The sequence below is a fragment of the Notolepis coatsorum genome (genome assembly GCF_963971535.1).
Source record: "Notolepis coatsorum genome assembly, chromosome: 6".
Lineage (NCBI taxonomy): Eukaryota > Metazoa > Chordata > Actinopteri > Aulopiformes > Paralepididae > Notolepis > Notolepis coatsorum.
Genome location: NC_140170.1, coordinates 74,704,188 through 74,833,820, shown reverse-complemented (window position 1 = coordinate 74,833,820; position 129,633 = coordinate 74,704,188). Strand labels below are relative to the sequence as shown.

The window sequence follows — 129,633 nt, the reverse complement described above, 5'->3', positions numbered from 1 at the left end:
CACTGGTGCATCCAACTTGTTTCACCCCCTGTATGGCGCTTTGACACTGGCCAACAGCCTCCTACTGCTGACCGGCGCTCTGCGTGCCACACTCCTCCTTATTGATCCATATGGTACGCGTCAGATCCTGTCTCGGCAAACTCTCACGGCACTCCATAACATGGCTCCACAGCTTCTCTTGTGGACACAGGTTGCCCTGGCTCTGGTCTCACTGAGAGGCGTGAAGCTTGTTCTTTTACCCCCGAAGCTGCAGCAACCCTGGTTGGTGGGAGGGCTTGCTGTAGTGCATTGCACTCTATTGCTAGTAGCTGACCTACTGTCCCCAACTTTGTCTCCCGCTCTCCCTCTGTTGCTCCAGACCCTGTCCCTCTGCTGGGGTTTACCGTTCTGCGTGGGTCTCCTCACCCAGTCTCTCTACCGGAGGCAGACCATTCTCAGGACCCCCATACCTCAGTGGAGGGCTCCTCAAAGGATCGAGAATCGTGCGAAGCGGGTAACAGCGGTGTGTGCCTTTGTAGGGGTTTTCTGCTGCAGCCTTCAGATGTATAGTCTCCTCTGGATTTATGGGCTACTGGGAAACTGGAGGCGTTTTGGCTGGGGCTGGTGGCTTTCCCAGTTCTGGGCCAGAGTTCTGGAGCTGGCATGGGGCTTCTCTTTGCTTGCCTTGGGATCCTGGACCTTCTGGACACCCAGAAGCAGTCGTTCAAGGAGTCATCATGGACAGGGAAGACAAGAGGCCTCAGACCGTTTGGAGGAGGCAGGCTTTTGGAGCACAGTCTTGACAAACATCAAGAAAGGGCCTTTCAGAAAATCAGAGAAAAACTGGGAAGATCTACTACCAAATAATTTGGCGAAGAATAAGCTGTCCAGAGCGGGTATGAGTGACGCTATAATGTGTCCCTATGACAACCAGAGTGCTGTGAATATTCCCGACCACAAGACAGGCCCCGTGGGCGAGCGTGAGTGTGTTCTTTCCCTCGTCGAGTTTGACACGGGCCCCCCATCTTCTATGAACATCAGCCTCGACAACGCCCATCACCACGGACATCTTGGAGTGGGACGTTTGTTTACGCCACCACCTCCGCCCTGGACACACACTGTAGACGTGGCTCCAGGAGACGGTGCTAAAGCGACAACCACTCCTGCTCACGTTGGCTATAGGTGGGCGCTGGATACCAACTCTCCTCTTACACCTTCAGAACATTTCAGAGCCAAGGAGACAACGCAGTCACCCACTGAGCAGGTCCTCCAACAGGCCCCGAATATTGAGCATCAACAAGAGAGACAAACCACTGAGAGCGATTCAGAGATCTCAGAAATAACGTATCAGGAAGACTCTTCTGATGAGGATGTCACAGACCTTTAGGCTTTGGGTCAGTTACTGTACTGCCCACTGTTTCTCCGGGAAGCCTGAGCTGCACAATCTGCACAATCTGCACAATCGTGATATGTGGTTACATGAAGCTCTCACAAGAAAACCCCTCCCTTGGTTCTCTCTCTTGCGTGGTGTAAAGTAACTCAGTTTTTAATTTTTTTTTTTTTTTTTTACAAAAGTACTGTAATTAAGTACAATTTCAAGCTACTTGTACTTTATGTGACAATTTTCATTTTAGGGAACTTTATACTTTTACTCCACTACATTTCAAAGTAAATATTGCACTTTTTACTCCATTACATTTATCTGAACCCATCACTAGTTAGTTACTAGTTACTTTGAAGAAAAAAAACAAATAAAGGTTTGATGATGATGATGAAAAAAGATTTTGCGTAGAAAACATGGCAGAAATGAAGATGATATACTTTCACATTTGAAGCCTGCCAACGTCAAGAGGACGTAATCAGAGCAGCATAACTGGACCACACACCACTTTATTATAACATTTAGAGGTCAATGGATCGAGGATTTAATGCTCCCAAGCACTGGAATACACAAACATCATGTAGAATTTTACTTTAGACACTTTAGTACTTTCATTAGCAAATATTTCTCTACTTTTACTTAAGTAGAATTTGAATGGAGGGCTTTTACTTTTACCAGAGCACTAATTTATCTGGGTATTTCTACTTTTACTTAAGTAAAAGGAACTGTGTACTTCTTCCACCACTGTTAAACATAGATTGGAAGAGGATTAACTTTGCATGTAGAGACACCCTGGAGAGAAGTATAGTATATTGTATATTAGTATATTGTATAGTATATTGTATGACTCAGTTACTTCTACTTGCATTGAACATTGTACATATGTACATATTGAACACTTGTGTCTACGTACATGACTTCTATTTTATACTGCTATACTTATTTTATTTTATACTTATCTTTTTTGTCTAGCACAGTCTCTGGAGCGTAACAGAAAGAAGCATTTTGTATAAAAGTATTCTGTACTTCTGTATGACAACTAATAAAGAAACTTGAAACTTGAACTTGAAGGTGAGGACACATAGCAACTGGTTCCAGGACAACAACCTCTCTCATTGTTAGAAAAACTGAAGACAGGAGACAGCAGGGGTGTGGATACCAACACCTCTCCATCTACATTGCTTCAAGTTCCTCTGTCACCGAGGACCCGTCCTGGTCACAACATAAGACACTTGACCCCTAATTGCTCCCGATGAGCAGGTCGGCACCTTGCATGGTTGCCTCCGCCGTTGGTGTGTGAATGGGTGAATGTGAGGAACAAAAATTGTAAAGTACTGTGGATAAAAGCACTATATAAATGCACCGTTTATCATTTACACAGTGGTCAAGAAAGCCTGTCTGTGGCTCTATTTCCTGAGGAGATTGAGGAGGTTTGGCATGAAGGCCAACATCCTCACACACTTGCTGTTACACTTGCCTGCTGACGGGCTGCATCACGGCCTGGTACGGGAACTGTTCTTCCCACAGCTGCACATCACTACAGAGAGAAGTGGAGGCAGCACAGCCACCCAGGATATCTTTCACCAGTGGTGCCTGCAGAAGGCACATAGCATCATCAAGGACCACAGCCACCCAGCATCACGCAGACTTTTTCCCTTGTTACCCTCTGTCTGGTGATACTGGAGCAGGGCTGCACACACATCAGGCTTCTCAACTCATAAACCTGCAATGTTTACATAAAAATGCACTTACATCAAACTACGACTGCTGCTATTGAACCTGGACTGCTAAACAGTTACCAATGTGCAATACTTGTATACACTTTTTCACACAAATCCTTTTCACATAATGTATAGTGCTATAGTTATTTATCTCATTCCATTCTCTCATATTTCATTCCTTTCTCCCATTCCATTTGTGCAATCTACTAATGTACACACAAATCCTTTTTCACGTATGTATAGTGTTATATTTTACTTATGTCACAATATTACTTTTTACTTTCTGGAACATTTACTTATGCCATATGTATATATATTCATTTATTTTCTTAATATATTTATCTTTATATGACTAGCGCTCTATTGCTGCTATACCTGCTAGTGCTCTTATTACTGAGCTGACCTGTTCCTCTTGTCAAATACATTCAACTGTATATGCCCCTGTGTTAACCTACATAATGACGAATAAAGTAAAGAAGAAATTAATCTGCACAATGGACCACAGTAACAGGACCACACAAATACCCTCTGTATGTTTGATGTAAACATTTGAAATAAAAGTCACATATTAGAATCCTCATGGAACATATCCGTTCCATGAGGTTGAACATTTTGAAAATATTATCTTTTGTTTTTCCAGCTCTTCTTTGTTATTTGACCTGACCTTGTTTTTGATAAGCGACTGCTCATTTATTTTCACATGTTCATATCAAGGAACACATGTTTTTTGTGTTTTCACCAGCATTAGAATACACTGATAATAAAAAAGGTATTATTAAAATGTGGCTGAATTTATTGTCGCTAGACCCAGAGAGCAAACTGACATAGAAACAACATGAAATCAATGTTGATTAGGCTAAATGTTATTTTTACAAAACAGAAAATGCCACATGCTGTTGTCAACATTCACTCAACGTTGATCCAATGTTGATTTAAATGTGAACATTGATGGGAATGTCATTCAATTAGATTATTTGGAAATGGTTACATGTAGGCTAGTAAAATCGAATTAATTTATTACATGCTGAAATTATTTTTCAGGGGTTGGATTTGACCAACAGCCAAAATGAGAAACGAACAATTCAAGCTTTCTAAGACATAAACATATCCTATATGAGCTAGATATTTGTTCCCTATCCAGTATTGAACAAAACAGTGCATTTTGAACACGTAGGGTTTACAGTAGCTGTATTCACTCTGTGTCAGTGTGGTAATCCGTCTGTCATGTATGTCCCTCCCTATGCCATAAATGTCACTATGAATTGAAACTGGGGGACCCTGATGTAAACAATACAAACGTCTTTCTCTGGTCTGCATCCCCTTAACAATTGTGTGTATTCAGCCGTACTGTATTGTCCCCATTCTGCAATAAAGTTTTCATTCATTCATTCATTCATTCATCCCTCTTATCGGCAGGTGCGCCCGTATTGCAACTAAATGGTGATTGGTTCAACAATTAGGAATGCAGGAAATAGGCCGCCAACCAATATGTTATAAATATTAGGGACACATCCTTTGCGAGACCGTCTTTGCAAACATCAAGCTAATAATTACGAATATAAGTGTACGAAGCTTGTGACCTGCCCCATGTTAAAAGTTGCAATGCCTTGGCACAATCCTTTATTGTACTTGATGGTCATGTTGACTCTAACTTCCTCACAGTTTGGCAATGGACAAGTTACAGAAGCCGGCAGTATTTTGCACAGGAGCAAACGGAACGCAACTCTCTCTGGAATGGGAACCGACCTGCACGGGAGAGACATGAGGGTCAATAGCAAAATAGACGCGGCGGCGGTGTCTCAAAACGGATCACTTACCTTTGACTTTAACACCCAGAATGACCAACCTGGTGAGTTGAGGATGATTACCCCATTTCAGTTTCTTCTTTAACTTTGGGGCCCGGGGTGGTCGGTCTGGGTCACTGACTATTTGCAAGGCAGACCCGCACCCCGCCAGCCCAATCTCAAACTCTACCATAATTACATTTAGCCAACCAATTCAGAATCGAGTATTATTGGGACCCCCGCAGGCGGCCACGTGGGTCACAGGATGATGAGACAAAGAAGTTGACTTTAGCTCAACTTTCATATTAATGACTATATTTACTACTAATGACTAAATACTATTAATATTGGATTTTCATAGTTGTACAGTATATTGTGTTCACAAAATGCCTTCACTTGTCTTGGATAAGCTTTATTTGCCCTCATCCTGCTACCCACGTCAGTGCCCCCTGCTGGGGACACACGTTTGAAAACCATTCCTCGTTATGTTAGGTGAGTGTTTTTCTACTTCGTCTTTTTTTTTGTATATAACTATAGCTCAGTTTCAATTTGTGAATATGAGCAAGGCTCCTTAAGCTGAAAGCCAAAGAGACCAGACAAGTTAATAGTGGAACAACTCCTAGGACAGTGATTGATAAAATGTTATTAACGGATTGCAGAATGGATACAAATTACAATACAGTACGGCTCAATACACATTGTTAAGGGTATGCAGACCAGAGAGAGAGACTTTCGTCTTGTTTACATCAGGATCAGGGTCTCCCATTTTCAATTCATTTATGACATACACAACATAGATATATATATCATGACATTTACGACATATACATGACATACAGATACAGTACTGTTACATTTATGACATACAAGATATACAAATATACAGTACTGTTTACCAGAGATCCTAACAGAAACTATATACTGTACATAATTTGAGGGGGAGGAAACTGTACATTAGGAGTGGGGTGGGTGGGTGGGGGGGGGGGTTGGATTGGACATTTAGGGGGGGCCATGTGTGACGGTGACCATGGTGATTTTACTGGGATTTACTGTAGGTACATTTTCTGATTTCTAAGAACTGTAAGCCCTACATTGAAATAAAACTAATTTGAATATAGTGGTTCATACTAAATTTCTCTGAGCCAACAAAGACTAAAAGTCACTCAACTTTTTCGATGGACCCAACCAGCAGCGGCGCCAGATAATTGGCATTGCGGGTGCTTCGGGGGGGCTGGATTGTTTACAGCGGGTGCTAATGAATTTTAATGCAACAAACAATAACAAACCAAATAAACATTAAACTGGGCACAGCGACCCGACATTCCAGTGTGTGTGTCTGTGTTTGTGTGTGTGTGTGCTGTTCACCACGAACCCCTGCAGGTGGCGAGGCCGTAGCCGCATTTCTGGCAGACGCTCTCTGATTGGCCGATGCCAGTTTCTACACTGGTTAGGCTTAGGCACTCTTCGAAGTTGGTTAAGGTTAGAGTTTGTCTTAGAGCATGGCGATAGAACGCCAGGTAGTTAGCAGGCTGTTCGACGCGGAAATGGGCAAAGACACAGCTCGTCACGCGATTGGGCAAACATGTCAGTGGCCAATCAGAGAGCGTCAGTCAGTGGCCAATTAGAGAGCGTCCGCCAGAAATGCGGCTACGGAAAGTATAGACGCGGCTGGGCTTTTCTCCTCACCTGCGGTCGCTGCATTTCAATGCCCACCGAAGCGCACTGGTCACTGGCACACTCCCAGATTGCATTCCACGTTTCAACGTTGCGTTTCTCGTTGAGGGCATAAATCCACAGGACCACCAGGCCTTTTGCCACCAATGACAGCAGATATGGTAGCCAACGGTACCTCTTCTCGCCCCACTCCACTCATTGTCATTATCCGCGTCTTCTGCCGAAGATGAACCCTCCGCGGGCCTCGCCACTACCCGTTCTTCCTCTTCTTCATCATCGTCCTCCTTGTCCTCGTTATCTTCCATGGTTGGCATCACAATGTCCTCCACCACGTTAGCATTTCCATTGCTGGAATTAGGAATGTGTGGATCTCCAGCCATCATCATCCACTGCTCTCCCTCGCTTTTTTCCGATAACAAACGTAAACCTAAAGCGGTCCATAATTTGCTTAATATAACGCACAATTAATTTCCAAACGTATTGTATTTCACCTAAATGTCACCTAACTTAATCGATGCTTGTAATAACTGTCTGCTGCTACTAACTACTAAGTGTAGAGAGAGTGCTTAGAAGTAGAAACTGGCACCAGCTATAGACGTTAACGTCAAAGTATGACTCATTCAATCACGATATTACAAACGAACCAATCAAATCACGCAACAAGTGCGTCAAAGGTCAATGAACGGTCATCATCACTTGTGTAAATTAAAAATATGATTTAATAATTTAGTTTAGTTACATCAGTCAGTCCGATGTCTTCATATATTATATTTTTTATTTCATAAATATTTTTCAGCAAAAACACATTACTGGGGGGAGGGGTGGCTTAGAGGGGGCTGAGCCTTTTCCAGGGGGAGCTTAAGCCCCTGCTAGCCCCTCCCCCGCGCCGCCACTGGACCCAACTCCAATAAGTGTTGCATGATGACGTCACACATTCTCGATACCCTGATTTCCAACTTGGCGGAGACGGTTTTCCACGTTTATAGATGTTTACATTCACTGTAATGGCAGTTTTAGGGTGGATTAGGCCTACTATAGCCAATAACGCTTTGAGCTGCAATTTTTTTATGAAAGCTGCTATATACAGTTTATTATTATTGCTAAGTACCTGGTAAGAGGAACTGATAAAGGAACATTTGGAGACTTTACATATTTAAATGTACACAGTAAATTTTGCAGGGTACATTTGACTCAAACTGAGTAAAGTTTTACTCAGTTTGAGTAAAATTTACTCTGCGAAATTTACTGTGTACTGTACTTGCTATGCAAATACTGAGACTTGAGCTTTGTTTTCAGCATGGCATAATTTAATGGATACGAAACTCAGGCGCATGGGCCCATCAGTGCAGTGCAGCAGCAATTCCATGAGACTGAAGGTCAAACGGGGGAAGACTCCTCATTTTCTGGTGGACAGTGGTAAGTTCAACAAAGTAGTCTTGGATTATTCATATTATCATGTCATACTTCTACCAATGTTGGATCCTGTACATACATCTGATTAGCACTACACTCGGTAGTACAAATTTATATATTTTATACCCTTTTTAATCACCTGTATATTATTACTATTGCACTTTACTGTTACATTTGCACTCTGGTCGGACGCATGCAACTTATTTTCGTTGTACTGTATAATGATGCACATTTTAATCTAATCTAAACAAAAAGGGGATTTTGATGGATGGACACTTATCAAAAGTACCACTATTATGTAGTTCTCATCCTGTTGGTATTCTATTATCACTGGTATTATTATTGTTGTTCTATACTGGTGTTCTATTATCATTCCTACCTGAACCCCCCCCCCCCAATATGCTGCTTTGACTCTTGAATTACCCCCAAGGGGATTAATAAAGGAACACTTGACTTGTAGCTGCATCCACACAGTTGCTTCCTGGTCTCTCCAGCTTGCTGTCGGTCTCCCACTACACTGTCATCTGTTCCAGTTGATGGGGCCTTGAGTCAAGAGTCCAACAGCAGTTTAGAGCCATCGTAGAGCAGCCATTTGTATTCCCTACCAATGCAATATTAATGTTTTCAATAAATCAATCATGGCTGAAAGAGAAACAACATTGTTGTTGCACCTAATACCCCTGTATAGACCCGATACCCCCATATAGATCCAATACCCCTGTATGGCCCTAATACCCCAGTATAAACGCACCTGTTTTTATTTTCCTCTTTAAAAGCCTCCTGTGGACAGGTGTTGTTAATGTTTCACTAAAACACTAAATGCAGTGCATCTGGTGTTGGTGCATAACTGTGTTCCATTTTCAATGCTATTGTGATGTCCATGTCAAATAAAATAAACATAACTAACGAGGGAGGCCATGGGTGAGAAACGAGCCAGCTTTTTGGAACTGTTGATTATTGTCTGTCCATATGCAAAAACATCTACAGATCATTTTTATCGGGCAATACCAGTGTGGTGCAATAACATAATTGTGTCGTTGTAATTTTTTATGATATAAATCAGCTGCTATTTGATTACGAACACCTGCTTTGCCTAACTGTGTTCACGATGATGTATAACGGAATAGCCTGTTGTGTATTGGCCAACAATGTGTTGGTTGTACTGAGTTTAATCCCTCCCCCCTTCAAACAGGTAATGGGTCTCTGATACCCCCGTCTCAGATGCCCCCCCACTGTGGCTTCTCTACGCGGAGATCACGCAGAGATGTGCTCCATGTACCTTACCAGGGCTGCCATGTTACCAAACAGGTGCATTTTCCAAACTCAAAAGGTCTTCCACTCAATTGCAATATTAGAAGCCAGAATACGAAGCTGCAAATATAAAAAGTTATAAATCTGCACAGTTTATCCTCCCAACAAGTTTCATGGACCACCTTTTGAGCTTCCTCTGTCAGAACTATGTAGAAAAACTCGGTGGGATCAATTTAATCTATAAATAAAATGTATTTCAGAATCAGATGGTCTTCTCTGCCTCCATGTAATGTATATGCTTGAATATCAGAGTGCTGAACAAGTTACCCCTTCCCCTCTCCACCTTTGTGTTCTACAGGGTGGTAATTATGTGCTCCCACTGCGGCTGTGGGGGGCACCGATGACCATGTCCTGTCCTGTCGCACAACCACCTCCACCCTCTGTATCTTGTTTCCCATCAGGGATGGTGGTTAAGATCGGCGGTGTTGCAACAGATGAACTCAAAGTGAAGGGTTGGTGTTTTATTTCTAGAGTGTTTTAAATTGGTATTCAGAGTTTGACTTAGGCTTTTGAATTCCAGTCTGATGTTCCAAGTTGTCTTGCAGTGTCTGGTGTGTGGGAGCCCGTCTCAAAAGTTGGTGGCAGTTGTGGGCTAGTCGTCGAAGTTATGTCTGGACGTCTAGTGCTCACTGCACCTTACAACATGGGGTTGTGCGTAGAGATTAATGAGGTACTGTATGGTAAACTGTGCCATCTTGTGGCCACAAATGGAACTGAGGATGAAACTTGGTGCTGGTGAGTTTACAAATATGTTTCCTTTCAGGATGGTGAGCGTTTGCTCTCTCTCCTCTTGGCTGACGGGGAGCTTGTCGCCACATGCCACACGACACCAGCCTCCTCTACATCGACCACAACAACCACTGCGTCTGATACCCCATTCCCACAAAATCCCCGCTACCCGAGATACCCCCAACACCCGCAATATCCCTATTACCCACAATTCCCAATGTTTCCCGGATTCATCCCTACAACACTCTTTCCTACTACGGCCACAGAACATCCCTCTACTGTGAGAAGCACAACTCTCACCACTGATGTGCCTCCTGTTGCGTTCCCAAAGATTCCATATCCTGTTCCCCATCCCCAGTATCCATGGCTCCCATGGTACCCCATGTTTCAAACACCTCCAACACAATCTGACCCTCCTGCGTCCACCACAGAACATCCCTCCACCACTGAAGGCCATAGGATGCCTCCTGGTCGGTTCCCAAAGATGCCATATCCTATTCCCCATCCGCAGTATCCATGGCTCCCATGGTACCCTATGTTTCAGATGCCTCCAATGCAATCTGACCCTCCTGCTCCTACCACAGAAACTCCTTCCACCACCACAGAACATCCCTCCACCACTGAAGGCCATAGGATGCCTCCTGGTCGGTTCCCAAAGATGCCATATCCTATTCCTCATCCCCAGTATCCATGGCTCCCATGGTACCCCATGTTTCGGACACCTGCAATGCAATCTGACCCTCCTGCCTCCACCACAGAACATCCTTCCACCACCACAGAACATCCCTCCACCACTGAAGGCCATAGGATGCCTCCTGGTCGATTCCCAAAGATACCATATCCTATTCCCCAGTATCCATGGCTCCCATGGTACCCCATGTTTCAGACACCTCCACCGCAATCTGACCCTCGTGCCTCCACCACCACAGAACATCCCTCCCCCACCACAGAACATCCCTCCACCAACACAGAACATCCCTCCACCACTGAAGGCCATAGGATGCCTTCTGGTCAGTTCCCAAAGATGCCATATCCTGTTCCCCATCCGCAGTATCCATGGCTCCCATGGTACCCCATGTTTCAAACATCTCCAGCACAATCTGACCCTCCTGCTTCTACCACAGAAACTCCTTCCACCACCACAGAACATCCCTCCACCACTGAAGGCCATAGGATGCCTCCTGGTCAGTTCCCAAAGATGCCATATCCTGTTCCCCATCCGCAGTATCCATGGTTAGCGCAGTACCCTGCGTTTCCCACACCTAAACCACCAACGCAGTCTCCAGCCACTGCTTCTACCAGTAAGGACAGCGCTGCACCCGCTGGCCAATTCGCTCTGGTACCACAAGTCCCATGGTACCAATTGCCAGGTTTCCCACAGTTACCACACTACCACATGTTACCTGGACATCTCCCTCCTGCCACTACTGAGGGTAAGCTAAGGGAAGAGGATAGTTTATGGTTCTAATGATATAAAGTTAAAATGTTCTAATCTTTATGCATTCAAATGTTTTCATACTACAAAGCTCTAATTATAGATTATACAGTATGTAAAATATATTGTGTATATAACAATATATATATTTAATCAATTAATTATTACATAGCTTGGACTTTCAAATATACAAATTGTATTTCAAAGTCCTGACCAGCCATACCATACCACCAGTTAACCTGTACCTTAAACATTATGCTAATAAAGTAGCCATACCATACCACCAGTTAACCTGTACCTTAAACATTATGCTAATGATGTAGTCATACCATACCACCAGTTAACCTGTACCTTAAACATTATGCTAATAGCAGTAGTCATACCATACCACCAGTTAACCTGTACCTTAAACATTATGCTAACAGAGTAGCCAATATTAAATCTCTCATATCGGATGATCCTGCTGACTATTTGAAATAGTTTGACTTGAAAGCTTCCCCTGTTATGACACTGCTTGACCACTACTTTTGTTTTCTTCTCGTAGCCACTACAGAATCTGGGACAACCACACCTGCTTCCACTGAGGATGACCATAAGCATCCCAAACACCCGTGGTTTCCAGCACTCCCTCAGTATCCGTTCCCACTGCATCCGGGACATGTCCCTCAGTCTGCTGCTACTTTCCCTGAGCCCACAACCCAGGGACCCCGACCCCATCCTGCCTATCCTCAGAAGTACCAAAGCCCTGTGATGTACCCCCCTCCTAATTATCCGTTCCACAAACATCAACCTCCTGAATCTCCGACCCCTGCCACCCCCCAAATCACCACTTCAGCTGCTACTGTGCCCACTGAAGGACAATCTCATCACAAATATCCTCATGTGTATTATGGCCATCATGAGCACCCCCCTGCTCAGCAGCAACCAAGCTACCCCTTCATGCCCTATGGTGCACACTATAGATTTGGCCATCAGGGCTAAAATTTACCTTATACCCCAGTGTCCTGCACAGAAAGACCCTTTACCAGAAGCAATGCCTCATAGCAAGGCATTTAGATGATTACTCATGCTTGTGTTTTCTAGCTGGAAGGATCAAAGGGTCCATTTTCATGTGTTAAAATAAAATTTAATATCTACACAGTAGGCCTACACCAGATTCTGTTTCTTCTCCCCCCCCCCCCCCCCCCCCCCCCCCCAGTATCTTTGGGGCAAATTATGGTAAAATTGTAAAATATAAAGATATTATTATGATGATTCTGAACAAACGCAGTCAGGCAATTTGTTTGAGTTGCATGGGGGTCACATCTTTTGAATCTCATGTCATGTGTAGCTTTGTGTAAATAAGAAGTGGTATGACTAATCTGCATGAGATCATGTTGGTGGGAGCTGTGTGGGAGGGGGGGCGGGGCTCTGCTCCTACGGTGAGCGACACGCTATCTGACGTCATCGTGGGGAGTGTTCCATCCATCGGCAGAAATGAACGGCCATCAACACAATCCTCTCAGCGCCCATGTAAGTTGACGCCTGTAAAAACACTAGTTTTGCGAAGTACTCGTAACAATGTGAGGTCTGTCACCCATGTGTTTTTGAATACGCTGTACAATTGTATGGTTGGTGAACTTTGTTTATATCCCATTGTCGTTGCTGCCGATCATGTCTTGTTGGTGTAGCTGGCTAACCGTGTGATGTGATCAGACGAGCTAACGTTAGCTGCGGCGGACGGACGAGTCTGACGTCGAGTGAGCGCGTGTTTTGCGACACGGGGCAGTCCGCATGGGCGGCGTTAATTGTATAAATGGTGATTTAAACGTTTCTTATTTTAGGTTCAGGACCTAAAACTTAAAATTATACTCCTTAGCTGCCGCCCTCACCCCACCATGTCAAAGACTATTGCTTAGTGTGGAGTTTCCCAGGATATTTGCAGGTGTCCCTATTGAAGAATTTACTCTCAGCAGGTAGTTTATGAATGTGTTACTTACAGCATTGTTCCAAGTTAATAAACATGATTAATTGAAAATGGGGGGACCCTGATGTAAACGAGAGGTTCAAGTTCTCTGGTCTGCATCCCCTTAACAATTGTGTGTATTGAGCTGTACTGTATTGTACCCATTCTGCAATCTGTTAATAAAGTTTTCAATCAGGTAGGCTGTCATTCCTCAGAAGGATGGACACCAAGTGGCTCGTGTGAGCTGGTCGGTGACAGCTGCACATAAGCCTGAAGAAAGGCTTACAGTGGCTGAGCAGCTCAAATTACCATTGGCCATAATTCCTCATGTCACAATTATATTTTGATATCATCAGTTGCCTCTGTTTGATTAGACGTTTTTATGGAAGCCAATTTTCATATCCGGTGACACTGCATTGTTCCCCGGCAACCCAGAGGTTGAGAGGAGAGAACCTGGTTTATAGAACCTGGTTTAAAGATGGGTGTCTGTGTCTGTCACTACAGTGGGACCTCTTCTGAACCCAGAAATTGGAGACTCCCCACTAAGCTTCTACATGGAAAGCCTGGGGCAATCCAGCGACTCTAATGAGACCACACTGGCACAAAGTCTATTTTTATCTTAAACGCCTAAAATTACCTTAATTTAAGGATGGCTCGATCAGATATGAATCACAAGTTACTCATGTCTTCAAGGAAACCACCACATTCTGTGTAGGTTACTGTTGGTATCTTCCACTAAATTATGAATGTTGTCACAACACTGACGACATGGGTTAAGGGGCCTGAAAAACAATGTTTTCCAGTTGTTTCTAGAAGACCGTAGATGGCATAACCCACCGACAATGAATTACTAGCCTTATATAATGTTTCTATGGTGAAACGTTTGTGTGTCGGCCATAGCGGAGAGCGGAGACACTATATAATGAGTGATATGGAATTCTTAGAGACTTTGACCATAGCTCACTGTGGCACATATCATTCAGGCTTGTTTGACCCCAACCTTTCATTCAAATCTGTTCATAACATAATCTGGGGGTCTGGTTTCTCACGCTTGAGCCACAAGATGTTGTCAATGAGTAGGTAAGTCCTCTGCTCTGTTTGAGGCCCTTCAATCATGCAGTCAACGCAAGCAATTGAACGTCGGTTGGGGCAGCTGTTATGCGTAATAATAACTTTTATTTATATAGCACCTTTCATACAGGAATTGCAGCTCAAAGTGCTTCACAGCAAATGGCATAAAATGAACATATAATTAGCATAGTTGACAGAATAAAAGCAATGCATAAAGTGCAGACACAGGAATAGGCATAAAATGGACAATAAAAGTAGTGCAATGTACGTAGAAATAAAAGTGACGTCTATCTCAAGTAGTCAGCATGAATTCACCCGGCGGCACCGCAAAGCCGGCGGGCGCTCTAGACTAAATGGAGCGTCCTCCGGTGCATCACATTAGCTCGTAGCGTTAGCCGCCTCAAGAGGCGACCAGAGGAACGATCAAACCTGGGTTTCTTTGGTGTGAATTTAAACATAACAGTTAACGTAACGGTGAACGATAATAAAATGGTAAACCACACTGCCGTTTTCATCTATTACCTCGCAATTAAACACGTAGAAGTACCACGGCCTGACAACGTTAGCTAGCAAGCAGCTAACGTTAAATTCACATGATCCCTAAACCCCTGAGCTTCTTACTATTTGCTGGAAGAGTTTATTCATTACATGCAGTTGGTTTTTCTACATGTCCTCTATTGCACCAACGCATTTGAGCTTTCTAAAACATGATTCGTGATGATTAGCTTCAAACGTACACGTGGATATACACATTTCTATATACATTTGTCTTGTAAAATGTCTACATTATACCGTGCTAGGTTTTAAGGAAAGTTTTCTTTCCACCGAATAGTCCCGTCCAGGTCAATTCAGGATGCTAACTAACGCAATGATGATGCTGGTGTGTTTTATTTTGAGCACTACCATCTGCATATGCTCGGCTTACATTTCCCCCATATTCGTAACAAAATGATATATATATATTATACACAAACTCAATTGTATCGTATCATAGTTGGCTTGTTCATTTTGATTGTTTAAATATTGTATCTAGCCTGGGGTTTTCTCACCAACTCGACAAGAGAAGGGCGTAGTTCTGACGTCAGCCAGTTAACATGACTGTACTACAGTTGACCTGTCATGTCCTACACTATTATCACGAGGTGGTCGATTAATCGAGCTGTCTCTGCTTAAAATGCATTTTTTATTTAATCAGTTGGAGGTTATACAGGCAGCTCTTTGCATATAATGCAGGTGTATGGTGTTTTTATTTAATTAATACATTTTGGGGGGTAGGTGGCGGTATAGGAGTTCATACCTGATAACTTTATTAACAGATTGCAGAATGGGTACAATACAGTACAGCTCAATACACACAATTGTTAAGGGGATGCAGACCAGAGAAAGTCTTTCGTCTTGTTTACATCAGGGTCCCCCATTTTCAATTCATCAGGACATATGACATACCAGATTTGCAAATACAGTACTGTTTGTGGATACAAAAAGAGTCCAGAAAAGGGAGTATATACATTTGATGTCAAAACTGTACATTGTAGGAGGTTGGGTGGGTAACACTGTACAACTGTACAAGCACAACTGTACATTGGAATATTGACAACCATACAAGGTAATTTACTGTACATTGGAGGGGGTTGGGGGGGTGGGGAAACACTGTACAAACAAGCAAAACTGTACATTGGAATATTGACAACCATACTAGGTAATTTACTGTACATTGGAGGGGGTTGGGTTAGGACATTTACAGGGGCCAGTTTCGAATTGCAGTCTCCCGTAGGTGTTCTTTGAGAGTGGTTTTGAAAGTGGGTAGTGATTTACATTCCTTTACAGCTTTAGGTAGGGCGTTCCACATTGATGTGGCATAATTGCGAAACGTGTTTAGTCCCTTGTTTGAGCCGAATCTGGGTTTAACATGATTTGTGGAGCTCTCTCTGGTGTTGTGATCGTGGTATTCACTGACCTTTGGGAAGTATTTTGACATGTACATGGGTACCTTGGTCGTGTAGTGTATCTTGTAGACCAGGCCCATTGCAAGTTGCTGTACTCTGTCGTCTACTCTAAGCCATCCTAGGTTGTCAAAGTGGGCAGGGGTGAGGTGGGTTCTAGGAGTAAGGTCAAGCAGTAGTCTGACCAGTTTGTTTTGAGATGTTTGTAATTTGTTTTTAGCGCTTTTGAGGTACTTTGGTACCATGAGGTGCAAGCATAGTCGTAGTACCCTTGAATGAGTGCTCCTGCCAGAGTCTTAATGGTATTCTTGTTTACCAGAGAGGAGATCCGGTACAACTTGTACAAGAATCGAGTTCGTTGGTTGACTTTTTTTTATTACCTGTCATGATGTGCTTTGAATGTATGACGGCAAAGTGTAGCTAGGTCTACATGTCATCATATTTCAATGGCCTCAAGCTTCTGGCAATTGATAGCCTGGGATGGATAAAGTAGACCATCTTTCAAGCAACATTTCTAACAGCTATGTGCTCCTGGGATGTCAGTTTGGACGTGTCGACTCCCTTCACAGCTAAAGATAAACACCTGTTCACAGTTCACACTATAGTTCCTCACTTTTGTCTTTTTTTGTTTGCAGCATGTGATATTTCTAAACGTCCAGGGTAACAGCTGACTAACTTGGAAGGACAGCCTACCAGTTTGGAGAGAGTATCCAGTGGAAGCAGTGCTGCAAGTTCCCTTGGAATATATGTATTTTTTTCTTTTGCTAAAAGAGATCCCCCGATGCCTACTGATGACCACAACTGAAGGTAGGGCATTCTGCAGTGCAATTTGACTCTGCTCAGTTGCATTTCCCTCATAATTATATTCATCAGTCATAACAATAGCTGAATGGATATGGGTGAGGAGTGTGTAATGCTGAAAAGCACATTTTCATGCCAGTATTTTTTTTAAAGCCTCACCCCTAGAATACAAGGTTATATGTCAAGTTGTTCCAACTCTCAAAATGATGTTCTAACATGATGTAAATGAGCTGTGATAGAAGCTGGGAGAAGAGTGATAGAAGCTGGGGGAAGAATGATAGAAGCTGGGTGAAGAGTGATGGAAGCTGGGGTAAGAGTGATAGAAGCTGGGTGGAGAGTGATAGAAGCTGGGGGAAGAATGATAGAAGCTGGGAGAAGAATGATAGAAGCTGGGTGAAGAATGATAGAAGCTGGGGAAAGAATGATAAGAGTGATACAATAGTGATAGACGTATGGAGAAGAATGATACAAGTGATGGGAATAGTGATATAAGTTGGGGGAAGAGTGATACAAGCTGGGGAAAGAATGATAAGAGTGATACAATAGTGATATACGTATGGGGAAGAATGATACAAGTGGTGGGAATAGTGATATAAGTTGGGGGAAGAGTGATACAAGCTGGTGGAAGAGTGTTAGCCAAACACTGGCTGACCCACTTGAGACAGGAAATGGTTTGCCCGGAGCCTGGATAAGGACCAAGGCCGCAGGGAGTGTATGTGCAGGATATATTACAGGGTTGTTAATAATCAGTCTTCAGTTCTTAGATCACATACCTGCTGTTCTGCTGCAGACTATTGTGTTCGTTTTTGTCTAAATGGTCATCTTGGTCTGCAGTCAGCCAGCCAAGCCATACCACAAAGGACCTGTTGTACCTTCATAAATAACAAAGCACATGTTATCAGTGGCACCACAACAGCATTTACATTTCTTTTACTCTTGGAAATAGAAACCACAGCCCAACCAGCCTTACAGGCTATAAAAAGAAGCCAATTGAAAATTACTTTTGATACTGTATCATATATCCCCTCCAGATGTATTTTATACTCTTAACATATTCTATATTGAATAACAATTTATATACATGTTTTTTATAAAAATTATGACTTTTATAAACTATACTGAAAATGGATTAGCAGCATCTCTACTAGAGTCTACTAGAGCAGTGGTTCCCAAAGTCGGGGTCGCGACCCAAAGGTGGGCCGCGAGCAGCCACGGGTGGGCCGCGAGATGATTTAAATTTTTTATTTATTTTTTTTGTCAGGCCACTGAACTTAGAAGCAGGCCAGGACAGTGTTTCTAGTTGTATTCTAAAATTCTATTCTATTGTATTCTAAAATGTGACTATATGGTTTTATATTAACTTAATAAATAAACAAAAACGAAAAATCTACTTATTTCAACGAACATTTCAAACTAAATAACAGATTATGCACATAAAACGCTGAAAACAACCGAAGCAACAATAGTATTTTAATGAGGCTATTATTATTATCATTATTATTTTGCAACTAGTTAGCCCTCTCATAAATAGCACATATAAATGAATAACTAACTTGAACTAACTTAATAGGATTGAAGTGATATTTGGCTTAAAAAATCGGTCGCCTGGCAAAAAAAAAAAAAAAAAAAAGCCCGACGATGTGCATTGGGCCGCGGCTCTCTGACGCCTTATTTTCTGGGCCCTGGCCTGAAAAGTTTGGGAACCCCTGTACTAGAGTATACACCTTTACCCTCATTGAGAATGCAATGATCTAAGAATATGCCAATTGTCAACAAGTACCCATTGATATTTACCAGGATTTGCAAGTAGGCATCTTATTCTTCCAAGACATGTCAATCTCTGCTTTCTCTGTATGCCGAAGCTAAATGTTACTAAAAGTTAACACATATTGGACCATGATAGGTTTGACCTACTAGTGACATCACACATGCAACTCGGATTTACAGAGGAAGTACAGATAAGATCTGAAAAAGGCACTCTTTTGACAAGTTGTGCACAAATACCAATCTGTATAGTCAAAGGAGTTAACCAGACAAACCCTGCCCCCTCCCAATGTAGTCTCCTCGCCCTCATATGTATATTATATATATATATATATATATATATATATATATATATATATATTGTCTGCACTGCGCAGCCGTGGAATCGCGAGGCCATAGATTTAGAATAGATAGAAAGGGCACATTGTGGTGTATAATAATACATTTGTTGAATACAATAGGATTTTTATAACGTTGACACAAATTAAAGAATATTTACACTAAGTTCTCTTTTACCTCTTATTCATTCATTAATTTAATTGTAGGCACTGTTTATATTGTACATAGTCCTGTGTGTTGTATATTGTGTCTAGGGCTGTCTTAAATACTTCGAAGCTTCGAAGTTTCGTTCGATGGCACAAGCTTTGAACATAAAAAAAAATCGAAGTTTACAAAATAAATAAATAAAAAATTATGAATTTTTTTAAATATTATTATTATTATTTTTTGTGCCTCCAAAATCTTGCGCCTCCATTCCAATGAAACGAAAGTAAGCGGCGCCTTCCCACCTCCATTCCAATGAAACGAAAGTAAGCGGCGCCTCGACTCCACCTCTCTACAACAAGCACATGGAGATTATCTGTGTTGAAAACAACAAGGACATGTGCAGCAGACATGTCGACGAAGAAGCGAAGCAATGCAGTTTGTTATTTAAGACTATGTTGGACAGATTTGTGTTCATTGTGCTGCTTTTTGTGTGTCCCGACCCATATAAAAATATGTTAATTAAGTCGAATTCTGCCTTTGTCTCTATCAACTACATATAAATATTTATATAATTGTTTGCTTGATAGACGAAGGTTGCAACATAATTATGTAATGTCATGTCGTTGGCTGTGAGAGCAGCCCCACTGCACCCAGGCAGGGCAGCAGAGTGAAACCTTGTTGGCACAGTCACGAAAGGGGCTACTTAATTAATTAATCCAATCCACTTTATTTATAGAGCACATTTAAAAACAACAAAGTTTACCAAAGTGCTGTACTAGTCCCACAACATAAGATAAAAAAATAAAAATAAAAATAAATTATTAAAAAAAAAATTAAAACTTTTTTTCCCGAAGCTTCGAATTAAAATCGAAGCTCGGCCCAGAAGCTTCGATTGCCAAAAAAAGCTTCGAAAGTCAGCCCTAATTGTGTCCTATGTTACTTTTGTGTTTATTGTCTCTTTCTATATACACCGTGGGAAGGGGGGCACATAATAAAAAAATTCTGTATGTCTTGCACAAATTGGAAAATTACAAAGTTGACTTTGACTTTTAACATGTGTCTATAGTGTCAGACACTAATTGTAATGTTAAAAACGGATACTGCTGTAATATAAAGTGAAATTCTACCATGCCTCAATGTATCAACTTTAAACATACACTAAATGTTAATGTTAGAAATGTTCATTTCCATTATTTCCACCATGTGCAACATTTCCTAAGAACAGCAATGTCCATTCTATCAACTCCAAATATGTGCTATGAGCTCAATTCTCCCAGTGCATGCAGAAGTAGAATTGCTGTCTTGTTTTGGATGAATGAGTAGAAATGAAAAACGGAAATCTTCTTTTATTAAAGTAGTTTTGACATGTGATATAGATAAAGATATTGTTTCATTGTGTATTGATTAACTTTACATTTGCGCTTCATTACTTTACAAAAGTTATACTGGCACAGTCTAATACAGCAATGGATTATGGGTAAATGCAACATTAAAGCAGTGCCAATGTAAGACTGACTTTACATTAAACGAATGACAATAATATAGTATAAAGTAGGGTATTATTTGGACTAAAGAATGGTGTTGTCTCACCCTACGCGCATGTTGAGGGAGAGCACCATACATTATACACTGAGAAACCACGGCAGAGAGTGAGCTCTCCGGGAACAACCCCACTTTGTCGGTATCACTTCTCTGCCTTTTGTAGGTAGGTAGTTGTAGAATGTAATACATTTTGCGCTAAACCCCTCCTTTCCTCTCGCTATTCTTCTTTTTCTTTGGGTCGCAACCGTCTTCCGGTCTGACTTCCTGTGCTAACGTTCTAATATACACTGCTGCCACCTGTTGTCACGGAGGGGAATTGCAGCCATTTTGTAAAAATGTAAAAAATGTAAAAAAAAACAGTTAAAAATATGGGAAAATATTTTAACGGGAGGTGGTGGGGTGGGGGGGGGGGGTTCGGTAGGAGGGGTGGGTGGGGGACTCCGTACAACTGTACAAGCAAAACTACATTTGGAATATTGACAACCATACTTGGTAATTTACTGTACATTGGAGGGGGTTGGGTTAGGCATAACAAAAAATATTGTTTGGTTCCTGTTGGTTGTCAGTTAAGGCCATGGGTAGGTAGGGAATATATTTTATTTAATTTTTTATTTTATTTTTTCCCACGGTGACTATGGATAGGGAATTTCTTTATTTAATTAAAATGTTCACAACAACATGGAAAAAATCTGAATTTTTTGTTTTTATAATTTTTTTTAACTCATAAAATAAATTGGGTCGTACCTAAATCGGCAGGGTCGGTCGGCAACCGGAACCAAACCATTATTTTTGTTAGGCCTTAGGACATTTACAGGGGCGAGTTTCGAATTGCAGTCTCCCGTAGGTGTTCTTTGAAAGTGGGTAGTGCTCATTTACATTTACATTTAGTCATTTAGCTGATGCTTTTATCCAAAGCGACTTACAAGTTCTGTACGACAAGTCATCAGGAAGGGCACAACTCTATCAGCTGAGTAACAATGTTCACCAGAGTGTTGAGTGCTACAGTGTAGGTTAGTTTATTAGGACAAGTGCATAACAGTACGGTTAGTTAGGGGTAGATAATTATTATTTAAAATTTTTAATTTTTTAAATTCAGATAATGGTTGAAGAAGTGCGTCTTTAGTCGACGGCGAAAGATTGGACGGGTTTCGGCTGTCCTAACTGGGGTGGGTAGTTCATTCCACCATTGTGGGGCAAGGACTGAGAATAGGCGACTTCTCTTTGATGACCCTCCCGGAGCTTGGATAGGAGTAGGTCTGAGGCGGCCAGAAGATGCAGAGCGTAGGGGTCTTGAGGGTGTGTAGTTAGAAACCATTGACCGGAGGTAGGCGGGAGCGGTTCCCTTTGCCGCACGTTATGCTAGGTCGAGGGCCTTGAAGCGACCTTGATCAGTGGTGCAGTCGTAATATCAGAACTGCCTGTATGCTGTTTAAATGACGCCATGTGCACGCGCGCTCCCGCGTTCCCTCGCGTGCGCACAGAACAGATGATTATTATGCATAAATAGTAGGAAACATGTTTGTATAGGAAATTACTAGTTTTAATTTAGTTTTTGTAAATATTGCCTTGAGAAGCTGAAAAAGGTAGCAGGATGTAGCCTTCAATATAAAGAAATTATATTGTCAACAGAAATGGTTGAAAAACAAACAATGTTTTAAATGTAATTGTAGATACAATATTGTAGTTACAATTTCTTTAATTGAATTAACTTAAACTAGAAAAGTAAATACAAACTAAATTAACAATGTAACTTACAGTTTACAGGAGGACAGTTTCCTTCTGAAGCACAACTTGAAATGTCTCATCCTTCCATTCAGGACCATTTGTCACATAGTGAGAGCTCCACAGATCAAGCAAACCCCCACAGGGCTTGTATTTTGGTTGTGCACTTCTCGTTCTTTGTGCTATTGCTATGCCATTGTTATGCAAAGACTAGGTGATAGCTGATTACCGGGTACTTGGCGCACGGACGACGAGTCGAGTGAAAGTTGTGAAAGCATTTTTGTGTGCGCGCATGCACATCCGTGGGAAGTATTTTGACATGTACATGGGTACCTTGGTCGTGTAGTGTATCTTGTAGACCAGGCCCATTGCAAGTTGCTGTACTCTGTTGTCTACTATTAGGTTGTCAAAGTGGGCAGGGGTGAGGTGGGTTCTAGGAGTAAGGTCAAGCAGCAGTAGTCCGACCAGTTTGTTTTGAGATGTTTGTAATTTTGTTTTTAGCGCCTTTGAGGTGCAGAGTGTAGTGCTAATCAGATGTATGTACAGAGTTGTAGTATAATAAATAACGATGGTATGACTACTACTGGCCAGCAGCATACTAGTAAGTAACATGGGATTTGTTCTACCTATGCAGCCAGATACGTCATATATTTTACCCTTATTATCACCCCACCCTACCCTTATACTGCTCCTGTACAGCGAGTCCACCGGCAGGATCGGCAGGTATTGAGTCAACCCGGGCATCAATAATGGAGCGTCTCTACATGTTGTTGTTGTAGATTGTGCTGCTGGCTTGTTGACAGTGATGCGTTATAGTTGTACTTACTGTTGGGGTCACTTCCCTATCAGTCTGCTGAATAATGCATACAGTGTCAGACTCAGGAGTCAGGACTCTGGGTATTATCGGTATTAAGCCCGTCTTCGTGGCTCGCAGTGAGACATGCAATCACTCAATCAACTCTTGACTTGTCAATCAACTCGCCTGCCTCTTATGTTTGCACCCCAGAACCGGCACCGGCTCAGCTGGAAGACATTAAGAGACATTTAGTCCTTCTTGTCGTCGAGTGTGATTTGCTAATGTAGAGACACGAAGAGTAATCTTAAAGATGTGTGTTTTCAAGGTGATTTGGATGCTGTGCGTCACACACACAATTAGGGCTACAACAACATTGGCTGTCAAGGCCGATGGAAAAACACATGAATCATGACGTTTATCTTCCACCAGGCCACCCTGTACATCTACTGTACTTTAAATGCTGAATGAGGTAAAGCAACACGCCAACATTATGGGAAATGCGCTTTACCGTCTTCTCCAGAGTCGGACAAGAAGATGGATACCAATTTCCTCTCTGTGTGTTCAGTAGAAAGCTATCTGGCTACAAGCTAGCCCAGCTTGGCACAAATTAATGGAACAGATCAGCTAGACTAGCTTAAAACCCCCGGGTCGAGTTTTTTTTTGTCCCAACAGCTAGGCTAGCTGATCCGTATCCGCTTCCATTCATCTGTGCTTAGCTAGGCTAGCTTGCAACCGAATAGCCTTCTACTGAACGCACAGAGAGGCAATTGGTATATATCTTGTCTGTCTCTGGAGAAGACGGTAAGCTCATTTCAAATAATGTTGGCATGTTGCTTTAAGTGGTTTAGCTGTGTAGTTTCACAGTTACTCTAACCTTTGCGCTCTGTAGACAAACGAGAGAAGACCAGAGGCTTTGTCCCAAGCGGCACACCTTTTTTCCTGTAGGTTCATTTGTCCCTTCTGTCGACAACTACAGTAAGTGCTCCTTAAAACTGTTTTAGGTAGGGCCAAGGTTTTGTTTCTATACAGAAATAATACACTTTGATTGTATACTGTGTCAATAATAGCAGCAAAACTGGATACTATTATGTGTTCTGTATGTTTTATACATGCTCGACGCGGAAATGGCATTGCAGCAAGCTTACATGACGGCATTGTGTGGACTTAATATCCTAGCCTGTATGTTAGTCATGCAGTTGGTTGTTGTGTGTTTGGTTGAAGTGTGTGGGTGTGTTGTATCTTGATGACTGATGCGGTTGCTAGTGGTTCTCAATTCTGTTCAGTCGGTGTTCATCACCTTGCATCAACGGCCCTTGTTTTAGTTTTTCTTTTATGGTTGTATTGCATCGTATCAGGCTTTTAGAGGCCTTGGGTTTCTGTGCCACTGGTGAACGTGGGGCGTCCAGGTAGGGCTGGGCGATATGACGATATTATATAAATATCAGGTACAGTTCATTAACGATACACTTTTTAAACGTATCGTGGATATCGTGATGTTTTGCCCAAGAGGCTTGTGTCGCGTCAATCTGGTCCACACGTTGACACTTTTGAACAGCGCCGCCCCACACGCCTGTACGTTAATGCCAAGCAAGCAGTGCAAAAATGCTTCCGCATTCGTCACCGCACGCTAGTGCGGTAAAGCGCCCTTCTTTTCAGACAAATGCTACCGTGCGTGCACCGGCGGCGGCGTGCTCGCTCAGGTGCGTGCGTGCGCCGGCGTGCTCGCGCGAGGTGCCCGCGCATGCGACACGAGCGGAGCTCAATATATAGAAGTCACCGCCCCTTATTCAGTATCTACCACTAGCTCAATCGGCAAGGACACATGGCTGTGGATCCTATGGCTTGTTTGCTGGCGAGTTCGAATCCCATCGAAAATATTTTTTAACGTGATTTTTTTTTAACGTGTATTCTTTCGCCGATTAAGGTTAGGCATTGTTTCGGAGTTGGTTAGAACGGTTAAGTTTAGGCGCTGTTAAGGAGCTGGTTAAGGTTAGAGTTTGTCAAAGAGAATGGCAATATAATTTCTATGGTTAAGGTTAGGCATGGTTATGATTAAGGTTAAGGTTAGGCATTGTTTCGGAGTTGGTTAAGGTTAGAACGGTTAAGTTTAGGCGTTGTTAAGGAGCTGGTTAAGGTTAGAGTTTGTCAAAGAGAATGGCAATAGACAGCCTATTTCCGCGCGACCTGGGCGCTGGGCGGCGGAAAATGAAAGGCGCATTACTGCATGCCACTACGGTAAATTTTTGCACTGCTTGCTTGGCATAAAGCTACACGCGCCCCACACACACACTACTGTATCAAAAGTTACTACTTATGATAACAAAGGCATTCGTTTTGTGGCATTAACGTTATATAGTTACACTTTCAATAACATCAGCGTATTTACATAGCAACGTCCGAGGTCGACCTAGATATAGCAAGCATTAGTCGTTCATATCTCAGCCAGTGCTGACTCAGTTGTGCCCATTCTGCGGTCTGTTAATAAAGTTTTCAATCAGACAGATGTATGGAAAGGCTTTTATTATAACATCCGTTGCAGTAAAATCATTATGCCTCCAGTCGTTTAGTCATTCTGCGGAGCTAAAAGCTAAACGTCGGCCGCGGCGAGCTACCGCTGCCATTGTTGTTGTCATTGAGCTCTCCAATGGCGGAAGTAAAAAATGAATACACGCTTGCCGATTGGTGCTAAGAACAGCAGGGCGGGTGCAAGCGGTGTGACGTAATTGGCAGACGCGACTGTCAATCAAAATGATTCTGTTTGCCATCTGGATGAATGAGAACGTTATTAACAGATTGCAGCATGGGTACAATACAGTACAGCTCAATACAACAACAGTCAACAGTGGACTGGAGGATGCAGACCAGAGAAAGACTTTCGTCTTGTTTACATCAGGGTCCCCCATTTTCAATTCATCATATTTCATATCTAAATCATATAATATCTCATTGCTAAATATATGCAATATATAATCTAATAATCCAATAATCTAAATCTAATATATAATATAAAATTGCTAAATGCATGGTTATTTTATTTTGTCTTTAATGTTAGCTTGCAAACTCAAATACTGTCTTGGTAAGCCTCATAATGAATTGTTTGGGGGAAAAAAAGAAAAACATCGTGATGCGTATCGTGTATCGCTGAAAGGTCAGAAAATATCGTGATATCATATTTAGGCCATATCGCCCAGCCCTACGTCCAGGGGGCACAGGAAAATAGTTATTTAACAAAAAACTGCATTTCCACACCATTGTCATTACCGTATTTGTGTGAGGAAAAAAACCCAGTCAGAATAATGATTTATTTAAACCTTAAACCTATTACATTTGCAACATCTCCACCTCAACCTTGGTTTGGTCGCTGTTGTGGCGTGGCGCCATCTACTGGGGGATAGTGGAATCACCTGGGGCGCATGCCTGGTAACAACAGATACACTGTGAAAAGCTATATCGCCCAGGATACTGCACTCACAGACTGACTGGCAAAACGCTTATTATTATATTATAATAAAATGTTTAGGTAGATTTTATTTAGTAGTGCCCACGTTTTATAATGGCAGGGAAAACACTCATTCATTGACCCACATTGACCCGCTCTTAGAGTCAAGTAAAGGCTGTGGTCCATTAGGTCACTTTAAGGGCTTTCTCCTCTTCATCTCCATGTATCCATGTCTATTAACTTTGAACTGGGCTGAAAGTGTAACTCTGTGTTGAATTGTGTGCAAAGCTTCACACTAACTGAGGCCTGAGCAGCAGCAGCCTCCTCTGTCGGTAACGAGCTGATTGTAACTGAATTCCATTTGTGTCTCATTCCCTCCACTAGTCAACCCTGTTTTGTGAGCCAGAAGAGGAGAGGCTGGGCGGATGGTAAGCTCTATCTATCTCTTTCTCTCTCTTTCTTTCTCTTCTCCCCCTCTCATTTTCTCTTTTGTTGTTTCTCTCTCCCTCTATTTCTCTCCTCATTCTCTCTTTCTCCTCTGTCATTCTCTTTCTCTCTCCCTCTCTTTCTATTTCTCTCCTCATTCTCTCTCTCATTCTCTCCTCTGTCATTCTCTTTCGTTTCTTCTCTCTCCGTCTCTCATTCTCTCTTTCTCTTCTCTCTTTCGCTTGTCTCATTCTCTCCTCTCTTCCTCTATTTCATTCTCTTTCTCTCCTGTCTCACTCCCCCTCTTTCTCTTCTCTTTCATTTTCTCTCTCTCTCTCTCTCTCTCTCTCTCTCTCTCTCTCTCTCTCTCTCTCTCTCTCTCTCTCTCTCTCTCTCTCTCTCTCTCTCTCTCTCTCTCTCTCTCTCTCTCTCTCTCTCTCTCTCTCTCTCTCTCTCTCTCTCTCTCTCTCTCTCTCTCTCTCTCTCTCTCTCTCTCTCTCTCTCATTGTACTGTACATTGGTAAAGTAGAAGTCTTTTATATAACCTGTCACTGGAGAGCTGAGAAGCGGAGTAGTGTTGTTGTATATGATACGTAGCCTAGTTTGAATTTGAGGTCAAAGCTTTGCCAGAAGGAACTCCGCTGGACTCCTCAGTCAGATGAGAATCATTCACTCCATTTAGAATCCCGTTTTGTCTTTAATTTCTCCATAGTATTTCTAATTCAGTTTACTTTACTTTGTAGCCTTTCTGTTATACCGATATCCAAACACCTAATATGAATACTTTCTGAAATGTTCTTAGTCGGCCGTTAACTGGTGCAGCTGGACTGAGCTGATAAAGCGTAGAAGATTTAACGATGCAATGGGATTTCAGAAAAACGGATGAAAAAGCAAAACAATGAAAAGGTGGCGTTCTTTTAAAAAAACATGCAGCAAAGGGAACATTTCAGAAATTGTTCTGGAAGAACTATTCTTTAAGTTGTAGACTGTTTTTTGCATTTGTGGGTTGGCTCTGTCAGACATGGTTTGCAGATTTTCCTTGGGAAAGAGGAAATATTTTGATCACTATTTGTCCTAACGATTTGTTTCAAAGAATACATTGGGCAAAATGTACAAGAAATTATTAACAGATGAGCCACGAAAAGACAAAATTCTATGTCGCTGAGCCAACGTTTCTACCGCTTTTGTGTTACTTTCTATTGTTAATCCTGTTGTTCATCACTCAGTGCCGCATGTCATAATCCACTTTATTTTATCTTTTGTGTTAGACCAGCATGCCATTGAGCCAGACAGCAGATGCATGCACGCTCACACGGCCCACCTGAGCACCATCCCCTCTGCCACTCGGCTCTGAAGCAGCGGTCTCAGAGGGGGTGTGGCGGCGGGGGGGGGGGGCCCACCTAGCTAGTCTCCCGCACCCCCCACCCCCCCACCCCGAGTAGACCCTCACTCCTGTGACACTGGAGGCAGCCAGATGGAGCAGGGCAGTAGCGAGCCGAGCCCGGAGGAGCCGGAGGCGGGAGGCCGGGCGGAGCCGGAGGCTGGCCGGAGGGCATCGGAGCCAGAGCACGGCTTGTCCAAAATCACCCACAACGCCCTGGAGAACATGGGGGCGCTGGGCCACGGCCTGAAGCAGCTCTTCCAGCCGCAGCGCCGGCGCTCCTCCGTGTCCCCGCACGACCTCGCCGCGTCCCCCGCGGGTGGCGCCCACACCCCTGAGCCCCCGGACGCGGCGGGGTCAGAGGTGGGGGACGCCCCCGCCTGCTCGGCCCTCCCGACGGACTCTGACTCCCCCGGCGCTTCCTCCGCCCCCCCCGCAGCTCTGAGCCGCGTCCTGCAGCAGATCCGAGGCGCGCCGCCCATGATGAAGCGAGGCACCAGCCTGCAGAGCCGCCGCTGCAAGACGGGGGGCGCCGCCAACCCCGCCGCCGCTGCCGACCCCCCGCTGAAGGGCAGCCCCCAGATCCACCGCCGGAGCACCCACGAGGCCCTGCTGCTGGCCGGACGCCCCCGCTCCTCCTCCACCACCGACACGCCCACCTGCCCCGCCCTGGCGGACATGCTGCTGACCTCGGGGTACCACTCCACCGAGGAGCCCGACAAGGTGAGTCCTCTCTGGGGTTGTGATCAGCAGACCAGTGGCGTCGGTTTATCCATGAATGTTTTATTTACCCAAAAGCAGTTGCCAGCGCCCGGAGCACAAAGTGACTCACAGATTTGTTCTAAGTTCATTGAGTACATAGGCATATATTTATACATTGGTATAAATATATATATTATATACTATATTATTATACACAGAGCCATAAACAGCTGCCCCCGGAAATATGCTAAACATGCTCTTTGCAAAGATGGTGAGAATTATTGTTGCCCTTCCTGAGCCTACATGCAGCTCTGGGTTAACCTTCTGTGTATTGTTGCAGTGAAAGGGTTAACCGTTTGGTAGCGCGGCATTGAAAGGGTTAAAGACCTGCGCCTTGTGGTCATAACCACACTTCCCCCCTGAGCCTACATGCGGCTACTGAGACAGGAAGCCATAGGGGGTTCGTTGGAACAATGATGCAGGGTTTGTAGAACATGGTGGTTAAGCGAGATTGTTAAAAGGTCATGTCAGAGGTCGTGTCAAAGGCCATGGCAGGTGGAAACTGTGCGCGCAGCACAAAAGCATTAAAGGTACATTACACAGGATTAGACCAGCCAAGTACAATTCCTAACACCCGTCTTCTACAGAGATGACCCAGGTTTAATACAAATGACCATTCTAAAAGTATTGTGGTGGTGTAGAGATGCCCTAACCCACAAATCACATTTCACAGACGTACACAAATATTTGGTGCAGGAATCACATAATAATTTTCCACAATATTCTTTATTGCAATTTTAGACTTTATTTAAACATCTCTACATAAACAAGCATAAAGACATTCAATAAAACATTTATAGAATAAAACTTACACAAACAGGCAGCTGTTAAATCTATGGGATATCCAGCATCTCTTTTAAATACTCCATCCAGCTTCTCTTTTAAATACGCCACAAATGGACCCATTGAAGCCGGGAAACACATTTGTGTATATTAGGATGCACTGATACGACTTTTTCAGTCCCGATACCGATACCTGGGTTTGGGTATCGGCCAATACCGATACAGATCCGAGGCATTGTCCAAATCCCCCCCCCCCCCCCCCAAAAAGTTATATATATTTTGTTTTTAAGAATTGTAAAGGATCACAAGTATGTTTTTGATTTGTTGTAAACAAAGACGGAAAATAAACTTCATTAATTTAATTAATAAACTGTATGCCTCACTGTCACTGTATGGAAGAGACTGGGATCATTCTTTTGTGCAAGGCAACATCAGGCTTGACTTAAAACATTACTTTCCTAACTTAGTGTGAAACTAAATGTAACAAATTAACACATAGATATAAATGTACTGAATGGTTATTTCATTTTTTCATCTACTTTTTCCCCCCATTTAAAATTTTTCTCCCATCCCAATTTTGTATTATCCAATTTTCCCCTCCCCTGTCTCGAACGTTGCTAGACCATGCCTCCCACTGGTCGGCTGTAATGTGGACAAAGCCTTGCATCACGTGTCCCCTCCGGTACACGAGGAGGCAGCCGTCGCATCTTTTCACCTGCACAGCGCAATCTCTCAGTGGCGAGGAGTAACGCGTGGGAGGCTCACGCTGCCCCTGATGCTTCCTGATTCTGCTGTACAGGCGCACCAACCGACCTGTAGGAGTCGCTGTCCACAACGTCCGGTCCCCACCCACCGGCTTTCCCACCCCCTAACACTGCCAATTGTATTAGTATGAACGACCAGCCAAGCCGGAAGCAACGCCGAGAGATCTCCTGCGTTAGTGGCGAGCGCCTTGCCCACTGCGCCACTTAGCCGCCCTGAATGGTTATTTATTATAAAAAAAATACGATATACCGGTATATATATTTTTTACCGATACGCGATCCAGCTATTTTACTGATATCGGCGGCCGATACCGATACCAACATCGGATCGGTGCATCCCTAGTGTATATGCAGGCTATATAATGCATTATTAGCAGGGGTTTTAGTTCTAAATTGGTTAAATTATTCCGAGGATCCCCGCACTGTGAGTCTCGATTCCTCAAGTTTAAGATTCTGCATAAAATCCACACCATTTTATCACCATTTTAATACTTTTTCAGACAAAAATAAAAACGACTCAAACGATACCAGTCCCGCTGATATCACGCATGACCTCGCAATCGCAGTATCTGTTAGATGAATCGCAAAGACAACACATCATCCGGCCCTAACGTGGGTGCGCGCGTGTGTTTGTGTGCGTGTGCGTGCTTGGAAGGAAACACTGAGAGACTCATTGTTTAATGTTGCATGACTTCCGTTGATTCACGGAGAACTCCCCTCCTGACGTGACGACCGCCGCACCAGATGAAAGGAGGTTAAAGAAAGCCCTGTGCCACTTGATCCCGATCCATTCTATACTTGGTCCCGCTGCCACATTTTAACCTGGGTCAGCACTGTAAACGGGATACACAAGGGCCCCCCGAGGCTGTCTCTCCGGGGAGGAAAAACTCCACTCACAGGAAGTCGCTCACTGAACAGTGATTATATAGGCCAGCGTCCGTGTAACTGATGAATTGTGTAATCCGACACTCCTCTTGTTCAGAATCCGATATGCCCTAAAATTAGGTCAGAGAAGCCTCTCGCGTCGCCTGCATAATTAAGGTTGGCACGGGGACACGAACCGCTGAATTGTAATTAAAATACAGATGATAAATCGCCGGGACACCGTTTCATTACACGCATGCGTGTGTACACGCATAACGGAACGGTTGGTTTTGTACGCGACTATACGGATATATCGGTGTGAGAAGACAGAAATCAGTCGGTAGCATCACATGAGGAGGAGATTTGGGGCTAGATGTGGAGGCTAGTGAAGCTTGGGACGGAGCTGGCAGGCTGGATGAGTAGGCTTGTGAAGTGGGGGATGGAGCCGGCAGGCTGGATGAGGAGGCTTGTGAAGTGGGGGACAGAGCCGGCAGGCTGGATGTGGAGGCTAGTGAAGTGGAGGACGGAGCCGGCAGGCTGGATGAGAGAGTGAAGTGGGGGACGGAGCCGGCAGGCTGGATGAGAGAGTGAAGTGGGGGACGGAGCCGGCAGGCTGGATGAGAGAGTGAAGTGGGGGACGGAGCCGGCAGGCTGGATGAGAGAGTGAAGTGGGGGATGGAGCCGGCAGGCTGGATGAGGAGGCTAGTGAAGTGGGGGATGGAGCCGGCAGGCTGGATGAGGAGGCTAGTGAAGTGGGGGACAGAGCCGGCAGGCTGGATGAGAGAGTGAAGTGGGGGACTGTCGCCGGCAGGCTGGATTAGAGAGTGGAGATGTTCCGATACCATTTTTTCCTTCCCGATCCGATTCCGATACATAAGCTTTGGGTATCGGCCGATACTGATCCGATACCAGTGCATATAAATTATAAAACGTTTTTTTTTTTTTTTTATACAGCTACTGTTTTATATATACTGTTTTTTTTTAGTAATAACTATAAAGTAATGGTATTTATTCAACAACGGGTGATTGTATAGATTAGTATTAGTATCAGTAATTGAAAACTATCTCAATGAGTTCACCCACGGAAAGGTTGTTGGCACATTAGTTCCACACAGACATTATTTGTTGCTGCACTTGCTTCCACAAGGCTCTGTGTGATTTTTGCACAATAAATATTCAACATTCTCTTTTGAGACTCCGCCTCAGACTCTTATCATTTGGCACTAAAAGCTAAACATTGTCACCGATATGGCCGTCCATTCAGATTCACATGTCATTAATTGTGTACGCGAGGTGGTCGATCAGTGATGACATTAACTCTTTCAGTGCCACTCACGAGATTTCTCGTGTTTTTTTATAGGTGGTTGCTAGCCACTCACGAGATCCCAGATGACATAAGTGATTTTGGAATGGACTCAATGAAAATGAATGGGGAAAAAAATCCGGTACTCCACATTTTCCAGTTCACTGATCCAGCCGGGGTTACCAGAGTTCATTCTGGAGCCTCAGATCCCCGCGGATCATAGAGATCTACTGTGTCGCGTTGGATCCATACACGTATCGATTTTTTCGAATGGTGATCAGGAATTGGAATATACCAGTTGGATACCATCTGATGTCAGGTAAGGACTCTATGTTATCAGTGGTAGGATAATCAGAGTAAGTTTGATGAAGTTATAAGCTGTTTTGTGAAATGTCTTCTTTCGGTTTCACTGTAAAAGTCAGAGAGGAAATCAAGGAGGCGATTATCAGTGCGCGGCCGTAATGTGCGTGCGTGCACGTATAATATTGATCATCTAGCGTTTATTTGAAAACGATTCATAAAAAGGCCGACGAATATCAACGTTGTGGAATATTCCACTAAAAGACGATTTTCATAGAATGCTCCAGAATGAGCTGTTTTTTATATCAAAACGGGGGCTTTTCTAACTGCTCTGAAACGGCAACGACGCGATAAAAAAACAATCTGTCTTCACAGCACTGACTGGAAAATAGTCTTTGATAATGCGATGGGCAGATTAGACACATAGCCATAATTTAAAACATAGATTAGGCGATATTAACGTTAACATTGGCGCCGATGGTGGCATTCAAGCGGTAAAACGGAAAACCAGGCGTGGCATTGAAAGAGTTAACGTGAGCTAACGTTAGGTTAGCTAGCATGAGCTACCGGTAGATGGAAAGACTAACGTTACTGGTGAAAATGTGATTTAACTTGGAATACTCCTTTGCCAACTTGCTGTACTTTGCTTGCAGGTCTGCAGCCATTATTGCTGGATTATGAATAGCCCCAACTTTAGCCAAGGTAACGTTAAAGCTAAAACTTTAACGTTAGTTAACGCTAGCTTTCGGTTAGCTGTTCAATGCTAATAACACCACCAAGCGAACCCATCAGAGCTCCCCGTCAACAGCGCTCTGTCGGGACGATGGCAAAGTATCTGGAAAGTATCTGCTGTTAAAATGACAAATGGCATTGACACTTTAATTCACGGTCGGTTAAAAACACGTTTGTTTTATAATGCTCACTCAGCAGACCGCAGTGTTGTTGATAAATTACGTCATATGGTATCGGAGCGCAGAATTAGAGGGTACTCGCCGATACCAGCATTTTAGGCAGTATCGGCGGCATTTCCGATACTGGTATCGGTATCGGAACAACTCTATTAGAGAGTGAAGTGGGGGACGGAGCCGGCAGGCTGGATGTGGAGGCTAGTGAAGTGGGGGATGGAGCCAGCAGGCTGGATGAGAGAGTGAAGTGGGGAATGGACTATGGAGCCAGCAGGCTGGATGAGAGAGTGAAGTGGGGGATGGAGCCGGCAGGCTGGATGAGAGAGTGAAGTGGGGGATGGAGCCGGCAGGCTGGATGAGAGAGTGAAGTGGGGGATGGAGCCGGCAGGCTGGATGAGAGAGTGAAGTGGGGAATGGACTATGGAGCCAGCAGGCTGGATGAGAGAGTGAAGTGGGGGATGGAGCCGGCAGGCTGGATGAGAGAGTGAAGTGGGGGATGGAGCCGGCAGGCTGGATGAGAGAGTGAAGTGGGGGATGGAGCCGGCAGGCTGGATGAGAGAGTGAAGTGGGGGATGGAGCCAGCAGGCTGGATGAGAGAGTGAAGTGGGGGATGGAGCCGGCAGGCTGGATGAGGAGGCTAGTGAAGTGGGGGATGGAGCCAGCAGGCTGGATGAGAGAGTGAAGTGGGGGATGGAGCCAGCAGGCTGGATGAGAGAGTGAAGTGGGGGACGGAGCCGGCAGGCTGGATGAGAGAGTGAAGTGGGGGACGGAGCCAGCAGGCTGGATGAGAGAGTGAAGTGGGGGACGGAGCCGGCAGGCTGGATGAGAGAGTGAAGTGGGGGATGGAGCCGGCAGGCTGGATGAGAGAGTGAAGTGGGGGATGGAGCCGGCAGGCTGGATGAGAGAGTGAAGTGGGGGATGGAGCCGGCAGGCTGGATGAGAGAGTGAAGTGGGGGATGGAGCCGGCAGGCTGGATGAGAGTGAATTGGGGGACGGAGCTGGCAGGCTGGATGATTCGGATTCAGATTCAGTTTTATTGTTGCATCTTGTCATATTCACATACAAAAAGAGCAAAATTCTTGTGTCTTGCGGCTCGACCTACAGCATGTCAATAAAATACACAATAGAATACATACGAAAGAAACACAATAAAAACCAGCGTAATAGTGATTTAAGAAAAAGTTACAGTGCTGAGAGTGGTGTTATATAAAGTGCAACAGTAGAATAAAATGTACATGTATGTACTTAAAAATACTTAAAATACTAAATACATAAAAACACAGTAAAATCATAATGATTAGATATTGTTCATGGCTTGATGGTAGAATGAGTCCTTGAGCCTGCTGGACCTGGCTCTGAGGTTGCGGTAACAACTCCCGGAAGGCAGCAGTTGAAACAAACTATTGTTGGGATGGCTGGGTGGGTCTTTTATAATCCTCCGGGCCTTGCTGATGCACCGGTTGCCGCAGATTTTCTGAGCTGTCTTAACAACTCTCTGTATTGCTCTGCGGCTGTGAGCAGTGCAGTTCCCGTACCAGGCTGTGATACAGCCAGTAAGGACACTCTCGGTGGTGCCCCTGTAAAACGCACACAGGATGCTAGGCCTCATGCCAAACTTTTTTAGTCTTCTCAGGTGGAAGAGGCGTTTGTTGGGCCTTCTTTACCACCTGATCTGCATGGGTGTCCCATTTCAGGTCCTCTGTAATGTTGACTCCGAGGAACCTGAACTGGCCCACTCTCCACAGCAGCACCTCCAATTGTGATCGGGGCCAACTCCGTCTTCCTCCCCCTCCTGAAGTCCACCACCAGCTCCTTTGTTTTGGCGATGTTGAGCGAGAGGTTGTTATCCTCGCTCCAAATCAAATCAAATCAAATCAAATTTATTTGTAAGGCCCGACAACACACGTTAATGTCCCCATGGGCCGGACACGTCTTCTTTAAACAAGTCAAGAAGAAACATAACAATAAATCAAGAACAAAACAAGAACACCATAAGGTCCAACAAATTTAAAATAAATGCAAATAAATAAATGAGTGCCAGGTTGTCGACCTCACTCCTGTATGCCGACTCGTCCCCATTGGTGATCAAGCCCACCACAGTTGTATCGTCTGCGAACTGGACCACCAGGTTAGAGTGGTGTATAGACACGCAGTCGTGTGTATACAGGGAGTACAGGAAGGGAGTCAGGACACAGCCCTGAGGAGCTCCAGTGCTCAGGGTCAGAGGAGCAGAGGTGATGGAGCCCATCCTCACTACCTGTCGCCGCTCAGGCAGGAAGTCCAGGATGAGGGTGCACAGCTCAGGGGTGAAGCCTAGGTTGGTGAGTTTGATGACCAGTTTGGAGGGGATTATTGTATTAAATGTCGAACTGTAGTCGACAAACAGCAATCTGGCATATGTATTTTTGTTTTCTAGGTGAGTGAGGGTGCTATGGAGTACTGTGGATATGGCATCATCAGTGGATCTGTTTCCACGATAAGCAAACTGGTGCTGGTCTAGTGTGGGGGGTATGATGGCACACATTTAGTTTTTTATATGCCTCTCGAAGCACTTGCTCACTATGGGGGTGACTGAGGGCAATAGGGCGCCAGTCATTTAGGCATGTTACCTTGCCTTTTTTGGGGACAGGCACAATCGTGGAGGACTTAAAGCAGGAGGGGAATAAACAGGAAGAGTGAGAGGTTGAATATGTGTGTGAACACACCCGCCAACTGTGCTGTGCATATTCTGATCACCCGGCCAGGGATCCCATCCGGACCTGCTGCCTTCCTGATGTTGACCTGGCTGAACATCATGCGCACTTCATGCTCAGTGATGGTCAGATCACTGGGCATAATGGAGTTGGCGGGGGCTGTGGTGCGGGATAGTTCTGGAGGGTTGGTGTTGGTGGACTCAAACCGGGCATAGAAATGATTCAGCTCGCCTGGCAGGGAGGCTGAGACATTGCTGCACAGCTAGGTCTAGCCTTGAAGTCCAATATGGTATGGATGCCCTGCCAGACGCTGCATGCATCATTCCCACTGAGCTGGTTCTCAATCTTCTCCTTATATTCCCTCTTGGCTAATCTAATGACCCTGCAGAGATTGTAGCGTGCCTCTTTCCTGCGGAGATTGTAGCGTGCCTCTTTATCCTCACCAGAAGCAAAGGCTCTGTCCCGAGCAGTGAGGGCTGTTCTTTAGGGATGCCCCGATCGATCGGCCACCGATCGTTATCGGCCGATAATCAGTATAAATATGCGATCGGTGATCGGTGATAATGTTTTATTTTCGCAGATCGTCAAAACCGATCTCACTCGCTGAGTTCTGTCTCAGACACCAGGTGGTGCGGCGTCTGCTCCACCCTCCAGCCCCTCCCGCACGCATGTAAACACGGGTCTAGTCTAGTAATTTGAAATTTATTTGAAGGATAAACCCCTTGAGATATGCTATCTCGTTTTCGAGGGGGTCCTTTCCTAGTCTAGTCTAGTGGGACGGGAGGACGGCGTCTCCCTGAGCTAACGTTAGCTACCGTTACAAAATGACCCAGTCAACTATTCACTTTTAGTTTAATACATGATGAGGCATTGTCTAACCGAACGGTATCTAGCCGGCTAGCTACTGATAGCTCCTGATATCAGCAATAGTCTAGTAGAGACGTGTATGATACCTCTGTTAGCTCACCTTAGCGCAAGTTAGTTCACTGTTCAAAACGAAATGTCCCATTGAACTAAAATATACTAAATATTAACGTTATATATCCGGCTAGCAGTAGCTACAGATAGCTCATGATATCAATGTCTTATAACACTGATTCGACGCGTATTTGAGCTGAGGGCATGTTGAATGTGATATGACCAAAGCACAGTAACGTTATAGCAATAGGGTCCAGCTGCAGCGCAGGAGAATCCTGACCGTAGCTCGAGGCTACTCGAGTATAGGGTCCAGCTGCAGCTCCGGAGAATCCTGGCCGTAGCTGGAGGCTACTCGAGTACACACAGACAGTGGAGCTTGTTGCGTGGTGGCGATGTCTCGCAGATAATACAAGTACAAGTCTAATTATATAATATATATATTTTATAAAAAAAAAAATAAAAAAAAAATTATATAAAATAATTTTTAATTTGTTTTAATCAAAAACGATCGGTATCGGATCGGTATCGGCCGATATGGCTCACGACGATCGGTGATCGGTATCGGTGGCAAAAAACGTGATCGGGGCATCCCTACTGTTCTTACATTTTTATGTACATGGTTTTTTGTTTGGAAAGAGTTTTATTGTTTTTGTTGGAACAATATCCTCTATGCTCTTCCATATAAATGACATGACTACATCTGAGTATTCATGGATGTCATCTGATGAGTCATAGAACATGTCCCAGTCTACATTGTCAAAACAGTCCTGCAACTCAGTGTCCGAGTGGTCAGACCAGCAGTGAATTTTCTTTACTGTGGGGCTGTGGGCGCTGCCTGCTTTAGCCTCTGCGATAGGTTGGCAGGAGTAGTATGGAGGTGTGGTCCGGCTTGCCGAAGGGTGGACGGAGGAGGGGCTCGTAAGCATCGCGGAAGCAGGAGTAGCAGTGGTCAAGCGTGTTGTTACCTCGCATGTTCATCTTGATGTGTTGAAAGTACTTTGGAAGTACTTTTTTCAGTGACGCCTGGTTAAAATCACGAGGACGATGGAAGCTGCCTCTGGATATTTGTTCTCCATGTTGCTGATGGACTCGTGCAGTTTTTTGAGCGCTCCCTCTGTCAGCTCGTGGAGGTATATACACAGCTGTTATGGCAATCAACATGAATTCCCTTGGCAACCAGAATGGTAGACACAGCACCGAAAATGCGACAGTTACAAAAAGCTTGGTTTAGGTCCGGTAAAATACGACACTGTGATCGTTACAGAATTTTTTTTCAGGTTCGGTAAAATAGACATAGAATATACCTTACCTTAGCCAGAAGGTACTCCAAAAAGAATAATTCCAATGATCCCATCGGCGATCGCGATTACTCGTTTTTATATGTAATTACTCGTGTATACAGGAAACTAGGTTTTGAGGCGAGAAGATCTCCTAGCGATTGCTCTGCAAGAGCTCCTTCCCCTCAGAGCGAGTCAGGACAGAAAGGGACCAGGACAGACACTGTCTGAACTAGACTATCAGAGTTCAAAAGGTAGGCGATACTGCCACCTGGTGAGATTCGATAGTCATTGCAATTCCAACGTAGGCAGATGAATCAGGGACACCTAGAGGGCTCCGGCTGACCACATCGAACAGGGATCAAAGGAAAATATCAAAGGATCAAACCCTGAGTATACTTTTATTTTTTTTACGCTCAACGGTTGGCGAGATAACCCGACTATACACGGGCATGGCGCTGAAAGAGTTAAAAGCATCCACAGTCTGTGGTGCTCTCAGGTGGTCAGGAAGAGCATTCCACAGACTGGGAGCGGATGAGCAGAAAGCCAGATCTCCCATAGTGCAGCGTTTGGTCCTAGGGCGCTGGAGGAGGTTAGGAGGAATAGAGAGAGTGGCGGCTATATGAGCTGCTGGGACGCAGGTCAGATATCGCCTGCGAGTGGCCGGTCACTATGTGCTCTAAGCCCTTCTATATTTAGCTTTTGCTGTTTTTTTTTGTAATTAAGGTCAGAGAATGATGTGCAGACTGTAGCGAGCCAGGGTCTTGTTTCAGATACAATTCTTGAACCAATTTCTTTTTCTGAAGACTGAGTATGTAAATGAGCACAGCATATGAATGTGAGGTGTTGACGTGTCTGGTTTGTGGCACGGCAGGATGCGCACGGTGTTGCACAGATCACCGTTGCGCAGCTCACCATTGCGCAGCGCACCGTTGCACAGCTCACCGTTGCACAGCTCACCATGAGCAGCAGGGCTGTTCCATATTTGATTTTATCTTTATTTATCTCGAACATTTCAACCATAAAACAAACACACAAATTTGTAATAACACAAAATAACAAAAACGAAATAAAAAAACTAAATAAAATACAATAATCCGCATAGCTCAAGACAATGGTTTTGTTCAAGAAGGGACGGAATGAAGCAAAGCTTATCTGGTCCTGTCCCTTCCTTACAATATCACATTAACACATTCAGAGCCACGCCCCTATGCCCAAAATTAGGGCTGGGCGATATGGCCTAAATATGATATCACGATATTTTCTGACCTTTCGGCGATACGCATCACGATGTTTTTCTTTTTTTCCCCAAACAATTCATTATGAGGCTTACCAAGACAGTATTTGAGTTTGCAAGCTAACATTAAAGACAAAATAAAATACCCATGCATTTAGCATTTTTATATTATATATTAGATTTAGATTATTGGATTATTAGATTATATATTGCATATATTTAGCAATGAGATATTATATGATTTAGATATGAAATATGATGAATTGAAAATGGGGGACCCTGATGTAAACAAGACGAAAGTCTTTCTCTGGTCTGCATCCCCTTAACAATTGTATGTATTGAGCTGTACTGTACCCATTCTGCAATATGTTAATAAAGTTTTAAATCAATCAATCAATCAATCAATCAATCAATAAATAGGATTTTAGCATTTTTATGAAACTACTGTATATTTGTATGTCTCTCTAAATGTTTTGATGAATTGAAAATGGAGGACCCTTATGTAAAAAAGCCGAAAGTCTTTTTCTGGTCTTCATCCTCCAGTCAGTCCACTGTTGTTGTATTGAGCTGTACTGTATTGTACCCATTCTGCAATCGTTAATAACGTTCATTCATTCAATCATTCAGCCGGCAACAGAATAATTTTGATTGACAGTCGAGTCTGCCAATTACGTCACACCGCTTGTACCCGCCCTGCTGTTCTTAGCACCAATCGGCAAGCAGCGCTATTCTTTTTTTACATTCCTGAATGCCCTCCATAGATTTTAACGAGAGCTCAGCTTAACGACAACAGCTCACCGCAGCCGACGAGTGATTACTAGCGCACCGCAGCATGACAACGAGGCATAATGATTTTACTGCAACAAATGTTATAATAAAAGCCTTTCCATACATCTGTCTGATTGAAAACTTTATTAACAGACCGCAGAATGGGCACGCACAACTCGGCACGGACTGAGATATGAACAGTAACGCTTGCTATCTATGTCGTCATCGGACGTTGCTATGTTTGGGTAAATACGCTGATGTGTAACTATATAACGTGTAACTATATAATGTTGATGCCACAAAATGAATGCCTTTGTTAATCATAAGTACTAACTTTGATGCAGTAGTGGGTGTGTGGGAGCGGCGTTGTTCAAAAGTTTGAACGGGGTGGACCAGATTGACGCGACACAATCCTCTTGGGCAAAACATCACGATATCCACGATACGTTAAAAAAGGGTATCGTTAATGAACTGTACCCGATATTTATATAATATCGTCATATCGCCCAGCCCTACCCAAAATAGGCCGTTCCGTACCAGCGCTTTAGTCAATGGGAGGACGGGGAAATTTGCGAACGCTTAAACTATATCTTAAATTATGGCTATGGGTCTAATACACCCGTCGCTTATCAATGACTTGCTTGCAGTCAACATGTACGAAACGGATTGTTTTTTCATCAGTACATTTCCGTTTTATACCGTTTTGAATACGAGTATAGTTTTGGAGAGTTCTAGTAATTCCAGAGAAATCCGCGATAATAGCTCTTTAGTGGAATACACAAAACACGTTGTCATTTTTCGGCTGATTTATGAATAGTTTTCAAATAAACGCTAGATTATCGATAGTATTTGTGTCCTTATGCACGCTAGAGAAGTGGGCTGAAAAATCGATTATCCATGACCTGGTCAGCACTAACGTCACACACACACACACACACACGCTGCGATGGCGGTGATAGGAACATCTGATTACCCCAAGACTCGTAACATAAATTCCTTACCTCACATCAGATGTTCTGCAAAAAGATTAATCCAATTCCTGATCGCCATTCCAAATATCGATCGCGTTAATTGATCCAACGTTATAGTCCGAAACGCATAATCGACGCTGCTCTGAGGGTCCTCAGTCAATCTGGTAATACGATACTGCATGCCCGAGAAGCAAGACCCGGACCGGAGTTATTTTTTCGATGCACAGTCAATCCAATCCAATGATGTGCAATACCATCTGAGAGATGATAGGCGGCGGTATTTGCCATTTTGCGAGCTCAGACCCATTCCCAATGATAACATCAGGTTGGATGGATGAAAATGAATGGATATCGCTAATAAAAGAAATAACGATTAAAACCCGAGTTTTCTCGGGTCTTGGCACGCAACGCATGGCGAGTTAACCCGACTAATCTCGTGGTTGGCACTGAATGAGTTAATATGTAATGAGTTATCTATCAATATCAAAAAAGAATATACCTATCCACTACAGCAAAAGATAAATAAATAACTACAAAAATACTAGTTCACGTTATTTTCAAGCTCCTCTAACTTATACTTGTCCAAGAATTCCTGTTTATATCTGCATTTAAACATTTCAATAGTATTACTTGTTTTTATTGCTACATCAAGGCCATTCCAAATGGATACCCCACACACTGAGATGCACTTGCTTTTGAGAGTTGTATGGACAATAGGTTGTTGTACGGACAATAGGTTGTTGTATGATGAGATACATCGTGGGATGAGAGGAGATATTTTCCTCGATCGCTACTGTCGCAAAAAAGCAGAATTGTTTTACGTCAGTATTTTACTTCATTCCCGCCCGCGCACATGTGCTGGAATAACGAAATAGGAATACCTCCCTGCAACACTCGCAGCTGGCCTGCGATGGAAGCACAGCAGAAATACAAATGTCTCGCAAGAGCCCAGAGCATTATCTGCACCTGCATCATGTTTTTATTTAATAGCAATGCAATAGCAATTAGGGGTGGGACGATACATCGATCCAGATCGATATATCGATCTATTATCAATTATCAAATAGGATCGATGCAACGTAAAAAGATCGATTCATATTGCGATGAAAATCCCCTGTTGAGCATATCCGCCCGGCCGGAACAACAACATTAGCTCAGCGCAGCTCAGTGTGTGTAGACGTTAGACAGCATTGCTTCAGAGTCCGCCTATTTTGAGACCCGAAATAAGTGCCTGTTTTTTTCCCCACAAGGGGTCAAATGCATCTAACATGCTTTCCGTCCTCGCCATTCCTTTATGCCCACGTCGCGTTAAATACCGAAATTAACATTGCGTTAGCGTAAGCTAACTAAGCTAAGAGAACAGCAGAGGTCCACTAGGGACTGGGAAGGAGGGGGGGTTACTGCATTCTCGAGATAGCCCCACTAACAGGATCTGGCCGGTACTGCACCTTCTGACTGCCTTTTCCAGCCAAAATACAGCGCTGTGACAGTGAATAGGATATATTAATGTCGAGAAAAAAAAGGGAAAACGAACCAAAAACAGTGAACAGGAGGTCTATTTGTATTAAAAACAATAGATTGTTTTTCATTTAAATCTGGAAGAGATCAAAAATAAAAATGTCAAATGATATTTCCATTGCCTTTTTTTGTTGTTGATTTAAATGTTACTGATTGTGTTAAATGGGCATATAATATCGTCTCATATCGATCGCAGGCACCTGAATCGAATCGTATCGTATCGTGGCAGACTTTGTGATATCGGAAAATATCGTATCGTTGTCCAAAGAATCGATATCGTATCGTATGGTGATGAAACTGGTGATTCCCGGGGAGCTCCAGTAGCTCACCACGTACCGCGAGTGCTATTTCAGCGCCGTGGACAACCGTGCTCGTCACGGATCTGGGGCTGAGCGCGTTCGAATCCCGGACGGCAGCCGTGCCTTTCCCAGAGTGTCTTCCCCCCCATCTGAACCCTTTCAGCCTGCTTCTGTCGGTCGAACTTGACCAAGTATGAATGCGATGAAAAAGCGATAAACGCTAAAAGAACCAGCTGACTGGTCAAAGTTTAAAAAAAAAATAAACTGGTGATTCCCACCCCTAATAGCAATCTTATCTGCTGCCAATATGTTTTTTATTTACTTGCGCTTTTAAAAGCTCGTCACTCATCCCATATAAAGATTTTGTCCATATTACACAGCCCCTAATGAGTAGAAAATCTAAATCTACATTTGAGCTGGAATATTGATTGACACAACAACATTGTCACCTATAACAAATGTGCCGAAAGAATGTTAACATGAGTTTCATATGTCCTCCGATAGCTGGACTTAGGAGCCTGTAGTATGTTTTTATTATGTTCTCCTGGGACGCTCAAAAAGAAAATTAAGGTTACTAGTGTAACCACGGTTCTCTGAGTAGGGACTATGCTAGTCACTGTTGGGTTATCCTTCCACGGTATTACGGAGTCGAGATGGAATTTCACTTTTCTCTCCTGCATTTTTGTGGTCTTACATGTCAAACGCACATTTCACCAGCACAGACCAGCACAGACCTTCGCATTACCTTGCAGATGCTATTTAACGTATTAGTGCCTATAAAAACCCCTGCTAGTCCTTGGTAATTCTGGCCCTAGGTTTGAGTAATGGTTTGTTTTCTTGACTTTCCATGTTCACCAGTGTGCGGCCCTCCAGTGTTCCTAACGACTGGTGAGATGACCAAGTTGAAAACATTTTGACAAAGCACTCGCACCACAGAGACACGGGTTCACTCCCCAGTAGCGGCACCTCTGGCTCGGTCAGTCCCTATGAACACAATTGGCAGTGTTTGCGGGCGGGAAGCCGGTGGGGGTATGAGTCCTGGTCGTTGCAATAGCGACTCCTACTGGTCGGTTGGCGCACCAGGGAGGGGATCTGGGGGAGATGGCGTGAAACCCCACACGTGCTACGCTCTCCCAGTGAAACTCCTCGCTGTCGGGTGAAAAGAAGCGGCTGGTGACTCCACATTTATCAGAGGAGACATGTGGTAGTCTACACCCTCCCCAGACCAACAGAGGAGACATGTGGTAGTCTACACCCTCCCCAGACTGACGGAGGAGACATGTGGTAGTCTACACCCTCCCCAGACTGACGGAGGATAGCACAACGACCACGACCGTGACACACACACACACACACACACAGGGAATTGACATAATGAATAAATTGGGGAGAAAATGGGAGAAAAAGGCTAAATAAAAAAAAATACATTTTCAAACTGGACTGTTCAATTTGCTAACTTGTCACAAAGTGTTTCTTATGCACGGTCAGAGTGTTCTAACACATTAATGGTACACTGCCAAATGTATTATATTTCTGTATCTTTTATATTACACTTTTAGTGCAAATAATACTGCTATTACCGTCCTTTATGACCAGTACACATCACTGAGGGCTGAGAGTAAAAGCTGTTGGGCCGACATGAGACCATAATCCCCACATGCAATTAACTTCCATTAGAATAGAATAGAATCTTTATTGTCATTGTTGGTACAACGAAATTTAGTTTGGAACATCACCACTGGCATACAAACATAAAATATAGCATGTGCAAAATAATAATGTCAATAATAATAATGTATAATAATATACTGTTGCACTAGTCTAGACGGGGATATAGTTTCCTTTGGAACACGTGATTTTAATATGAATTCACTGTTTTTCTTTGCAGTCATACTACAGTAGCAAACCGATTTTTCCCTTTGTTTTACTTGACGTCAATCATAATCCTTACAATCTGTAAATGAGAGACTGTATTAAGTATGGCTGCCATTTTTAATCAGATATGGCCCATAATGCATCTAGATCCTCTTATCCACTATTAGCAAGGATTAGTGCTAACGTTTGCTACACTAGAGCTGCTATGTCGGCTACACAATGTTACAGCTAACACTAGTTAGTGTTAATCAAAACAGTAGCTAGCGTTGCCTGCATCATTTGGTAGCTAACGATGGCACTAACGCTAGTTACCAGCGAAAAAGGATCCAGCAAATGCTTTGCATTGTGGGGTCGATTGGGACGACTGAGAGACATCGTTAATGGGCTCGATCGATGGTCCTTGCCGCCATCTTGCCGCCTGTGTGCCAGGCAACAAGATCTTTGCAGCTGCAAAGCCACAATCGCTCAAAAGTTGAAACATGTTTTATTGTGCAGAGTTCGCATTGTGGGCAGATAACTCACGAACGCTCCACCCTTCGTCCTTTCTTCATTAACCTGTTCACTACCACACTAGAGAAGGTTAACCCTTTCACTACCACACTACAGACAGTACCGTCTCTGTAGTGTGGTAGTGAAAGGTTAACCTTCTCTAGTGTGGTAGTGAAAGGTTAACCTTCTGTAGTGTGGTAGTCAAAGGGTTAACTTTCTGTAGAGGTAGTGAAAGGTTAACATTCTGTAGTGTGGTAGTGAAAGGCTAACCTGTAGTGTGGTAGTGAAAGGGTTAACCTGTAATGTGGTAGTGAAAGGTTAACCTTCTGTAGTGTGGTAGTGAAAGGGTTAACCTTCTGTAGTGTGGTAGTGAACGGTTAACCTTCTGTAGTGTGGTAGTGAAAGGGTTAACCTTCTGTAGTGTGGTAGTGAAAGGTTAACCTTCTGTAGTGTGGTAGTGAAAGGTTAACCTTCTGTAGTGTGGTAGTGAAAGGGTTAACCTTCTGTAGTGTGGTAGTGAAAGGTTAACCTTCCGTAGTGTGGTAGTGAAAGCGTTAACCTTCTGTAGTGTGGTAGTTAAAGGTTAACCTGTAGTGTGGTAGTGAAAGGGTTAACCTTCTGTAGTGTGGTAGTGAAAGGTTAACCTTCTGTAGTGTGGTAGTGAAAGGGTTAACCTTCTGTAGTGTGGTAGTAGTGAAAGGTTAACCTGTAGTGTGGTAGTGAAATGGTTAACACTTTGAGCGCCACGCCTGGTTTTCCGTTTTACCGCTTGAATGCCACCATCGGCGCCAATGTTAACGTTAATATCGCCTAATCTATGTTTTAAATTATGGCTATGTGTCTAATCTGCCCATCGCATTATCAAAGACTATTTTCCAGTCAGTGCTGTCAAGGCAGATTGTTTTTTTATCGCGTCGTTTCCATTTCAGAGCAGTTAGAAAAGCCCCCGTTTTGATATAAAAAACAGCTCATTCTGGAGCATTCTATGAAAATCGTCTTTTAGTGGAATATTCCACAACGTTGATATTCGTCTGCCTTTTTATGAATCGTTTTCAAATAAACGCTAGATGATCAATATTATACGTGCACGCAAGCACATTACGGCCGCGCACTGATAATCGCTCCGTTGATTTCCTCACAGACTTTTACAGTGAAACCGAAAGAAGACATTTCACAAAACAGCTTATAACTTCATCAAACTTACTCTGATTATCCTACCACTGATAACATAGAGTCCTTACCTGACATCAGATGGTATCCAACTGGTATATTCCAATTCCTGATCACCATTCGAAAAAATCGATAAGTGTATGGATCCAACGCGAGACTGTAGATCTCCATGATCCGCGGAGATCTGAGGCTCCAGAATGAACTGTGGTAACCCCGGCTGGATCAGTGAACTGGAAAATGTGGAGTACCGGATTTTTTTCCCCATTCATTTTCATTGAGTCCATTCCAAAATCATTTATGTCATCTGGGAGACGACAGGGGGCGCTTTTTTCCACAGTGATCACCGGCGCAGCTCGGCTATACTCGGGTAGGCTCGGGTGATGCAATAATTTTTCAGATCGCAAAAAAAAAAAAAAAAATTCCAAGAAATCTCGTGAGTGGCACGGAAAGTGTTAAACATGAGCGGCTCAATGTGTAACGGCTGTCGAGCTCATAACGGGGGCAGCCATACTCAATACAGTCCCCTGTTGGGTCATTGAATGCCGGTTCTTACAGTATTTTACATAATCCTATATATTCTAACTCCTAACTTTTGTTTTAATCCCATTGGTTCTTTCCCCTCTTCTTGTGTGTTCTTTGACCTGTTCTCACTCTCTCTCTCTCTCTTTTCGACCAGCTCGATCGGTATGACGGCTCGGGCCCCGCCGTGTCGCCCAGCGCCCTCTCCTGCGGCGCCGACGCCTACGGGCTGGACGTGGTGGACAGCACGCCGGACCCCCAGCGCACCAAGCAGGCCATCGCACAGCTGCAGCAGAAGATCCTCAAGCTCACGGAGCAAATCAAGATCGAGCAGACGGCGCGCGATGACAACGTGGCGGAGTACCTGAAGCTGGCCAACAACGCGGACAAGCAGCAGAGCGCGCGCATCAAGCAGGTGTTTGAGAAGAAGAACCAGAAGTCGGCGCAAACCATCCAGCAGCTGCAGCGGAAGCTGGAGCACTACCACCGCAAGCTGCACGAGGTGGAGCACAACGGCATCCCGCGGCAGCCCAAGGACGTCTTCCGAGACATGCACCAGGGGCTCAAAGACGTCGGAGCCAAGGTGTGTGTCTGTGTGTGCATGCGCGTGTGTGTGTGTTTATCTTTATCCATTCCTGATCCAAAAATCAGAATCATACCTTTGGCAAGAGCACATTGTGGCGATGTGCCACTGTTTAAATGTCTTCGCGTACAGTACTACTCTATGGCGATGTGCCACTGTTTAAATGTGTTCGCGTACAGTACTACTCTATGGCTATCTGCCACTGTTTAAATGTGTTCGCGTACAGTACTACTCTATGGCTATCTGCCACTGTTTAAATGTGTTCGCGTACAGTACTACTCTATGGCGATGTGCCACTGTTTAAATGTGTTCACGTACTATATGGCGATCTGCCACCATTTACTTTAAAAGAAAAAAAATTCACGTGACATACCTGCTCCCTATGCTGACGCAGCCTCCTCGTCAGCCAATAGTATCACCGGAGAAAATGTCCCCTCCTTTCAAATACGTAGTGCAAAATGGCCGTTGCTCCCAGTATCCACTCGAGAAGAGGCAGCGTCTGTCTGTGTGTTTGCTTTTTTTTCTTCCAGTTTGAAGAAATACAATATTTTTATTTGCATGATCTGGCTGGATTATATTTGCCTGACTAGAAAGAGAGATACCTACATAAACTCTCGCCTGAATCAGAAACAGTTTTCATGGCAATAAGATAATCAAGGCAGTAGGGCTGAGCCCAAACGTTCGAACGTTCGTTTGTTACGTTGGCATTCGAATTCTAAATCAACATTTGAATTTTTTATTAAAAAAGAAGATTTTTTTTTTATATATTTTTTCTATTCATTCTGTTTAAACCAATGGGGTTTTTCTTCACAGTTGCAGATAAAGATTAGGCTACACTAATATTATAGTATTAAAAGAAACTGATGAGTTATATTCATTAGAAAGTTGATTTAATTGATTTAGTTGGGCTGGGGCTTCTCCCTGGGCTGGGTCTGGGGCTGGAAAGTTGATTTAATAAAATAAAAAAGACTAATTTAATCAGATTAATCACTTTATTCAAATTGAGGATTTCGTTTGAGGATAAAACAATTACATTTTTTAATTATCAAACGAAGGTTCGAACGTCCGTTCGAAAAACCCTGACGAAGTGCGAATCCCAAAAACAGGCTTCGGGGACAGCCTTACAAGGCAGGCAGTAGAAGCTCACATATGTGTGCGTCTTCTACTCTCACTCTGAGTGAAAGTACAGGAAAGAAAGCGAAACATTTATTGTGGCAAGCGGGTATTGAAACCGTGTGAAATATTCACAATGCATATACTTGTGTAATGATCGTTTTACAGACGTTGCAACTAGCACCGTTGTCATAAATGGTAAATGGCTGCATTTATATAGCGCTTTTATCCAAAGCGCTTTACAATTTGTTCCTCACATTTTACCCATTCACTCACACATTCACACACCGATGGCGGAGGCAACCATGCAAGGTGCCAACCTGCACATCGGGAGCAATTAGGGGTTAAGTGTCTTGCTCAAGGACACTTCGACACACTGCCCGGGAGGAGTGGGAATCGAACCGCGAACCTCCGGATTACCAGACGACTGCTCTACCTACCGAGCCACTTATATATTTTCACAAAATCATTGTGGGGTATATTCACATACATTCCTGCAAGGGTTCCATGTGTAGATGGAAAATACACTACTTTTTAAACGTTTACAGCCACAAAATACATTGAATACAGTTTAGAAAAAAAACAGTGTTAATCCTTGCATCACAAACTTGGTCAACTAGACAATGAAAATGTCTTTATTTTTTGGTGGCTACCCATTTGGTTATGTTTGGATCACTGACTGTTTTGCTTTAACCCTCTAAAGCCTACATAGACAAAGGTTCGCCTGGACATAGTGTTATATCTTTTATGATTCAGGGGAACCTACACTTTATTTCTGGTGCTGTGTAAAGTCACCATTATATATTTCCTTTGTGTGAGCATATAATATTTGACATAAAAAAAACTTTTGTTGAATAACTTCATAGTTTACCAGGGAATTATTGTTCCTTCAACATGGAAAGTTCTATTTGTTCTGAACCTCCATGTGAAATTTCGTGCCTTTTCCTCAGTGAGTGACAGACATTTATTTGGATGTTGTTCTGGCTGTTTTTAGCGGACAATGTGAAAATATACCAATTCTGGTGTTGCCTTCATATTTGGACCAATATCCCTGCAATATCTCCCCCAACACACACACACACACACACACACACACACACACACACACACACACACACACACACACACACACACACACACACACACACACACACACACACACACACACACACACACACACACACACACACACACACACACACACACACACACACACACACACACACACACACACACACACACACACACACACACACACACACACACACACACACACACACACACACACACACACACACACACACACACACACACACACACACACACACACACACACACACACACACACACACACACACACACACACACACACACACACACACACACACACACACACACACACACACACACACACACACACACACACACACACACACACACACACACACACACACACACACACACACACACACACACACACACACACACACACACACTAAAAAGGCCCCTCCATCATATAGCTCTCCCCCTTTTCTGTTGTGGACTCCTATCAATGTCCCTCTCTGCATCTTATCCAAATAGCGTAGACAGACGCTGACTGTCTTCACAACAACAACAACAACGGCAGCAAAGAGAAACGTGAGTTTTTCTACACACACACCTGCCGATATCACCGGCAACTAGCTGAAGTTGATCTTTTGTTGTGTTGTGTTGTGTTGTGTTTGAGAAACACTGGGTCGGCATCTGCACGCAGAGTTGCTCACCCCCCAAGTAGTTCAAATATTTCAGATCCCATGACGTGCAAAATGACTTTTCCGTCCTATTCTGACCTCGTGTACAGCTGTGCACCAGTACATGCCAGAAGGTTGGGGGGAGGGGGATGCTGCGCTCCTGAACTTAGTCAGGTCACTGTAGGACAGATGTCTTGACTAACAGCTGCTGATGGAAATTGAGTTTTATGTGGAGTCAGCATTATTTGAGACTTCCATGACGCATGAATCACCAACAGGTGATTTCCATTCAAGCTGAACAATAAATGATATAGCCGTCAGATCAATTGATACAAGAGTAGGCTACTTCGAACCATAGCCTCAAACACATCAAATTGGTAGGAATTTCCATTGGTTCTCCCAGCCCACGTGACCATTTCTAGCATTTCCATTGGCTATAGGCTCAAATCTCAGTGAGAGATACATAGATAGACTGGATTTACTAGTCTTCATTCGAGGAAGGAATACTTATCTAGATGTTTCAAGATTCTAGTCAATTCTAAGCCGAAACTCTGCACTCCACCAAACAGGCTGTGCGTGACATATGGAGAGGCGGAAAGAGGAGAATCTCCCGATTCAGGTACAATTTAAAGCGAAGCTCTATCACAAACGGTTCCAAATATATTTTATGTTTTGCAAAACATGTCTAGTGTCATGTGGGCGCTCAGCTTCAGAGGGTTAAAGACAAACTGCATCATCCATTACCCACCATAGGTCCAGTACATTTCCATCAGGTATTTTGAATGGAGCTATATTCAATTAAAATGTATATAAAGAAAAGAAAAATATTAGAGCGATGCTAATTGCTTATAATTCCCACATTCATATGTCATCGTCCTCCTCACAATGGTCTAGGTCCAGAGTCTTGATCCAGCTCTTCCTCTTACAGGTGACGGGCGGCCTCTCCAGCATCTCCCACGCCACTCACTCAGCGGCCGGAGCTGTGGTGTCCAAGCCCAGGGAGATCGCCTCCCTCATCCGCAACAAGTTTGGCAGCGCCGACAACATCGCCGGCCTCAAGGACTCCCTGGATGAGACCCCGGGCGACGAGGGCCTGGGCCCCGGGGGGGGGAGAAGCCTCGGGGGAGGGCACCTGCAGTCCAGCCCGAAGTACGGCAGCGAGGACGACTGCTCAAGCGCCACGTCCGGCTCCGCGGGGGCCAACAGCACCAGCGGTGCCCCCGGAGGGCCCCCCAGCACCAGAGGAAACAGCCTGGAGCAAGGCCAGAGCTCGGGTTTCGACGCTCTGCTCCACGAGCTCCAGGAGCTCCGGGACAACCAGGGTCGACTAGAGGAGTCCTTCGATAACCTGAAGTCACATTATCAGAACGACTACACCATGATCATGCAGGCCCTGCAGGAGGAGAGATACAGGTAGCTACACATAAGCCTAGGTGCTGTCGTTATCGCTGGGAGCAAGAAGAACGTCGTATCTGCCAGCCGTGTGTGTGCGTGATGTGCCATGCCGTTATCTCACTCCTGTATTTCACAGGTGCGAACGTCTGGAAGAGCAACTTAATGACCTGACGGAGCTTCACCAGAATGAGATCTTGAACTTGAAGCAGGAGCTCGCCAGCATGGAGGAGAAGATCGCCTACCAGTCTTACGAACGAGCTAGAGACATTCAGGTATGTTCCGCCAGCAAGCTGCAACCCATACTGAATATGAAGGGCTTTCTGGGTTTCAACACACACTTCCTAGCGAGCGCTTCTGGGTTTCAATTGTTTCCTAATCTTCATTTAAAAACTAGCCAAATTGCAGCCTAGCTGACCCCCGCTGTCTGTACGTCATCAGAAACGGTGAAATACATCACCAACATGCACCCAAAATATAACAAAAAGCTAAAAAGATCCTCTGAAATTACATTCAGAATTTAAAATGTCAATACGTTTCTATAAGACCCTAAACAGAGTAGTTCCTCAATCAGATACGCCTCCTCTACTTTTACTGGTATAAGCAATTTGAAGACCCACTCCATTCACAACGGAGCTCTCAGACCTGCATATTCTCCCGGAGCCGACGATGGCGGTAGCCTGGGGGGACGCGTGAACACTTTAGGCAACCAACATGCCCTTCCACGTTGCTCTGAATTGCTCTGATTGGCCGAGCGAGCGCATGCGCATGAGCCGCGACGCGACGCGCTCCTCAGAGGCAGGAATACTAAGCTCCCCCTTAAGCTCCAGGAGAGAGGAGAGAGGCTGAAAACCCGCAGTTCTTGCCCGACTGATGGGAGCCGAATCCCGGATCCGATTTTTCTGATGAATACCCCCAAAATACGGAGGTCCCGAATGCATGGAAGTATTGATTGCGTCGTAACGAATCATTAAAGAAATATACTGTTTGGGCGGTCAGGTGGCGTAGCGGAGATTGCGTTTGTCACCAACACCGGAGACGCTCGATTCGCCTTTCGAATCCAGCTCACAGCTCCGGCGTTGTCACCAGCTTGGCTGGCCGTTCACACGAATACAATTGGCTGTATTAGAGGGTGGGAAAGCTGGAGGGGTGGGTCCGGGTCGTTGTAAACAGCGACTCCTACAGTTCGGTCGGGGCGCCTGCTAAGCGCGGATAGGATCTAAGGGGGGTAGTGTGATCCTTCCACACGTTACACCCTCTCAGTGAGAGTCCGCGCTGCCAGGTGAAAAGAAGCGGTTGATTGGCTAGACGTGTGTCGGAGGAAGCATGTGATAGCCTCCACTCTCCCAGATGATCTGACTGTGGGGGGTAAGTGCGCAGCGACCAGGAAGGGGATTGGGAATTGGCATAACGACTAACATTGGGATGGGAGAAAATCGGAGGAAAAAGGAGGGGGGAAAAGATCAATAAAAAAGAAAATATATATATATATACCGTTAACTGGAATATGTTGTGCCTTTACACATATGTTGGATTATGTAATTGGTTTGTCATGACAAACTAATAAAAAATCGCGATTTACCCGGTGGCTACAACAACACACAGTGACTACATGCATCATTGTTTACAATGAACGGTGGGGCTAATCTAAAGGACTGGACACGGACGCATTAAACAGCAATCAATTAATTTAATATAACAGTCCGGTTCTGTGTTTGTTTGTGTCTGTAGATTGTTGGTGAACAACTAACTTTAGGTTAGTAAACAATGATGCATGTAGTCACTGTGTGTTGTTGTAGCCACCGGGTAAATCGCGATTTTTTATTAGTTTGTCATGACAAACCAATTACATAATCCAACATATGTGTAAAGGCACAACATATTCCAGTTAACGGTATATTTTTTTAATGATTCGTTACGGCGCAATCAATACTTCCATTTGTATAAATTGCGTTTTTTCATAAGAAAAATCGGATCCGGGATTCGGCTCCCATCAGTCGGGCAAGAACTGCGGGTTTTCAGCCTCTCTCCTCTCTCCTGGAGCTTAAGGGGGAGCCGCGTTCGGCCAATCAGAGAAACGCGGAAGGCGCTCGGCCAATCAGAGAAACGTGGAAGGGCATGTTGGTTGCCGAAAGTGTTCACGCTGGGGGGACGGTAAACATCTCGCTTCCCATTTTTGTCCTCAGAGTCTGGGTCCATTTCACTGACACCCCCCCCCCCCTTGACCCGCAGGAGGCGCTGGAGGCGTGCCAGACGAGGATCTCCAAGATGGAGCTGCAGCAGCAGCAGCAGCAGGTGGTGCAGCTGGAGGGCCTGGAGAATGCCACGGCGCGGACGCTGATCGGCAAGCTCATCAACGTGCTGCTGGGCGTCATGGCCGTGCTGCTGGTGTTTGTCTCCACCGTGGCCAACTGCGTCGTGCCGCTGATGAAGACGCGCAGCCGCACCTTCACCACGCTGCTCCTCATCGTCCTCCTCGCCTTCCTCTGGAGGAACTGGGACGCCATGTCGCAGTACCTGGATCGCTTCCTGCTGCACCCCAGATGACCTGCTTTCTGGAGGGAGGCGCCGTTAGCGTTATAAAGGGACATGGAGGGGGGGGGGTTAACCTATAACAAGAGGGGGTTGAATCTCAGAAGGTCCTGCCTGGTTCCTTGTACTTTGCTCCCACACATCTCCTTCTCCTGTGAGAGGGAATCGGAGGCTCGTCCACTTAAGAAAACGTTCGCAAGATGCGTTTTGAGAGGAATGAAAACACTCCCTAAAAGTGAATCATACGTTTTATCCACTTTAAAACTCATTCTCAAGATTAGTTTGAGAACAATAGGGGGGGAGGATTATGAGTAATTGAGGTCGGACGTTTGGGGATTCACCCGTTAACCTTTTGGTGCAATTGTGGCATGAGCACACGGTGTGCAGGGTGGTGGTGGTGGTGGTGGTGGTGGTGGAGGGGTGGAGTTGTAGGAGATGGGAGCTGAGAGAAGTGCACACTTGATTTTTCTCTCTTCCGAGTGAATTTGTTTACATGTCCAAGACATTGTGTTGTTTTCCCACTGGAATTAGTTTTTTTAATGCAGAGTTTTTATGATTTTAAAGAGTTGATTCAAGTGGTATTGTTTCATTGTTGTTATTAATGCAGTGGATGGATGTCTCTCTCTCCTGAAGTTGAATGGCAATGAGGCATTCTTTATCCTCATTCTCCACTCCTATTTTATATATAAAAAACACTCCTTCCTCTAATCCTCCATCCTCAGCTCTTTTCTTCCTCCTATCTCCTCCTCAGCTTGTTTCACTAAACCTTCTCTGTCTCTCCTGCTCACCGCTCCTCAGCTTGTTTCACTAAACCTTCTCTGTCTCTCCCCTGCTCACTACGCTCCTCAGCTTGTTTCACTAAACTTTCTCTGTCTCTCCTGCTCACTACGCTCCTCAGCTTGTTTCACTAAACCTTCTCTGTCTCTCCTGCTCACTAGACTCCTCAGCTTGTTTCACTAAACCTTCTCTGTCTCTCTCCTGCTCACTACACTCCTCAGCTTGTTTCACTAAACCTTCTCTGTCTCTCCTGCTCACTACGCTCCTCAGCTTGTTTCACTAAACCTTCTCTGTCTCTCCTGCTCACTAGACTCCTCAGCTTGTTTCACTAAACCTTCTCTGTCTCTCCTGGTCACTACGCTCCTCAGCTTGTTTCACTAAACCTTCTCTGTCTCTCCCCTGCTCACTACACTCCTCAGCTTGTTTCACTAAACCTTCTCTGTCTCTCCTGCTCACTACGCTCCTCAGCTTGTTTCACTAAACCTTCTGTCTCCTGCTCACTACGCTCCTCAGCTTGTTTCACTAAACCTCTCTCTCTCCTGCTCACTACACTCAGCTTGTTTCACTAAACCTTCTCTGTCTCTCTCCTGCTCACTACACTCAGCTTGTTTCACTAAACCTTCTCTCTGTCTCTCTCCTGCTCACTATGCTCCTCAGCTTGTTTCACTAAACCTTCTCTGTCTCTCCTGCTCACTACGCTCCTCAGCTTGTTTCACTAAACCTTCTGTCTCTCCTGCTCACTACGCTCCTCAGCTTGTTTCACTAAACCTTCTGTCTCTCCTGCTCACTACACTCCTCAGCTTGTTTCACTAAACCTTCTCTGTCTCTCTCCTGCTCACTACGCTCCTCAGCTTGTTTCACTAAACCTTCTTTGTCTCTCCCCTGCTCACTACGCTCCTCAGCTTGTTTCACTAAACCTTCTGTCTCCTGCTCACTACGCTCCTCAGCCTGTTTCACCAGACCTTCTCTGTCCCTCCTGCTCACTACGCTCTGGTGAAAAACGAGGTGCTTTGCAGATCAACTCCACTGCTATGGAATCAAACTTGTTCATCACTGGATCAATCAGTTGAGGGGGTTTTCATCGTCTTTTGACTTGTTCTCTTCTGGATGAGCCGATGAGTCAGACGACACTGGTTCTTCTTGTGCACAGAGGATACGGAAATTAAGATGGTTTGAAGATGCCACCCTGGGGCCAGCCCCCCCCCCCCCCCACACACACACTCTCCTGGTGGCTCTGTCACTGCAGAATAAACATACTTACTAATCTATGAACTGAAGAACATACTTGAAGAGCTGTGAAAATGCTCAAAAAGACTCAGTGCTTCCGTACTGTTTCTATTAGTGACAATGAAATAGTAATACTTTTTAGTTGATTTTTTTATTTTTTAAAGACAAATAAACATGCCGTTTTAAAAATGAAACTCAGAAGAGTGATGCTGTATTTGCCTTGATAACCGTGTCCATTTTGTGATGATCCCCCATTTATCTAATTTTTTATTTTTTTTTGTATTTATTTATTTATTTATTTATTTAACCTTTATTTATTTAACTAGGCAGGTCAATTAAGAACAAATTCTTATTTACAATGCCGGCCTGGTGAGAGGAGTAAATGGCCTCTTGAAGGGTAACGGAAAGGGGACAGACGATGCATACATCAGAGGTAAGGGAAATAATTAAAACACTCATCAAACAACCAAATAAAGTGACAAGGTATGTAATACATGAAGCAGAACAGACTACAGTTGAAAGGCTGAGTGACAGTTGCAGGTGTGTGTAAACAACTGTGATTAGAGTCCTTCAAAGTAGTGAGGGGGGATAAATTTATCCATTTTCAAAGTCTTTTGCATCTCGTTCAAACTGCTGGGAGCAGGATTGACCGAAGTAAGTGTTAACACAGGGAACATCTAGTGAGATATGGTGAGCAGTTCTGGTGTTAGAGTAGATTTTTTAACAATTTTAACAAGTGTATGAAATAAGGAGGGGTCAGACCAAGGAAGGCTTTGTAAATGAGTGTAATGAATTTCTCATTGAGTGTAATGATTGCCAATTTGCAGATGTGTACAAGTCACAGTGATCTTTCATGCAAAACTATTGTCTTTTGAAGTTGGATACCATAGATTCTATTTAACTGATATGAGAGTGTTGGTATGAAATTTAAGATCTGGGACATATACATGTATATTGTAGAATGCATTTTGCAGTGCTGATTGGAGACCAGTTTTATTTGTGATTATCATTATGGGACATGACCAGTATTGCTATTAGTACTATAATTCCGTCCTCCTATGCTGCTAATGTTATACCTATGGACCCTGCTGTTCAGCATTCGCTTCACTTGCCAAGTACATAACCAAAATCAGGAAAACACAAATAACATGGTAAAATAATGTGTCAGGGCCTTGCCAGATAGACTACACAAAGTTGCGAACTGTTGGGAGGGATGTGATGTCAAGTCTACCATGTCATTTAGTATTTCAATGTTTCCCCAGCCGTTTTTGATAGGTGGCCCCACACTGAGGTCAGAACGTTTGTGATCCAAACGTTTAAACACAAATTGTGCAAAAGAAAATGGTGTTGACACATATGGAGTACTGTCTGGGGATGCAAATCAAGCTTCTGTTGAGAGCCGGTGTCTAATTAAGACCATGACATATGGTTTATATTTTCATAAGTCCCTCTAATTACTCTATCCCTAAAATATTCCATACACAGCCATAGAACACCATGTACTTTATTGGGGGGGGCGGGGGTTCACTCACTGTACTCAATCAACAATGAATTGCTGCTACTGGCTGTCACCTCGTCATCAAATTCCATACATTTTCATAAAAGCGTAAAAGAACACTCCACATTCTGGGAAATTAGCTTATCGTGTTCTCCAGAGAGAGATAGATACCAGTTTCCTCTGTTCAGTAGAAAGCTATCTTCCTGCATGTTAGCCTAGCTTAGCACAATGAAAGGAAGCGGACATGGCCGGTTAGCCTTCGGGAGAGGTGTTAGTTGGACAATGCCTAGGCTAACCGGTCATGTCCTCTTCCATTCATTGTGCTAAGCTATGCTAACGTGCAGCCAGATCATTTCTACTGAACAGAGAAAACTGGTATCCATCTTCTAGTCTCTGGAGAAGACCGTAAGCTAATTTCCCAAAATGTTGGCGTGTTCCTTTAAGTCAGAAATCAAGTCAAATATCTCACACGGACCACATGTTAGTGTATTGTGTAGGCGACGGGATGACGAACGCAGCAGCACCGATCACATGAAAACCTCAGTTGATGACGCAGTTGCGTTCATAATTGCCCCTCATGAGATTAACAGAAGTTTGAAGGCGATTGGAAATGGTGCTGCTGCGTTTGCCATTCCGTCACGTAAAGAGAATGGTTAGTGAATATCGTGGAAAAGTAGATATTTTTACTTGGGAGCAACAAATTAGAATTCCCTCCAACAAATAGCATGGAGTGTTCTATGGTTTCATGCCATTCTAGGGCCATGATTCAGCTATTCCTGCTCTGAATGAAGCAATCATCTCGGGGCAGGATCCCTCTATCAGGCTAGAAATATTTCACCAAAGAATGAAGGTAATCGCTCAGAAGGACACTTGCTGACATTTAGAGAGAAGACTACCTCACCTCATCCATGCATTGGGAATGGCACCATATGCCATGAGGTATTCCCTTTCCTTGCACTGTGCGAGTGGACAGTAAATCAAGTGTGCTCACCATGAGTGTGTCAAAGTACATAGTATGCATGTTGACTGAATTTTTCTACCAGCCAGTAGACTAATGAACAGCACATGAGTACTGGTTGGTAGTAAAGTTGACCCAAGGTGGGGTATTTTTCACCCAAGGAAGATGATTTTTTCTCAATCCGTTAAAGGTTGGCAATAATTAAAATCCCACAGGGTAGTAGCTCATACCAATTAAAATTCCATAAAAAGGGTAGGAGCTCACACCATTATTTTTGAGGTGCTGATTGTGACGAGAACACCAGGGTGAAGGAGGGCAGTCTCAGTAGCCACGACGCAAACATCATTTATATTTCCAATGTTTCGACAAGTCGTTGGATATGGAACACATTATTTTTGCATCATGGCTACCATTGTGAAAATTAAAATCCCAGCTTCAATAAATGCATAAATTGAAAGTGTAAAAACAAGCAGATTTTATTCAAAAATGTTTTATTCAAAATGTATATTTTTCCTTTTAAAAACACATGCCTTTTATACAATAGATATTTTATAAGTAGCTAGTTAGTTTTCTTCCCTCGTGTCGCTGCTGCTTTGGTAGCAGGGGCTTTTTTGTCAGCAGGGGCTTTCTTTTGGTCAGCAGGGGCTTTCTTTTTGTCAGCAGGGGCTTTCTTTTGGTCAGCAGGGGCTTTCTTTTTGTCAGTAGGGGCTTTGTCGACATCTTTTTTCTTGGAGCCTTTAGCCACTTTGGGGGCCGGTGCCTTGACCTCAGGGGCCTCTTCCTCCTCTGCAGCCACAGCAACCTTCTTCTCCTTGGGCTTCTTGGCAGGGGGAACCTTTGAGGCAGCAGCACCTTTGTCTGCCTTGGCCGCTTTGGCTGGCTTAGAGTCCTAAAAACAAAATGACAATTACTTTTCCAACACCTACCCATACACACCCCTCCACTTATTTATCTGAACCCCTCAGTTACTAGTTACTTTGAAGATTTTGCATAGAAACGTGACAAAAATGAAGATTACATACTTTCAGATTTGAAGCCTGCCAACTTCAAGAGGACGTAATCAGAGCAGCATAACTGGACCACACACTACTATAACCTTTAGAGGTCAATAGGTCTGCTCCCTGGAATACAACGTCATGTAGAACGCATACTTTTACAGAAATGAAACTAGTTCTGACCTCAGTCGACTTCTGCTTTTTCACAGCCGTCTTTTTCTTCTCAGCACCTACACACACACATCGATTAGAAAGTAAAACCACCCCTACAGACACGCATCGATAAGTAAAACCACCCCTACAGACACGCATCGATTAGAAAGTAAAAACCACAGACAAGTGAACGTTCCTAAATGTCTAGATTCAAGAGTTTTATTTATTTGCCATATGCAATGAAATTCGTACTCTCATTTGCTCCACAGCATAAAGGGATAAAAACAGAATAAAAAGCAGGCATTTATATACAATAAACTATGCAATAACAAATACAAATAAGTATAAGTAAAAAATACACATCAAGTCTATGCATGATTTAGAATTGATGAAGTTAGTTGAGCATGCAGTTACCTGCGGCAGTCCCTGTCCCCTTGACCTCCTTGACCTTCTTGGCTCCGGCCTTCATAGCCTTAAGGGCATTGGGGTCGCTGTTCTCTGCAGGTTTCAATTTAGGTTCCTTTGCTTTTTTAGGTGCAAGCTGAAGAAATATAACTTGTGATTAATGGTGTAGTCTTAGTTTCAAGTTGAGTAACTGTTTCACTAAGCCAGAACACAGGTGCAGACACAAACAAGTAGCTAGGTCGGGATAGAGTGAGAACCAAGGGTATTAGACGATGGGAAGCATGGACTGGAGGGGCATGACAGTTGTATTTGGCACATATATGTACATTAGTGAAATGCTTGGTTCTGTACAGTAAAACAGGCCAAACAAATACTATACAAAATATACAAACTAAAGTACAATTGATTGAAAACTTTATTAACAGATTGCAGAATGGGTACAGTACAGTACAGCTCAATACATACAATTGTTAAGGGGAGACCAGAGAAATACTTTAGTCTCGTTTACATCAGGGTCCCCCATTTTCAATTCATCATGAAACCTAAAGTACAAACTTTAAAAAAATAAAATAAAAACGAGGTAGGGATGTAGTGCAAATATTAGTAATAAATAGTAAGAGTAGTGCAACACAAATTCACACCTTACCCGAAATCTTCCCTGTGCGCCACTCAGTGTGGAGTTGGCCGGTCTCACCAGCACCCCGCTCTCCATGCCCTTCACCAGAGCCTTCCGCAGCTGGTACTTCAGCCTCACCACCTCCACCGAGGGATGCTTCTCCAAGATGTATTTACGTACAGCCTGCGAGGAGACACCCTTCCTCGTGTCCAACTCTTTCAGCGCCTCTTTCACCATCATCATCGTCGGGGGATGAGCTGCGACTTTACGAAATAAAACCGCATCTACAGTAGAACACAACACGTCAGCCGACATCTCAACATGTAATAATAGTAACAACAACAGTGTCCCTGTAAACACACAGTAGGCATCGTAAGACAATATTATGGTGAACCTGGTTCGTTGTCTGCCAGCTTTTCGTTTTTGGCTGGGGCATCATCAGGGGGGGATGAAACCACTTTAGAGCTCGTCTTTTTTGGAGGCATTTTAACGGTTGAAAAATAAGCTAGCCTATATATGATAAAACGTTTAAAAAGAACAGTCAATTCTTAAAGCTGGCTATTTCTGTCACACATTCAACCCACCAAGCAAAGAATTCCAATTTTATGCATTTGGTTCTGTCGAAAATCACAGTTAATTGGGTTCCTGCAGGTGCAACCAATTGTCTCATTTACACATCATCACGCAAACAATGTTGACAGCCAATTATTTTGAAGAGACCTTGCATTTTTTAAAGACTGACATGTAACCCATAGTTACATAACTCTTCAATTTTAAGCTATATACACATTTTTAAACTAGAATAGAAAAACACCAACAAAAGATACTCCCATATTTACAAAAAGGAAACCATATCTATGGTATCATTTATCCCCCAGCTGTATTTATATAACACATTTACAATGACTAAAAGCATACCATATGTAAGACATGAAGCAGAACAGACAGATTACAATTAAAGGCTGGGTGACAGTTGCAGGTATGTAAACAACTCTGATTGATTGATTGAATTGATTGATTGACAACTTTATTAACAGATTGCAGAATGGGTACAGTACAGTACATCTCAATACATACAATTGTTAAGGGGATGCAGACCAGAGAAAGACTTCCGTCTTGTTTATATCAGGGTCCCCCATTTTCAATTCATCATAACATGTGATAGAGTTAGGCGGCTATACGTGGCGTAGTGGGCAAGGCGCTCGCCACGAATGCGGAGACGCTGGGCTCGCCTGTTCGAGCCCAGCGCTCCACATAGCTTTCAGTTTAGCTGGTCGTTCATACTAATACACATTGGCCGTATTAGGGGGTGGGAAACTGATGGGTGGGGATCGGGCGTTGTGGACAGCGACTCCTACAGGTCGGTTGGTGCGCCTGCGCAGTAGAATCAGGAAGTGTCGGGGGCAGCGTGAGCCTCCCACGCGTTACTCCTCGCCACTGAGAGATCCAGCTGCGCAGGTGAAAAGATGCGACTGCTGTTACCTCAAGTACCGGAGGGGACTTGTGCTATGTATGACTTAGTCCACATTGCAGCCGGCTTGTGGGAGGCAAGAAACAGCGTTCGTGACAGGGGAGGGTTGAATTGGATGATACGAAATTGGGATGGGAGAAAATATAGAAAATGGGAGAAAAAGTGGATAAAAAAAATAAAAACATGTGATAGAGTTCTAACCAAGTGAGGGCGATCAATTTGTCCATTTTCAAAGTAGTTTGCATCTCGTTCCAACTGCTGGGAGCAGCACATTGGAAGGAGGATTGACCGAAGGAAGTGTTAACATGGGGAACATCTAGAGAGATATGGTGAGCAGCTCTGGTGTTATAGAGATACGGTGAGCAGCTCTGGTGTTATAGGGATACAGTGAGCAGCTCTGGTGTTATAGAGATATGGTGAGCAGCTCTGGTGTTATAGAGATATGGTGAGCAGCTCTGGTGTTATAGAGATATGGTGAGCAGCTCTGGTGTTATAGAGATATGGTGAGCAGCTCTGGTGTTATAGGGATGTGGTGAGCAGCTCTGGTGTTGTAGAGATTGATTGATTGATTGAAAACTTTATTAACGGATTGCAGAATGGGTACAATACAGTACGGCTCAATACAAAACAACTGCTAAGAGGATGCAGGGCGATTTGGCCATTTACAGGGGTCAGTTTCTAATTGCAGCCAGCCGTATGTGCTCTTTGAGAGCGGTTTTGAAGGTGGGTAGGGATTATTAACAGAATAGGAGGGCTGGAAATCTATAGTGCTCCCTCTGTCCTGTGGAGGGCGGCAATACGCCTAGTCGCGTAGTCCGCCGGAAATATACAAGAAGAACAAGAAGAAGAAGAGTTATTTTTTTTATTTATTTTTATTTAATTTTTTATTATCTTTCTTCCCCTCTTTTTCCCGATTTTTTTCTCCCATCCCACCCTTCCTGGTTGTTGCGTACTTTCCCCTACTGTTGGTCCGGGAGACCGGAGACTGTCACATGCTTTCCTCCGATGCATGTGCAGCCTGCCGGCAGGCCAACCTGGCCACGCAGGTTCTCACCGGGGAGAGTGTAGCGTGTGGGAGGCCACACTATCTCTCCTTAGTTCCAACCCTTGCTGAGTAGGCGCCCCGACCGAACTGTAGGGGTCGCTGTCCACAACGCCCAGGACCCACCCTTCAGCTTTCCCACCCTCTGATACAGCCAATTGTATCAGTGTGAGAGGCCAGCCAAGCTGATAGCAACGCCGGGAGCTGGATTCGAACAGGCGAATCCAGTGTCTCCCGGTGTTGGTGACGAACGTAATCTCCGTGCGCCACCTGCCCCCGAAGAAGAGTTGTTGATGATCCCTTATGCGTCTATACTTTCCACAACAAATTTGTGTTTCCGCGTTCGAGTTTTGCGCTCTGATTGGCCAGGTCATGTGACATGTGCGCCAATCGTGGGACGGCAAGTTCAGCACCTATTTCCGGGTCGAACAGCCTGCAAACTACCTAATGCCTAGTTTATCACTGGTTAAGCTTAGGCCAGGGGTTCCCAAACTTTTCAGGCCGCGACCCAAAAATAACGGGGTCAGAGAGCCGCGACCCCCACTATTATAGGAGGTAAAAAAAAGTTAAATTTTATTATTATTTTTTTTATACCTGCATCACTGTATATATTTCTTAGGAACCTGCACTGGCTCCCCATTGCTGCACGAATCCGCTTCAAGGCCCTCGACCTAGCATACCGTGCGGCAAAGGGAACCGCTCCCGCCTACCTCCGGTCAATGGTCTCTAACTACACACCCTCAAGACCCCTACGCTCTGCATCTTCTGGCCGCCTCAGACCTACTCCTATCCAAGCTCCGGGAGGGTCATCAAAAAGAAGTCGCCTATTCTCAGTCCTTGCCCCACAATGGTGGAATGAACTACCCACCCCAGTTAGGACAGCCGAAACACGTCCAATCTTTCGCCGTCGACTAAAGACGCACTTCTTCAACCATTATCTGAATTAAAAAAAGAAAAAGAAATCGAACCCTAACTAACCGTACTGTCATGCACTTCATGCATGTCCTAATAAACTAACCTACACTGTAGCACTCAACACTTTGATGAACATTGTTGCTCAGCTGATAGAGTTGTGCCCTTCCTGATGGCTTGTCGTACAGAACTTGTAAGTCGCTTTGGATAAAAGCGTCAGCTAAATGACTAAATGTAAATGTAAATGTAAATATATTAATACTACCATAGTGTCTTTATACCTGTATCACTGTACATAATAATACTACCATGTCATAATCACGGCGAGAGCCTTCTTCACCCCTCCTCCTCCTCTCTCACCATCATGGCGGAAACTTCCCTCACCCCTCATCCTCTCACACCCTTATATGGGCAGCATCCGTTCCCCGGATTCCCACGCTGCCAGTACATCAATCAACACGGCTGTGACGGATTCCCTCATCAGCAAGAGGAAACTTCAGCCCGCAGATCCTGCTCTACCCTTGTTGGAGTGTTAACCTAACTTCCTAGGTACGACGACGAGCCCTAACCTTGCAACCCTGTCCTTGTTATTATACCGTGTCCTAATCCTTGTTCTCTATGTGCCCAGGACCACCGCTCCAGTACACCTCCTACCTGGACGTCCCATGCTGCACAAGGAGTGCTCCTGCTCTCGCCTATTATGCCTTCACGTACCTATAGCCCCGTGCTGCACAAGGAGTGCACCTGCTCTTATCTACTGAACATTCCCCAGTCTGTTGCCCCGTGCTGCACAAGGAGTGCTCCTGCTCTCGCCGACGGCTCGGATAGTACTGCCGGTTTGTTCACTATTTGCCAGGGCTACCGCAGCGTAAGCGAATATGCAATTGAATTCCGTATCCTAGCAGCGGGTTCCGAGTGGAATGACACGCCGTTACGAGGGGCTTTCCGTCAAGGCCTCAGCGACGTCCTAAAGGATGAATTGGCGTCTAAGGAGAAACCGTCTTCCCTAGACGAGCGAATTAATTTAGCCAGAGAACTGGACACGCGCCTTCGCGAACGCCGCTGTGAAAAGGCTAGCGGCGCTCGTCCTCCATTGCCCAGCTCACCTCACTCTGCTCCCTCCGGGCCTATGGAGCTTGACCGCTCTCGCCTCCCTCCTGGCGAACGCCGTTACAGACTCCAGACGGGGGCATGCCTGTACTGCGGTCAACTTGGCCACTCCCTCGCTTCATGCTCGATTCGCCCAAACGTTTTGGCTCGACAGTAGTGCTGGGTGCATGTTTGAGCCCAAATTATGCTCCCAGCTCCGGTCCAAACATGCAATTCAGTGCCACGCTGTGTTACAACGGCCAATCTCTCCCGCTATCCGTGCTGGTCGATTCAAGCGCAGACGAAAATCTCATCGACGCCGGGGTGGTCTGCTATCCCTCCAATTTATCATGATTTAGAGGCTGTTTTTAGTAAACAGCATGCTCTCTCCTTGCCACCCCATCGCCTGTACGACTGTGCTATTGACCTGCTCTTGGGGGCCCCGCTCCCCGCTAGTCGCCTGTTCAACCTCTCACGCCTGGAGAGGGAGTCCATGGAAAAATACGTCCATGAGTCTCTGGCCCCAGGCATTATTACCCCCTCCTCCTCTCCTGTCGGCACGGGTTTCTTTTTTGTTTCCAAGAAGGATGGCTCCCTTCGCCCCTGTATTGACTACCGGGGTCTCAACAACATCACGATCAAGAACAAGTACCCCCTGCCATTCCTGGGGTTTGCTAACTTCTATCAGCGTTTCATCAGGGACTACAGCCGGGTCGCTGCACCCCTTACCCAACTCACTTCACCCTCCGTGCCCTTCGTCTGGCCCGGTAAAGTGGACTCCGCCTTCGCCAAGCTGCATAGACGCTTCACCTCCGCGGCCATCCTCGTCCAGCCGTACACGTCCCGCCAGTTCGTGGTGGAGGTGGACGTCTCGAGTACCGGAGTGGGGGCGGTCCTCTCCCAACGCTCCTCTCTCGACCAGAGACTACACCCCTGCGCCTTCTTCTCTCGCCGCCTGACCCCGGCGGAGGTCAACTACGATATTGGAAACCTGGAGCTCCTGGCAGTCAAGCTGGCCCTGGAGGAATGGAGGCACTGGCTTGAGGGCTCAGAGATCCCCTTCCTGGTCTGGACGGACCATAAGAACCTTGCCTACGTCCAGACGGCCAAGCGCCTGAACTTCCGCCAGGCCCACTGGGCGCTGTTCTACGGCCGGTTCAATTTCACCCTGACCTACAGGCCAGGCTCCAAGAACATTAAGCCGGACGCCCTCTCCCGGCAGTTTGTCCCCAAAGGGGGGCCCGCACACCCTGACACCATCCTCTCCTCCTCCTGCTTGGTGGCCTCCGCCAATTGGGAGATCTAGTCAGTCGTCCGGGAAGCTCAGCGCGTCCAGCCTGATCCAGGTAATGGCCCACCTAACCGGCTTTTTGTTCCCGACCTTGTCCGATCCCAGGTGCTCCAGTGGATCCATGCCTCCCGGTTCGCCTGTCATCCTGGGATCGACCGTACCCTGTCCCTGCTGAAGCGGCACTTCTGGTGGGTCTCCATGAGGGAGGACACCCGTGCCTTCGTCCTTGCCTGCACCGTCTGTGCTCGTGGGAAGGCTTTCCACCAACCACCTGCCGGGCTCCTCCATCCGCTCCCTGTTCCTGGCCGGCCCTGGTAACACATCGCCCTGGACTTCATCACCGGTCTGCCTCCCTCACACGGTAACACAGTCATTCTCACCATTGTCGACCGATTTTCGAAGGCCGTACACTTTGTTGTTCTCCCCAAATCAGAGACTGCGGACCTGATGGTGCTCCACGTCTTCCGCCTCCACGGGATCCCGGTGGACATCGTCTCCGACAGGGGCCCTCAATTCATCTCCCAGGTCTGGAAGGCCTTCTGCCGGGCCCTGGGGGCCACGGTCAGTCTCTCCTCTGGATACCACCCGCAGACCAACGGCCAGTCGGAGCAGGCCAACCAGGACCTGGGGTCCGCCCTCCGCTGCGTGACGACCCGGGACCCCTCCGGCTGGAGCGCTTTCCTGCCGTGGATCGAGTACGCCCACAACTCCTTGTCCTCCGTGGCCACAGGTCAGTCCCCCTTCGAATCCTCTCTGGGCTACCAGCCCCCACTGTTCCCTGCACAGGAGGAGGAGATCTCTGTTCCCTCGGTGCAGGAGCACCTTCACCGCTGCAGAAGAGTTTGGAAGGACACCAGGGCCGCACTTCTCCGCTCCGCTGACCAGAATCGCTGCTTCGCCGACCGCCACCGGCCCCCGACTATCAACCAGGTCAGATGGTTTGGCTCCAATCTCGGGACCTGCCACTCAGGACCTTCTCGAAAACTCACCCCCCGTTTTGTTGGTCCTTACAAGGTTCTGTCTATCATTAACCCCTCAGTCGTCAGACTCCAGCTTCCCTCCCATATGCGTATTCACCCCTCATTCCATGTCTCCCAGCTGAAGCCGGTGGTCTCCAGCCCCCTGTCTCCCCCAGCTCCGGAGCCTCCCCCTCCGCTGGTCATCGACGACCATCCAGCCTACATTGTCCTGCAGTTACTGGACGTGCAGTGCCGCGGTCACGGCTACCAGTACCTGGTCGACTGGGAGGGCTACGGTCCGGAGGAGCGCAGCTGGATCTCCCGCCAGATGGTTCTGGATCCGGTCCTCATCCAGGACTTCCATCGGCTAACCCTGGCAGGCCTGGAGGGTCGCCAGGAGGCGCCCGTAGAGGGGGGGTCCTGTCATAATCACGGCGAGAGCCTTCTTCACCCCTCCTCCTCCTCTCTCACCATCACGGCGGAAGCTTCCCTCACCCCTCATCCTCTCACACCCTTATATGGGCAGCATCCGTTCCCCGGATTCCCATGCTGCCAGTACATCAATCAACACGGCTGTGACGGATACTTCAGCCCGCAGATCCTGCTCTACCCTCGTCGGAGTGTTAACCTAACTTCCTAGGTACGACAACGAGCCCTAACCTTGCAACCCTGTCCTTGTTATTATACCTTGTCCTAATCCTTGTTCTCTATGTGCCCAGGACCACCGCTCCAGTACACCTCCTACCTGGATGTCCCGTGTTGCACAAGGAGTGCTCCTGCTCTCGCCTATTACGCCTTCACGTACCTATAGCCCCGTGCTGCACAAGGAGTGCACCTGCTCTCATCTACTGAACATTCCCCAGTCTGTTGCCCCATGCTGCACAAGGAGCGCTCCTGCTCTCGCCGACTACCCATTCTTGTACCTGTCGCACATTTCTGTATTCACTGTAACCTGTCTACTTGGGGAATAACATTAAACCACCCTAAAATGCTCCATTCTCTCTCCTCCTGTGTTCTGCTATTGGGCTCCGCCAAACCCCATCCTAACAACCATAGTGTCTTTATACCTGCATCACTGTACATATTAATACTACCATAGTGTCTTTATACCTGCATCACTGTACATGTTAATACTACCATAGTGTCTTTATACCTGTATCACTGTACATATTAATACTACCATAGTGTCTTTATACCTGCATCACTGTACATATTAATACTACCATAGTGTCTTTATACCTGCATCACTGTACATATTAATACTACCATAGTGTCTTTATACCTGCATCACTGTACATATTAATACTACCATAGTGTCTTTATACCTGCATCACTGTACATATTAATACTACCATAGTGTCTTTATACCTGCATCACTGTACATTTTAATACTACCATAGGGTCTTTATACCTGTATCACTGTACATATTAATACTACCATAGGGTCTTTATACCTGTATCACTGTACATATTAATACTACCATAGTGTCTTTATACCTGTATCACTGTACATATTAATACTACCATAGTGTATTTATACCTGTATCACTGTACATATTAATACTACCATATTGTCTTTATGCCTGCATCACTGTACATATTAATACTACCATAGTGTCTTTATACCTGTATCACTGTACATATTAATACTACAACTCTGTGCATGCATCTGATTAGCACTATTACTCAGTAGTACTAATTTATATATTTTATACCCAGTTTGATCACATGTACATTTAGTTTAATTTATTTGACAAAAAACACGAATTGTAAAAAAACAACATCAAGGATAACATGATAAAGTCCATGACTTATTTCCATCATGGTCCTTGCTATTACTGGGACAATACATTACACATAGAGATACAGGTATATACATGAAAACATCTAAAAAAGACATAGTCACCTATGACAATACTACCTGCATTTTTTTTAAACTAACGCTTTGGTACTACTACTGAGCTACCGCTTCTATATTTCTACATTCTCCATAAGCCAGACCTTGACCCCTTTAAAAAAATATATATATGGGGTTCCGGTTCCGGGTCGAGGATGGAGTAGTCGCTCATTGCCACGATGTGACTCCCGTATTTTTATATTTAGTCCTAAAAGCCTCTTTTTATATTTTCAACTCGGTTAAACCTTTTTGTATATACCCCCTTTATGTTTCTACCTATTTATTTTGGCTGCAAAAACCATAATGGCGACGATACAACTGAGAAATGAATCCAAGAAGGACGACGCTCCCGCTGATATAACCGCCATTGCTGGGCTAATTGAAGAGCTCAGGCAGTCCTTAACCAACGAAATCAGAGCGGCCGCTGCCTCGCTCGAAACCAAACTCGACAGCCTCTGGACGTCGGTTAACGACCATGCAGAGCGTCTGACCTCCGTGGAAGACGGCTTGAATACTTGGACTGGCAGGGTGGACGAGCTAGAGGCTAGGTGTACGGCGCTAGAAGAGAGCAATGACAAGCTAAAGGCTAAGCTAACTAACGCCGAGTCCCGGAGTCGCCGGGCTAACATTCGCATATTAGGACTGGATGAGTCCGTTCATAGCGACCGGCCCAGCGACTTTTTTGCGGAGGTACTGGTTGAAATTCTGGGGAAGGAGGTCCTCCCTACACTGTAAACCCGCATGTTCAAAATAATCAATTAGTTTGAGTAGGGTATACTCAATATTCTATGAAAGTTCTACTAACTTGAATGTCTTGAGTTCGTGTGACGTGTTCTTATGTTTTGAGTAAATAAAACTCATAGTTTTTTATTGACTTGGAACTATTCACTTAAGTAAGTATAATGTAAAAGCATAACTTAAGTACAACTTAAGATAATTAAGTAGATACAGACTGTAAACCGCATGTTCAAAATAATCAATTAGTTTGAGTAGGATATACTCAATATTCTATGGAAGTTCACCTAACTTACATATGTTGAGTTTGTGTGACTTGTTCTTATGTTTTGATTAAATTAAACTCATCGTTTTTGATTGCCTTGGAACTATTCACGTATTAAGTAAGTATAATGTAAAAGCATACCTTAAGTACAACTTAAAATAATTAAGTAAATACAGAGTATTGCGGTTCAGTGGTAGAATTCAATAAAGGAATATCTTATCTTATCTTATAAAAATATATATTTTCCACTAATTTCTATGTTTCAACATTACTGTCTGATGCAGTAACATTAGTGTGATGATGTGTGCATGAGAACATGCAACCAGCATGTTTTTGTGAGCACTTGATGCAGAACCACAGCCACAGCCACCGCTGACGCCCCTCGCGCTTCCATTGGCTGATTTGGGTCACATGACCGTCCCACCCAATGGCTGAATTGGAGTGTTGCACTGCGGGCATTGGCTGATTTGGGTCACGTTGCACTGTGGGATTGATTGATTGATTGATTGATTGAAAACTTTATTAACAGATTGCAGAATGGGTACAGTGACCGTGACAGGCCCGGATTGATTGATTGATTGATTGAAAACTTTATTAACAGATTGCAGAATGGGTACAGTGACGTCACAGGCCCGGATTGATTGATTGATTGATTGATTGATTGAAAACTTTATTAACAGATTGCAGAATGGGTATAGAGGTGTGATAGGTGTGATAGGTGGGATAGGTGTGATAGGTGTGAGAGGTGTGAGAGGTGTGATAGGTGTGATAGGTGTGAGAGGTTTGATAGGTGTGATAGGTGTGAGAGGTGTGAGAGGTGTGATAGGTGTGAGAGGTGTGATCGGTGTGAGAGGTGTGATAGGTGGGATCGGTGTGAGAGGTGTGATAGGTGTGATAGGTGTGATAGGTGTGATAGGTGTGAGAGGTGTGATAGGTGTGATAGGTGTGATAGGTGTGAGCGGTGGGATCGGTGGGATCGGTGGGATCGGTGTGATAGGTGTGATAGGTGTGATAGGTGTGATAGGTGTGATAGGTGTAAGAGGTGTGATAGGTGTGATAGGTGTGAGAGGTGTGATAGGTGTGAGAGGTGTGAGAGGTGGGATAGGTGTGATAGGTGTGAGAGGTGTGATAGGTGTGATAGGTGTGATAGGTGTGAGAGGTGTGAGAGGTGTGATAGGTGGGATCGGTGTGATAGGTGTGAGAGGTGTGAGAGGTGTGATAGGTGTGAGAGGTGTGAGAGGTGTGAGAGGTGTTAGCTTTTTATGGGTTTTCTTGCTAAAGCTTGCTTGATATTGCCTTCAGTGATATACTGACTGGATTTAGTGTGGAAATCTGCTTGGATTACCTGCTTGGATAAACAAACAAGCCTGCTAGGAGCAGCCAGCTAACACCAGGCCAGGCCAGGCCCAGGCTCCAGCAGCAGCCAGCTACCACCAGGCCAGGCCCTGCAGCAGCTCAGGCCAACCGGGCTGCACCAGGCCACCAGGCTAGTAGTAGCCTAGCTGCTACCAGCCATCACCACCAGGCCAGCCCCAGCCTACCAGCTACCAGCCACCAGGCCAGCCCCAGGCTACACCATCAGGCCAGGCCCAGGCATCACCAGCCCAGCTAACACCATCAGGCCAGGCCCATACTTCACCATCAGGCCAGGCCCAGGCTTCACCATCAGGCCAGGCCCAGACATCACCAGCCCAGCTACCACCATCAGGCCAGGCCCAGGCTTCACCATCAGGCCAGGCCCAGGCTTCACCATCAGGCCAGGCCCAGACATCACCAGCTCAGCTACCACCATCAGGCCAGGCCCAGGCTTCACCATCAGGCCAGGCCCAGACATCACCAGCCCAGCTACCACCATCAAGCCAGGCCCAGGCTTCACCATCAGGCCAGGCCCAGGCATCACCAGCCCAGCTACCACCATCAGGCCAGGTCCAGGCTTCACCATCAGGCCAGGCCCAGGCATCACCAGCCCAGCTACCACCATCAGGCCAGGTCCAGGCTTCACCATCAGGCCAGGCCCAGGCATCACCAGCCCAGCTATCACCATCAGGCCAGGTCCAGGCTTCACCATCAGGCCAGGCCCAGGCATCACCAGCCCAGCTATCACCATCAGGCCAGGTCCAGGCTTCACCATCAGGCCAGGCCCAGGCATCACCAGCCCAGCTACCACCATCAGGCCAGGCCCAGGCTTCACCATCAGGCCAGGCCCAGGCTACACCATCAGGCCAGTTTAACTGTTTAACTGTGTAGAGGGGCATTTCTTGTACTGAAATACCGCACAGGGATAGCACACTGGATCCTTCTGAACAGCTGTTTCAGCTGGAGCATTTTATAGACAAACATTACGACAATATCAACATGTCGCAACAGAAGCCTGTGAAACTTAACATTCAGACAAAGTCACAGAAGATTACAGACTGTGGTGATAGCTGGGCTGGTGATGCCTGGGCCTGGCCTGATGGTGAAGCCTGGGCCTGGCTTGATGGTGGTAGCTGGGCTGGTGATGCCTGGGCCTGGCCTGATGGTGAAGCCTGGACCTGGCCTGATGGTGATAGCTGGGCTGGTGATGCCTGGGCCTGGCCTGATGGTGAAGCCTGGACCTGGCCTGATGGTGGTAGCTGGGCTGGTGATGTCTGGGCCTGGCCTGATGGTGAAGCCTGGGCCTGGCCTGATGGTGGTAGCTGGGCTGGTGATGTCTGGGCCTGGCCTGATGGTGAAGCCTGGGCCTGGCCTGATGGTGAAGCCTGGGCCTGGCCTGATGGTGTTAGCTGGGCTGGTGATGCCTGGGCCTGGCATGATGGTGTAGCCTGGCGCTGGCCTGGTGGCTGGTAGCTGGTAGGCTGGGGCTGGCCTGGTGGTGATGGCTGGTAGCAGCTAGGCTACTACTAGCCCGGTTGGCCTGAGCTGCTGCAGGGCCTGGCCTGGTGGTAGCTGGCTGCTGCTGGAGCCTGGGCCTGGCCTGGCCTGGTGTTAGCTGGCTGCTCCTAGCAGGCTTGTTTGTTTATCCAAGCAGGTAATCCAAGCAGATTTCCAGACTAAATCCAGTCAGTATATCACTGAAGGCAATATCAAGCAAGCTTTAGCAAGGAAACCCATAAAAAGCTAACACCTCTCACACCTCTCACACCTCTCACACCTATCACACCTCTCACACCTCTCACACCTATCACACCGATCCCACCTATCACACCTATCACACCTCTCACACCTATCACACCTATCACACCTCTCACACCTATCACACCTCACACCTATCACACCTCTCACACCTCTCACACCTATCACACCCATCACACCTATCACACCTATCACACCTCTCACACCGATCCCACCTATCACACCTATCACACATCTCACACCTATCACACCTATCACACCTCTCACACCTATCACACCTATCACACCTATTACACCTCTCACACCTATCACACCTATCACACCTCTCACACCTCTCACACCTATCACACCTCTCACACCTATCACACCTATCACACCTCTCACACCTCTCACACCTCTCACACCTATCACACCTCTCACACCTATCACACCTATCACACCTCTCACACCTCTCACACCTATCACACCTATCACACCTCTCACACCTATCACACCTATCACACCTCTCACACCTATCACACCTCTCACACCTATCACACCTATCACACCTCTCACACCTCTCACACCTATCACACCTATCACACCTCTCACACCTATCACACCTATCACACCTCTCACACCTCTCACACCTATCACACCTCTCACACCTATCACACCTATCACACCTCTCACACCTCTCACACCTATCACACCTCTCACACCTATCACACATATCACACCTATCACACCTATCACACCTATCACACCTCTGTACCCATTCTGCAATCTGTTAATAAAGTTTTCAATCAATCAATCAATCAATCAATCAATCAATCAATCAATCCGGGCCTGTCACGGTCACTGTATCCATGAATTCAATAAAGGAATATCTTATCTTATCTTATAAAAAATATATTTTCCACTAATTTCTATGTTTCAACATTACTGTCTGATGCAGTAAGATTAGTGTGATGATGTGTGCATGAAAACATGCAACCTGCATGTTTCCCAGATAGCAAAAGACATTAATTAAATATTGGATTTTGGTCAGATTGGTTATTTTTGGTTGAGGTTGAAAAAGCTATGTTGATTCAATATTTAATTACAGATACCATTTCAACATTTGAAAAACTGTCGTTGAATCAATTTAGTATAGATTCCCCCTCCCCTCCTCCCCCTCCCCTTCGAGAGGGTAGTCCTAAGCAACTCGCGAGACCTAGAAGATCTCACAGGACTTGAGGTATTCAAACTCAAAGTAAACTTGGCGCGATGGTGTCTTCACTGGCTTGACAAATAGTCCTAGTGTGAGCCAAACTCCTTGGTAAGGTAAGTCCTTGACAATATAATGTATTATGCCATTCACATACCATAATCTTGCTGTCATCGTTTGACTACATGCTACTTTGTGAATTATTACCGTGGTGGCAACTAGTACAGTGCAGAACGAAGCTTGTTAGCATTGTTAGCATTATTAGCTAGCATGCTAGATACTAGTTAACTGGTGGTAAGTGAGTTCTTATGGGAATAGTATGATCCCATTCAGATACCATCACCGGGCTGTTATCGTTTGACTAAATGTTATCTCTGTGCCGTGGCAAATAGTTTGGAGCTTGTTTTAGCAAATAGTATTGCATATTATTACAGTAGCTAGCATGCTAGCTAACGTTAGTCCGCCATTTTGTTTTGTGATTAAAATGTACATTTTTAATAGTTGCATAAGCATTGTTGTAACCAGTGTTAACAAATACTTTATTATAGTTCAATTGTGTTAAACTTGGGACACAGCCATGGCTCTATATTTTATTTCGTTTCGTATGTGAGGCATTTTAGCTTAAAGTTGTTGTGTTGCATTGTGGGTATTCAGCTTGAAGTTGTTGTGTTGCATTGTGGGTCTTCAGCACAAAGGAATCCCTTGCTGAGGGTAAGATGGTTTTCTGTCTGCTCAGACTCAGAATACTTAATTAACATGATCTGTGCTTCATAAAAAACAGATATTGTTTATCTGGTTTTGGTTATTTTGCACAGTAAATACTTATTCAGGCCTACCTGCAATTCAGCATTTAATCCAGCAGGGCGGCAGTGATGTTCATTCTGCCTTTTGTTATATATAAAAAATGGGGCTTTGAAAAACTGACATATTTGAACTTCTAGCTCCTGCTACTCTAAACATATATATAATATACACAGTCTTAATAAATTGCATACAAGGTTTTTTGAATATTTTGATCGTCTTCTTTTTAGAATTCGCTGGCAATCATCACCACCCCCAAGGCTAAGGTGAGTTAACTAACACATTCTCAAATCATGTTTTGTTTTTACCACCAGACATGCTCTAGGTCAGTGGTTCTCAACTGGTCTAGCCTCGGGACCCAACATTTCCCTTAGTCATTAAGTCGCGACCCAAATTTTTTTAACCACTATGATTTATTTAAAAAAAAAGAATTTTGCAGTAATACACAATCTTTCATGCGCTTAAAAACATGAAATAAACACAAAAAAGTGCAACAAAAGTACAACTAGGGCTAAAAACCCAATGAAATAAAAGAATAATAATAAATAATATATGCTTCTTAGCAGACTTCTTAGCTTAACATCACAGGGAACTAATGGGATAACTGGGGATGTTGTTTGCTCCTGACAAGAGCAGTGGCGTCATTTCAGTAAAAGCCAAGGTATGGCAAGGAAAGCGGGTGGGGGGTTGAAGGGGGGGTTTCCCCCCCTTGGTGTATTTTTTTTTGTCAAATTAGTTGTGCAATAGTCACTTTTGGTGAGTTGTTTCTATACAATTCACTTATATGACATTTAGGTATGACACAGGACTACAAAAGCATTTAGTATAGAAATGTGTCAACAAACTAAAGCAGAGAACCACAATATTTTGCATAGAAATTATGCTGAGCAGAATGTAATATCATAACTGTCTATGTTATTTTTATTGCAATTGAGCCAATTTTCCTTTAGGTACGGTTTTGACGTGTGTTCAACAGAATATAGTATCAAAAACACGTTCACAAAAAGTATGGGTTACTGAATGCTGAACTGCATTATATTATAATCACTAAGCCATTGTAAGACCGTACCTGTGTCCCTGTATCACTTGTCTCTGCTGCCCTTTGACTAAAAAACATTTGTACGTCCATTTTCCTTTTTTTCCCTGGCAGCTATTTGACCTATAGTAAAAACCTTTGCACCTATTAAAAGTCATCTAGTAAAAGTGAGATAATTTACTATATCAAAACATGCTAGGGCTGTACCGAATAGTTTGAAGCTTCGTTCATAATGTTAACATTTGAATTCTAAATCAACATTACATTTTTTTTAATTTTTTATAATAATTTAAATATTAATTTGCCAAGGTATGGCGAGTGCCATACTTTGCCATACCAAAACGACGTCTGGGGTGATGACAAAGCAACTCTGAGGTCATGCTCAATGTCCAATCTGTTTATCTGCTTTGTCTTCAGCTGGACCAGAGCTAAGAAGCCACTTTCACAAAGATAGGTGGTGCAATTTTTTTTTTTTTTTTTTTTACACACATCCGCGACACACTCAAAATGGCCCCGCGACCCACTTTTGGGTCGCGACCCACCAGTTGAGAAACACTGCTCTAGGTATATGGAGCTAGGTACACTTGCTACTGTATATGGTGCTCATTGATAACTACTTTGATGGTGCTTATTTTCCTTATTTTGTTAATTATGTCGCTCTTTCTCTAGGAATGCCAATGTATAACTCCAGCCCCTACCACACTGCCATTGTCTCAGCTCAGTAAGTATTATCTTTCAATTCAATATTGTCTGTCTCTCTCACCCCCCACCCCACTTCAAACTTCACACCTTTCTCTGTGTTTTCATCTCTGTCTTTCTGTCTCTCTCCCCCCGACCCCCTCCACTTCACACACCTACATTGCCAAAGCCTTTTTCATTTGAAGACACAGCAGTGTGTCACCAGACCCCCACGGGAAGTATCCAGGTCTAAGGCTGCGGTTACACCTTCGTTTCGTTTTCAGATGAGTTTCGCTTTTCCAGGTCGCAACGTAGCGGTAGCCGAGTGAGACATACGTTTTGCAACCTGAGCACAGTGATGTAGTACACTGCCAAAGCAGTAGGTGGCAGTAGGTGGCAGTAGGTGGCGAACATGAAGGCAATTTTCAACCAATCAGAACTTGAATGTGCCAATACACTTCCTGCAAAGAAAATGTCAACAAGGCGCCGCCATCTTTAAATGCCTATTTACCCAATGCAGCACTTATTTTTCAGCAAAGTGTAATAAAAGTGTAATAAACAAAACGGATACATTCACTGTGTGTTCTGCCTCTCATTTGTTGATGAAACAAAACTAACATCAACACAAGTGACCACCAAGAGCGGATAGTTTAGTCTCAAAAAGGATCGGCGATGTTGTTAGCTACATTGTTAGCTACATGCTAACGTGAATGGAATATGCCAGTATAACAGTATAGCATTGTGGCTAGAAGCTAACGCTAGCTCACGTTAACCAGCCAGCACCAAACTGATGATATCGGGAGCTATCAGTAGCTAGATAACATTAGAGACAACGCTGTGTTTATTAAACAAAGGTGAATAGATGACTGGGCCATTTTGTTTAATGCTTGTTAAGATTGAAAGAGGAGCTTGAGCTAACAGGGTCTGATAGCTAACGCTAGCTCACGTTAGCCAGCTGCAGTGCTCATGCAATCGGTAATGCTAGCAGAATGAATGGATGTAAACTTTATTTAACATATTGCAGAATGGGTACAATACAATACGGCTCAATACAAACAATTGTTAAGGGAATGCAGACTGTTGTAGCTTGGACTGGGGTCCTTATAACAATAACTTGACAACACATGGTAGCTGCAGCTATTTGGGACAGCTCTGTTGTCACCGGAAGGGCACACAGATGGTATCTACTGCGCATGGGCGTTGAGCAACAACGGCTCAGCGCAGATTACACGACATGTTGTCGGCGAGTTTTTGGCGCTATTCCAAAACGGAAACACAATTTAGCGTTTTCAGTAGGGCCACAACGTTTCCTGCCAAAACGGCATTTCTATCTAATAGGGACAGCAAACGTATTCAAAACGACCACAAAAACGACCACAAAAACACTAGTCTAACCATGGCCTAAGGCTAAGGTGTGCACATGCACGATTACTCTTCCCAAAGGGGTCAGCCGACCTACCACCATGAATTTCCCCAAGACCACAAACAGACACGGGAGAATGCGCCGAGAATCATTAAGAAAGCTTTTATTGTAGGAAAAATAGATATATAATACAAGGGTTATACTTTTATATAAATAATTAGTAGTTAGCCTATTTAAAAGACCCACGCCTCCTAGGCCTAGGGTAGTTAAAAGGAGGAAGCGCTCAATGCCCTGTAAACCCACCCCCAGACTGTTGCTTCCACCCACGCTACCTATCCCCGCCCCTGAGGCACTACACACGTGAAGAAAAAGGGTTTGCCCTGCACACGGGTCTATGACTGTCAAACATTAGTCTAGAATCACACCACACCTCAAAACACGGTTCACTGCAAATAGCCTAAAATAGGTATCGATATCACACCATCTCTCGGGGAGCCACGGCAAATGATTATAGGGAATATAGGTAGGTAAATACACACTAAGTGTCACACAGCAACTAAGGGGGCTGGGATAAAATAGTGGGGGCTGCTCACCGCTAGGGGTAGGGCCTAGGCCTAGAATACTCCTCTCATATCCTAACCTAGGTTTGGGCAGTGGAAACGCTGAGTTTACAAACACTACAAACAAAGGTTTAGTTATGACCGGGGCCCGAAGGTGAGGGCCGGAAGGACGCCACCCCCTTCCGCTCCCGTAGCCCCTCACGCCTTCGGGCTAAAACTGTTCTGTCCGTACTGGGGTGTTTTAGTATACTCCAAGCACCAGGCGTACAATAATGTCCTCCCGCCTGTAATGGAGGGCAAAGTCAGTAATAGCAAGGTCCCCCCCGTTCCCGGGTTCGTCACAATGCACAAATTAGATATCCTCCATATGATACAACAAAGAGAGAGAAAGGTAGTTCACGGAGGATGGAGTGTCCAAAATACTGGGTTCAAATCTTCTACAGTTTTACTGGCTTACTGCATGCCGTTCTGATAATCTTCAGCTCCACGCTATTAACAATATTCCTAATTCCAATGCAGTCACTGTTCTTCTATGTCTTCATTTACCACTCGGGAAACAGTTCGCTTGTCAGGCGCGTATTCTGATATCTTGTATCCATTTACTCACGGCGTGCAGTGCGGCGACAATGTCTCTCCTGTCTGAGGCTCCACCCGTTCCACTGCGGGGGGAACACCGCAGTCGGCAATAGGAACTTGTTCCACTGGAGAAAAAGCACAAAACAAAAGAGTCGCGTGTCCTCGTACTCCTACAGCTCCGCGTCCTCTGGTGCCGTCCTCTCGACTCCCCTTTTCGTTCTGCTACTGTTCCCCATTGATCCTCCTTTCAACAGCGCCAGTACTTCTGGGCACCGCCCCGTCACGCCAGCCAGCCAATCCACTTCTCGCTCCCTCCAACGACGCTCCCCAGCTGCGTAAGAAAGAGGGCACACATGTGTAGACTGCATGACGTTATGTAAGCTACCCCCCCCTGGTGGTCCTGCACTCGCCTGCTGTAGCTGTCTTCTGCACAAAATCACCATCCTCCCAAGACGGCTCTTTCCTCTCCCACCGGGAATTCCTGGACTCCGTCTAGACAAAAACAGGGACAGCATGGTGCAGTACAGTGACGGTGATTCGAATACCATCATAGGCCGATATTCACTTGCCTGTTATATCAGCCAGGTAAGCCTTTAGGTCCTCTTCCAGACCATCCCGGGACACGTCCTCCTCTTGGACTCCCGCAGATACATCCACACCCCCATACAGACACCCATATACCCCCACCCGTGACAAGTGCTATGTCTGTCTCTCTCTCTCCCTCTATCTCTGTCTCCCTCTCTCACTGGCATAAAAAATTGATTGTCGTATTCAATATTTCAGAGATTCTTCGCCAGAGGAACTTGAAGCCATTCCCGAATTACCACCAGAGACCAGCAGTTGCACGCAGGCCGAGACTGCCTGTAGCGTGAGTTGAATTTTATACACAAGTTCACTGGTGTTTATTCTTATATAAAACTTCTCTAAAGAGGTATGTTTACCTTTGCATTGATTGGCGGATTTGTGACTGAAGACATTGGATCTTGCCTGCTGTCCCATTCAAGTCCCAGGTTGTAATGACGTAATCATGACACTTAGTTGATTCTGAGTAGACAATTACTTGTTGCATCTGGGCTCATAGTCGTCTACCTATCTTACCATATAGGAATGACCACTACACCGTCGTGCCAATAGTGGCCGAGGGAGGGAGAGTTTCGCGAGTTCTTTGTCGTTCAGACAGATTCTCCTATCTGCACCTATCTGACACGTTATTCTTATATAAAACTTCTCTATATAAATAAAGAGGTATGTTTACCTTTGCATTGATTGGCGGATTTGTGACTGAAGACATTGGATCTTGCCTGCTGTCCCATTCAAGTCCCAGGTTGTAATGATGTAATCATGACACTTAGTTGATTCTGATTAGACAATTACTCGTTGCATCTGGGCTCATAGTCGTCTACCTATCTTACCATATAGGAATGACCGCTACACCGTCGTGCCAATAGTTCGCGAGTTCTTTGTCGTTCAGACAGATTCTCCTATCTGCACCTATCTGACACGTAGCCACTGATGGTGGAGAAGTGCTGTCCAATTAGCCAATTAGCAATTTTGGGGAAATTCAGGCGTAAAATAATATTCTGTTGTGTGTCACTGTCAATCCAATATTTCAGAGATTCTTCGCCAGTTGCGGGAACTTTGTCACCACCGCGGAGAAGACGCAGACCACCACCTGAAGCCCATGTAGAATCGTGAGTTGAATGTTATACACAATAGATTATTCTTATATAAAACTTCTCTATATAAAGAGGTATGTTTACCTTTGCATGGTTTTTGGTAACCCGTAAGTCTAAAAAAACCTGTTTAATGCCTTGGTAATTGCTGGGGCAGTAATCTTCCTCAGAGGTATCGCCTCTGGGAAACGGGTGGCAAGACACATAATAGTCAACATGTATTGGTGACCTGCCTTTGTCTTAGGCAGGGGGCCAACACAGTCAATAATCACATGTTCAAAAGGTTCCCCTATCGCTGGAATGGGGTGCAAGGGAGCTAAAGGAACCCCCTGATTTGGCTTTCCCACAATTTGACATGTACTACAAGTACTACAAAATTTTACCACATCGGCCTTCAGACCGGGCCAAAAGAAATTTTGCAGTATCCTGTCATAAGTCTTTGAAATACCCAGATGACCAGACCAAATATGTTCATGAGCTAACATCAAAACGTGAAGTCTACACTCCACTGGTAATACAACCTGGTGCACTACATTCCAGGCATCCCCACACTCTAAGCCTGTCACACCTGGCCTAGCTACCCAAGTTCGCATCAACACCCCTTCCTCTACTAAGAAGGTGTGTTTCCTACTATCAGTAGTGCTGGCTACCGCCGCAAAACAACTTGTCAGGGAGGAATAATTTTTCTGAGCGTCAATCAACGCTTGACGTGTTAGAGGCAACGGCATGTCGGAAAACTTGGGATTTACCAGTTTCCCCTGAACGCTACTCACACCCCTTTTTATCTCGTCACTAGACGGCCACCTGTCCTCAGCGAGCGCCTCGCCACAGATGGAGTCACGCAGCGTCACCGCCTGCTCTCGTCTCGCCTGAGCCCTAGTCACAGCACAGATAGGAAAAACATTTGGGTGACTTTTAATCAACGCATCGCACAAAAACTCAGACACTGGGGCATCCACCATCTCCAGAAATGGAATTACCTTCCCCCCAGCTATATCATTCCCCATGATGAAATCAATTCCGGCTACCGGAAAAGAGGAACGAACCGCCACGGAAAAACAACCTGTGACAAGCTCTGATCTCACATGTATCATATGCAACGGAGCGGGTGTGAAGCCCATTTCTATCCCACGCACAATAGCACTTGAGTTACAAGACGACTCCTCATTTAATGGCAATACATCCGCCAGAATAAAGGACTGCGAACCACCTGTATCACGAAGGATCCTCACCTCGCCTCGCGTTGGTCACAGACTTTACCCGACAATGACACAAAACCAGAAAATATAAAAGGTTCGAAACAACTGTCTGGTTTCTCCTGCTCTGGGCGTGAGACAGTGCTAATCAACCCCACCCCCTTTGGTTTCTGAGCTGGCCTTTTAGTATCTTGCCGATCACGCACAAATACATAACAGTCCGCCACCAAATGACCTGGCTTCTTACAATAATTACAATGTCTCTTTTCAGACGGAGGCGAGCGTGGCCGATACGCACGCTCGCCATTTCCCCGAAATGGTAATTCCCGAGAGGGAAACGCACCGTTTTTAACACACACAGTATCGTTACGCACCGAAGCATGTTTGTGCGTCAACGCCAATTCATCCGCCAAAACAGCAGCGTCTTGGAGAGTAGACACTTTCTGTTCATTCAGATACAGTTCGGTTTGTTCGGGCATACAGAGTTTAAATTGTTCCATGAGTACTAACTCGCTCATGGCTGCAAGATCCTGCACCTTACTCGCCGCGCACCATCGTTTAAAAAGATTCCTCTGTTCACGGGAAAAATCTGTATTTGTCTGAGAAGGGGATTTTCTGAGCGAGCAAAAACGCTGTCTATATGCTTCGGGAACCAACTCATACACACGTAAAACAGCATTCTTCACCCGCTCATAATTTTGACTGTCAGCCATAGTTAATGATGCTACCGCTGCACTGGCTTTGCCAGTGAGCCTGGTCTGAAGTAAAATCACCCACATATCCTCCGGCCAATGCAGAGCCTGTGCAATCCGCTCGAAAGCAGAAAAATAAGCCTCTACCTCTGACTCTCGGAACATGGGCACCAGATTAACGTGCTGGCCGATATTAAAGTGAGCCGGGGAAACCCCAGCTGGAGAGGAGGTACCCCTACTAGCTTCAGCCTCCAACCTCAGCTTCTCTATGGTCAGTTGAAGTTCCCTGTCTTTCTCATCCTTTCTCTCCAGCCTGTCTCTCTCCTCCACTCTCTCCTCTCTATCTTGCACAGCCGCTTTGTCCTCTCTGTCTCGTACAGCTGCTCTCTCTTCCCTGTCTCGCTCCTCCCTGCGCAACATCGCTCGCTCCTCCATCTGGAGACGGGCAAAACGCAGGCTAGAGCGCGTATGGCCAGAAGACGTGGATTCTTTATCTGAATCGCCCGCGCCCTCACTTTCAGCTCTGTGAGTACTACCATTCTTCCTAATAGCACCACCCTCCGGGTTAAGATCACGCAAGGGAGATTCAACCCATTCGCCAGTGTTTTCAACCTCCTGGTCCACTAACAGTGAGTCACTATGACTCACTACTCCCCGAGCCGTGCTGAACACCTGTTGCTCCACTAACCCAGCTATTACAGCCGCCTTCATATCAGCCTTGGACTGGGAACTTTGCACAGTAATATTATAATGTTTAGCAACAAGGCATAATTCCGCCTTAGTGCAACCGTCCAAATGATCCTCTGACGGATCCACTACAAAGACCTCGAAAACAAACGCCGACGCAGCCATAATATGTCCTTATGCGTGACTATGATACACCAAAAAAAATATATATATAACGTCCTCACTTAGCCAACCATGACTGTAACTGAGGGGTACAATTCCCTGACTGTATTACTAGATATGATACTTACTACCACTACCTTTGTACTTAATATTCGGCCACCCAGTACTCGGCATAAATATATTATGATGAACACTGTCACGTATATGAAACGGATCCAACACAAATGTACGAATTAGAAATAGGTCTTTATTTCTACACAGCGATGGTGTGTAGAGCAAGCACTTAATCAAATCAATCACATTTATGAATGGGAATTAGTATGCACTTTTATGGCAAGAGTATTCGTCGGTATATCAATAGAGAATGTCCAATCTCTGAAGGCGCAGGTGGTACATATACGACCTGGAATAGTTAAGGAATAATAGCAATGATACTTTAATGATTATAGAACTGGATACACTAGGGGGGAATTCCGGTCGCTTGTAAGACAACTGGAGAAGGGGGGGGGGGGGGTAGAGTCTGGCTGTATCCGTCTGGCCGAGGGTATCCTGGGAGAACCCACGGTTGTGCGGCTCGGTGCCTCAGCGATCCTCGATCCACAGATGAAAGCAGTTGGACTCTCTGTGGGCCGGCTTCCTTCGGTCCACGATGGAGAGACGTGAAGCGACCTCGTCGTGTAGAGCGTCTCCTCACCTGTCGTCCTCTCCGGGGGGGGGGTTTCCAACACACGGCAGTGTTGGTCTTTATCCATAGAATAATCACTGTATACAAAGCATAATCCGTGCCTGGGAAGGCGGGCTGTCGTCGGTAGAATAATCCGGTATGCAGGTCCACTCGCTCTGGGGCTCTGGGGCTCCTCGGGTGCAGCCTCACATGGGGTCGGCCACCCTGGATAAGCAGCCAGTTCTCTGCCCGAAACGATGGGGTACTGACTACGATAGTATTCTCACCGCACGAAGCACTACATATGAATAGACTATTATTAGCTTAATAGACTACGTCCAACTCGACGATATAGTGCCAAATATGACTATTCAAATATTAATATACACGATGTCTCAATACCGATGGTAGGCCGAACTTGGCCTTACTCCCACATGTGGCGTCGCGGGGAGGCTTTACGTCTGTCACTCTATTGGAGGGTAAGAAACTGGACTAAAAAGGAAGTCCTACTTTAGTAGCGCAGTATATATACGCACTATGAACAAATAGTACCGTTAGTGGTGCGGTAGCCAGATTCCTACGCGGAACTAGGACTTGTTTGTACATGTTGAGCGGTACGTTTGAACTGGGTCTGGGGGGTATGGCAGCCTGGCACCAAGGTCTCGACCAATAGTAGAATGGAGACTATTATGGGATGTTCAGTAGGCTAGAATGGATATTCAATGCATATTGTACAAGGAATATACAAGGGATATCAGGGAATATTAGAGAATATACAAATACAATTAAATATATATATATAAATAAATATATATATTCGGTTTAATCTGGCCCTTCACAACAATGACCGTGCGCAATAATAATAGACACATTCTGCATTTATACCTCTTAACCAAAACAATCCAACTGACCACATCTACCAAATGAAAACAATAACAAATGTTCCTAACCACTCAACTAGGAGTCACCTGTGTCACTCTAGCCTATCCCAGCTAAACTACTCCCCTAACGGGATGAAGGCTACACATATCTTCAGTTGCTTACCGATTTCATTGCGCGCTCCACCGGAATCACGACTCGTGCCCCCCACCCTCTAGCCAAGCAGGTGACCCCCCCTGTTACCTATGTGGTAGAAAAAAGAGATCTGGTTAAGAGCATACACGAATGGTTAATTATTATACAAAACACAGCATGGATACATAAATACCAATAAACAACAACGCCACTTTACCTGATACCATCAGCCCCTATGTCAAACGTACACAGCAGACCGGCATTGAGCCCCCCATGTCACAAGGACATGAAAGACCGGACGAGCCCCCATGTCACATAGTAATGTCTAAAGAAAATATAGAATATAAGCTGGAGCGGGCTGTATGTGAAAACCAGCCCCTCCAGTAGTGCCTTAAGCAAGGTCCCGAGCAGGTAATAAAGTGAACACAAGACGTTGATCCAAATAGTAAATTATATTTATTATGCAGGGTAGGGCTTGAAACCTCCACTGATATTTATAGGCAACAAAGGGAAAAAACAACCCACAAACATGTAAACAAATAGGGAAAAAGGTAATTGGAGAACAGACAAAGTGAGGTATAGGAGAATACTACTAATATATATATAATACCATATGATATAACATAATATAAGATATAGTATATACTTAGTACCAGAGCAACTCCGATAGATATATATATATATATACATACTTACTTCCCAGCAGGAAAGCAAATGGCTCTAAGGCCCACAACACAATACATATATATCTGGCTACTGGTAAGTCCACACACACAGTGGCCAACAAAGCACAAGGTATCCACACACAGTGGTCAATCAATGGCAACCTCACAAATCTCTGATCAGTGGCAACTGACAGAGAGAGGCGCCCCGATGTGTGTCATCTCCACTCTATTAACCACCCATCTCCACTGCCTGTTCGAAGGTGCACCAATCAGATGCAACCAATCCAATCAGGGAGATGAGTGGCATCTGTGAATAGAAACAGGCAATTAGGAGATGACACAACACCACACATACCAAACAACACAAATAATATATTACCCTGATGTTACATGGTGTTAAAATATATGGCAATAATGATAATGAACAACCCACGTACGTGACACAGGACAATGCGCTGATTGGCGGAAAGTACGGAAGTATCTCGAAGTACGTCTGACGTACGTCTGCCGTTTCTCTACGTCCGTTAGCGAACGTGTTAATTGAACGTCAAAATCAAAAGCAAGTACGTCTGCGCTGACGAGAGGGGGGGGGGGCTTGTATTGATCAGGTTAGTAGATATTGTACCAATCAGGTATTACAGATCATATCCGCATGAAATAAACTAAAATGTTAAAACCCATTTAGACTGTTTCTCATTCCTGTACTGTTGTTTATACTCTGCTCCTGTGTTGTAACCCAACCCCCTCCAATGTACAGTAAATGACCAAGTATGGTTTTGTCAATATTCCAATGTACAGTTTTGCTTGTACAGTTGTACAGTGTCCCCCCCCCCCCACCTACCCAACCTCCTCCAATGTACAGTTTCTACGTCAAATGTATATACTCTCTTTTCTGGACTCTTTTTGTATCACAAACAATACTGTATTTGCAAATCTGGTATGTCATAAATGTATAGATGTAGCAGTACTGTCTGTCTGATGAATCGAAAATGGGGGACCCTGATGTAAACAAGACGAAAGTCTTTCTCTGGTCTGCATACCCTTAACAATTGTGTGTATTGAGCTGTACTGTATTGTACCCATTCTGCAATCTGTTAATACAATTTTCAATCAATCAATCAATCAATCAATCAAGACCCGCGTCGCGGGCACTGCATTCCGTTCTCAGAGAGAGATCATCAGCAGGCTATATATGATATTCAGACTCTAGATCTATTTGCAGAGCCAGATGAGATGAGGCAACCTGTGCGATTGGCTCTTGACAACTAATTTTGCACGTACTGTATACTGTACAGTATGTGTGTATGCGCGCACTGCGGGAGGTGGCCAGAAGCGCGCAACTAGCCAACTACTATTATTACTACTATATTAATACAGTCTATTCCATTATATAGCTATAGGTGCTGTATGATGACAATACATTTGATTCCTATCTAATTTTGATCCATCGCAAAGCGCTCCAGCGCTTGAATATGGCCGGGGGATCCGCTCTATACAATGCAGACCCACGGCTCTCGTATTATAATGAGCCCGCGAGGCGTGTTATTATTAGAGTTAATAATATTGTATATTGTTTACACTGCCTTTTTATTCTATTTTTACTTCTCCACTGTACTATAATTATGTGACCTGTACCTCTATGTCTTCTACTACCTGTACCTCCCCTCCCCCCGGCCCTCCCCATGCTGCTGAATTTATCTTATCTTATGAATACAACGTTTAACGTTTGCTAACGTAGGGAAACGTCAGACGTAATTCGAGATACGTCAGACGTACTTCGAGATACTTCCGTACTTTCCGCCAATCAGCGCACATTGTCCTGTCCCGGGAGAAATAATCTTGTGGCTGGGCGGAAGTTGCCCAATCTGGACCAATCTCCGAGGCTGCAGCTGGACCCTACTCGCCCGCAGAGCCCGGAACACTATTCTACAAACGTGTCTATCTGCAGAGCAGCAGAGCCGCAGAGCCCGGGAACACTATTCTACAAACGTCTAATGTGAAATATATAAGCATGTAAGCAAAACTAGATTTTAGGTCTGTGATGAAAAAGGGCCTCGCGTGAAGGGGGACCTCGCAAAAAAATAATAATAAAAAAAAAAAAAATAATAAAAAAAATAAAATAAAAAAATTATAATAATAATATATATATATATATTTTTTTTTTGCGAGGCCCCCCTTCCCGCGAGGCCCTGTGCGACCGCACTGCTCGCACACCCCCTGAGGCGGCCCTGTCTGGGAGGCACTGAAGAGGAGGGGAACGCTGGAATACAGAGGGAAACCAGTCCTAATCTTTGAAGATTACTGTCCTGAAGTCGTGGAGCAGCGTTCCCGCTACAAAGACGTCATGGCCCCCCTCTACAAGCTAGGACTCAAGCCGTCTCTTCAGTTCCCTGCAAGACTTATCATCACGGCCGAAGACGGCGCGAGAAAACATCTTTCATCGCCTGAGGATGCCGTGGACTTCTTGAAGACCCGGCGTAAAGGGGCCTCGACACCGGCCTCACCAGTACCAAACGCGGTAGTAGTCTGATTTTGGGCCGTTAGCACTTCGCTATGGCTAACGCGCCGAGCGTCATATCACTCTATATTTATTTGTTCTCATAAATATGGTTGACTGTGTGACGTTAGGTGTCGCCTGGATGCTTTATTTTTCTTGGCGTCTGACTTAAGGGGGGGTTGGCCTGGTCTGTTTTGTATAACTATTACATAATGCCACTTTGTTTGTTTTTTACATCCACTATATGCCGGGGAGCTAAGCGCTAGCTTTGTTTAAATTACCTAGGACTTCTATGCGTGTCACTTACGCCTCGTCACGACTTGGCTTAATGCCTCCGTGATGCATTTTTTTCTTCTTTTTTTAGTGTGTGTGTACATATTGTTTCGGACTGGGGTTTCATGGATCCATCAACCACGCTCTTCCAGCTACACTCTGCTAGCCACACACATGGCAAATGGTCGCGTTTGCGGCCAGAGGCGTCATCATCTGCTGTTGACCTGCTAGGCCGCTAAAATGTCAGACGAACTTTTGCACAGCGCCCTCTCCTGACACGGCGGTCTAATTGCGCTATGACAAGGCAGCAAGCTACTCTGTGTAAACCATAGGAAACAACGGACCTGTCAGCAGAGTATCGCCCTCTTCCGGCCGGGTGGACGTACTGCACACGTTTATCATGCAGTACACAGGTCATTTACCCCCCCCCCCTGTTTTCTCTTGCTATGGTTCCTGTTCTAGGTATCCTGTCTAAACCTAGCCATGTTCTTATAAGGTTTAATGTGAGCTTTTCCATTTACTCTACGTTTTGAGGCTTTTTCTTTTTCTTTTTTTTGTTTATGTTTGGGAGTGTGGCAAGCAGCCACTGAGAGAGTAATCTACTATAGGTTTGAGGGTTTTAGGCCCTATGGTGAGTCCCTGTGTTGTTGGGGAAAGGCCCACCGGTCCCGCACCTTTATATGTTTTTTATGTATGTTTTATGTATGGCTCAGGACACATGTCTACTACTGAAAATATTTGTTTTATTTATGGCTCTAGGTACATATGCTTAGTGGCTAAAATAGGTGAATTTGGTGTGCCCACAGGCCTTTTTAGGTCTGCCCTGTCTACACCCCCCCTAATATTCTATGGCTATGGCTAACTCTGAGAGCTTTAAGCTCTGCCCCTGGAATGTTCGAGGTCTTCAGAAACTAGCGAAAAGGAAGGCGATTCTGACTTTTTTAAAGAAGGAGAATGTTTCTATTGCTTTATTACAGGAAACCCATATGGGACCCAATGACGCCGCTAAACTCCAAAAGAGTTGGGTGGGACAGGTCTTCGCCACAAACTATGCTACATTTAGTAGGGGAGTGGCCATACTGATCAATAAAAATCTCCCCTTTAGACTCATAACTTCCTTTTTAGGTCGCTATGTGATTATCAAAGGGGTTCTTAAGGGTAAAGAAATTACATTCATGAATGTATACTGTCCCCCAGGCTACTCCCCTGACTTTCTATCCAAAGTATTTACTGAATTTAATGGCCTGGCCTCTGAGAATGCTTTTGTGGGAGGAGACTTTAACCGTCTCTTGACAAACTCCCACCCAGTTCGGCTCCCCCCTCTAGGCAAGCAAAAATGCTCTCCTCCCTATGTACAGACATTCTCAGATGTCTGGAGAACCCTTTGCCCATCCGAACTGAAGTTCACCTTTTTTAGCGGCCCACATAAGAATAGAATAGACTAGAATAGACTATTTCTTCATCCCTTCCTCTAAGCTCTTTCTGGTATCGTCCTGCACAATCGGAAGTATTGTTTTATCGGATCACGCCCCTATATATCTGGTCTACTCCTTGTCAGAAGAGAGGGCGCTGTCGAGACGTTGGCGTCTTAACCCATACCTCCTCAAGGATGATAGGTTTGTCTCCTATTTCGAATCGGAATTTAAAATTGTCTACTCAATTAACTCACATTCTACGGATAACCCGTCTCTGCTCTGGGAAACATCCAAGGTCTTTTCTCGCGGACTGATTATGTCTTACGTATCATCCAAGAAACGCAAGAAAAATTAACAATGCAAACTTCTTGAATTCAAACTAGCCGACCTTGAGGATCAACATGTTTCAAACCCAGCCCCGGCTGTGCTTATAGAGCTTACGGCCACCAGAACTGTGTTAAACACGCCGAATACTCTCTTAAATTTGCCAGACAGAGAATGTATGAACACGTGACAAGCCTGGCAGGTGCCTAGCTAACTTGGCAAAAAAGAGGGCTGACACCCAAGTAATAGCCTCAATCTCGGACTCAAACGGGGTCAGGTCCTTTGACACCAAAACTATTAATAAAGAGTTTGCCTCTTTCTATGCCCAACTCTATAGGACTGAGACTCTTTCTGACAGTGGGTAGGAGTCTAAGTGGAGTATATTGGATTAGCCTAGGTTGAGAGCAGGGAAACTAACCATTGAGTGTCTTGTCTGTGGTTGATTAACAGGTTGTATGGGAGAGGGTTGAAAGTATTTGTTTGTGAGATGTGTGTTATATGTTGGGAAGAGATGGTGGTTGAAATGATCTGAGTGACTGTGAATGATGAGTGTGGTCTGTTATTGTCTATGTTTTTTCTTTTTAGTGAATGATTGAGGCTGGGGATGACAGATAGTAGACCGAGTCTGTTATCTAGTTAGGCCTAACAATAGACAGGATGTTAGGTCTTGTGGTGAGCCAACTGACCACTTTTGGTATAAGCCATAGCTGTGTTTTAATTTTAATCATTACTTTCATTTGAATTTATTTCTTTTGAATGTCTTAGGAGTTAACAGCCACTGTTGTGTGTGGGTGAGCGATTGGATTTAGATTTTTAGGTTTATTTTAATCTGTGATTATCTGGACTGAAGGTGTTTGAATGGAGCCTGTGGGACTGTCAAGTCACTAGGACATGTTTGAATGGAACGGTTGTGTGATGATGATGAGTGAAAAGGTTGTGTGCATGTGAAGTTTGAAGCTTGTTCTTTTTATTCCGTTAATATTTTCTTGGTATGCATGGAGCATTCACAAGTGGTCTGCCACGTGTGTAATAGGAGGATGTGTTTGGTTTATTTTGGTTTTTCTTTCCTTTCGAAAAACCTTTGATTTTAATGTTTGGTGCTTGTTCTTTTTATTGCTTTGCTGTTTTAAGTATGAATGGTGATTTCACATGTGGAGATAATAATAATAATAATAATAATTTAGGACCTGCTCCGAGGTCATCATTTGGCACACATGCGAACCATGCATACAATGCGTATCTGCGATTAACCCATCCCGTCGTCCTTCCCCCCCAAGGGCAGCCGGGAGCAGACAGGCGCCACGTGAGCCGCGCCAGGGGACCAATCCAAGTGCTCCTGTCCGTCTTCGTCAAGGACGCCACAGCGTTAGCGATCTTGTTGTTGTGCATGTTTTTCCATTGGGTTTATCTTATCGGGGGGGGGAAACCCTTGCGAGCACGGGGAGAACATGCAAACTCCACACAGAAAGGCCTGGGAGATACCCCACCTGGGTAACTGGCATCATGGAAACCTGGTCCCCAAGCGGGATTCGAACCCTGGACCTTCTTGCTGTGAGGCGACAGTGTTAACCACTACACCACCGTGCCGCTTGTGCCGTGCCGCTTGCAAAACATGTGGTTGAAGGATGTGTTTGTTGGGATATTTAGTTGATCTTTTGTTTTTATTTCTCAACTGCTTTTCATGGTCTGGGTGAGAGGGGAGAGAGCTGGTGGCAGGAGTAAGAGCGTCGGGACAGGATGACGGCAAAAGCTAAGTGGTTCCATCACATTTGCATATGAATTATCAATGGCTTCTCTTAAAAATATGTTGACATATTGTGTAAAAGGATTTGCTTTGTGTTTTTTTCCCCTCACAGATTCAGTCGAGGGGGGAATGCGGAACGACACATGTAGAGGAGTCATAAATGTTGGTATGAATACATTCCATTAGATTACGACACAGTGGAGTGAACCTGTTCAGTTATTTCCTGTGGGAAATTATTAGATTGTGGAAAGAGGTCGCTTGTGGACGCTAGCCCCTCCTTCATCATAACCCCGAGAACAGAGGCCAGGTTGATTTGTGAAAACAGACACAGGTTTGGGAAGCGTCCAGACTGTGAGAGCCGTCTGTAAATCCGAGGAAGGACAGTCATGGGTCAAAATATGACGGGATCACAGGCCTACAACAGTTGCTACGGCTGAGGCTGGCTAGCATGGGGGGAAGGGGGAGGCAAGGCCGGTCTGGAACTGTGCAGAAAAGGTGAGCAAGGGCCTCTGTGGAATGTGAAATTTGGTTGGTGTGGAGAACGGGGGGTAACTGAACAGTAGCTACTGATGGTCTCTGTTTGTGCACATGTGATTTGGTAGAAGGCGCAGGCAGAGGGCGGATAGGTTAACACAACGCAGGGTAGAAGCATACACATAGGTAGATTATGGTCAAAGTGAGGAGGTGGTGAAATCTTTTTCTCCTTGGGTGTTTCTCCGCCTTCCCTGCCCGACTGGTGCTGTGACGACGAGGAGGTAAGATTATATGACCATGATATGGTCATAAGGGGGGTGGATAGATGAGAAGACCAATTGATGGATTATGCAGATGTGATTGTGCTGTCTTAGGAAAGAAAATAATTAACAGGAGAAGAAAAAATGAATGTAAAGTGAAAATATTGTGATAACTAATGTATGTTTTCTCTCAAACCAGATCATGTAAAGGGGTGTGGGAACAGACGTTCATATAGATTAAGGAAATTAGGTTTTAAATTTGTGATTTATTATATTTTAATGTGTAATTTGTAGATTAAAAGAAATTGTTTTATTGTTTTCAACAAACCCAAAAGTTGTTGTTTAAAAGGTGGGCCTCTGGCTAATGAGCCTTGAGGAGCAAAAACTCATTGATGATATGTACCAAAGAATAATGAAAAAAAAAATTGAGAAAAAAAAAATTGAGAAAAATTTGAAAAAATTATGATTTTTGTTATTATGTTGTATGGTTAGTATGTATAGAAAATCAAGTCAAATGTACTATTTATGATAATAATAATTGCCAAAGTGAGGAATGTGGTGATATTTGACATTGAATTTCATAACTAATATGTGTGAATAATTAGAAAACCATAATATTATGCCTTGTATACTTTTTAGCAGCAGAGTGGGTTGCAGGGCTAAATGAGGAACGATTCTAGAGACAGTTGCATCAGATAACAGCAGGAACAGTTATTTCAACCCCCACTAGCAGATGCACTCAACACTAGAACAAAGGAACTGAGAATAAGTTTGTCATCCAACAAGAGTGCAAATGTAGCAGTAAAGTGCAACAGCAATATACAATTTACAGGTGATTAAACTGGGTACAAAATATACAAATTAATACTACTGAGTGTAGTGCTAATCAAGTTCAAGTTTCAAGTTTGTTTATTATTTGTCACAATAAAATACATGTACTTTACGGTGAAATGCTTGGTTCTGTATGAGCCCCTGAGATGTACAGAGTTGTAGTATAATATGTACAGTGATACAGGTATAAAGACAGCATGGTAGTCGTCATACTGTCCAACAGTGTAACTAAGAGTAGGATATGTACAGATAGAGATATAGTATCTACAGATATGTAAGGACTATGTGTAGGTAATAATAATAATTTAGGACCTGCTCAGAGGTCATCAATCGGCACACATGCGATGCATGCATGCAATTCGTATCTGCGATTAACCCATCCCGTCATCCTTCCCCCCCCAAGGGCAGCCGGGAGCAGACAGGCGTCAACGTGAGCCGCGCCAGGGGACCAATCCAAGTGCTCCTGTCCGTCTTCGTCAAGGACGCCACAGCGTTAGCGATCTATTGTTGTGCATGTTTTTCCATTGGGTTTATCTTATCGGGGGGGAAACCCTTGCGAGCACGGGGAGAACATGCAAACTCCACACAGAAAGGCCTGGGAGATACCCCACCTGGGTAACTGGCATCATGGAAACCTGGTCCCCAAGCGGGAATCGAACCCTGGACCTTCTTGCTGTGAGGCGACAGACAGTGTTAACCACTACACCACCGTGCCGGTAAATACAGACAGGTGTGGTTAGATATATATGCGGTGAGAATAAATATATATACATTATATGGTATATACAGCATTTATACATGCTATCATACAGAGCTATGGGTTATATGCAGGTGTATGACGTGGTGGTAATGAGATGGTTTCACAAAAGTGGCAGAAATAGTAGTGTGGTCTGATGTCCTTGATGTTGAAGTTTGTGTTAGTGGTGGCAGGATGTGGAGCAGCAGTAGGTGGGGGGGGGGGGGGGTCGATTACAGTAGGGGCTTATTAATGGGATGTCGAATCTTGTCGATCCCTTTGCGAGATGAAACCGCATCTACAGTAGAACACAACACGTCAGTATAGTATAGTAAATTCTTAAAGCTGGCTATTTCTGTCGCACATCCAACCCCCCAAGCAAAGAATTCCAATTTTATACATTTGCTTCTGTCGAAAATCAGTTAATTGGGTTCTGGCAGGTGCAACCAATTGTCTCATTTATACGTCATCACGCAATTTTCTTTTTACTGCACCTGGACATTATTTTTCTGTGGCATAATACATGTGACATATGTCAACTTGGGGTTTAGCTAATCATATTTTGAAGAGACCTTGAATTTTAGCTATAGATTACAAGAGAAATTTGCATTAGCCTTTATTTCCTTGTTGTCACCCTCTGTTTCGTTTCTTGTAGACATCTGCGTGTTGTGGCCTTCCTGTGATCTTGTCACACAGTGGAACAGTGGTTAGTGGAACACACTTTGGCCTACTCGCTCAGAGGAAGTCTCACGATTTCGGCACCGGCTGCAGAAATGGCAATGGCATTCCGATTCTTGGCTGGTCATCTGTTTACGGTCATTTACATCTGTGAGTAAACTATTTAAATTTTTTATTTTGTTATTCATCAACTACATAGCTTTAGTTGATATAATTGAGCCTTTCTGTTCTTTCTCCACCTTATGTAATAATTGTAGCTTCCCCACAACACGATAATCATAACGTTTATATGTCACCACTAACTTTAGATTTAGATTAGGTAGATGATTCAAATGCATTGTCATTATATAGCACAAGTACAGTATAACAAAAATAAGTTTTGCATCCAACCAGAGTGCAGTAGTAATATACAATGTACAGGTGATTAATCTGGGTATAAAATATATGAATTAGTACTACTGAGTAATGGCGCTTGTTGACAGAGTCAGCTGTGGAGCGACAATAATAGGTTCATGACGACAAGGTTTCTCTCTTTAGCCTTTGGCGTGGTTTATTCACATTGCACCCAACAGTACACAAGACCTTCTCCTTATGAGAGGCGACGGAGGAAGAGACAGAGGGGGAGGTAACAACTCCTTTTATACCTCTTACCTGGCGTCAGCTTCAATAGCTACACCTATAGCGCCCTCTTGTGGAAACAGTTAGGCAGTTACATACAATCATACATAACACATAACTTCAACAGCGCTAATCAGATGTATGTACAGAGTTGTAGTATTAATATGTACAGTGATACAGGTATAAAGACACTTATGGTAGTAAGTCATAATGGCCAGCAGCGTAACTAGTAAGGGTATAAGGGATACAGTATGTACAGATATAGATATAGTATCTACAGATATATAAAAAGGATTATATGCAGGTATGTACAGATGTGGATAGATATACAGTATATACAGTACTCAAGTTGTGAAAAAAAAACAGGGGGGGGTGGTCAGGGGGCATTGTCCCCCGGTTGAAAACTTTTATGATTTTAATACGCAAATTAAGCTTTTAGGAGTATTTTTAAACTAGGGGGATGATATTGACCGTTTTTATTTCAGGGGGGATGCCATCCCCCCTCAACTCGAGTACTGAGTATATACGGTAAGAATGTAAATATTGTGACGAGCCTGGTGGTGTTCCGACTCGTCACGGTTCAAAAACAAACAAATTCAATACAGTCCAATGTCCAAAACCTTCTCGCCTTCACCTCTCCTCTCACTACCTCTCACCTCACAAAACTCTGTTACCAACAATCTCTTTCTCTACGTACTCAGCTCCAACCTCACCTCCTCTCCACAATACTCTATCTGTCCTAGTGTTTTATGGTATGTGTGTCTGGTGTGTGTGCGTGTGGGATGTGGGTGATCTAATGGTGCACAGGTGTGTTATATCAGTCCTAATCAGTTACCTAATTGCTTCCACTCCTCCCGTGGCAGTAGCCATGGGATGGGGGGTGATATCTGCCACAATATATATAAGGTATACAGCATTATTGTACATGCTATCATACAGAGTTATATGGGTTATATGCAGGTGTATAAGTAGGTATATAGAAGGATTATATGCAGGTATATTCATACAAATATGAATACCGTCTGCATTGTGTTTTGTTACAATACCCCCATTCGTTTTATTTAAATGTATGTTGGAATAACACAGGGTGTTGTTGACCTTGTGTTGATGTTATACTCACTGATAATTCATGCATTTCAGCTATTTTCCTAATCACAAATGTGTTTCCTGAAGTCAAAGGTCAAGGTCAGTTTCTTTATACACCCTACTGTACTTTCACACTGGCAGACTGTCAAACTGGCCATCAGTCGCAGCAAATATTATTTTCTCTACATCCAATAGGCTAATTTCTTTGCCAGGACAAATTAAATCATTGAATACATTATAATGATTCAAAACTCCATTATACTCCACTGGTATGAGCCATTTTATCCATTTCCAAGTTTTCAGATGCAGCCTATTTGTACATCATATTATATGTAAGGGATAATGTATAGCTACGAGGTCATTGTCGCAAAATAATTGACCGACACGGAGTTTAAAATACCGAGGCGCCGCGCCGAGGTGTTTTAAACGTCAGTGAAGGTCAATTATTTTGCGACAATGATCGAGTATAGCTATACATTATCCCGCTTATTACATGGCTAACTTACTAACAATATACCTAATTCATTTTACATCGACAAGATGAGTTCAAATGCAGACGCAGTTCTGTTCTGGCTCTGCTGTCATCGTCACACACACTCCGCTGTCAGTGCAGCCAGCAGGTGTGTCTGATTGGCTGCACTGATGCAGTGTGTCAGTGGCCTTGATTGCGAACAGCTGCGCACAGCGGCCATTATTGTTCGGCAGAGGTCCGTTATCGAGTAATAACGGACCTCTGACGAGCGCTATTGACCAATCACAAGCAAGCATTTCGGCGAATGTGAAAACGCCATGTAATAAGTATTATTATTTCCCCCCTCTTGTCCCTTGTTTTATCTATACTCCCATTATGCCTCTATATTTTCTCTCAATTGTTTTTATGCTGCAGTCTATTTTATTTCTTATTTTTATTCTCTTCATTTTGTGAAGCATTTTGTAACTGTTCAGTGTTATATACAAGTGTTATATACAATACATATACACATAACATTTAAAGTTGATCAACTAGAAAAAGCTGACCTAGTGAGGCTATTCTGAAGGGTTGCATGTCTCCCTCAGGACTGTCACTCATACTGTGAACTGTGTTTTGTGCCTATTGCCAGTGATGTAGTACTCGAGTCCAGGACTTGTGACTTGACTTGGGCACTGATGACTCAGACTTGGACTTGGACTCAAGCATTGACTGCATTCGGAAGGTGCAGACAAGGACTCGGACTTGTTCATTGATAAATACAGTACATTTATTATATATATATTTAAAAAAATAATTAATAGGCCCTAATTATTTGGCATAAGATATTGATGGCTAGTGCATTTGTTAGGCTATTGTGTCACAAAGTAAATAACTCCCTTTGAAATGGTGACCACTGTGACCCACACAGTGACCCACATACATGTAAGATCTGCCCAGAGCCTAGAGGCTTTTAAACCCCTGCTCAAAACGCACCTCTTTTCCCTGGCCTTTGACCACAGTTAGCCTGCCACTTGCACACGACGTTTGATGTTACTCTGGACTTTTTTAATCAAATTACTTGTCTCTTTTATATTGCACCTTGCTCTTGTTTTCCTAATTGTACAATACCGTTTTCTGTTTATTTTAGTGTATTTTTTTAAAAACGTATTACCGCATTGTATGTGTTTTTTTATTTATATATTTTCTTTAAATATGTTTTTGTAGATTTTTATTGCGTTTTTACTACCGGGCAGTCCGGTAGAGAGAGAGGGAGAGGAGGAAATGGGAGACAGAGCAGGGGAAGACATTCGGCAAAGAACGCCGGGGTCCGGGAATCGAACCCCGGTCGGCCGTGCTGCGACGCAGCGCGTTACGTGGTTCGCCACTTGGGCACCCCTTTGTATGTGTTTTATCATGTACTCTTTTTTTTATTTTTTTATTTTTTCTCCCATCCCAATGTTAGTCGTTATGCCAATTCCCAATCCCCTTCCTGGTCGTTGCGCACTTACCCCCTACCGTCGGTCTGGGAGGGTGGAGACTATCACATGCTTCCTCCGACACATGTGTAGCCAATCAACCGCTTATTTTCACCTGGCAGCGAGGACTCTCACTGGGGGAGTGTAACGTGTGGAAGGATCACACTACCTCCCCCAGATCCTTCCCTCGCTGTCCAGGCGCCCCGACCGAACTGTAGGAGTCACTGTTTACAACGACCAGGACCCACCCCACCGGCCTCCTACCCGCTGACACTGCCAATTGTGTCAGTATGGACGACCGACCAAGCCGGAGGTACCGCTGGCAGCTGGATTCGATCCCACTGTCTCTGCGGTGGTAGGCAGACGCTTAGTCCGCTGAAGCACTTTGGTTTGGCTTGGCTTTAGTCATTTGTAAACGTGCTATAAAAATAAAGTTTACTTGACTTGACTTGACTTGACTTGACTTGACTTGACTTGACTTGACTTGACTTGACTTGATTTGACTTGACCACTGTGTCATTTATGTATAATGTAGATCTTTTTTTATTTGTATGTCAGCTCTTTGACTGCCAGAGTGGAGTGGACTCAACCTTGATGACTCGGACTCGGAGTAGGGTAATGGGGACTCGACTCAGACTCTTCTTTGGTGACTCAGACTTGGACTCAGACTCAAACACTGGAGACTCGACTCGGACTAGAGATTTAGTGACTCGACTACAACACTGGCACATTGCAGTTTATTTTATCTTATCTTACCTTGCCACACATTACCTTACCTTACCATACATTAACTTACATTAACTTAGATTAATTTAACTTATTTCAAGACCCCTTTAATCTTTCTGGGTTACCACAGCTATTTTCACAATTATTATTATTACATCATACCTTGCCATAATTTAAATTCAAAACATTGGTCCAATTGGCAAAACAACTGTCACCACGTGTTTTTTCATTTCATAATTTTATTCGTACTCCTTCTCATCAGTCTTAAAAATGTCTTCTTTCAGGTGATTTAAAGAAGCCTGATATTCGTGTAAAGGACGAGGACCGTCTTGACATCGTCATCCTCTGTGTCCCTCCTGCGCCCGTTGACCGCTCCGCCACTTGTAACCTTTACACCGGAGAGCAGCGCGAGCCTTACTTACAAGTTCATCTGCAGACGAACTCGCCGGCAGCAGTCTGTGAATTCACTGTAACTAAGAGCCATCTGTTTGAGCACCTGCAGGTCGGGAGAGATGTGAGTTGTGACTATAGAGCGAACGGAGGCTCAGCTTCTGCACGCAGTAACAGCTATGTCATCACAGGTAGGAGAGAATAAGAGGTTAGGACTGGGAAATGTATTGATATTTATTGTATCTCGTGGTGGTGGTGGTGTGGGGAGGGTGGGGTCGGCTCTGAATGAGTACTCTGGTAAAAGTAAAAGTCCTCCATTCAAATTCTACCTAAGTAAAGGTAGAGAAGTATTTGCTGTGAAGTAAATGTACGCATTCTACATGACGTTTGTGTATTCCAGTGCCTGGGAGCATTCGATCCTAGATCCATTGACCTCTAAAGGTCATGTTAAAGTGGTGTGTGGTCTAGTTATGCTGCTCTGATTAAAGGTTGTGTTAAAGTGGTATGTGGTCCAGTTATGCTGCTCTGATTAAAGGTTGTGTTAGTGGTATGTGGTCCACTTATTCTGCTCCGATTATGTCCTCTTGAAGTTGACAGGCTTCAAATGTGAAAGTATATAATCTTCATAAAATGTTGCCACATTTTCTATGCAAAATCTTTTTTTTCAAAGTAACTAGTAACTGAGGGGCTCAGATAAATGTAGTGGAGTAAAAAGTACAATATTCCCTTTGAAATGTAGTGGAGTAAATGTATAAAGTTCCGTAAAAATTTAAATACTCGCGTAAAGTACGAGTAGCTCGACATTTTACTTAAGTGCAGTACTTAGTAGAAATACTTAGTTACTTTCCACCACTGCCTAATAGAGATTTTATGATCATTTATTTCTATTGTCACTTGTTTTACACATGAACAGAATACTTCTAGTAAAAGCTTCAACCTCCACATTATGGTACTGTACACAAAGGTTTCTCAATGGATTCTTCTCACAGGTCAAAAACCACAGCTGACCGTGCACAGGGATGAGGAGTTGTATATCTTGATCTGTTCACTCCCTGGATCGGCCAGTATTGACACCAAATGTAACCTGTACGCTGGAAAAAAGAAGAAGCGATTCCTGTCTGTACTCACTTGGAAGAAGAAATTATCTTCTAAGCGGTGGTTCTGTCGGTTTTCTGTCCGTGAAGATGATCTGCTCAGATATCTACACCCTGTGAAAGATAAACAGGTGAGCTGTGACTACAGCCTGGGAAGTGAACCTGCCTCCTTGTCTCCTCGTAGTGACGGGTACAACCTCATCGGTGAGTCACTCAAGACCTCCATTCTCAAAGAGTTAGAACCAGATTCACTTTTATTCACCGGGTACAGCATGCGTTGCACTTGCACTATATACAGAAATGTAACATGCTAAAAACAAGATACACTGGAATTTATTGAATATTATGTGAATTAAATGTATCCAACAACCTCCTCCTCTCTCCTCGATTAGGGTTTGGTGTGATGTCACAGAGTCTTGGTTCTCTAATTTATAGCTTTTGTAGAAAATTATCGTTCATTATAAATGTTAAAAATATTGATTAGACTGTCCTGAGCCAAAATAGCTGGTGGTCACAATTATAGATATAGAGTAATGATTATTCTATTTTTATGGTCACAATAATTCATATTCTTTCAGATATTGTGCAGCCTGAGTCACCGGAGTCGACAACAAAACGCAGACTGTCTATGACCACTGGTAGGCCCTACTGAGCATTTCAAAAGCCATACTTAATCTTATTACAAAATGTGTTATTCTGAATGTTTTGAAATGTCTATGACTTTGTGTTTTTTCACCAGGTGTGGCTGTTGGCAGGCCTAGTACTGCTGCTGGTTCTACCTCCATCCTTGTAACTGCTGTGAATACAGTGTCAGGAGAACAAAACACAGGTGATGCGTAACATTCATTTGATGCTCATGACACATTCACAACACATCTATCGTATAAGCAAGCTATTTTACACTTAACCCTTGTGTGGTGTTCACATTCACGGGTCTGGTGGACCCACAACATTATTGGGATTTTAAAACAATAAAGCCATAATCATTTATGAAAAATTACTTAACAGATGTTAACTTGATTTCAATTACGAGCAATCTAGCGGTTAATATTTACCATTTCACTGCTATATCACATTTATCAATAATAGTACTATTATTTTCTTGTGATAAAATGGGATGTCTGTAAAAAAAAATAAGAAATCTATTATAATCAAGACACTAATGGAATAAATCATGTTTATCTTGAAAAATATAAATGAAAAAAGGTGGAGGCAGACAGTGAAGGTACACAGTGAACCTTTTTGTTTCATTTACCATGCTTACTTGTTTTCACCTACACTTTCTACACTTATGAGACTCAAACACCATGTATGTAATATAGATGTGTAGGGGGGGGGTTACACTCAATGAAAATGTATCTTTATATCCTTCTCAGAAAATGAGCCAAGACAAATGAGTCTCAGGTTGGGGATTTTTTATTTGTTTATTTTTTGTATCATTCCTCTTTTGACCCTTTCACTGCCACACTACCGAAGGTTAACCCTTTACCACACTACCGAAGGTTAATAAACATTGAAAACGGGTCCCACAGACCTGAACACTACACAAGGTAACAACACAATGTCCTCTTTACCTGTAATACCATCATGATGAGGTAATCATAACAAATCTATCGTACAAGCCTGTCATTATACTGTATACCAAAGAAGTGAATGGCATCAAGCCCCTGTCCGAACAAGCTGACGTTCCTTGTGATTTCAAAATGGTTCATCATTTTGAATATTCTTTCAGCAGCCTTGACTCCCGCTGGCTCTATGGTCACAATAATTCATATTCTTTCAGATATTGTGCAGACGGAGTCACTGGAGTCGACAACAAAACGCAGACCGTCTATGACCACTGGTAGGCCCTACTGAGCATTTCAAAAGCCATACTTAATCTTATTACAAAATGTGTTATTCTGAATGTTTTGAAATGTCTATGACTTTGTGTTTTTTCACCAGGTGTGGCTGTTAGCAGTCCTAGTACTGCTGCTGGTTCTACCTCCATCCTTGTAACTGCTGTGAATACAGTGTCAGGAGAACAAAACACAGGTGATGCGTAACATTCATTTGATGCTTGTGACACATTCACAACACATCTATCGTATAAGCAAGCTATTTTACACTTAACCCTTGTGTGGTGTTCACATTCACGGGTCTGGTGGACCTACAACATTATTGGGATTTTAAAACAATAAAGCCATAATCATTTATGAAAAATTACTTAACAGATGTTAACTTGATTTCAATTACGAGCAATCTAGACAGTGGTTAATATTTACCATTTCCCTGCTATATCACATTTATCAATAATAGTACTATTATTTTCTTGTGATAAAATGGGATGTCTGTACAAAAAATAAAAAAAAATATTATTATCAAGACACGAATGGAATAAATCATGTTTATCTTGAAAAATATAAATGAAACAAGGTGCAGACAGTGAAGGTACACTGTTAACTCTTTTGTTTAATTTCTACCATGTTTACTTGTTTTCACCTACAATTTCTACACTTTTGTAGAAATTGTAGGTGAAAACAAGTAAACATGGTAATATAACCACTGTCTAGATTGCTCGTAATTGAAATCAAGTTACATATATACCACATGTAATATAAATGTGTCACTCAATGAAAATGTGTTATTTATTTATATTTTATTATATTATATTTTTTAAGTCTCTGGTTGGAAAATAAATATTGTATCATTCCTCTTTCAATAAACATTGAATAAACAAGTGAATGAAACACTTAACTCAGCATGTTCTCTATCTGATACGTTCATCACAATATCCAGATGCTAACTGCATTTCAACAGAAATCACTTTGCTGTTGGACAGGGGAAAACATAATTTTAACTTAAATATGTTTCAATTATGCTTTTCATTAGTTTCAACTGTGAGTGCTTCCTTTCCATCACATCAGCCTGTCGGGGTCCAATTCCTATCAGGTGAGTTCAGCTGTTCCTTTCTTTCTCAAAACCACAAATAAGTCTCATGTACAAAACCTTGCATGACTTACCATGTATATCACACCATTTCTGAGGTGCGAGCCCTGAAAGATATGGTTTATAGCAGCGTGCATGCTCACTAAAACCACAACTAGCATCTCAGCATCTATATTTTGAACTTGTCTAGACATCAATTGTAAGTGGCAGAAGTAGTAGCTTATGAAGACTAGTGTGGTCTGATGTCCTTTAAACAAGGAAACTGATGTTGAAGTTTGCGTTAGTGGTGGCAGGATGTGGAGCAGCAGTAGGTGTGATCCTGCTTGGAGTAACAGCTGCAATGACCAGTGAGTACTGCTACATGTCCAGTACGCGTGAATATTTTCCCTAACGGGGTTGCACTTCCGCGTTCGGTTTGCGCGATCTGATTGGCCACTGACGTTTCTGGTCATGTGACATGTGCGCCAATCGTGTGACGCCTGTTTCTATCACCGGTTAAGCTTAGGCACTCTTTCGAAGTTGGTTAAGGTTAGAGTTTGTCTTAGAGCAGGGCGATAGAACACCAGCCCTGATTCCAAACTCTAACCTTAACCAACTTCAAAAGAGTCGCCTAAGCTTAACCAGTGATAAACTAGGCATTAGGTAGTTTGCAGGCTGTTCGAGGCGGAAATAGGCGCAGAAACAGGCGTCACACGATTGGCGCACATGTCACATGACCAGAAATGTCAGTGGCCAATCAGATCGCGCAAACCGAACGCGGAAGTGCAACCCCGTTAGGGAAAATATTCACGCACACTAGCTTTGCTGGGGGGGGGGGGGGATTGATTGAAAACTTTATTAACAGATTGCAGAATGGGTACAATACAGTACGGCTCAGTACGGGGTGTCGATTAGTAGGGGCGTACTAATGAAATCTAAATATAGTCCAGTTTGGTCTTTCACAAGCATAATCAACCTATTAACATTGAACTTGAACTTGAAATTCAAGCAGCAATATAGATTCCTACCAATTTTTAGTATTGTTATCTTTGACCATGTGTTGATTTAGCTTTTTGTATTTTACAGGATCTTGTTCCACCAAGTGGTAAGACTCACTCACATTTTGGGTGGAGTGTCCCTTTGATATTTCATTCTGCAATATAAAATATTCATAGAACATTCATCCTTTTTTTCTTTTTAGGCCAAAAGCTAAGGCTGATGATGATGATGATGATGATGATGATGATCACTTAACAAGTAATTGTATGTTGCTAAACCACCAATTCAACCACTGGCGCTCCACAACATCATCACAGTATATTATTCACACTTTATATTCATTGCAGTCATGTGTTTTTCTTTGGTAGATGGTTGTATATCTATGGAACCTATCAACAGTGGAAGAATGGTTAGTATAACATTTTGATCTATTGGACTGTAAGTTAAAAACTATTGTAGGCTAGTGTGACTAGTATGGCTAGTATGGCTAGTGTAACTGAGGGGTACAATTCCCTGACTGTATTGATAAGTATGGTATCATTAAACCACTACCGTCTTATGTACTTTAATTACTGGCCATACAGTACATGATATATATAATGATGAACACTTCCCACAATGAATCGGTTCCACACAAAGTTGTAATTAAGTATTTATTGCAGCAAAAGGTACATAATATACTTCTCTATTTTACTTTGGATGCGCTTATAAGGCAAAGGAATGTGCGTAGGCAAATCAATAATGAATGTCCATTCTCTGGTTACGCAGGAGGTAATTATACAACCTGAATCTTAGGGAATTATATCTATGGTACACTAGTAATATATAGCGGGAGATACTGGAAGGGTCCACACGGTTCTCGTCTAGGGCTCCTCGGGTGAAAGCGCCATGAAAGCAGCCCAGCCTGGATAAGCTCTCTAGCTGATACGAGGAAGCGTTGGTGATGCTGGTCACTGTAGAAATTTAGCCGCACGATACACTATACACAAATAGACTATTACTGACTTAATAGAAATATGTCGCACTCGACGGTATAGCGCCAAACTCTGACAATTCAGTTATTAATTCGCACGCGGTCTCAATGCTCTTATTTGAGGCCAAACAGGCCATACTTCACCGCACGGAGTATCGTGGGTGAGGCTTCAACTTATTGGGTAACATACTTCTGTATTCACCTGCGCCATATTTATATGCACGGCGAACAATCTAGTGCCAACCTCATTTCTGTCTCGTATTCTTGGGCAAGGCCGGGCATGTACAGACATGTCTTGACGGTGGCTTTGAACCTGACTCTGGAGGCATGGCCTTGGCGCCTGTGGACCGCTGTCCAATAGGAGAATGAAATATTATGGTCTGTACTAGGCTAAAGGGATATTCCGTGTATATGTACAAGGAATATACAAGGGATATCAAACGATATACAAATATTATGCAATATATATCAATCAATAAATATATATATTCGGTTTAATCTGATCCTTTGTAACAGCCGCCTCCTAATTAGTCCCACCTAATTAGCTAAGCAGAGACAGATTAACCGCACTGTCCACTACTCAATGTCTGTTGTGAGGGGTCGGGCAGTTCACAAAGTCATGGGGTCATGGTCGTCATCGATAGTATCGGGGAGCCTTGGCAGTTTTATTAGCCTCGCCACGGGTCGGGTGTAGATCCGTCCTTGGACGAGCACTTCGGCTGCTCGGACCTTTCCGTCGGCACCGGTGATCACTTTGCTTACGCGGCCAGCCGGCCACATAGCTCGGGGTAGTGACTGGTCGATAATCATGACGACTGTTCCTTCTGTCAAATTGTCTCTCTCTTTCACCCATTTCTGGCGGGTCTGTAGAGACGGTAGATAGTGGAGTAGGAAGCTGTTCCAAAACTTGTCAGCCAATACTTGACTGTATCTCCACATTCTTCGGCCGTTCGCTTCTTCAGGCCTGTACATTGTCTGTGGTAGCGCGGGGTCCAGCCGCCCCATCAAGAGTGTGTTGGGGGTGACTGGGTCGACATCTGCTACATCACTTGAGACGTAACCGAGGGGCTTTGAGTTCAATACTCCCTCGATCTCCGTGAGGACTGTCATTAGGACTTCTTCCGCCACGGTCTGGGCCCCAAGCACGGCGTACAGGGCTGTCTTTATTGAACGTACTTCTCGTTCCCAAGTTCCACCGAAGTGAGGTGCGTTCGGGGGATTAAACTGGAAGTCAATCTGGGATGGAGCGAGGTGGGTCTTAAGTTCTGGGCCCATAGCTTGGAAGCTCTCTCTCAGCTCTCTTTCTCCGCCTTTGAAGTTTGTCCCGTGATCAGACAATAGTATAGACGGTTTGCCTTTCCGCGATGTGAATCTTCGGAAGGCCATAAGGAATGAGTCTGTGCTCATGGTTGGAAGGAGTTCTATATGCATTGCTCGGGTGGTCATGCATTTGAATACAATACCCCACCGCTTCTCGGTTCCTCTTCCTTTCTTTATATACAGCGGGCCGAAACAGTCCATACCGGTGGAGTGAAAAGGCTTGTCGCCGAATCGGAGGCGACAGGGAGGTAGGTCAGCCATCCGGGGTATACTGGGCTGCGCTCGCCATTTACGACAGTCTAGACAGGTTCGCTGGAAGCGCCGCACTGCTTCTCTGCCCCGGCGTGATGCACATCCTCGTCGTATTTCTTTATGATCAGCTCTGTGACCTTGTGTCGGCTGTTTAAGACTATCGGGTACTTGACGTCATCCGGTAAGTCTGGAGCTCTCCGCAGACGACCACCCACTCTGATGAGACCATGGGCGTCGCTCTCGGGGGCTAGGTGGAGCAGTCTGCTGTCTGATGGGACGGGCTTTGCTCCCTGTAGGCAGTCTAGCTCATCGGGAAACGAGTCTCTCTGGGCTCGTTGTAGTAGAAGAAGTTCTGCTTCTTCGTAGTCAGCTGCTGTAATGTCAGTAGTGAGCTGAACCTCTGGGTGGTGCCACAGGAATGTCTTTAGCTGCGCACTCTCTAGGGTGAGGCAATCGTCTATGTCGGGGTCTGTGGAGACGAGTGTGTTCAATCCACAGAACATAGATTTCTTGTTTTCGGCCTCCTCTTTACTCGCTTCCCGTGGGGTGGGTGTAGGCCACTCTTCTTCCGGGAGCTTGAGGAACTCTGGCCCGTCACTGTATAGGTTGTGACGGGTGAGGTCATCCAGGGACATTCCCCGGGTGATGACGTCAGCTGGGTTGTGTTTTGTGTCCACATACCTCCAGCTTGCTACTTCTGTTAAATCTTGAATCTCTGTGACTCTGACTCCCACGAAGACCTTGTATCTGCACGAATCAGACCGGATCCATGTGAGTACTGTCGTGGAGTCTGACCACAAGATTGTTCTTTGCACCGGAATGGTGAGTTCACGTTGGATTAACGTGGCGAGTTGCGCTCCTGCTAGGGCTGCGCAGAGCTCTAGACGTGGGATAGATTGTTGCTTTAGTGGGGCTATTCTTGAGCGAGCCAGGCTGAAAGCAGTATGTATTTCTCCTCCCTCCTCTCGGGCACGCAAGTAGGCCACTGAACCGTAGGCTACTTCGGAGGCGTCGCTGAAGACGTGCAGGTCCATCTGGCACGTCTCCGGCCTCACTGTGGGTGGGAAGTAGCTGCGGCGTATGTTGACACCTGCATCACATCTGGACAAGAGGCAGGGGAACTATGTGAGAATGCTGTTCATCGACTACAGCTCAGCATTCAATACCATAGTCCCCTCCAAACTCATAGCCAAGCTCAGGGACCTGGGCTTGAACTATGACCTGTGCCAGTGGGTCCTGGACTTCCTGACGGGCAGACCCCAGGTGGTAAGAGCCGGCAACTGCACCTCCTCATCCATCACGCTCAACATAGGGGCCCCCCAGGGCTGTGTTCTGAGCCCCCTCCTCTACTCCCTGTACACACATGACTGCGTAGCACAGCGGAACAACAACACCATCATCAAATTTGCTGATGACACAGTAGTGGTGGGCCTGATCTCTGCCAACGACGAAAGGGCCTACCTGGAAGAGGTAGAGAACCTGTCACAGTGGTGTCAGGAGAACTGCCTCTCCCTGAACGTCAGCAAAACAAAAGAGATGATTGTGGACTTCAGGAGGTCGGGGGTCAAGGACTACAGCCCCCTCAGCATCGACGGGGCACCAGTTGAGAGAGTGAACAGTTTCAAGTACCTCGGAGCCCACATATCCGAGGACTTGACATGGACCACACACATTGACAGTGTTGTGAAGAAGGCACGACAACGCCTCTACTTCCTCAGGCGCCTAAGGAAGTTCCAAGTCAGTCAGAAGATCCTTAGGAACTTCTACTCATGTACAATAGAGAGCATCCTGACCGGCAACATCACCTCCTGGTTTGGGAATAGCACTGCACAAGACCGTAGCAGACTACAAAGAGTGACACGTTCAGCCGAACGCACAATTAGAGGGGGGCTTCCCACCCTCCAGAACATTTACAACAAGCGGTGCAAGGGGAAGGCTAAGAGAATTATTAAGGACTCGAGCCACCCGAACAACTGCCTCTTTGAACTGCTGCCGTCAGGCAAGCGATACCGGAGTCTTATGGCGAGCACAGAAAGACTCAGAAGGAGCTTCTATCCCCAGGCCATCAGGCTGCTAAACGAACAATAATCGCTAAACGAACAATAATCACTATGCAACAACCATCAAATGCACACAGCACACACACCCACACGCACACACTCACTCAAACAAACAACTCACTGCAGCACCCACTCTCCACACTTTAGATCACACAAACACACTTACACTTTATATTTATTGATAAAGGATTTGCACTACAACTCGTACACCTACTGTGAATTGTACCTAAACTGCACCTCGTCCATTTATGCCTTGCACTATATAGTATTGTATATTAGTACACTGCACAGTATTGTATATTGTATGGTAACTACGTCTACGAACATTGTACATATGTCTAAACTGAACACTGTGACCTCTTTTTTTACTTCTAATTTTTACTATGTTTTTATTTCATACTTATCTTGTCATGCACAGTCTCTGGAGCGCAACAGTAAGAAGCATTTTGTACAAAAGTATTCTGTACTTCTGTATGACAACTATTAAAGAAACTTGAAACTTGAGTGAGCTGAGTTCCGTCTCCCACTCTCTCCATGTGGACGCAAGGTGCTCGGGTATGGGGTCATCCCAGCCCTGGTCCTTGTCCCATAGCGCTCTTACAATCATCTTTGCCCTGGTGGTGTAAGGTAGAATACATCCCAACGGGTCATATTGTCTGGCGAGTGTTCTGTATACACTCCGTCTGGTGGTCGGTAGTGCAGTCGACCTTCCCTGCTCCTTGGTCAGGGGTGTGTGTTTATAATGGAGCGAGTCTGTTTTGAAGCGCCAGACTAGTCCTAATGTCATTTCTTGGGCTTCTCCTGGGATGGTCGCCATCCAGGTCTCGCTGCTTGCTGCCTTGTCCTCGGGGGAGAGGCTGCGCAATACTTGCGGGTCGCTGCTGGCCCACTGCCTGAGATCAAAGCCGCCTTTGATCAGGGAGGCGCGGAGCTTGAGTAGAAGGGCCTCGGCTTCTTCTGGCGTCGAGACGCTTTGCAGACAGTTGTCCACGTAGAAACTATTTCCTACACTTTGTCGGACCTCTTCATCAGCTGCTGGATCCTCTGCGACGTGCTTTTGCAGTGCAAACGTAGCACAGCATGGGCTGCATGTGGTTCCGAAAGGGAGGACTTCCCATTGATAGATGGCTGGTTGCTCATCCCCGATCCTCTCTCTCCATAGGAACCGCAGCAGGGGCTTGTCCTCCTCCACTAGTCTCACCTGCAGGAACATCCCTTTGATGTCGCCGCTGATGGCCACCTTGTCTTGGCGGAAACGTAGTAACACGCCTAGTAGAGAGGGGCCAAGTGTTGGGCCGGGCAAGAGCTCTTTATTCAGATTTTGTGATCCGATCTGGTAGCTGCAGTTGAACACAATACGATCCTTGCCGTTGTGGTGGACTTTGTGGTGCGGCACGTACCATGATTCGGTCGTCTGATCGGCCTCTTTAATGTCAATTTTCTTTATGTGTCCCGCTGTGATTAGCTTGTTAATCTCAGCGTGGTACACAGTCTCTTGAGCGGGGTCTCTGGCTAGGCGCCGCTCTGTGTTCAATAGATACCGCTCCGTCGCTTCTTTTGGGGCGTGGAAGGTAGGCATACCCTCTCGCCTCAGGAGTGGAGTTGCGTATCTCATCACTCCGTTGACTTTGACTCTCTTTGTCCCCTGCTCGAGGAGGGCTATAGCGTAAATGTCTTCCTTGGAACGAATGTCTTTCTTTTCGTTCTTAAAGGGCATTGTCTCTAGTGTCCATAGCCTCTCGACATGCTGTAGGAGGGTGGTGTCTTCTTCTGTCACTCTGGAGTGGAGGCAGTTAGTGGCTGCTGTTCGGTTAAGAGACTTAGCGAGGGGGCCTTGTAATGTCCATCCTAGGCGGGTCTCGACTGCTGCAGGACAGCCTCTGGGCCCTGTGTGGACCCGGTCTATCGGGACGATGAGGTCTGCATGGTCGGAGCCTATCAGCAGGGTCGGGGTGGCACCGTCTATGAGCGGTATAGGTAGTTGACGCAGGTGCACATATTTATCCATCAGTTTGGCGATGGGGTAGGTGTACTGCGACAGGCCTATTTCTTGGCTGGTGAAAGCGTTAGTAATCCTATACCGTCTCTCTGGCTGCCCGCTTGCTGCGATAGTGAAGGAGACATTCTCGCCCTTTATCGTCTTTAGATCTCTTCTTATTGTCCGAATCGTCATCTGGTTTTCGCTCCCCCGCAGCCCCAGCTGGGCCGCAGCGGACGTGAGGAGAAGGGTCTTCTCTGACCCGTCGTCAAGGACGGCGTAAGTGTCCATGACCTTATCTTGGTAACTCAGTGTTACGCGGACCACCTTTAAGAGCACCCGGGCGCCCCCGCTGCTGGCGGGGTCAATGTACATAACACTTGCCTTTGTGCTGCTTGAGGGTGCAGGCTTTCTTCTGTTACTGTCGTGTAGGACATCTAGGTGGGCTCCGTCACACCGACTACACCTCTTCTTTAAGCGGCAATCGGCTGCCATGTGACTGCGCGCACATCGGTAACAGCGTCGGTTGGACTTTATCCATTGACTCACCTCGTCGGCGGTCATCTTCTTGAACGTGTCACATTGTGACAACCAGTGTTCCTTTTCGCAGTACGGGCACACCATCTTCCACTTCTCTTTCATCGAGGGGGTACTGTGGTTCTTGCTGCTCGGTACTGATTCTGATTGGTGCATGACGGTCACCAATCTGCGGCCATCGTTTGCTCTCCTAGGTCCCTCTCTGGAGCTTGGTGTGCTCCGCATGAACGTATCCAACCGTAGGCTGTTGACTTCTCTCGCCAGGAAGTCGGCTAGGTCTAGGAGGGATGGCTCGGGACCGTTAGGATCACGGTGGTCTCTTTGCCGCCTGAAGCGCTCTTGTCGGGCGGGCGGAAGCTTCTCTAAAATCCTCTCGACATTAGAGTTTGCGTACAGTTCGTGCATACCCTTTTCTCTTTGCGCCCCCAGCATCCCTACCAGGGATTGTACCTTGATAGACAGGTCATCTAGTGAGCGATTGTCTGTGGCTGGGGGTAGGCGGTCAATATGCCTTATCTCTTGTATTACGTAGTCCCATATGCGTCCATATCTTTGGTCGAGTGCTGCTAGAGCCGCTGTGTATGGGGTAGTAGAGGTGGCATAGGCCAGCGCTATATTGTGCGCTCGGGGCACCTTGAGGTGCTTCAGTAGGATAGCATACTTGTACGGTTCCTCAGCTACATCGGACATCATTGTCTCTAAGCACATTCGTAGCTCCGTGTACTGTGCTCTGTTCTCGTGGGTGAAGTCCGGAAACGTCGGTGTGCCAATGTATGATGCCATGGATGGCTGGCACATCGGTGAGCGTTGGAAGAGAGGCCTCCTAGGCGAGTCTCCTCTTACGCCTCTTGGTGGGCTGGTACCTGCTGGGTACCATGGCCCGCATATCCAGGTGCTGTTCCTCGGGGCTGGTCGTGCGTCAAGCTCACCCGTGAATTGAGTCGGGGGTCTGTAGCGCAGAGCCGCGGGGGTAGAGCCTGGGCTGTACTGGACCTCCTGGTCCTGTGGAGTACTGTGCTGCTGTCGGGCTTGACTCTCCTCCTCTCCCTCTTCTTCTTCCTCTGGCAGGTCCTCTAGATCCTGTAGTCGTCTATTTAGCCTCTCCGCGGTGTAGACCGTTTCTTCCTTGTAGCTGGGTCTCACTTGGACCGGTCGGGGAAGGGGTTCGGAGGGGGGTATAGGCTCTCTCTGGTGGTCGGGCTCAGGGTCGCTTGATCGGGTAGGGGAGGGTGCCCTTGACCCTTGTCTTGACGAGGCCCTGGAACCCCGTGCGGAGGGAGGGGGTGTTGCCCTGGTGATCAGCTGCTCCATTATCTGCGCTTGTAATCGGTCGCGCTCGGCTTCGCGCTTGGTGAGAGCGAGGTCGCGCTCTGCTTCTCTTTGGGCACCGGCAGCGGCGCGCTGGGCTTCGGCGGCGGCGCGCTGGGCTTCGGCCCGGTCCCTTACCATATTCTCTTCCGTCTGAAGGCGTCTAATCTCTAGACGTATACGATCTTCGTCGCTCCGTTGCTGCGCTTGAAGGCGTTCTCTTTCCATGGAAGAATGTTCGCGCTCACTAACCGTCTGTGCTTGGAGTCGATCGCGCTCTGTTGAGGCTGCTAGGCTGGCGAGGAATGCCTGTGCCAGCATCTTGTCCGCCTCGCTGGGGGAAGACGCTGGTTGAGGTGATCCGCTCCTGGCAGTACTCGTTGGAGATCTGTTCTTCTGTGGCGAGTCCTGGAGATCCATCTCCGGGGTGCTCGCCTCTTCTTGTAGCGGGTCGAGTTCCATCCCTGGAGGGCTGTCTTTATCCTGGAGCTCTCCGGGGACTACTTCTTCGGTCTTGGCGGGGGGTAAAGTCATGTCGGGTCCCTCCTGGTCCCTACCGTGAGCTTGGTCAGTTACGTTAGACCCACTAGGGCCTCTATTGGCGGGGTAGCCTGGTCGATAGGGTCGGACATAATTTTACTATCTACTTTTTCCGCGTTTACCGTCTGTAGAAAGCTAGGTAGTATATTGGCAACGTAATCCTCTAAGTACTGAGGTGTCTGCCGTCTACGCTGCGGGCGATCTACTTTAGGAGAACCGTTTTGTGGAGTGTTCATCATTGGCCATGTCAATATTAATACCACTATATTAATATTACACTAGTTACCCTCCGGCTCGAAGGACCAATTGTAACTGAGGGGTACAATTCCCTGACTGTATTGATAAGTATGGTATCATTAAACCACTACCGTCTTATGTACTTTAATTACTGGCCATACAGTACATGATATATATAATGATGAACACTTCCCACAATGAATCGGTTCCACACAAAGTTGTAATTAAGTATTTATTGCAGCAAAAGGTACATAATATACTTCTCTATTTTACTTTGGATGCGCTTATAAGGCAAAGGAATGTGCGTAGGCAAATCAATAATGAATGTCCATTCTCTGGTTACGCAGGAGGTAATTATACAACCTGAATCTTAGGGAATTATATCTATGGTACACTAGTAATATATAGCGGGAGATACTGGAAGGGTCCCCCCGGTTGTAAGCCAGCAGGGGTAGAGGATCTGTCAGTAGTAGAGCCTGGGTCAACGATGATAAGGAGACTCCGAGTACGGGAGACGGTGCAATAAGATCTTGATCCACAGACGAATACAGCTGTTCTCCGTAGCCTGTAGATCCACAGGGAAGAAAGCTAGCCTGCCTCAGGCTCTCTGAGGCGCAGACTCGACGTGGCTCCTCACAGGGTAAATCCCACACACGTGTAGGCGTCGGCGATTCTCCGCTCCATTAATCACAGGACCAAAAGCAAATATAATCCAGCCGCAAAGGGCTATGTAGTCGTCGGGTAGATTAATCCAGTGTACATGTCCACACGGTTCTCGTCTAGGGCTCCTCGGGTGAAAGCGCCATGAAAGCAGCCCAGCCTGGATAAGCTCTCTAGCTGATACGAGGAAGCGTTGGTGATGCTGGTCACTGTAGAACTTTAGCCGCACGATACACTATACACAAATAGACTATTACTGACTTAATAGAAATATGTCGCACTCGACGGTATAGCGCCAAACTCTGACAATTCAGTTATTAATTCGCACGCGGTCTCAATGCTCTTATTTGAGGCCAAACAGGCCATACTTCACCGCACGGAGTATCGTGGGTGAGGCTTCAACTTATTGGGTAACATACTTCTGTATTCACCTGCGCCATATTTATATGCACGGCGAACAATCTAGTGCCAACCTCATTTCTGTCTCGTATTCTTGGGCAAGGCCGGGCATGTACAGACATGTCTTGACGGTGGCTTTGAACCTGACTCTGGAGGCATGGCCTTGGCGCCTGTGGACCGCTGTCCAATAGGAGAATGAAATATTATGGTCTGTACTAGGCTAAAGGGATATTCCGTGTATATGTACAAGGAATATACAAGGGATATCAAACGATATACAAATATTATGCAATATATATCAATCAATAAATATATATATTCGGTTTAATCTGATCCTTTGTAACAGCTAGTGTGACTAGTATGCCTAGTATGCCTACTATGGTTAGTATGCCTAGTATAGCTAGTACTGTATGGCTAGTATGCCTAGTATTGCTAGTATGGCTACTACTGTATGACTAGTATGCCTAGTATGACTAGTATGGCTAGTATGGCTAGTACTGTATGACTAGTATCCACAGATACCACAGAGTTGTACATGTTAAGTGTCTGCTGACACTCACAGCACTGATCTCATCCATTATCCATTACTTTTACTGAACAGTATAGACTCAACACTTTGATGAACATTGTTACTCAGCTGATAGAGTTGTACCCTTCCTGCTGTCTTGTTGTACAAAACTTGTAAGTCACTTTGGATAAAAGCGTCAGCTAAATGACAAAACGAAAACGTAAACTCTTAGTTTTACAATTTGAGGTAAAAAAAACCCACAGGATTGTGGTCAAATATAATTTTTTCTTACACGTGTTTGGTGTATCGCTAGATTATACAGTCTTTGATGTCCAATACCAGTGTTTATACTGGTGTATCGCTAGATTATACAGTCTTTGATATCCCATACCAGTGTTTATCCTGGTGTATCCCTAGATTATACAGTATTTGATATCCAATACCAGTGTTTATACTGGTGTATCCCTAGATTATACAGTCTTTGATATCCAATACCAGTGTTTATACTGGTGTATCCCTAGATTATACAGTCTTTGATATCCAATACCAGTGTTTATACTGGTGTATCCCTAGATTATACAGTCTTTGATAAGGCTCTTCTTTCTCTCTAAAGCTGCCTGCTGACAATGATGCTGGAAACTACAGTATGATCTCCTTTGTACCTGACGTTCATGCCACTGGTGGTAAGCCCAGGAAAAATGTACCCTAAAACATAATTTACATTCTTACACAGACCATGCTCTCCCTAAACTGGAAATCAGAGCACCAACACTTGAATTTGCAATGTCATCAGGTGACACTTTTTTAATTGAATTAGTGACCGACTTTGTGGTCTGTCTGTCTGTCTGTCTGTCTGTCTGTCTGTCTGTCTGTCTGTCTGTCTGTCTGTCTGTCTGTCTGTCTGTCTGTCTGTCTGTCTGTCTGTCTGTCTGTCTGTCTGTCTGTCTGTCTGTCTGTCTGTCTGTCCGTCTGTCCGTCCGTCCGTCCGTCCGTCCGTCCGTCCGTCCGTCCGTCCGTCCTCTTATGACCAGGGACGCGTTTGTCAGTTTAAATTTACCTTAACCCTTTCACTGCCGCACTACCAAAACGGTTAACCCTTTCACTGTGACAATACACAGAATGTTAACCGTTTCACTGCCACACGACAGCCGGTTAACCCTTTCACTGCCACACGACAGAAGGTTAACCCTTTGCCCTTTACTATGATAGTAAAGGGTTAACCTTCTGTCGTGTGGCAGTGAAAGGGTTAACGCTCTGAGGTTAACTGAGGCCAGGGTTACACGACAGGAAAACAGCGATGTTGCATTTTCGAGTGATTTCGTTTGCACGTCGAATGGCAACAGCGTTTTAGCTGGCCCAGCGGCGATGCTAAAAAGGTGTTTTTGTTGTCAAGTCCCTTTGAACGGTGCCATCTAACCTCGCGCGAGCCATTGTCGTTGCCGTAGTCGGGCGCATGCGCTAGACGCGTGTATCACTTCCGCAACGGATTTGATTTCCGGGGTTGGCCTGATTGGCTGTGACGGCCACGTGACACGCCGCGGCCCCGCCCCGCGGCCCCGCCCCACGGCCCCGCCCCGCGGCCCCGCCCCACGGCAGCGGCCGAGGCGGCAACGCCAGAGGCTGCTGTGTTTCACTGCCGCTTTCCCACTTCAACGCCGCAGCAGCATTGTCGCGCCTAGCACAGTCTCTAACAGTAACAGTAAGAAGCATTAATGTTGCTGAATTAAAGAATGAATAAGTTAAACGTGTCAATTCAGCAGTCAAAGTGTACTGTATAAATCTAACTTCATTAGACGGCCGACGTACGGCTCTCTTGTCCATTAATGGATATATAATGGATATTTTGTTTATCTGCCACCGTGGTGTAATGGTTAGTCCTCATACCTCACACGCGGCGGCCAGCCGTGTATAGGTGTAACAGACTGACAGCCAATGAAATGGGGTGCATTTGTCACGCTGTCCAAGGAGCTGAACTGCTCTCGTGCAGCCGTGTTCAAATCCCGGTCGGGGCAAAAGCCTGTCATACATTATCAAAGATAAACAGCTATGTTGAATCAATAAACATGAATATCACTAAATAAACATGAATATTGCACAGATTTAGATTATAATAGTAAAGCTATTATAATAGTTCAATGGTTGTGATGGCAAAGTTTGCGTCAGGTTCCTTACTGTATATTTGCATATCGTATGTCACAAATGTAACAGTACTATATACCTGTATGTCATGTATGTCCCTGTCATAAATGTCATGTATGTCATAAATGTCACTATGAATTGAAAATGGCAGACCCTGATGTAAACAAGACAAAAGTCTTTCTCTGGTCTGCATCCCCTTAAACATTTTGTGTATTGAGCCGTACTGTATTGTACCCATTCTGCAATCTGTTAAATAAAGTTTTCATTCATTAATTCTGTCCCCGTCTCTCCTTGTTGCACATATTTAGATTATCATTAGATTGTAGCGGCAGAGGTTTTTGTCAACTTAAATCATGTTTCTTAATTTATGCACAGGACTGTGTGTGGATGACCACGGGCCTGTGGTCCCCAACACCTCTGGGGTCAAACACCATCTCCTCAGTCTTCTTAACATTTAAAACCAGACAGTTATTGTCGCACCAGTTTACAAACCACTGGATTTCCAAATAATAGTCAGCTAGGTCACTGTCATTCTTAATTAGAGCTAAAATGGCAGCGTCATCAGGAAATGTTCATATCATATCTGGTGAATTACCTAGCTCATGGAAGTCGGCCATGGTTCTCCCCTTGTTAAAGGGCGGAGACCCCTCTGACCTAAATAATTATCGCCCTATTTCCAGATTGTCTGTAATGGCCAAAGTCTTTGAATCTCTTGTAAACAAACTGAAAGAGTTTCTAGCTGACCATAATATTCTTAACAAGTCTCAGTCAGGCTTCAGATCCATAGTACTTCAGCGACTATGCTAGTCTCAAATGACATAATTGAAGCACTAGACAAGAAAAAACACTGTGCAGCATTGTTTGTTGATCTGTCTAAAGCGTTTGACTCTGTGGATCACGCATTACTGCAGAGGCTTGGCTGCATATAGGTCTTGGAAAAACGGCTTTGAGCTGGTTTAAAAACTATCTGAAAGAACTGTGTCTCAGTAATAATAATAATAACTTTATTTGTATAGCACCTTTCATACAGGGGATTGCAGTTCAAAGTGCTTTACATCAGTAAGAAATAAAACATAAAATCAGTGTAAAACAAGCAGCAAGAGCAAAGCATAAAGTGGGATAAAATAATGCAGATATATTAATCAATTCATATCAGAACCTCACGTTCCAATATGCTTCTGTAATCTGTTACAAAACATGATAAGTGTTATGGTTTGTAACCGACCCCAATCGCACAACACAAGACAGGTATGATGGTTTGCCAAGAAACAGATATTTATTGAACAACAGGGAAAAACAGGGAAAAGGGGCACTGTCCCTTTAAGGGAGAATCACAAAAACAGGAATATAATATGAGGGGAAGGAAAGGTGCCTTTAAGAGGCGGGCAGGAAAAGGGAACACTAAGGGAAGGTTAAAGGAACGCTAGGGGAAACATTAAAGGAACGCTAGGGGAAGGTTTAAAGGAACAGAGGAACTAGAGACTAGGAGAGGTCGGGACAAGGAGAGCTAGGGAACAGGAGAACTGGGGACTAGGAGAACTAGGGACAAGAAACTAGGTGGAACAAGAAGGGGAGGACTTGGGACCAGGAACTAGGTGGAACAAGAAAGGGGAGAACTAGGGACAGAGGGGACTGAGGCCCGCGGAGGCGGGCTGGGGAACAGGGAGGACTGGGAGGACTGGTGGGAAAACATCTGCGCCGCTCTGCAGAACAGAGGAGAGGGTTAATATTCAAAAGGGAACAAACAGAGCAGATGCAGAACAGTCCAAATAAACAAAGTAACAAAGTAATAATATCTTCGTGTGACAAACACACAGGGGGAGATGTAATGTCCAAAAATACTATCTAAGTGAGAACAAAAACAGAGTGGGAGATGAAATGTCCAAACTACTAACTAAGTGAGAACAAAAAAGGAGGCATTACGCTGGGTGAGTGACTTAACAATCAAAACTCACCCAAGCGTATGCGTAATGGTACAGGAACAGCAGCGGGACGAGGGCAAGAGGCATTACGCTGGGTGAGTGACATCACAATCAAAACTCACCCAGGCGTATGCGTAATGGTACAGGAAACGCAGCGGGACGAGGGCAAGAGGCATTACGCTGGGTGAGTGACTTAACAGTCAAACTCACCCAGGAGGCACAACGCTGGGTGAGTGACTTAACAATCAAAACTCACCCAGGCGTATGCGTAATGGTGCAGGAACAGCAGCGGCGGCGAGGGTGTCGCCACCGGGTAGCTGGCTGTCCGAGCCGAGAACAGAGTGGTGCTGGAACAGGCGGCGGTGGCGAGGGTGTCGTCACCGGTAGCCGACTGTCGGAGCCGAGGAACAGAGTGCTGGAACAGTGGCGGTGGCGAGGGTGTCGTCAACCGGGTAGCCGCTGTCGGAGCCGAGGAACAGAGTGGCGCGCCACACCTTGGTGTGCACGTCGGAACCGAGAGACGCATCGGGGTGCGTCTGCGAGGAGGAGTGTGCCAAGCACGAGGATCTTTGGAAGATGCGCGTTGCGCGCTGGAGACTGGAGAGCGTGCCAAGCCCTTGAAGATGCGCGTTGCGCGCTGGTGACTGGAGAGCGTGCCAAGCCCTTGCAGATGCGCGTTGCGCGCTGGTGACTGGAGAGCGTGCCAAGCACGAGGATCTTTGGAAGATGCGCGTTGCGCGCTGGAGACTGGAGAGCGTGCCAAGCCCTTGAAGATGCGCGTTGCGCGCTGGTGACTGGAGAGCGTGCCAAGCCCTTGCAGATGCGCGTTGCGCGCTGGTGACTGGAGAGCGAGCCAAGCTCGAGGGTCTGGAAGATGCGCGTCTGCGCTGGTCTGGAGAGCGTGCCAAGCTCGAAGGTCTGGTAGATGCGCGTCTGCGCGCTGAGGTCTGGAGAGCATGCCAAGCTCGAGGGTTCTTGGAAGATGCGCGTTGCGCGCTGGTCTGGAGAGCGTGCCAAGCTCGAGCGTCCTTGGAAGATGCGCGTTGCGCGCTGAGGACTGGAGAGCGTCTGCGCTGGTCTGGATGTGCGTCAGGACGAACAGCTGCGCGGGGGTCTGCAGTGGAACGCTGGGGTGCCTCCCGTGGAAGTACAGGGAGCGCAGACCAGTCTCCCCCACAGGCAACGGCGACAGCTGGCGAAGGCTGGAGCAAACATCTCGACGCTGGAAAATGGAACAGCATAGGCAGACAGAGGATCTCCCGAAAGAGTCTAGATGTTTAGAGAATATGACTCGGCAAGTATACAACACGACCCCACGCCGAAACGAGGGGAAGCGCCCTGGTATTTAAAGCCCACAGGGGGACTAATTAGCCTGCCACCACAGGTGCGAGAGATAATAGATAATCGAACAGGTGTGGCCACTGAGGGTAAAGAACGAGAGGGTGGGGGCTAGAGAGAGTGAGTGAGAAGGGAAAATAAACAGTATAGGCTTAAAGAAACAGAGAAAAGGTGGTGAGCAGCGGGCAAAACCTCACAGTACCCCCCCCTCAACGGGAGCCACCCGGCGACCCAAAACAAATACAGACAGAGTGGCAGGGGGCAAAACAAGAGGTACTGGCCAAGCCAGCAGGGGAAGCCACCACAAGAGTGGGGCTAGCAAAAGAAACAGGGTCGCCGAGGGGTAACTAGGGTAGCAGAGGGGCAACTGGGGGAACTGGTCTAGAGGAACTGGGTCTAGAGAACTAGTCTAGCGAACTGGGCAAGAGAACTGGTCTAGAGAACTGGTTTAGAGAACTGGTCTAGAGAACTGGTCTAGAGAACTGGTCTAGAGGAACTGGTCTAGAGGAACTGGGTCTAGAGAACTGGTCTAGAGCAACTGGTCTAGAGGAACTGAGGGGCAAGCAGGGTAGCTAAGGGGTAACCATGGTAGCACCGGGAAAGGGCTAGCAGAGGGAAGGTTAGCTGCCAGGGCACTGATAGCTACAGGGCCTATGCTAGCTGTACTGCTACATCAACATAGAGGCTGCGCAAGCTGCCGGAGCCAGGCTAGCAGAGGGAAAGGGTAGCTGCCAGGGCACTGATAGCTACAGGGCCTATGCTAGCTGCAAGGCTGCATTAACATAGAGGCTGTGCTAACAGCCAGGGCCAAGCTAGCAGACTGGGGCCATGCAGAGGGAACTGGGTTAGCTGCCAGGGCATGGCTAGCTACAGGGCCCATGCCAGCAGCAAGGGCTGCATAAACATAGAGGCTGTGCTAGCAGCCGGGGCAAAGCTAGCAGACAGGGGCTCTGCTGAGGGACTGGGTTAGCCGCCAGGGCATGGCTAGCTACAGGGCCTATGCCAGCAGCAAGGGCTGCATAAACATAGAGGCTGTGCTAGCAGCCGGGGCTAAGCTAGCAGACAGGGGCTCTGCTGAGGGAACTGGGTTAGCTGCCAGGGCATGGCTAGCTACAGGGGGGTAACAGGCTAACAAGGGAGCCAACAGGGGAGACTAACAAGCTAAACAAGGGAGCTAAACAGGACTAACAAGGAAGCTAGAGGGAACAAGAAAAAAAAAAAGGCAAACTCAACATACACCGTCTGTGCTGGCTGGGGTCGTCGATTTGGTGGGGTCGTACTGTTATGGTTTGTAACCGACCCCAATCGCACAACACAAGACAGGTATGATGGTTTGCCAAGAAACAGATATTTATTGAACAACAGGGAAAAACAGGGAAAAAGGGCACTGTCCCTTTAAGGGAGAATCACAAAAACAGGAATATAATATGAGGGGAAGGAAAGGTGCCTTTAAGAGGCGGGCAGGAAAAGGGAACACTAAGGGAAGGTTAAAGGAACGCTAGGGGAAACATTAAAGGAACGCTAGGGGAAGGTTTAAAGGAACAGAGGAACTAGAGACTAGGAGAGGTCGGGACAAGGAGAGCTAGGGAACAGGAGAACTGGGGACTAGGAGAACTAGGGACAAGGAACTAGGTGGAACAAGAAGGGGAGGACTTGGGACCAGGAACTAGGTGGAACAAGAAAGGGGAGAACTAGGGACAGAGGGGACTGAGGCCCGCGGAGGCGGGCTGGGGAACAGGGAGGACTGGGAGGACTGGTGGGAAAACATCTGCGCCGCTCTGCAGAACAGAGGAGAGGGTTAATATTCAAAAGGGAACAAACAGAGCAGATGCAGAACAGTCCAAATAAACAAAGTAACAAAGTAATAATATCTTCGTGTGACAAACACACAGGGGGAGATGTAATGTCCAAAAATACTATCTAAGTGAGAACAAAAACAGAGTGGGAGATGAAATGTCCAAACTACTAACTAAGTGAGAACAAAAAAGGAGGCATTACGCTGGGTGAGTGACTTAACAATCAAAACTCACCCAAGCGTATGCGTAATGGTACAGGAACAGCAGCGGGACGAGGGCAAGAGGCATTACGCTGGGTGAGTGACATCACAATCAAAACTCACCCAGGCGTATGCGTAATGGTACAGGAAACGCAGCGGGACGAGGGCAAGAGGCATTACGCTGGGTGAGTGACTTAACAGTCAAACTCACCCAGGAGGCACAACGCTGGGTGAGTGACTTAACAATCAAAACTCACCCAGGCGTATGCGTAATGGTGCAGGAACAGCAGCGGCGGCAAGGGTGTCGCCACCGGGTAGCTGGCTGTCCGAGCCGAGAACAGAGTGGTGCTGGAACAGGCGGCGGTGGCGAGGGTGTCGTCACCGGTAGCCGACTGTCGGAGCCGAGGAACAGAGTGCTGGAACAGCGGCGGTGGCGAGGGTGTCGTCAACCGGGTAGCCGCTGTCGGAGCCGAGGAACAGAGTGGCGCGCCACACCTTGGTGTGCACGTCGGAACCGAGAGACGCATCGGGGTGCGTCTGCGAGGAGGAGTGTGCCAAGCACGAGGATCTTTGGAAGATGCGCGTTGCGCGCTGGAGACTGGAGAGCGTGCCAAGCCCTTGAAGATGCGCGTTGCGCGCTGGTGACTGGAGAGCGTGCCAAGCCCTTGCAGATGCGCGTTGCGCGCTGGTGACTGGAGAGCGTGCCAAGCACGAGGATCTTTGGAAGATGCGCGTTGCGCGCTGGAGACTGGAGAGCGTGCCAAGCCCTTGAAGATGCGCGTTGCGCGCTGGTGACTGGAGAGCGTGCCAAGCCCTTGCAGATGCGCGTTGCGCGCTGGTGACTGGAGAGCGAGCCAAGCTCGAGGGTCTGGAAGATGCGCGTCTGCGCTGGTCTGGAGAGCGTGCCAAGCTCGAAGGTCTGGTAGATGCGCGTCTGCGCGCTGAGGTCTGGAGAGCATGCCAAGCTCGAGGGTTCTTGGAAGATGCGCGTTGCGCGCTGGTCTGGAGAGCGTGCCAAGCTCGAGCGTCCTTGGAAGATGCGCGTTGCGCGCTGAGGACTGGAGAGCGTCTGCGCTGGTCTGGATGTGCGTCAGGACGAACAGCTGCGCGGGGGTCTGCAGTGGAACGCTGGGGTGCCTCCCGTGGAAGTACAGGGAGCGCAGACCAGTCTCCCCCACAGGCAACGGCGACAGCTGGCGAAGGCTGGAGCAAACATCTCGACGCTGGAAAATGGAACAGCATAGGCAGACAGAGGATCTCCCGAAAGAGTCTAGATGTTTAGAGAATATGACTCGGCAAGTATACAACACGACCCCACGCCGAAACGAGGGGAAGCGCCCTGGTATTTAAAGCCCACAGGGGGACTAATTAGCCTGCCACCACAGGTGCGAGAGATAATAGATAATCGAACAGGTGTGGCCACTGAGGGTAAAGAACGAGAGGGTGGGGGCTAGAGAGAGTGAGTGAGAAGGGAAAATAAACAGTATAGGCTTAAAGAAACAGAGAAAAGGTGGTGAGCAGCGGGCAAAACCTCACAATAAGGTTATAGTATGCACCTAGCAGATAGTGGGGCGTAAAGATAAAAGTAGAAATAAGTCAAATGAGCAGACATATAAAATCACAGTTTTTCACATTAGGATCTAACATCCTTTAGGGCCACCTTGTTTATGGTTTGATTCAGTTTTAGTAGAATGTAAAATACATGAATGATGAAATGAGCACATAAAGTGCAGACATACTATAAAATCCTCTGATATATAAAATAAAGGAGAATAAAGACATCCCTCCAGGCCTCCAACTCCCTCTGAAAAAACTCTGTCTCAACAAAGTCCTGGAATGGCATCCTGGGATTGGTGAGTCCTTCTGCTGCATAGGTCTGGAAGACCTTAGTGGAGCAGTAGAAGTACAGTATCTCACCGCTCCAGTCTGATAAAAAAAAAAGTGGATGGTGGAGCCATCTCTGAGGAACCGGGACTTTGGCTGACCACAGGCGAGGCAGGTGTGTGTCCTCTTGGGGAGCCGGCGCCGCTGTTGTTGTTGCTGCTGCTGCTGCTTCTCCAGCATCTCACTGAATGAATGAATGAAAACTTTATTTAACAGATTGCAGAATGGGTACAATACAGTACGGCTCAATACACACAATTGTTAAGGGGATGCAGAGCAGAGAAAGACGTTTGTCTTGTTTACATCAGGGTCCCCTATTTTCAATTCATAGTGACATTTATGACACACACAACATACATGACATCATGACATTTATGACATAGGGACATACATGACATACAGGTATATAGTACTGTTACATTTGTGACATATACGATATGCAAATATACAGTACTGTTACCCATAGATCCTAACTATTATAATAGTTCAATGGTTGTGATGGCAAAGTTTGCGTCAGGTTCCTTACTGTATATTTGCATATCGTATGTCACGTAACAGTACTATTGTTTCTGGCTTAAAGGCCAACCTTCATGTTGTATTTTTGTTCAATAAACAATGTGGACTAAACCTTCAACAATACACAGAAGGTTAACCCTTTCACTGCCACACGACAGCCGGTTAACCCTGTAAACCTTCTAGTCCCAAAACATTCTGTGACTAATTCAGTGCAGATTGTAATGTATTGTCATCATGCAGCACAAGTACAGTACAACTAAAAGAGGTTTGGCATCCAACCAGAGTGACTATGTAGCAGTAACGTGAAATAGTAATATACACTGTACAGGTGGTTAAACTGGGTATAACATATATAAATTAGTACTATGAGTACTACATGTATGTACAGAGTTGTAGTATTAATATGTACAGTGATACAGGTATAAAGACACTATGGTAGTAAGTCATTCTGACCAGCAGTGTAACTAGTAAGAGTAGGTAAGAGATATGTACAGATATATATATAATTATATACCAATGATGTAAACTACCCATAATTGATCAGTAGGGTTTAACCTGGAGGTTGGGCTTTAAACATCTAGCCCAGGGACTACAACTGAAAACTAGCAACCCTGCTAATGTTGGCATATTTACAGTTTTTAATTTGTATTCATTTATAAATGTATAACTGTTGATTGATATGCACTGTCCATGATCAAATAAACGGAGTAAAAAATAAAAGCATAGCAGATAGATAGATCAGAAACAAAACACGACTCAGTCAGCTTCACAGAGTACATCCAACTGTTGAAACTGCCAACACAAACGCTAAAAAACAGTTTAACCTATTGGTAAACAAACGTATTGTTGAAAATATACAATATGACTGCTGTTGTGACATTGTTGGGATCTTATACTGTAGTTTACATTTGAGAAAAAACGAACTCAGTCACTCGGTAAATCAATTCAATTGGAGTCTCTTTAAACAGCGGCAACACAAACCAAATAACCTATTGGTAAACAAACGTATTGTTGAAAATATACAATATGACTGCTGTTGTGACAGTGTTTAGGAATCGGATCTTATTTAGTAGTTTAAACTCACCTTCAAACTTTAACAGGTTGAATAAAAAACGCTACTTTCTCCAGCTCTGCCAAACGGATCTCTTCTTCTGTTCTTCTTCTCCTAAATGTGGATACAGCGGCGCAGCAGCCATCCACAAACTCGCAACAGCGCCACTAATGGCCAAAATAATACATGGTTTTGTAAACAGGGAGTGGATGGTCGTTAAGGGAATGGAGCGTTGTTAAGAGCGAGTGAATGGACGTTAAGGCCAACTACTCCAGGGTGCCGGCGCGGGGATGACCCGCGTTCGAATCCCACCTTTTTCTATTTTTTTTGCGATGTAAATGCTTCAATCTGGTGCACTTTGAGAGCTATATAAAGAATGACATGACTGTATACGCAAAAGTAGCCTAGTTTTAAGTTAAAATATTATAAATCTACATGCATTGAGGATGTCATTCTTTATATAGCTCTCAAAGTGCACCAGATTGAAGCATTTACATCGCAAAAAAAAATTCGAACGCGGGTCGTCGGTTCCATCAGAGGGGGGGGAGCTTGTGGTGGTAGTGTGAGCGGCTATAGACCACTGCACTTAAATATATAAACATTAGTCTACCTGGAGACTCAATGAGGTAATTGTAGATGTCGCCATAAGACGCGTCTGGCCATTGAGTGGGATAATTTTTTCATTATCCTGTTCGGCTGAAAGGACACTGGCCACCGAAGCTCCCCCCTCTGATGAGATGCATGCAGCTGCAGCACCACGTCGCCCAGCGGGCTGAGGACCCAGCGGGCTGAGGACCCAGCGGGATGAGGACCCTCGCTTCCATTGGCTGATTTGCTGAGGACCCTCGCTTCCATTGGCTGATTTGATTTCGCTTCCACCCAATGGCTGAATTGGAGTGTTGCACTGCGGGCATTGGCTGATTTGGGAATCAGACTCCTGGTGGTGGAGGGGGGCGGCTACGACGCGCTGACGAAGAGCGGGCTTCCGGTCACCGCACGTCTCGTCCTCTACAGGGGGGGAGGGGAGTGGATACTGGGGGGGAGGGGGGTGTACGCATTAAACCCATGTCGATTCGCCATATGATTGGCTTATTAAACTGTTCTTAGGCTTTTATGTAGCCTATAAAATCAGACTCCTGGTGGTGGAGGGGGGCGGCTACGACGCGCTG

At 45.2% G+C, this 129,633-nt stretch overlaps 3 protein-coding genes across 5 annotated transcripts in view; 2 read left to right on the top strand and 1 right to left on the bottom strand.

Moving 5' to 3' along the window:
- Nucleotides 1-1,366, top strand: part of LOC311229561 (uncharacterized protein) — a gene marked incomplete at both ends in the record, with an annotated part of 1,566 nt that extends 200 nt beyond the window's left edge. The window contains one exon of the mRNA XM_084315637.1: nucleotides 1-1,366. This exon is cut by the window's left edge and continues 200 nt beyond it. Within this exon, the coding sequence (XP_084171763.1) occupies nucleotides 1-1,366 (1,366 nt within the window).
- An 11,522-nt stretch (nucleotides 1,367-12,888) lies between these two features.
- tmcc1b (transmembrane and coiled-coil domain family 1b) lies at nucleotides 12,889-57,690 on the top strand. 3 transcript variants are annotated; one of them, XM_084317730.1, is made up of 9 exons: nucleotides 12,889-12,939; nucleotides 17,022-17,193; nucleotides 27,321-27,364; nucleotides 28,636-29,466; nucleotides 48,316-48,741; nucleotides 51,436-51,492; nucleotides 52,513-52,997; nucleotides 53,116-53,251; nucleotides 55,209-57,690. In XM_084317730.1, exons 4-9 carry the CDS (start codon nucleotides 28,837-28,839, stop codon nucleotides 55,521-55,523), a joined length of 2,049 nt encoding a protein of 682 aa, XP_084173856.1. In that variant the 5' UTR covers nucleotides 12,889-12,939; nucleotides 17,022-17,193; nucleotides 27,321-27,364; nucleotides 28,636-28,836; the 3' UTR covers nucleotides 55,524-57,690. The 3 variants fall into 3 exon arrangements, with proteins under 3 accessions (XP_084173856.1, XP_084173855.1, XP_084173857.1); XM_084317729.1 differs by having other exon boundaries at nucleotides 28,631-29,466; XM_084317731.1 differs by lacking the exon at nucleotides 51,436-51,492 and having other exon boundaries at nucleotides 28,631-29,466.
- A 2,837-nt stretch (nucleotides 57,691-60,527) lies between these two features.
- h1m (linker histone H1M) lies at nucleotides 60,528-67,473 on the bottom strand (the record flags this gene model as incomplete). The annotated part of the gene is made up of 5 exons (XM_084315636.1): nucleotides 60,528-60,857; nucleotides 61,147-61,193; nucleotides 61,531-61,657; nucleotides 62,168-62,421; nucleotides 67,395-67,473. The coding sequence occupies 5 exons, from the start codon at nucleotides 67,471-67,473 to the stop codon at nucleotides 60,528-60,530; spliced, it is 837 nt and encodes a 278-aa protein (XP_084171762.1).
- Nucleotides 67,474-129,633: the final 62,160 nt, after the last annotated feature.

What these genes read in the sequence shown, in the direction of transcription:
- tmcc1b (XM_084317730.1), top strand. Translation starts at nt 28,837, where the DNA reads ATGGAGCAGGGCAGTAGCGAGCCGAGCCCGGAGGAGCCGGAGGCGGGA. An exon ending in CCACCGAGGAGCCCGACAAG is followed by an intron (nt 29,467 to 48,315) that starts GTGAGTCCTCTC and finishes CTTTTCGACCAG; the next exon opens with CTCGATCGGTATGACGGCTC. An exon ending in TCAAAGACGTCGGAGCCAAG is followed by an intron (nt 48,742 to 51,435) that starts GTGTGTGTCTGT and finishes TTATCCAAATAG; the next exon opens with CGTAGACAGACGCTGACTGT.